This window comes from Aristolochia californica, unplaced genomic scaffold (assembly GCF_029961685.1).
Source record: "Aristolochia californica isolate CCGP_79_NKW_82.1479 unplaced genomic scaffold, dmAriCali1.0.hap1 SCAF_6, whole genome shotgun sequence".
Classification (NCBI taxonomy): domain Eukaryota; kingdom Viridiplantae; phylum Streptophyta; class Magnoliopsida; order Piperales; family Aristolochiaceae; genus Aristolochia; species Aristolochia californica.
The window spans coordinates 8,210,603-8,354,781 of record NW_027182257.1 but is presented as its reverse complement, the minus strand read 5'-3'; the positions used below and the strand labels follow the sequence as shown (position 1 = coordinate 8,354,781).

At 32.2% G+C, this 144,179-nt stretch overlaps 1 protein-coding gene across 1 annotated transcript; it reads left to right on the top strand.

The window, feature by feature from the left end:
* The first annotated feature begins 117,366 nt into the window (after nt 1-117,366).
* Nucleotides 117,367-118,191, top strand: LOC137935240 (uncharacterized). The gene is made up of 4 exons (XM_068779929.1): nt 117,367-117,506; nt 117,590-117,708; nt 117,813-117,944; nt 118,127-118,191. Exons 1-4 carry the CDS (start codon nt 117,367-117,369, stop codon nt 118,189-118,191), a joined length of 456 nt encoding a protein of 151 aa, XP_068636030.1.
* Nucleotides 118,192-144,179: the final 25,988 nt, after the last annotated feature.

Genomic DNA, 144,179 nt, shown 5'->3' with positions numbered 1-144,179 from the left:
CCATGTTTTGGAAATTCCACTGGTTCAACCCTAATAACTTGGAATTTTATAAGAAAGATATTTCAAATTGATCCTACACATGTTTTAAATAAGGATATGCATGCTTGAAACATGTTAAAGATACAAATGACCTATGTGATCCAAACCCCATTAAATTCTCAAGTGAACATGTGGGGGGATACCCGAGTCAAACAAGCCATTATTTTTCCCATTTACAAAAAGGCTTACGTAACAATCATAGTTGAATGTAAAGAGATTTATCGGTCAATCATGCATAACGGGCTATATTTTTTGTAAAAAATGATTTATGGATTGGGAATCAAAGCTCAGTTAAAAATCCCCTGCCTCGCCCTTTTCCTGATGATTGTGAAACCTAATTTATAAAAACTAGAAAAATTTTGCAATCCCTAAAAATTACAGACACTTTTTGGATTTATCTCTCTACATTTGTTCATTTACCATTTAGATGTATACTTTTTTCTTAATCAAAACTTGTATTTTCACTTTTCCCTTGATCACATAAACAATGAGATAAAAAGGCAAATAGATCACAACAATATGAAAATTTTAGAGTTTATGTATTTACAAAATTTAAAACAACAAGAAAAGTATGTAAATAAAATTTATTCACACACCACAAATGAAAACAAAAGTTTTGATATCGAAGTTTGACATATTCCACTAGTTCAACCCTATTAGTTTGGAATTTTTTAAGAAAGAAATTTCTAATTGATTCTACACATGTTTTAAATTTGGATGTGCATGTTTGAAACATATTAAAGATGCAAATAACCTATGGGATCCAAACCTCATTAAATTCTAGAGTGAACGTCGGGTGAGACATTTACCCGAGTCTAACCAGTTATTATTTTAGCCATTTAATAAAACACTTACCTAACGATCATATATGATTGTAAAGTGATTTATCAATCAATCATGCGTAACAGGATATATTTTTGTTAGAAATGACTTAAGGATTGGGAGTCAACACTCAGTTAAAAATCCCCTGCCAGCCTCTTTTTCCGACGAATGTAAAACCTAATATGTCAAATCTAGAAAGATTTTGCAATCCCTAAAAATTATGGACTCATTTTGGAATTATCTTTCTCTACATATATGCATTTCCATTTTAGATGTATACTTTTTCTTTAAATCAAAACATGAGTTTTCACTTTTCCCTTTATCTCGTAAACAAAGAGATAATAAGGCAAATATATCACAATAAAATAAAAAAATTTGAATTTGAGCATGCAAAAAATTTAAAACAACAAAAAATGTAAGTAATGAAAAATTATTCACACACCACAAATGAACACAAAAGTTTTGATATCCACGTTTGAGATATTCCACTAGTTCAACCCTAAAAGCCTGGAATTTTATAAGAAAGTGATTTCTAATTGATCCTACAAATTCTTTAAATATGGATATGCATGCTTGAAACATGTTAAAGATGCAAATGACCTATGGGATCCAAACCTCATTAAATTCTAGAATTAATGTGCGGTGGGATATTTACCCGAGTCAAACAAGCCATTATTTTGCCCATTTACAAAAAATCTTACCTAACAATCATATATGATTGTAAAGTGATTTATCGGTCAATCATTCATAATGGGATAATATATTTTTGTAAGAAACTACTTATGGATTGGGAGTCAACAGTCAGTGAAAAAACCCTTGCCTCCCCTTTTCCCGACGATTGCAAAACCTAATATATAAAAACTAGAAAGATTTTCAATCCCTAAAAATTACAGAAAATTTTTGGAATTATCTCTCTCTACATTTGTGCATTTCCATTTGAGATGTATACTTTTTTCTTAAATCAAAACATGAGTTTTCAGTTTTCCCTTTATCTCGTAAAAAGAAGATAAAAAGGCAAATAGATCACAACAAAATGAAAATTTTACAGTTTATATATGCAAAAAAACATTAAAAAACAACAAATGTATGTAAATAAAATTTATTCACAACCCACAATTGAACAAAAAAATTTTGATATCCAAGTTTGGGAAATTCCACTAGTTTAACACTAATAGCTTGAAATTTTATAATAAAGAGATTTCTAATTAATCATACACATGTTTTAAATATTGATATGCATGTTTGAAACATGTTAAAGATGCAAATGACCTATGGGATCCAAACCACATTAAATTCTCAAGTGAATGTGCGGTGGGATATTTACCCAAGTCAAACAAGCCATTATTTTGCCCAATTACAAAAAGCTTACCTAACAATCATAGATGATTGTAAAGTGATTTATAAGTCAATCATGCATAACAGGCTATATGTTTTTCTAAGAAATGAATTATGGATTAGGAATCAACACTCAGTTTACAATCCCCCACCTCCCTCTTTTAATGACGATTGTGAAACCTTAATATATAAAAACTTGAAAGAGTTTGCAATCCCTAAAAATTTTGGACACTTTTTGAAATTATCTCTCTCTACATTTGTGCATGTCCATTTTAGATGTATACGTTTTTCTTAAACATAACTTGAATGTTCACTTTTAATTTTATCTCGTAAGCAATGAGATAAAAAGGCAAGTAAATCACAACAAAATGAAAATTTTAGAGTTTATGTATGCAAAAAATTTAAAACAGCAACAAAAGTACGTAAAGAATATGTATTCATACACCACAAATGAACACAAAATTTTTGATATCAAAGTTTGGGAAATTCCACTAGTTCAACCCTAATAACTTGGAATTTTATAAGAAAGAGATTTCTAATTTATCCTATTGTGTATAGAATATGGATAAGGATGCTTGAAACAGGTTTAAGATGCAAATGACCTATGGGATCCAGACGTCATTAAATTCTCAAGTGAACATGCTGTGGGATATTTACCCGAGTCAAACAATCCATTATTTTACCCATTTACGAAAAAGGTAACCTAGTATTCATAGATGATTGTAAAGTGATTTATCGATCAATCATGCGTAATGGGATATATTTTTGTAAGAAATGACTTATGGATTGAGAGTCAACACTCAATTAAAAATCCCCTGCCTCCCCCTTTTCCCTATGATTGCGCACCAAATATATAAAAACTAGAAAGATTTTGCAATCCATAAAAATTATAGACACTTTTTGGAATTATCTCTCTCTACATTTGTGCATTTCCATTTTAGATGTATACTTTTTCCTTAAATCAAAACTTGAGTTTTCACTTTTCCCTTTATCTCGTAAACAAAAAGATAAAAAGGCAAAGAGATCACAACAAAATGAAAATTTTACAATTAATATATGCGAAAAAATTTAAAACAACATCAAATGTATGTACAAAAAATTTATTCACACATCACAATTGAACACAAAAGTTTAGATATCCAAGTATGGGAAAATCTACTAGTTCAACCCTAATCGCTTGGAATTTTATTAGAAAGAGATTTCTAATTGGTCATACACATGTTTTAAATATGGATATGCATGCTTGAAGCATGTTAAAGATGCAAATGATCTGTGGGATCTAAACCACATTAAATTCTTTAGTGAACGTGGGGTGGGATATTTACGGGAGTTAAACAAGCTATTATTTTACCCAGCTGCAAAAACCTTACCTTACAATCATTGATGATTGTAAAGTGATTTATCGGTCAATCATGTGTAACGGGCTATAGTTTTGTAAGAAATTACTTATGGATTTTGAGTAAACACTCAATTAAAAATCCACTCCCTCACCCTTTTCCCGACGATTGTGAAACATAATATATAAAAACTAGAAAGAGTTTGCAATCTCTAAAAATTATGGACAATTTTATGAATTATCTCTCTCTAAATTTGTGCATTTCCATGCTAGATGTATACTTTTTTCTTAAATGTGAACTTGAGTTTTCACTTTTCCCTTTATCTCGTAAACAAAGAGATAAAAAGGCAAATAGATCACAACAAAATAAAAAAACTTTGAATTTAAGTATGCAAAAAATTTGAAACAACAACAAATGTAAGTAAAGAAACTTTATTCACACACCACAAATGAACACAAAAGTTTGCATATCCAAGTTATGGAAACACATGTTTTAAATATCCATATGCCTGACTTAAACATGTTAAATATGCAAATGACCTACGGGATCCAAACCTCATTAAATTCTCAAGTGAACATGCGGTGGAATATTTACCCGAGTTAAACAAGCCATTATTTTGCCCACATACAAAAAAATTGACCTAACAATCGTATATGATTGTAAAGTGATTTATCAGTCAATCATGCATAACGGGATATACTTTTGTAGGAAATGACTTATGAATTTGCAGTCAACACTCAGTTAAAAATTCCCCGCCTCCCCCTTTCCCAACTATTGCGAAACCTAATATATAAAAACTAGAAAGCGTTTGCAATCCCTAAAAATTACGACAACTTTTCTAAATTATCTTTCTCTACATTTCTGCATTTCCATTTGAGATGTATACTTTTTTCTTAAATAAAAACTTGAGTTTTCACTTGTCCCTTTATCTCGCAAAGAAAAAGATAAAAAGGCAAATGGATCACAACAAAATGAAAATTTTACAATTTATGTATGCAAAAAAATTTAAAAAAACAATAAATGTAAGTAAAAAAAATTATTCACACTACAGAATTGAACACAAAAGTTTGGATATCCAAGTTTGGGAAATTCCACTAGTTCAACCCTAATAGCTTGGAATTTTATAAAAGAGAGATTTCTAATTGATCCTACACATGTTTTAAATATGGATATGCATGCTTGAAACATTTTAAAGATGCAAATGACATATGGGATCCAAACCACATTAAATTCTAAAGTGAACATGCGGTGGGATATTTACCTGAGTCAAACAAGCCATTATTTTGCCCATTTACAAAAAAACTTACCTAATAATCATGAGTGATTGTAAAGTGATTTATCGGTCAATCATGCGTAATGGGCTATATGTTTTGTAAGAAATGACTTATGGATTGGGAATCAACACTCATAAAAATCCTTCGTGTCCCTCTTTTCCCGACGATTGTAAAACCTAATATATAAAAACTAGAAAGATATTGCAATCCCTAAAAATTGTGGCTACTTTTTGGAATTATCTCTCTCTGTATTTGTGCATTTCCATTTTAAATGTATACTTTTTTCTTAAACCAAACTTGAGTTTTCACTTTTCTTATCTCATAAATAACGAGATAAAAAGGAAAATAGATCACAACAAAATGAAAATTTAAGACTTTATGTATGCAAAAAATTTAATACAGCAACAAAAGTACGTAAAGAAAATTTATTCATACACCACAAATGAACACAAAAGTTTTGATATCCTTGTTTGGGAAATTCCACTAGTTCAACCATAATAGCTAATAATTTTATAAGAAAGAGATTTCTAATTGATCCTACTCGTGTTTAGAATATGGATATGGATGCTTGAAAGATGTTTAAGATGCAAATGACCTATGGGATCCAAACCTCATTAAATTCTCATGTGAACGTGCGGTGAGATATTTACCCGAGTCAAACAAGCCATTATTTTTCCCATTTAAAAAAAAAGCAAACCTAATATTCATAGATGATTGTAAAGTGATTTATTTGTCAATCATACGTAACGGGCTATATTGTTTTAAAAAATGACTTATGGATTGAGACTCAACCCTCAGTAAAAATTCCCTTGCCTCCCCCTTTATTCGACGATTGCAAAACCTAATATATAAAAACAAGAAAGAGTCTGCAATCTAGAAAAAATATGGACACTTTTTGCAATTATCTCTCTCTACATTTGTGCATTTCAATTTTAGATGTATACTTTTTTCTTAAATCAAAACTTGAGTTTTCACTTTTCCCTTTATCAAGTAAACAAACAGATAAAAAGGCAAACATATTACAACAAAATAAAAAATTTTGAATTTATGAATGCAAAAAAATTTAAAACAACAACAAATGTAAGTAAAGAAATTTATTCACACACCATAATTGAACACAAAAGTTTTGATATCCAAGATTGGGAAATTCCACTAGTTCAACCTTAAAAGCTTGGAATTTTATAAGAAAGAGATTTCTAATTGATCCTAGACATGTTTTAAATATCGATGTGCCTGCTTGAAACATGTTAAAGATGCAAATGACCTATTGGATCCAAACCTCATTAAATTCTCAAGTGAACGTGCGGTGGGATATTTACCAGAGTCAAACAAGCCATTATTTTACCCATTTACAAAAAAGCTGACCTAAGAATCATATATGAGTGTAAAATGATTAATCGGTCAATCATGCGTAATGGGATATATTTTTGTAAGAAATGACTTATGGATTGGGAGTCAACGCACAGTTTAAAATCCCCCACCTCCCCCTTTTCCCGACGCTTGCGAAACCTAATATATAAAACCTAGAAAAAGTTTGCAATCCCCAAAAATTTTGGACACTTTTGGAATTATCTCTCTCTACATATGTGCATTTCCATTTGAGATGTATTCTTTTTTCTTGAGTTTTCACTTTTCCCTTTATCTCGTAAACAAAAAGATAAAAAGGCAAATAGATCACAACAAAATTAAAATTTTGCAATTTATGTATGCAAAAAAATTTAAAACAACAACAAATGTAACTATAGAAAATTTATTCACTTTCCACAATTGAACACAAAAGTGTTGATATCCAACTTTGGGAAATTCCACTGGTTCAACCCTAATAGCATGGAGTTGTTATAAGAAAGATATTTCTAATTGATCCTACACTTATTTTAAATATAGATCTGCATGCTTGAAACATGTTAAAGATGCAAATGACCTATGGGAACCAAACCACATTAAGTTCTCAAGTGAAGGTGCGGTGAGATATTTACCCGAGTCAAACAAGGCATTATTTTTCTTTTTTACAAAAAAGCTTACATAACATTCATAGTTGATTATAAAGTGATTTATCGGTCAATCATGTTTAACGGGCTATATTTTTTGTAAGAAATGACTTATTGATTGGGAATGAAAGCTCAGTTAAAAATCCCTCGCTTCACCTTTTTCTGACAATTGCGAAACCTAATATATAAAAAATAGAAAGAGTTTGCAATCCCTAAAAATTATGGACAATTTTTGGATTTATCTCTCTCTACATTTGTGCATTTCCATTTTAGATGTATACTTTTTTCTTAAACCAAACTTGAATTTTCATTTTTCCCTTGATCTCATAAACAATGAGATAAAAAGGCACATACATCACAACAATATGAAAATTTATAGTTTTTGTATGAAAAAAATTTAAAACAACAACAAAAGTACATAACGAAAACATATTCACACACCACAAATGAAAACAAAAGTTTTGATATCCATGTTTTGGAAATTCCACTAGTTCTACCCTATTAGCTTGGAATTTTATACAAAAGAGATTTCTAATTGATGCTCACATGTTTTAAATATGGATATGCATGCTTGAAACATGTTAAAGATGCAAATGACCTATGGGATCCGAACCACATTAAATTCTCAAGTGAACATGGGGTGGGATATTTACTCGAGTCAAACAAGTTATTATTTTACCCATTTAATAAAAAGCTTACCTAACAATCATATATGATTGTAAAGTGATTTATTGGTCAATTATATGTAACAGGATATATTTTTCTGAGAAATGACTTATGGATTGGGAGTATACACTCAGTTAAAAATTTCCCGCCTGCCCTTTTTTTTGGACGATTGTGAAACCTAATATAGAAAAGTATAGAAAAATTTTGAAATCCCTAAAAATTACGGACACTTTTTGGAATTATCTCTCTCTACATTTGTGCATTTCAATTTTAGATGTATACTTTTTCCTTAAGTCAAAACTTAAGTTTTCACTTTTCCCTTTATCTCGTAAACAAAAAGATAATAAGGCAAATAGATCACAACAAAATATAAAAATTTGAATTTGTGCATGAAAAAAATTTAAACAACAAGAAATGTAAGAAAAGAAAATTTATTCACACACCACAAAAGAACACAAAATTTTTGATATCTATGTTTGGGAAATTCAACTAGTTCAACCCAAATAGCTGGAATTTTATAAGAAAGTGATATGTACTTGATCCTACAGATGTTTTAAGTATGGATATGCATGCTTGAAACAATTTAAAGATGAAAATGACCTATGGGATCCAAACCTCATTAAATTATGCTTGAAACAATTTAAAGATGAAAATGACTTATGGGATCCAAACCTCATTAAATTATCAAGAGAATGTGCAGTGGGATATTTACCCGAACCAAACAATCCATTATTTTTCTCATTTACAAAAAAGCATACCGAATAATTATACATGATTGTAAAGTAATTTATCGGTCAATAAGGCGTAACAGGATATATTTTTTTAAGAAATTACTTATGGATTGGGAGTCAACACTTAGTTAAAAATCCCCCATTTGCCCGTTTTTCCGACGATTGCGAAACCTAATATATAAAAACTAGAAATATTTTTCAATCCCTAAAAATTATGGCCACTTTTTGGAATTATCTCTCTCTACATTTGTGCATTTCCATTTGAGATGTATACTTTTTTCTTAAATCAAAACATGAGTTTTCACTTTTCCTTTTGTCTTGTAAACAAAAAGATAAAAAGGCAAATAGATCACAACAAAATTTTTTTTTTATAGTTTATGCATATAAAAAAATTAAAAGAACAACAAATTTAAGTAAAGAAAATTTATTCACCCACCACAATTGAACACAAAAGTTTTGATATGCAAGTTTGGGAAATTCCACTAGTTTAACACTAATAGCTTGGAATTTTTTAAGAAAGAGATTTCTAATTGATCCTACACTTGTTTTAAATATGGATATGCATGCTTGAAAGATGTTAAAGATGCAAATGACCTCTGGGATCCAAACCACATTAAATTCTCAAGTGAACGTGCCATGGGATATTTACTCGAGTCAAACAAGCCATTATTTTGCCCAATTACAAAAATGATTACCTAACAATCATATATGATTGTAAAGTGATTTATCGGTTAATCATGCATAACGGGCTATTTTTTTTGTCAGAAATGACTTATGGATTAGGAATCAACACTCAGTTTAAAATCCCCCACCTCCCCCTTTTCCTAACGATTGTGAAACCTTATATATAAAAACTAGAAAGAGTTTTCAATCCCTAAAACTTTCGGACACTTTTTGGAATTATCTCTATCTACATTTGTGCATGTCCATTTTAGATGTATACTTTTTTCTTAAATCAAAATTTGAGTTTTCCCTTTTCCCTTTATCTCGTAAACAAAAAGATAAAAAGGCAAATAGATCTCAACAAATTGAAAATATTAGAGTTTATGTATACAAAAAATTTAAAACAACAACAAAAGTTCGTAAAGAAAATTTATTCACACACCACAAATGAACACAAAAGTTTTTATATCCAAGTTTGGGAAATTCCACAAGTTCAACCCTAATTGCTTGGAATTTTATAAGAAAGCGATTTCTAATTGATCCTACCCGTGTTTAGAATATGGATAAGGATGCTTGAAACATGTTTAAGATGCAAATGACCTATGGGATCCAAACCTCATTAAATTCTCAAGTGAACGTGCGGTGGGATATTTACCCGAGTCAAACAAACCATTATTTTACTCATTTACAAAAACCCTGACCCGATATTCATAGATGATTGTAAAGTGTTGTATCAGTTAATCATGCGTAACGGAATATGTTTTTTTAAGAAATGACTTATGGATTGGGAGTCAACACTCAGTTAAAAATCCCCTGCCTCCCCCTTTTCTCGACAATTACAAAACCTAATATATAAAAACTAGAAAGATTTTGCAATCCCTAAAAATTATGGACACTTTTTAGAATTAGCTCTCTCTAAATTTGTGCATTCCCATTTTGGATGTATAATTTTTTCTTAAACCAAACTTGAGTTTTCACTTTTCCCTTTATCTCGTAAACAAAAAAATAATAAGGCATATACATCGTAACAAAATGAAAATTTTAAAGTTTATGTATGCAAAAAAAATTAAAACAACAACAAATGTAAGTAAAAAAAATTTATTCACACACCACAATTGAACACAAAAGTTTGAATATCCAAGTTTTGGAAATTCCATTAGTTCAAACTTAATAGCTTAGAATTTTATAAGAAAGATATTTCTATTTGATCCTACACACGCTTTAAATATTGATATGCTTGCTTGAAATATTTTAAAGATGCAAAAGACCTATGGGATCCAAACCACATTAAATTCTCAAGTAAACATGCGGTGGGATATTTAGCTGAGTCAAACAAGCCATTATTTTCCCATTTACAAAAAAGCTTACCTAATAATCATAGATGATTGTAAAGTGATTTATCGATCAATCATGTGTAGCAGGCTAAATGTTTTGTAAGAAATGACTTATGGATTGGAAATCAACACTCAGTTGAAAATCCCCCGCGTCCCCCTTTTCCTGACGATTGTGAAACCCAATATCTAAAAACTAGAAAGAGATTGCAATCCCTAAAAATTATGGACACTTTTGGAGTTATCTCTCTCCAAATTTGTGCATTTTCTTTTTATATGTATACCTTTTTCTTAAACCAAACTTGAATTCTCACTTTTCCCTTGATTTTGAAAAACAATGAGATAAAAAGGCAAATAGATCACAACAATATGAAAATTTTTGAGATTTTTTATGCAAAAATTTTAAAACAACAACAAAAGTATGTAAAGAAAATTATTCACACACCACAAATGAAAACAAAAGTTTTGATATCCAAGTTTGGGAAATTCCACTAGTTCAAACCTAATAACTTGGAATTTTATAAGAAAGAGTTTTCTAATTGATCCTACCCATGTTTAGAATATGGATATGGATGTTTGAAACATGTTTAAGATGAAAATGACCTGTGGGATCCAAACCTCATTAAATTCTCAAGTGAACGTGCGGTGGGATATTTGCCCGAGTCAAACAATCAATTATTTTTCCCTTTTACAAAAAAGATGACCTAATATTCATAGATGACTGTAAAGTTATTTATTGGTCAATCATGTGTAACGGGCTATATTTTTCTAAGAAATGACTTATGGATAAAGACTCAACCCGTAGTAAAAATTCCCTTCCCTCCTCCCCCCTTTCCTGAAGATTGTGAAACCTACTAAATAAAAACTAGAAAGAGTTTGCAATCCCAAAATAATTATGGACACTTTTTGGAATTATCTATCTCTACATTTGTGCATTTCTATTTTAGATGTATACTTTTTTCTTAAATCAAAACTTGAGATTTCACTTTTCCCTTTATCCCGTAAACAAAGAGATAAAAAGGCAAAAAGATTACAACAAAATAAAAAAATTTGAATTTAAGAATGCAAAAAATTTAAAACAACAACAAATGTAAGTAAAGAAATTTATTCGCACACCACAATTGAACACAAAAGTTTTGATATCCAAGATTGGGAAATTCCACTAGTTCAACCCTAACAGATTGGAATTTTATAAGAAAGAGATTTCTAATTGATCTTACACATGTTTTAAATATGGATATCCATGCTTGAAACATGTTAAAGATGCAATTGACCTATGTGATCCAAACCTCATTAAATTCTCAAGTGAACGTGGGGTGAGATATTTACCCAAGTCTAACAAGCCATTATTTTACCCATTTACGAAAAAGCTGACCTAACAATCATATTTGATTGTAAAGTGATTTATCGTCAAGCATGCATAACGGGATATAGTTTTGTAAGAAATGACTTATGGATTGGGAGTCAAAGCTCAGTGAAAAATTCCCGACCTCCTCCTTTTCCTGACGATTGGAAAACCTATTATATAAAAACTAGAAAGAGTTTGCAATTCACAAAAATTTTTCACACTTTTTTGAATCTCTCTCTCTAGATTTTTGCATTTCCATTTGAGATGTATACTTTTTCTTAAATCAAAACTAGAGTTTTCACTTTTCCCTTTATCTCGTAAACAAAAAGATAAAAAGGCAAATAGATCACAAAAAAATGAAAATTTTACAGTTTATTTATGCAAAAAAATTTAAAACAACAACTAATATAAGTATAGAAAATTTATTCACTCTCCACAATTGAACACAAAAGTTTGGTTATCCAAGTTTGGGAAATTCCACTAGTTCAACCCTAATAGCTTAGAATTTTATACGAAAGAGATTTGTAATTGATCTTACAGAAGTTTTAAATATGGATATGCATGCTTGAAATATGTTAAAGATGCGAATGATTTAAGGGATCCAAACAACATTAAATTCTCAAGTGAACGTGTGGTGGGATATTTACCCAAGTCAAACAAGCCATTATTTTTCCCAATTACAAAAAAGCTTACCTAACAAACAAAGTTGAATGTAAAGTGATTTATCGGTCAATCATGCATAACGGGCTATATTTTTTGTAAGAAATGACTTATGGATTGGGAATCAAAGCTTAACTAAAAATCCCCCACCTCGCCCTTTTCCAGACGATTGTGAAACCTAATATTTAAAAACTAGAAAGAGTTTGCAATCCCTAAAAATTACGGACACTTTTTGGATTTATATCTATCTACATTTGTGCATTTCCATTTTAGATGTATACTTTTTTCTTAAATCAAACTTGAAATTTCACTTTTCCCTTGATCTCGTAAACAACAAGATAAAAAACTAAAAAGTTCACAACAATATGAAAATTTTATAGTTTATGTATGGACAAAATTTAAAACAACAACAAAAGTACGTAAAGAAAATTTATTCCCACACCACAAATGAAAACAAAAGTTTTGATATCCAAGTTTGGGAAAGTCTACTAGTTCAACCCTATTAGCTTGGAATTTTAAAAGAAAGAGATTTCTAATTGATCCTACACATGTTTTAAATATGGATATGAATGCTTGAAACATGTTAAAGATGCAAATCACCTATGGGATCCAAAACTCATTAAATTCTCAAGTGAACGTGAGGTGGGATATTTACCCGAGGCAAAAAATTTTAAAAAACAACAAATGTAAGTAAAGAAAAATTATTCACACACCACAAATGAACACAAAAGTTTTGATATCCAAGTTTGGGAAATTCCACTAGTTCAACCCTAATAGCCTCAAATTTTATAAGAAAGAGATTTATAATTAATCCCCCAGATGTTTTAAATATGGATATGCATGTTTGAAACATGTTAAAGATGCAAATGACCTATGGGATCCAAAACTCATTAAATTCTCTAGTGAAAACAAGCCATTATTTAGCCCAATTACAAAAAAACTTACCTAAAAATCATAGATGATTGTAAAGTGATTTATCGGTCAATCAAGCATAACGGGCTATATTTTTTGTAAGAAATGACTTATGGCTTAGGAATCAACACTCAGTTTAAAATCCCCCACCTCCCCCTTTTCCTTACGATTGCGAAACCTAATACAAAAAAACTAGAAAGAGTTTTTCACGTTATATCCCTAAAAGCCATTATTTCCCTAAACATTTCGGACACTTTTTGGAATTATCTTTCTCTACATTTGTGCATTTCCATTTTAGATCAAACTTGAATTTTCAGTTTTCCCTTTATCTCGTTAGGAATGAGTTAAAAAGGCAAATAGATCACAACAAAATGAAAATTTGAGAGTTAATGTATGCAAAAAAATTAAAACAACAACAAAAGTACATAAAGAAAATTTATTCACACACCACAAATGAACACAAAAGTTTTGATAACCAAGTTTGGGAAATTCCACTTGTTCAACCCTAATAGCTTGAAATTTTATTAGAAAAGGATTTCTAATTGATCCTACCCATGTTTAGAATATGGATAAGGTTGTTTTAAACATGTTTAAGATGCAAATGACCTATGGGATCCAAACCTCATTAAATTCTCAAGTGAACGTGCGGTGGGATATTTACCCTAGTCAAACAAGTCATTATTTTGCCCACTTACAAAAAAACTTACCTAACAATCATAGATGATTGGAAAGTGATTTATCGGTCAATCATACATAACGGGCTATAGTTTTGTAAGAAATGACTTATGGATTGGGAGTCAACTCTCAGTAAAAATTCTCTTGCCTCCCCCTTTTCCCGACGATTGCGAAACCCAATATATTAACACTCGAAAGAGTTTACAATCCCTGAAACATGTTAAACATGCAAATGACCTCTGGAATCCATATCTCATTAAATTCTCAAGTGAACGTGCGGTAGGATATTTACCCGAGTCAAATAAGCCATTATTTTGCCCATACACAAAATAGCTGACCTAATATTAATTGATGATTGTAAAGTGATTTATCGGTCAATCATGCGTAACATGCTATATTTTTGTAAGAAATAACTTATAGATTGAGAGTAAACCCTCCTCCCCCCTTTTCCCGACGATAGCGAAACCTAATATATAAAAACTTGAAAATATTTTGCAATCCCTAAAAATTGCGGACACTTTTTGGAATTATCTCTCTCTACATTTGTGCATTTCCATTTTAGATGTATAATTTTTTCTTAATTCCAAACTTGAGTTTTCACTTTTCCCTTTATCTAGTAAACAAAGAGATAAAAAGGCAAACAGATCACAACAAAATAATATTTCTTGAATTTATGTATGCAAAAAATTTAAATCAACAACAAACGTATGTAAAGAAAATATTTTCACACACAACAATTGAACACAAAAGTTTTGATATCCAAGTTTCACAAATTCCACTAGTTCAACCCTAATAACTTGAAATTTTATAAGAAAGATTTATAATTGATCCTACACATGTTTTAAATATGGATATGCATGCTCAAAACATGTTAAAGATGCAAATGACCTATGGGATTCAAACCACATAAAATTCTCAAGTGAACGTGTGGTGAGATATTTACCTGAGTCAAACAAGCCATTATTTCCCATTTACAAAAAAACTTACCTAACAATCATAGTTGAATGTAAAGTGATTTATCGGTCAATCATGCCTAAGGGCTATATTTTTAGTAAGAAATGACTTATGGATAAGGAATCAAAGCTCAATTAAAAATCCCCCACCTCGCCCTTTTCCGGACGATAGCGAAACTTAATATATAAAAACTAGAAAGAGTTTGCAATCCCTAAAAATTAAACACACATTTTGGATTTACCTCTCTCTACATTTGTGCATTTCCATTTTAGATGTATACTTTTTTTTTAAACCAAACTTGAATTTTCACTTGTCCCTTGATCTCGTAAACGAGATAAAAAGGCAAATAGATCACAATAATATGAAAATTTTAGAGTTTATGTATGCTAAAAATTTAAAATAACAAGAAAAGTTCGTAAAGAAAATTTATTCACACATTACAAATGAACACAAAAGTTTGAGAAATTCCACTAGTTGAACCCTAATAGCTTGGACTTTTATAAGAAAGAGAGTTCTCATTGTCCTACCAATGTTTTAAATATGGATATGCATGCCTGAAACATGTTAAAGATGCAAATGACCCATGGGATCCAAACCTCACTAAATTCTCAAGTGAACGTATGGTGGGATATTTACCCGAGTCAAACAGGCCATTAGTTTCCCCATTTACAAAAAAACTGACTTAACAATCATATATGATTGTAAAATGATTTATCGATCAATCATACATAATGGGATATATTTTTGTAGGAAATTACTTATGGGTTGGGAGTCAACACTCAGTTAAAAATCCCCACCTCCCCTTATTCCTGACGATTGTGAAACCTAATATATACAAACTACAAAGAGTTTGCGATCCCTAAAAATTACAGACACTTTTTGGAATTATCTCTCTCTATATTTGTGCATTTCCATTTGATATGTATACTTTTTTCTTAAGCCAAAACTTGAGTTTTCACTTTTCCCTTTATCTCGTAAACAAAAAGATAAAAAGGCAAATAGATCAAAACAAAATGAAACTTTTAGAGTTTGTGTATGCAAAAAAATTTAAAACAACAACATATATAAGTAAAAAAAATTTATGCACACACCACAATTGAGCATAAAAGTTTAGATATCCAAGTTTGGGAAATTCCACTAGCTCAGCCCTAATAGCTTGGAATTTTATAAGAAAGAGATTTGATCCTACACATGTTTTAAATATGGATATACATGCTTGAAACATGTGAAATATGCAAATGACCTATGGGATCCAAACCTCATTAAATTCTCAAGTGAACGTGCGGTTGGATATTTACCCGAGTGAAACAAGCCATTTTTGGCCCATTTAAAAAAAAAGGTTACCTAACAATCATATATGATTGTAAAGTGGTTTATCAGTCAATCATGCGTAACGGGATATATTTTTGTAAGAAATGACTTGTTGGAATATATGATGTAATTGGGGTGGCACTCATGTAATTAGTTTACGTTTCCTGTCTCTTCTTCACTCTTATTAGGGTGAAGGGTATATTTATAATATTGGTAGTTTTGATATCTATAAATATACCTTATGTGGGAGGGTTTGGATCAAGTCCATAACCTCCCGTTTTCTCCCAATGGTGTCTCTCTTATTTTTCTCCATGACCTAAATCATGGAGTCCTGAAAATCAACATGACTTATGGATTGGGAGTCAACACTGAGTTAAGAATCTCCTGCCTCCCCCTTTTCCCGACGATTGCAAAACCTAATATATAAAAACTAGAAAGATTTTGCAATCCCTAAAAATTACGGACACTTTTTAGAATTATCTCTTTCCACATTTGTGCTTTTCCATTTCAGATGTATACTTTTTTCTTAAATCAAAACTTGAGTTTTCACTTTTCCCTTTATCTCGTAAACAAAAAGATTAAAAGGCAAATAGATCACAACAAAAAGAAAATTTTACAGTTTATGTATGCAAAAAAATTTAAAACAATAACAAATGTAAGTAAAAAAAATTAATTCTCACACCACAATTGAACACAAAAGTTTGGATATCCAAGTTTGGAAAATTCCTCTAGTTCAACCCTAACAGCATGAAATTTTATAAGAAAGAGATTTCTAATTATACCACACATGTTTTAAATATGGATATGCATACTTGAAACATGTTAAAGATACAAATGACCTATGGGATCCAACCACATTAAATTCTCAAGTGAATTTGCGGTGGGATATTTACCCGAGTGAAGCAGGCCATTATTTTGCCCATTTGCAAAAAAGCTTACCTACAATCATAGATGATTGTAAAGTAATTTATCGGTCAACCAAGCGAAACAGGATATATTTTTTTTTGTAAGAAATGACTTATGGATTGAGAATCAACACTCAGATAAAAATCCCCCGCCTCCCCCTTTTCCCAATGATTACGAAACCTAATATATAAAAACTAGAAAGTGTTGATATTCTCAACTAAACGTGCGGTGGGATATTTACCCAAGTCAAACAAACCATTTTGATGCCCATTTACAAATAAGCTCACATAACAATCATAGATGATTATCATATGATTTATCGGTCAATCATGTGTAATGGTCTATATTTTTGTACCGATTAGGAGTCAACACTTAGTTAGAAATCTCCGCCACCCCCTTTTCCCGACAATTGCAAAACCTAATATATAAAAATTAGAAAGAGTTTGCAATCCCTAAAAATTACGGACACTTTTTTGAATTATCTCTCTCCACATTTGTGCATTTCCAATTTAGATGTATACTTTTTTCGTAAATCAAAACCTAAGTTTTCACATTTCCCTTTATCTCAAAACAAAGAGATAAAAAGGCAAATAGATCACAATAAAATAAAAAATTTAGAGTTTATATCTGAAAAAAATTTAAAACAAAAAAAAATGTACATAAAGAAAATTTATTCACACACCACAAATGAACACAAAAGTTTTGATATCCAAATTTATGAAATTCCACTTGTTCAACCCAAATAGTTTGGAATTTTATAAGAAAGAGATTTCTAAATGATCCTACACATATTTTAAATATGGATATACATGCTTGAAACATGTTAAAGATGCAAATTACCTATGGGATTCAAACCTCATTAAATTCTCAAGTAAACGTGCTGTGGAATATTTACCCATGTCAAACAAGTCATTATTTTGCCCATTTATAAAAGCTAACCTAGCAATCATTGATGATTGTAATGTGATTTATCGGTCAATCATGCATAACGGGCTATATATTTGTAACAAATGACTTATGTATTTGGAGTCAATACTCAATTAAAAATTCCACGCCTCCCCCTTTTCCTGATGATTGCAAAATCATATACATAAAAACAAGAAAGAGTTTGCAATCCCTAAAAATTTTGGGTACTTTTTGGAATTATCTCTCTTTACAATTGTGCATTTCCATTTTAGATGTACACTTTTTTCTTAAATCAAAACTTTAGTTTTCACTTTTCCCTTTATCTCATAAACTAAAAAATAAAAAGGCAAATAGATCACAGCGTAATGAAAATTTTAGAGTTTCTGTATGCCAAAAATTGAAAACAACAACAAATATAAGTAAATAAAATTTATTCACACACAACAAAAGGGGGACGTGGGGGATATTTACCCGAGTCAAACAAGTCATTATTTTGCCCATTTAAATAAAAGCAAACCTAACAATCATAAATGATTGTAATGTGATTTATCTGTCAATCATGGGTAATGGCCTATATTTTTGAAAGAAATGACTTATGGATTGGGAGTCAACACTCAGTTAAAAATCCCCCACGTCCCCCTTTTCTCGACGATTGTGAAACCGAATACATAAAAACAAGAAAGAGTTCGCAATCCCTAAAAATTTTGAGCCCCTTTTGGAATTATCTCTCTCTACAATTGTGCATTTCCATTTTAGATGTATACTTTTTTCTTCAATAAAAACTAGAGTCTTCACTTTTCCCTTTATCTCGTAAACAATAAAATAAAAAGGCAAATAGATCACAACAAAATGAAAATTTTAGAGTTTATGTATGGAAAAAATTTTAAAAACAACAAATGTAACAAAAGAATTTTTTTTCACACACCACAAATGACACAAAAGTTTTGATATCCAATTTGGGAAATTCTACTAGCTTGAATTTTTTTAAGAAAGAGATTTCTAATTGTTCCTACACCAATTTTAAATATGGATATGCATGCTTGAAACATGTGAAAGATTCAAATGACTTATGGGATCAAAACCTCACTAAATTCTCAAGTGAATGATCGGTGGTATATTTACCCTAGTCAAACAAGCCATTATTTTCGCATTTGCAAAGACGCTAACCTAACAATCATAGATGATTGTAAAGTGATTTATCAGTCAATCTTGATTAATGGGATTTATTTTTGTTAGAAGATACTTGTGGATATGGAGTGAACACTGAGTTAAAAATCCCTGCCTGCCCCCTTTTCCTAACGATTGCAAAACCTAATATATAAAAACTAGAAAGAGTTAGCAACCCCTAAAAATTACGGAAACTTTTGGGAATTATCTCTCTCTACATTTGTGCATTTCCATTTTAGATGTATACTTTTTTCATAAATCAAAACGTGATTTTTCACATTTTCCTTTATCTCATAAACAGAGATAGAAAGGCAACTCAAAAAAATGAAAATTTTATAGTTTTGTATGCAAAAAAATTAAAACAACAACAAATGTAAGTAAAGAAAGTTCAACCCTAATAGCTCGGAATTTTATAAGAAAGAGATTTCTAATTCACCCTACAAATATTTTAAATATGGATATGCATGCTTCACACGTGTTAAAGATACAAATGACCTATGGGATCCAGACCTCATGAAATTCTCAAGTGAACGTGTGGTGGGATATTTACCAGAGTCAAACAAGCCATTATTTTCACCATTTACAAAAAAGCTGACCTAACAATCATAGATGATTGTAAAGTGATTTACCGGTCAATCATGTGTAACGGGCTATATTTTTGTAAGAAATGACTTATGGAATTGGAGTCAACACTCAGTTAAAAATCCCCCGCCTCCCTTTTCCTAAAGATTTCGAAACCTCATATATAAAAACTAGAAAGTGTTTGCAATCCCTAAAAATTTCAGACACTTTTTGGAATTATCTCTCTAAAAAATTTTGCATTCCCATATTTGATGTAAACATTTTTCTTAAATCAAAACTTGAGTTTTCACTTTTCCCTATATCTCGTAAATAAGGAGATAAAAAGGCAAATAGATCACAACAAAATGAAAATTTTAGAGTTTATGTAAGCAAAAAATTAAAAACAACAACAAATGTTAGTAAAGAAAAATTATTCACACACCACGAATGAACACAAAAGTTTTGATATCCAAGTTTGGGAAATTTCACTAGTTCAACCCTAATAACTTGAAATTTTATAAGAAAGAGATTTCTAATTATTCCTACACATGTTTTAAATATGGATATGCATGCTTGAAACATGTTAAAGATGCAAATGACTTATGAGATCCAAACGTCATAAATTCTCAGGTGAACATGCGGTGGTATATTTACACAAGCCAAGCAAGCCAGTATTTTGCCCATTTACAAAAAGGCTAACTTAACAATCATAGATAATTGTAAAGTGATTTATCGGTCAATCATGTGTCACGGGATATATTTTTTTAGGAATGACTTGTGGATTGGGAGTCAACAATCAGTTAAAAATCCCCTGCCTTGCCCTTTGCCTGACGATTGCGAAACCTAATATATAAAAACTAGAAAGAGTTAGCAATCCCTAAAAATTATGGAAACTTTTTGAAATTATCTCTCTACATTTGTGCATTTCCATTTTACATGTGTACTTTTTTCATAAAGCAAAACGTGAATTTTCATTTTTCCCTTTATCTCATAAACATAGAAAAAACGGCAAATAGATCACAACAAAAAGAAAATTTTAGAGTTTATGTATGCAAAAAAATTAAAACAACAACAAATGTAAATAAACAAAGTTTAACCCTAATAGCTTGGAAATTTATAAGAAAGAGATTTCTAATATACCCTACTCATGTTTCAAATATGGATATGCATGTTTGAAACATGTTAAAGATGAGAATGACCTATGGGATCCAGATCTCATGAAATTCTCAAGTGAACGTGCGGTGGGATATTTACCTGAGTTAAACAAACCATTTTGATGCCCATTTAAAAATACGCTGACATAACAATCATAGATGATTATCATATGATTTATCGGTCAATCATGCGTAATGGTCTATATTTTTGTAAGAAATGACTTACCGATTAGGAGTCAACACTAAGTTAGAAATCCTCCACCACCCCTTTTCCCGACAATTGCAAAACTTAATATATAAAAATTTGAAAGAGTTTGCAATCCCTAAAAATTATGGACACTTTTTTGAATTATTTCTCTCAAAATTTGTGCATTTTCAATTTAGATGTATACATTTTTCATAAATCAAAACCTGAGTTTTCACTTTTCCCTTTATCTCAAAACAAAAGATAAAAAGGCAAATAGATCGCAATAAAATGAAAATTTTACAGTTAACATATGAAAAAAATTTAAAACAAAAACAAATGTACGTAAAGAAAATTTATTCACACACCACAAATGAACACAAAAGTTTTGATATCCAAATTTGTGAAATTCCACTTGTTCAACCCAAATAGTTTGGAATTTTAGAAGAAAGAGATTTCTAAATGATCCTACACTTATTTTAAATATGGATATACATGCTTGAAACATGTTAAATATGCAAATTACCTATGGGATCCAAACCTCATTAAATTCTCAAGTGATCGTGTGGTGGGATATTTACCCGAGTCGAACAAGTCATTATTTTGCCCATTTATATAAAAGCTAACCTAGCAATCATTGATGATTGTAATGTGATTTATCGGTCAATCATGCGTAACGGGCTATATTTTTTTAAGAAATGACTTATGGATTGGGAGTCAATACTCAATTAAAAATTCCCTGCCTCCCCCTTTTCCCGACGATTGCGAAACCGAATACATAAAAACAAGAAAGAGTTTGCAATCCCTAAAAATTTCGGGCACTTTTTGGAATTATCTCTCTGTACAATTGTGCATTTCCATTTTTTATGTATACTTTTTTCTTAAATCAAAACTTGAGTTTTCACTTTTCCCTTTATCATAAACTAAAAAATAAAAAGGCAAATGGATCATAGCATAATGAAAATTTTAGAGTTTATGTCAACAAAATTTTAAAACAACAACAAATGTAAGTAAATCAAATTTATTCACACACAAAAAATGAACACAAAAATTTTTATATCCAAGTTTGGGTAATTCCAGTAGTTCAACCCTAATAGCCTGGAATTTTATAAGAAAGATATTTCTAATTGATCCTTCACATATTTTAAATATGGAAATTCATGCTTGAAACATGTTAAAGATGCAAATGACCTATGGGATCAAAAACTCATTAAATTCTCAAGTGAACGTGCGGAGGGATATTTACCCGTGTCAAACAAGTCATTATTTTGCCCATTTAAATAAAAGTAGACCTAACAATCATAGATGATTGTAATGTGATTTATTTGTCAATCATCCGTAATGGGCTATATTTTTGTAAGAAATGACTTATGGATTGGGAGTCAACACTTAGTTAAAAATCCCTCGAGTCCCCCTTTTCCCGACAATTGCTAAACTGAATACATAAAAAAAAAGAAAGAGTTCACAATCCCTAAAAATTTTGAGCACTTTTTGGAATTATCTCACTCTACAATTGTGCATTTCCATTTTAGATGTATACTTTTTTCTTAAATAAAAACTAGAGTCTTCACTTTTCCCTTTATCTCGTATACAAAAAAATAAAAAGGCAAATAGATCACAACAAAAGGAAAATTTTAGAGTTTATGTATGCAAAAAAATATAAAAACAACAAATGTAAGTAAAGAAATTTTTTTCACACACCACAAATGAACACAAAAGTTTTGATATCCAAGTTTGGAAAAATCCACTAGCTTGATTTTTTTTAAAGAAAGAGATTTCTAATTGTTTCTTCACCTATTTTAAATATGGATATGCAAGCTTGAAACATGTGAAAGATGCAAATGACTTATGGGATCCAAACCTCACTAAATTCTCAAGTGAATGTGCGGTGGTATATTTACCCTAGTCAGACAAGCCATTATTTTGCCCATTTACAAAAAAGCTAACCTAACAATCACAGATGATTGTAAAGTGATTTATCGGTCAATTATGGATAACGGGATATATTTTTGTTAGAAATGACTTGTGGATTTGGAGTCAACACTTAGTTAAAAATCCCCTACGTCCCCCCTTTTCCTAATGATTACGAATCCTAATATATATAAACTAGAAAGAGTTAACAATCCCTAAAAATTATGAAATCTTTTGGAAATTATCTCTCTCTACAATTGTGCATTTCCATTTTAGATGTAAACTTTTTTGATAAATTAAAATGTGAGTTCTCACATTTTCCTTTATTTCGTAAACAGAGATAAAAAGGCAAATAGATCACAACAAAATGAAAATTGTATAGTTTTGTATGCAAAAAAATTAAAACAACAACAAATGTAAGTAAAGAAAGTTCAACAATAATAGCTTGGAATTTTATAAGAAAGAGATTTGTAATTGACCCTACACATATTTTAAATATGGATATGCATGTTTGACACGTATTAAAGATTTGAATGACCTATGGGATCCAGACCTCATGAAATTCTCAAGTGAACGTGCGGTGGGATATTTACCCGAGTCAAACAAGCCATTATTTTCACCATTTACAAAAAAGCTGACCTAACAATCATAGATGATTGTAAAGTGATTTAGTGGTCAATCATGTGTAACGGGCTATATTTTTTTTAAGAAATGACTAATGGAATTGAGTCAACACTTAGTTAAAAATCCCATGCCTCCCCCTTTTCCCGACGATTGCGAAACCTAATATTTAAAAAGTAGAAATATTTTCCAATCCAAAAAAATTATGAAATGTTTTTGGATTTACCTCTCTTTAAATTTGTGCTTTTCCAATTTAGATGTATTATTTTTTCTGAAATCAAAACTTGAGTTTTCACTTTTCCCCTTATCTCGTAAACAAAGAGATAAAAAGGCAATTAGATCACAACAAAATTAAAATTTTAGAGTTTATGTATGCAAAAAATTTCAAACAACAACAAATGTAGATAAAGAAAATTTACTCACACACCACAAATGAACTCAAAAGTTTTGATATACAAGTTTTGGAAATTCCACTCGTTCAACCCTAATAGGTATGAATTTTATAAGAAAGAGATTTCTAAATGATCTTGCACATGTTTTAAATATGGATATGTATGCTTGAAACATATTAAAGAAGCAAATGACTTATGGGATCCATACGTCTTTAAATTCTCAAGTGAACGTGCAGTGGTATATTAACCTAGTCAAACAAGCCATTATTTTGCCCATTTACAAAATAGCTAACCTAACAATTATATATGATTGTATAGTGATTTATCGGTCAATCATACCTAACGGGATATATTTTTATTAGAAATAACTTCTGGATTGGCAGTCAACACTTAGTTATAAATCCCATGCTGCCCCCTTTCCCCGACGATTGCGAAACCTAATATATAAAAACTAGAAATAGTTTGCAATCCCCGAAAATTACGAAAACTTTTTGGAATTATCTCTCTCTACATTTATGCATTTCCATTTTAGACTTTTTTCATAAATCAAAACGTGAGTTTTCACTTTTCCCTTTATCTCGTAAACAGAGATAAAAAGGCAAAAGATCTCAACAAAATGAAAATTTTAGAGTTTATTTATGCAAAAAATTTAAAACAACAACAAATGTAAGTAAAGAAAGTTCAACCCTAATAACTTGGAATTTTACAAGAAAGAGATTTGTAATTGACCCTACACATGTTTTAAATATGGAAATGCATGCTTGAAACAGGTTATTAAACAAATGGCCTATGGGATCCAGACCTTATGAAATTCTGAAGTGAACATGCGGTGGGATATTTACCCGAGTCAAACAAGCCATTATTATTCCCATTTACACAAAAGCAGACCTAACAATCATAGATGATTGTCATGTGATTTATCTGTCAATCTTGAGTAATTGGCTATATTTTTGTAAGAAATGAGTTATGGATTGGGAGTCAAATCTCAAATAGAAATCCTGCACCTACCCCATTTCCTGACGATTGCGAAACCTAATATATAAAAATTAGAAAGAGTTTGCAATCCCTAAAATTAACGGTCACTTTTTGGAATTATCTCTCTCTACATTTGTGCAATTCCAATTTAGATGTACCCATTTTTCTTAAATCAAAACCTGACTTTTCACTTTTCTCTGGATCTCGAAACAAATAGATAAAAAGGCCAATAGATCACAATAAAATGAAAATTTTAGAGTTTATGTATGCAAAAAGTTTAAAAAAATAACAAATGTAAGTAAAGAAAATTTATTCACATACCACAAATGAAAACAAAAGTTTTGATATCCAAGTTTTCGAAATTCGACTAGTTCAACCCTAATAGCTTGTAATTTTTTAAGAAAGAGATTTCTAATTGATCCTACACATGTTTTAAATATGGATATGCATGCTTGAATCATGTTAAAGATGTAATGACCTATGGGATCCAAACCTCATTAAATTATCTAGTGAACGTGCGGTGGTATATTTACCCTAGTAAAAAAAGCCATTATTTTTCCCATTTTAAAAAAAAACTAACCTAACAATCATAGATGATTGTAAAGTGATTTATCAGTCAATCATGCGTAACGGGATATATTTTTGTTAGAAATGACTCAGTTAAAAATCCCCTGCCTCCCCCTTTTCCCAACGGTTGTGAAACCTAATATATAAAAACTAGAAAGAGTTAGCAAACCCTAAAACTTACAGAAACTTCTTGAGATTATCTCTCTATACATTTGTGCATTTCAATTTTAGAAGTATACTTTTTTCGTAAATCAAAACGTGAGTTATCACTTTTCCCTCTATCTTGTAAACAGAGATAAAAAGGCAAATAGATCACAACAAAATGAAAATTTTAGAGTTTGTGTGTGCAAAAAAAATTAAAACAACAACAAATGTAAGTAAAGAAAGTTTAACCCTAATAGCTAGGAATTTTATAAGAAAGAGATTTCTAATTGACCCTACACATGTTTTAAATATGGATATGCATGCTTGAAACATGTTAAAGATGACCTATGGGATCCAGACCTCATGAAATTCTCAAGTGAACGTGCGGTGGGTTATTTACCCGAAGCAAATAAGAGATTTTTATACCCATTTACAAAAAAAAGCTGACCTAAAAATCATAAATGATTGTCATGTGATTTATCGGTCAATCATGCGTAATGGTCTATATTTATTTAAGAAATGACTTATCGATTAGGAGTCAACACTCAGTTAGAAATCCTCTGTCACCCCCTTTTTCCGACGATTACGAAACCTTATATAAAAATTAGAAAGAGTTTGTTATCCCAAAAAATTACAGACACTTTTTATAATTATCTCTCTCAACATTTGTGCATTTCCAATTTAGATGTATACTTTTTTCTTGAATCAAAACTAGAGTTTTCACTTTTCCCTTTATCTCGAAACAAATAGATAAAAAGGCAAATAGATCACAATAAAATGAAAATTTTAGAGTTTATGTATGCAAAAAATTTAAAACAACACCAAATCTAAGTAAAGAAAATTTATTCACACACCACAAATGAAGACAAAAGTTTTGATATCAAAATTTGGGAAATTCGACTAGTTCAACCCCAATAGGATGGAATTTTTTAATAAAGAGGTTTCTAATTGATCCTACACATGTTTTAAATATGGATATACATGCTTGAATCATGTTAAAAATGCAATGCAAATGACCTATGGGATCCAAACCTCATTAAATTCTCAAGTGAACGTACGGTGGTATATTTACCCTAGTCAAACAAGCCATTATTTTGCCCATTTTAAACAAAAAACAAACCTAACAATCTTAGATGATTGTAAAGTGATTTATTGGTCAATCATGCGTAACGGGATATATTTTTGTTAGAAATGACTTGTGGATTGGGAGTCAACACTCAGTTAAAAATCCCCTGCCTCCCTCTTTTCCCAACGATTGTGAAACCTAATATATAAAAACTAGAAAGAGTTAGCAATCCCTAAAAATTACAAAAAAAATTTAGAATTATATCTCTCTACATTTGTGTATTTCCATTTTTGATGTATACTTTTTTCATAAATGAAAATGTTAGCTTTCACATTTCCCCTTATCTCGTAAACAGAGATAAAAAGGCAAATACATCCTAACAAAATGAAAGGTTTAGGCTTTATGAATGCAAAAAAAATAAAACAACAACAAATGTATGTAAAGAAAGTTCAACCCTAATAGTTTGGAATTTATAAGAAAGAGATTTCTAACTAACCCTACACATGTTTTAAATATGGATATGCATGCTTGAAACATGTTAAAGATGCAAATGACCTATGGGATCCAAACCTCATGAAATTCTAAAGTGAACGTTCGGTGGGATATTTACCTGAGTCAAACAAGCCGAAATTATGCCGATTTAAAGAAAAGATGACCTAACAATCATAGATGATTATCATGTAATTTATCGGTCAATCATGAAAAATGGTCTATATTTTTGTTAGAAATAACTTATCAATTAGAACTCAACACTCACGTAGAAATCCTCCACCTCCCCATTTCCCGACGATTGCAAAACCAAATATATAAAAATTAGAAAGAGTTTGAAATCCCTAAAAATTACTGACACTTTTTGGAATTATCTCTCTCAACTTTTGTGAATTTCCAATTTATATGTATACTTTTTTCTTAAATCAAAATGTGAGTTTTCACTTTTCCCTTTATCTCGAAATAAAGAGATTGAAAGGAAAATAGATTACAACAAAATAAAAATTTTAGAGTGTATATATGCAAAATTTTTGAAACAACAACAAATGTATGTAAAGAAAATTTATTCACACACTACAAATGAACACAAAAGTTTTGATATCCAAGTTAGGGAAATTCCACTTGTTCAACCCTAAAAGCTTGGAATTTTAGAAGAAAGAGATTTCTAATTGATCCTTCACATATTTTAAATATGGGTATACATGCTTGAAACATGTTAAAGATGCAAATGTCCTATGTGATCCAAACCTCATTAAATTCTCAAGAGAACGTGTGGTGGTATATATACCCTAGTCAAACAAGCTATATTTTGCCCATTTAAAAAAAAAAACTAACCTAACAATCATAGATGATTGTAAAGTGATTTATCGGTCAATCATGCGTAACAGCATATATTTTTTTTAAAAATGACTTGTGGATTGGGAGTCAACACTCAGTTAAAAATCCCCCGTCTCCCCCTTTTCCAGACTATTGCAAAACCTAATATATATAAAAACAAGAAAGAATTAGCAATCCATAAAAATTACAGAAATTTTTTCGAATTATATCTCTCTACATTTGTGTATTTCCATTTATGATGTATACTTTTTTCATAAATCAAAATGTGAGTTTTCACTTTTCCCTTTATCTCATAAACAAAGATAAAAAGGCAAATAGATCACAAAAAAATGAAAAGTTTATAGTTTATGAATGGAAAAAAATTAAAACAGCAACAAATGTATGTAAAAAAAGTTCAACCCTAATAGCTTGGAATTTATAAGAAAGAAATTTCTAATTGACCCTACACATGTTTTAAATATGGATATGCATGTTTGAAACATGTTAAAGATGCAAATGACCTATGGGATCCAGACCTTATGAAATTCTAAAGTGAACGCGGTGGGATATTTACCTGAGTCCAACAAGACATAATTATGGCGATTTAAAAAAAAGATGACCTAACAATCATAGATGATTGTCATGTAATTTATCGGTCAATAATGCATAATGGTCTATATTTTTTTTAGAAATAACTTATCAATTAGAAGTCAACACTCACTTAGAAATCCTCCGCCTCCCCCTTTTCCCGACAATTGCAAAACCTAATATATAAAAATTAGAAAGAGTTTAAAATCCCTAAAAATTATTGACACTTTTTGGAATTATCCCTCTCAACATTTGTGCATTTCCAATTTATATGTATACTTTTTTCTTAAATCAAAATGTGAGTTTTCACTTGTCCCTTTATCTCGAAACAATGAGATTAAAAGGCAAATAGATTACAACAAAATGAAAATTTTAGAGTTTATACATGCAAAAATTTTAAAACAACTACAAATGTAAGTAAAGAAAATTTATTCACACACCACACATGAACACAAAATTTTTGATATCCAAGTTTGGGAAATTCTACTAGTTCAACCCTAATAGCTTGGAATTTTAGAAGAAAGATATTTCTAATTGATCTTTCACATATTTTAAATAGGGATATACATGTTTGAAACATGTTAAAGATGCAAATGGCCTATGGCATCCAGACCTCATTAAATTCTCAAGAGAACGTGTGGTGGTATATTTACCCAAGTCAAACAAGACATTATTTTGTCCATTTAAAAAAAAGCTAACCTAACAATCATAGATGATTGTAAAGTGATTTATCGGTCAATCATGCGTAATGGGATATATTTTTGTTAGAAATGACTAGTGGATTTGGAGTCAACACTTAGTTAAAAATTCCCCACCTCCCCCTTTTCCCGACGATTACGAAACCTAATACATAAAAACTAGAAAGAGTTAGCAAACCCTAAAAATTATAGAAACTTTTTGGAATTATCTCTCTTTACATTTGTGTATTTTCAATTTTTGATGTATACTTTTTTCATAAATCAAAACGTGAGTTTTCCCTTTTCCCTTTATCTCGTAAACAGAGATAAAAAGGCAAATAGATCACAACAAAATGAAATTTTAGAGTTTATGAATGCAAAAAATTTAAAACAACTACGAATGTATGTAAAGAAAGTTCAACCCTAACAGCTTGGAATTTATAAGAAAGAGATTTCTAATTGACCCTACACATGTTTTAAATATAGATATGCATGCTTGAAACATGTTAAAGATGCAAATGACCTATGGGATCCAGACCTCATGAAATTCTAAACTGAACGTGCAATGGAATAATTACCCGTCAAACAAGCCATAATTATGCCGATTTTAAAAAAATTACATAGCAATCATAGGTGATTGTCATGTAATTTATCGATCAATCATGTGTAATTGTCTATATATTTGTTAGAAATAACTTATCAATTAGAAGTCAACACTTTGTTAGAAATTCTCCGCCTCTCCCGTTTCCCGACAATTGCAAAACCTAATATATAAAATAAGAAAGAGTTTGAAATCCCTAAAAATTACTGACACTTTTTAGAATTATCTCTCAACATTTGTGCATTTCCAATTTATATGTATTCTTTTTTCTTAAATTAAAATTTGAGTTTTCACTTTTCCCTTTATTTCGAAACAAAGAGATTAAAAGGCAAATTGATTACAACAAAATGAAAATTTTAGAGTTTATATATGAAAATTTTTTAAAACAACAACAAATGTACGTAAAGAAAATTTATTCAGACACCACAAACGAACACAAAAATTTTGATATCCAAGTTTGGGAAATTCCACTTGGTCAACCTTAATTGGTTGGAATTTTAGAAGAAAGAGATTTCTAATTGATTGTTCACATATTTTAAATATGGATATATATGATGGAAACATGTTAAAGATGGAAATGACCTATGGGATCCAAACCTCATTAAATTCTCAAGTGAACGTGCGGCGGGATATTTACCTGAATCAAACAAGTCATTATTTTGCCCATTTAAAAAAAAACTGACCAAACAATCATAGATGATTGTAATGTGATTTATCGGTCAATCATTAGTAATGGGCAATATTTTTATAAGAAATGACTTATGGATTGGGAGTCAACACTCAGTTAAAAATCCCTCGCCTCCCCCTTTTCTCGACGATTGCGAAACCGAATACATAAAAATAGAAAGAGTTTGCAATCCCTAAAAATTTCGGGCACTTTTTGGAAACATCTCTCTCTACAATTGTGCATTTCCCTTTTAGATGTATACTTTTTTCTTAAATCAAAACTAGAGTTTGCACTTTTCCCTTCATCTCGTAAACAAAAAAGTAAAAACTCAAATAGATCACAGCAAAATAAAAATTTTAGAGTTTATGTATGTAAAAAATATAAAACAACAACAAATGTAAGTAAAGAAAACTTATTCACACACCACAAATGAACACAAAAGTTTTGATATCCAAGTTTGGGAAATTCCACTAGTTCAACCCTAATTGCTTGAATTTTTTTAAGAAAGAGATTTCTAATTGTTCGTACACATGTTTTAAATATGGATATGCTTGCTTGAAACACGTTAAAGATTAAAATGAATTATGGGATCCAAACCTCATTAAATTCTCAAGTGAACGTGCGGTGGTATATTTACCCTAGTCAAACAAGCCATTATTTTGTCCATTTACGAAAAATGCTAACCTAACAATCATAGATGATTCTAAAGTGATTTCTTTGTCAATCAAGCCTCACGGGATATATTTTTGTTTGAAATGACTTTTGGAATTGGAGTCAACACTCAGTTAAAAATCCCTTGCCTACCCCTTTTCCCGACGATTAAAAAACCTAATATATAAAAACTAGAGAGAGTTAGCAATTCCTAAAAATTACGGAAACTTTTTGGTATTATCTCACTCTACTTTTGTGCATTTCAATTTTAGATGTAGATTTTTTTCATAAATCAAAACGTGAGTTTTCACTTTTCTTTTTATCTCGTAAATAGAGATAAAAAGGCAAATAGATCACAACAAAATGAAAATTTTAGAGTTTATCTATGCAAAAAAATTATAACAACAACAAATGTAAGTAAAGAAAGTTCAACCCTTTTAGCTGGGAATTTTATAAGAAAGAGATTTCAAATTGACCCTACACATGTTTTAAATATGGATATGCATGCTTGAAACATGTTTAAGATACAAATGACCTATGGGATCCAGACCTCACGAAATTAACAAGTGAACGTGCGGTGGGATATTTACCCGAGTCAAATAAGCCATTATTTTCACCATTTACAAAAAAACTGACCTAAAAATCGTAGATGATTGTCAAATGATTTTTCGGTCAATCATGCGTAACGGGCTATATTTTTGTTAGAAATGCCTTATTGATTGGGAGTCAACACTCAATTAGAAATCCTAGACCCCCCCCCTTTCCTGACGATTGCGAAACCTAATATATAAAAATTAGAAAGAGTTTGCAATCCCTAAAAGTTATATACACTTTTTGGAATTATCTCTGTCTACATTTTGCAATTCCAATTTATTTGCATACATTTTTCTTAAATCAAAACCTGACTTTTCACTTTTCCCTTTATCTCGAAAGAAATAGATAAAAAGGCAAATAGATCACAATAAAATAAAAATTTAGAGTTTATGTATGCAAAAACTTTAAAACAATAACAAATGTAAGTAAAGAAAATTTATTCACACACCACAAATGAAGACAAAAGTTTTGTTATCCAAGTTTGGTAAATTCTATTAGTTCAACCCTATTATCTTGGAATTTTTTAAGAAAGAGATTTCTAATAGATCCTACACATGTTTTAAATATGGATATGCATGCTTGAATCATGTTAAAGATGCAAATGACCTATGGGATACAAACCACATTAAATTCTCAAGTGAACGTGTAGTGGTATATTTACCCTAGTCAAACAAGCAATTATTTTACCCATTTAAAAAAAAAAGCTAACCTAACATTAATAGATGATTGTAAAGTGATTTATCAGTCAATCAAGCATAACGGGATATATTTTTGTTAGAAATGATTTTTGGATTGGGATTCAACACTCAGTTAAAAATCCTTCGCCTCCCCCTTTTCCCGACGATTGAGAAACCTAATATATAAAAACTAGAAAGAGTTAGCAAACCCTAAAAATTACACAAAGTTTTTGGAATTATCTCTCTACATTTGTGTATTTCCATTTTTTATGTATAATTTTTTCATAAATCAAAACGTGAGTTTTCACTTTTCCCTTTATTTCGTAAACAGAGATAAAAAGGCAAATAGATCACAACAAAATGAAAATTTTAGAGCTTATAAATGCAAAAAACTTAAAACAACTACAAATATATGTAAATATGTTGTGGACTCAATAGCACACCGAGTCACACAACGAAGAAGACAACAAAAACTCACTCAATAGGATTTAATTCTTATATTTCTTTGAGTAGCATTTATTTCTTATATTGTTTTAAGTAGGATTTATTTCTTATATTGTTTTAAGTAGGAGTTATTTCTAATTACTTTATATGTAAGGGCATTATGGGGAATTATTGTAACCCTAACCCTAAAACTCCCTATTTAAGGGATAGGTATGAATGAAATAGGTAAGCTTTGAGATTTTAGAATAACCTAGTCTAAATAGGTTGAGATCACCTCTTGATCTCGAGTTTAGGGTTTACTCCAAAAATCCAACCTATCCTTAGCCCTCCATTGCCATCCATCTTCACCCAAATTCATCCACCATCATCCCTACTAAGAAAAGGAGCTTCCTGCCCCTTTTCCAAGCCCAAAGAGGAGGTCTATCCTCCCTCTCGGCAGCAGCAGCAAGAGAGGCTCAATTCCTCCCTTATAAAGCAGCAAAGTGAGGATTTTTATCCTCAAATCTTGAGCAAATCCTGGTGCAACGTGGGAGCTGATCATAGCATCAAAGAAGAGGTATTAATCTATCCCAAACTCATGTTTCAAGTTATTTAAGAAAGAAGGATTGCATTCTTAGCTAGAGCAGCAACAAAGAGGGCCAAACCCTCTTTGCCGTGACCAAGAAAAGAGAGCACCTTGCTCTAGCAAGGTCAGCATTGCTGTGGGGTCTTATACCTAGCACAAAAACTCGGTATGACCCTCAAAAGAGGATCTTTCCTCCTGGCCAAGCACTGGTTAAGGAGAAATACTCATACACAGACCCTTGACGTGAAGTGAGTAAATTCTGAGTGTTGGATTCACAAATCCCACGCCGTGTTACTCGATCCATGACCCGGGACCGTAACAACTTGGTATCAGAGCAGGGTAACATGGGGGATCATATCAGCAATGAAGAAATCCAAATCAGGATACAAAAGATAGAAGATAGCCTTGAAGCAGCACAACCAGTGTTGGGAAAGGTTTGTGGTTTGGAAGAAGAGATGAGCCGAATCATTAGCATGCTACAGGAGTTGAGGACAGAGAGACATCAGAGCCCAGAGGTGAGAGAGGTTGCTCAACCATATCACAGGGGAACAGTGGCCTGGGGGCACTGCTGTCCAACACCTCAGCATGGAGGCACAATCCCAAGGTACACCAAGTTAGAGTTTCCCTCTTTCAATGGTTCTGTGGATCCCGTAATTTGGTTGCATAGATGTGAAAATTTCTTTTTGAACCAAGGGACTACTGAATGGGATAAGGTGCAACTAGTCTCTTTCCATATGACAGATGAAACCATGTTATGGGTGAGTCAAGTAGAGAAAGTGAGACTGGGAATGACTTGGGGCGAATTTAAAAATCTACGCACAGTTAGATTTGGGCCTCCCACCAACAGCAACCCCTTGGGAGAGTTAGTCCTATTGAGACAAACGGGTTCGGTGGAACACTATCAAAAAATCTTCCAAGAAAATTTGGCTCGTGCTGGAGAGCGGGTATTGGTTGACCAGCAGGTCTCCTTATTCACAGGAGGTCTCAATGAGTATTTACAGCTAGAGGTAGAACTCCTTATGCCCACGGATCTAGCTCATGCCATGAATATGGCCCGAGCAATGGAACAACGACAACAGTTGCAGCAACGTAAGCCGGGTTGGTCGAGTGAGAGGAACACTTCCTCCATGTGGCAAGGGCGCCGCTATGATTCATCTCAGGGAGCATCTACAATAGCACCATCCAGACACACTCCGACTACGACTCGTGTAGCCAATCCCCGCCCTGGTAATTCCCTATCGAGCTTTATAAAAAAATCGACGAGTGCGGAGATGGCAGAAAGGCGGTCCAAAAATCTCTGTTATAACTGCGATGAGCAGTATCGGGTTGGACACCAATGTAAATGATTATTTTGGATCGAGATGGAGGATTCAGAGGATCCAGAGGAACCAGAGGATATTATCGAGGACGAACCACCAGAGATATCATTGCATGCTATTACTGGGCAGAAATCGCCTACTACAATGCAAGTCCGAGCTCATGTCATCGACTGAGAACCGGTGGGACTAGTCGACTCGGGGAGTACACACAATTTTCTGAGTTTGACAGCCGCACAACATCTCCAGTTCCAGATACACACTCATCCGACGGCCACCGTCTCAGTGGCCAATGGCGAGAAGGTCCCCAGCTATGGGATTAGTAAGGCGGTAACTTTTTCCATTGGATTTACTTCATTTAATGCGGAATTTTTTGTTATTCCCCTAGCAGGATTTGATATGGTTTTAGGCATTAAATGGTTACAACATTGGGGCCCATTTTGTGGGACTTTTCGGCTTTAACCATGAGCTTTGATTTGGCCGGAAGTCGGGTGCTCTTACAGGGTTATCAGGTGGACAGGGCCCACCGCATACACACTTTGCAGACACAGGATCAGCCTGACAGTACTAGTGATGGTCTGGTTGAGAAGTTCTATGACCTCTTCCAGGAGCCTTCGGGGTTGCCTCCCATGAGGCACTGTGACCACAGGATCTGTCTGAAACCAGGTTCTGAGGTAGTGGTCATGCGACCATACCGTTACCCACACCTTCAGAAGGACGAGATAGAGTGTCAGTGCCATGAGATGTTAAAACAGGGTCTTATTCGTCCCAACCGCTCCCCGTTCTCTTCACCCATATTACTTGTGAAGAAACATGATGGGACATGGAGGTTCTGCACGGATTATCAGGAGTTGAATGTGCAGATAGTAAAAGACAAGTTCCTGATTCCAGTAGTGGATGAGCTTTTGGATGAGTTACATGGGTCGTGGTTATTCACTAAACTTGACCTCCGTTCGGGATACCATCAGGTCCGGATGCACCCCTCTGATATCGAGAAGACGACATTTTGCACGTACCATGGCCACTTTGAGTTCGTTGTCATGCCGTTCGGGTTATCCAATGCACCCTCCACTTTTCAAGCTTTGATGAACGAGGTATTTAGCCCCTATCTTCGAAAATTTGTTCTTGTATTTTTCGATGATATTTTGATATATACCAAGTCGGTTGAGGAGCACTTGGCACACTTGAGGATTGTTTTCGACTTGTTAAGAGCACATCAGCTCTATTTGAAACACTCCGAGTGTTCTTTTGCGGCTTCACATGTTGGATATCTGGCACACATTATCTCACATGAGGGGGTTACGGTGGATCCCGAGAAGATCCGAGCTATTCACGAGTGGCCGCAACCACAGTCGTGTTCTGCATTACGGGGTTTTCTGGGTCTTGCGAGCTACTACCGCAAATTTATTCAGAACTATGGGCTAGTGGCAGCACCATTGACGAGTTTACTCAAGAAAAACTCCTTTATTTGGAATGAGGGGGCCACCACGTCATTTGTGGCACTCAAAGCTGCCCTCGCATCCGCGCCAGTATTACAACTTCCCAACTTCGATGAATTGTTCGTGGTAGAGTGCGACGCTTCGGACGTGGGCATGGGGGGCATTTTACAGCAGCTGGGCCATCCTATTGCTTATTTTAGCAGACAGTTGGCAGTTCACCATCACAAACTGGCAGCCTATGAGCACGAATTGATTGGGTTGGCCAAAGCGGTCCAACATTGGAGGCCTTATCTCTGGGGCCGGGCTTTTCTCATACGCACGGATCACTACAGCCTTAAATTCTTACTAGAACAAGGTTTGACGACGTCGCCACAGCGGCACTGGATCAGTAAGTTGTTGGGGTTTGACTTCTCGGTGGATTATCGTGCGGGGAGATTAAATAAGGCGGCAGATGCCTTGTCAAAGTGTTTTGAAGATCAGCAGTCGGTCTATTCTATCAGCCAGCCGAGATTTCTCATTATGGACTTGGTGCGAGAAGCACATGCTACTAACCCTGCACTGCAGGAACTGCATCAGCAGATCTCAGAAGGGACAATGAATGTCAAGTGGTCCATCTAGGATTCACTTATCTATTACAAGCATCGGATTTTCCTTCCACCTGAGTCCGAGTTGATTCCAGCTATTCTCTCGGCCTACCACGACAGTACACACGAGGGGATCCAAAAGACCTTGCACAAAATTCGAGCTGATTTTTACTGGCAAGCCATGAAACCCTCTATTGCGACTTATGTGGACGACTGTCAAGTATGCCAGTGCAACAAAGCTGAGCACTTGAGTCCAGCTGGTCTTCTCCAGCCTCTGGCCCTTCCTATGGAGGTTTGGGCCGACATTTCAATGGATTTTGTGGAAGGCCTACCCATGTCAGCCGGAAAATCCGTACTTTTCGTAGTGGTTGATCGATTCTCCAAGTACGGGCATTTTATACCGATGGCTCATCCGTATACAGCAATACGGGTTGCTCAGAATTTCCTGGAGCAGATAGTCCGCTTACATAGCCTTCTAGAATCCATTGTGAGTGACAGAGATGCAATTTTCACGAGCACCTTTTGGCGGGAACTGTTTCTCTTGAGTGGGACGAAATTGAACTTCTCCTCCACCTATCATCCACTGACAGACGGGCAGACTAAGGTGGTGAACTGCACCATCGAGATGTATCTACGGTGCTTGGTGGGGGATTGTCCGTGGCAATGGGTTCAATGGCTTCTGTGGGCCGAATACTGTTACAACACTTCGTTCCACTCTGCATTGCAATCCACTCCTTTTCGGGTTATATATGGCCGGGATCCACCTCGCCTCCTCTCGTACAACCCAGGGTCCACCCGCGTGGACACGATTGATCAGGCACTCATAGACAGGGATCTATTGCTACAGAATATCATAGAACGGCTACGACGTGCCCAAGCTCGGATGAAGGATGTATACGATAGGGGCCACCGTGAGGTCTCTTTTGAGGTTGGAAAGTTTGTGTGGCTACGACTCCAGCCCTACCGTCAGCAATCTCTAACAGGACCTCCACGTCATAAGCTCTCACCCAGATTTTTTGGGCCGTTTCCCATTCTTTGACGCGTGGGACCAGTCGCCTATCAACTCAAATTACCGGACACAGCCAGAATTCACGATGTGTTTCATGTCTCTCTTTTGAAGCTGCATTCCGGAGCACAGCCTACATCCACTCCATTCCTACCACCGGTTGATCATGGCGAGGTTATTCTTAACCGACTGCGGTGTTACGTGCACGGCTAACCAATGATCATTGGGAGATTCTCGTTCAGTGGACGGACACTGACCCCGACGTTGCAACATGGGAACGTGTGGACATCTTCAAACAAGTCTACCCAACTTTTGAGCTTGAGGACAAGCTCTTTCTCCATGGGGAGGCAGATGTTGTGGACTCAATAGCACACCGAGTCACACAACGAAGAAGAAAACAACAACTCACTCAATAGGATTTAATTCTTATATTTCTTTGAGTAGGATTTATTTCTTATATTGTTTTAAGTAGGATTTATTTCTTATATTGTTTTAAGTAGGAGTTATTTCTAATTACTTTATATGTAAGGGCATTATGGGGAATTATTGTAACCCTAACCCTAAAACTCCCTATTTAAGGGATATGTATGAATGAAATAGGTAAGCTTTGAGATTTTAGAATAACCTAGTCTAAATAGGTTGAGATCACCTCTTGATCTCGAGTTTAGGGTTTACTCCAAAAATCCAACCACCTCCATTGCCATCCATCTTCACCCAAATTCATCCAACATCATCCCTACTAAGAAAAGGATCTTCCTGCCCCTTTTCCAAGCACAAAGAGGAGGTCTATCCTCCCTCTCGGCAACAGCAGCAAGAGAGGCCCAATTCCTCCCTTACCAAGTAGCAAAGTGAGGATTTTTATCCTCAAATCTTGAGCAAATCCTGGTGCAACGTGGGAGCTGATCATAGCATCAAAGAAGAGCTATTAATCTATCCCAAACTCGTGTTTCAAGTTATTTAAGAAAGAAGGATTGCATTCTTAGCCAGAACAGCAACAAAGAGGGCCAAACCCTCTTTGTCGTGACCAAGAAAAGAGAGCACCTTGCTCTAGCAAGGTCAGCATTGCTGTGGGGTCTTCTACCTAGCACAACAACTCGGTAGGACCCTCAAAAGAGGATCTTTCCTCCTGGCCAAGCATTGGTTAAGGAGAAATACTCATACACAGACCCTTGATGTGAAGTGAGTAAATTCTGAGTGCTGGATTCACAAATCCCAAGCCGTGTTACTCGATCCATGACCCGGGACCGTAACAAAATAAAGTTCAACCCTAATACCTTGGAATTTATTAGAAAGAGATTTCTAATTGACCCTACACATGTTTTAAAAATGGATATGCATGCTTGAAACATGTTAAAGATGCAAATGATCTTTGGGATCCAAATCTCATGAAATTCTCAAGTGAACGTGCGGTGGGATATTTACCCGAGGGATATTTACCCGAGTCAAACAAGCCATAATTATGCCGATTTAAAAAAAAAGATGACCTAATAATCATAAATGATTGACATGTAATTTATCGGTCAATCATGCATAATAGTCTATATTTTTGTTAGAAATAACTTTTCAATTAGAAGTCAACACTCACGTAGAAATCCTCCGCCTCCCCCATGTCCTGACGATTGCAAAACCTAATATATAAAAATTAGAAAGAGTTTTGAATCCCTAAAAATTACTGACACTTTTTGGAATTATCCCTCTCAACATTTGTGCATTTCCAATTTATATGTATACTTTTTTCTTAAATCAAAACATGAGTTTTCACTTTTCCCTTTATCTCAAAACAAAGAGATTAAAAGGCAAATAGATTACAAAAAAATGAAAATTTTAGAGTTTATATATGCCAAAATTTTAAAACAACAACAAAATGTAAGTAAAGAAAATTTATTCACACACCACAAATGAACACATAAGTTTTGATATCCAAGTTTGGGAAATTCCACTTGTTCAACCCTTATAGCTTGGAATTTTAGAAGAAAGAGATTTCTAATTGATCCTTCACATATTTTAAATATAGATATACATGCTTGAAACATGTTAAATATGGAAATGACCTATGGGATCCAAACCTCATTAAATTCTCAAGTGAACGTGCGGTGGGATATTTACCTGAGTATAACTAGTCATTATTTTTCCCATATTAATAAAAGCTGACCAAACAATCATAGATGATTGTTATGTGATTTATCAGTCAATCATGCGTATCGGGTTATATTTTTTAAAGAAATAACTTATGGATTGGGAGTCAACACTCAGTTAAAAATCCCTCGCCTCCCCCTTTTCCCGACGATTGTGAAACCGAATACATAAAATCAAGAAATAGTTTGCAATCCCTAAAAATTTATGGAACTTTGTGGAGTTATCTCTCTCTACAATTGTGCATTTCCATTTTAAATGTATACTTTTTTCTTAAATCGAAACTAGAGTTTGCACTTTTACCTTTATCTCGTAAACAAAAAAATAAAAAGTCAAATAGATCACTGCAAAATGAAAATTTTAGAGTTTATGTATGCAAAAAATTTAAAACAACAACAAATTTAAGTAAAGAAAATTTTTTCACACACCACAAATGAACACAAATGTTTTGATATCCAAGTTTGGTAAATTCCACTAGTTCAACCCTAATTGCTTGAATTTTTTTAAGAAAGAGATTTTAATTGTTCCTACACATGTTTTAAATATGAATATGCATGCTTGAAACATGTTAAAGATCAAAATGACTTAAGGGATCCAAACCTCATTACATTCTCAAGTGAATGTGCGGTGGTATATTTACCCTAATCAAACAAGCCATTATTTTGCCCATTTACAAAAAAGTTAACCTAACAATCATAGATGATTCAAAAGTGATTTCTAAGTCAATCATATGTAAGGGAATATATTTTTGTTAGAAACGACTTGTGGATTGGGAGTCAACACTCATTTAAAAATCCCCTGCCTCCCCCTTTTCCTGATGATTGCGAAACCTAATATATAAAAATTAGAGAGAGTTAGCAATCCCTAAAAATTACGGAAACTTTTTGGAATTATCTCTCTATACTTTTGTGCATTTCCATTTTAGATGTATACTTTTTTCATAAATCAAAACGTAATTTTCACTTTTCCCTTTATCTCGTAAACAAAAGATAAAAAGCCAAATAGATCAAAACAAAATTAAAATTTTAGAGTTTATGTATGCAAAAAATTATAACAACAACAAATGTAAGTAAATAAAGTTCAACCCTATTAGGTTGGAATTTTATAAGAAAAAAATTTCAAATTGACCCTACACATGTTTTAAATATGGATATGCATGTTTAAAACATGTTTAAGATACAAATGACCTATGGGATCCAGATGTCATGAAATTCTCAAGTGAACGTGCGGTGGGATATTTACGCGAGTCAAACAAGCCATTATTTTCACCATCTACAAAAAATCTGACCTAAAAAGCATAGATGATTGTCATGTGATTTATTAGTCAATCATGATTAATGGGCTATATTTTTGTGAGAAATGCCTTATTCATTGGGAGTCAACACTCAGTTAAAAATCCCCTGCCTCCCCTTTTCCCCACGATTGCAAAACCTAACATGTAAAAACTAGAAAGAGTTTCCAATCCCTAAAAATTACGGACACTTTTTGGAATTATCTCCCAAAACATTTTTGCATTTCCATTTTAGATGTAACCTTTTTTCCTTAAATCAAAACTCGAGTTTTCACTTTTCCCTATATCTCGAAAATAAAGAGATAAAAAGGCAAATAGATCACAGCAATGTGAAAATTTTAGAGTTTATATATGCAAAAAATTCACACACCACAAATGAACACAAAATTTTTTATATCAAAGTTTGGGAAATTCTACTAGTTCAACCCTAATACCTTGAAATTTTATAATAAAGAGATTTCTAATTGTTCCTACATATGTTTTAAATATGGATATGCATGCTTAAAACATGTTAAAGATGCAAATGACTTATGGGACCCAAACCTCATTAAATTCTCAAGTGAACATGTGGTGGTATATTTACCCTTCTCAAACAAGCCAATATTTTGCCCATTTACAAAAAAGCTAACCTAAAAATCATAGATTGTAAAGTGATTTAATGCTCAATCATGCATAAAGGGATATATTTTTGTTCGAAATGACTTGCGGATTGGGAGTCAACACTTAGTTAAAAATCCCATGCCACCCCCTTTTCCCGACGATTGTGAAACCTAATATATAAAAACTAGGAAGAGTTAGCAATCCCTAAAAATTACGAATATTTTTTGGAATTATCTCTCTCTACATTTGTGCATTTCCATTTTAGATATGTAATTTTTTCATAAATCAAAATGTGAGTTTCCACTTTTCCCTTTATCTCCTAAACAGAGATAAAAAGGCAAATAGATCACAAGAAAATGAAAATTATAGAGTTTATGTACGCAAACAAATTAAAACAATAACAAATGTATGTAAAGAAAGTTCAACCCAAATAGCTTGGAATTTTAGAAGAAAGATATTCCTAATTGACCCTACACATGTTTTAAATATGGATATGCTTGCTTGAAACCTGTTAAAGATGCAAATCACCTATGGGATCCAAACCTCATGAAATTCTCAAGTGAACATGCGGTGGGATATTTACCCGAGTCAAGCAAGCCATTATTATGCCCATTTACAAAAAAAGTTGAGCTAACAATCATAGATGATTGTCATGTGATTTATCATTCAATCATGCATAATGGTCTTTATTTTTGAAAGAAATGACTTATCGATTCGGAGTCAACACATAGTTAGAAATCTTCTGCCTCCCTCTTTTCCCGACGATTGCAAAACCTAATATATAAAAATTTGAAAGAGTTTGCAATCCCTAAAAATTATGGACACTTTTTTGAATTATCTCTCTCAACATTTGAGCTTTTCCAATTTAGATGTATACTTTTTTATTAAATCAAAATCGGAGTTTTCACTTTTGACTTTACCTCAAAAAAAAAGATAAAAAGGCAAATAGATCACAAAAAAATGAAAATTTTAGAGTTTATGTATGCAAAAAAATTTAAAAAACAAAAAACGTAAGTAAAGAAAATTAATACACACACCACAAATGAACTCAAAAATTTTAATATCCAAGGTTGTGAAATTCCACTTGTTCAACCATTATAGCTTGGAATTTAAGAAGAAAGAGATTTCTAATTGATACTACACATATTTTAAATATGGATATACATGTTTGAAACATGTTAAAGATGCAAATGACCTATGGGATCCAAACCTCATAAAATTCTCAAGTGAACGTGTGACGGGATATTTACCCAAGTCAAACAAGTCAATATTTGTCCCATTTAAATAAAAGCTGACCTCGCAATCATAGATGATTATAATGTGATTTATCGGTCAATCATGCATAATGGGCTATATTTTTTTAAGAAATGACTTATGGATTGGGAGTCAACACTCAGTCAAAAATTCCCCACCTCCCCCTTTTTTCGACGATTGTGAAACCGAATACATAAAAACAAGAAAGAGTTTGCAATCCCTAAAAATTTTGGGCACTTTTTGGAATTATCTCTCTACAATTGTGCATTTCCAATTTAGATGTATATTTTTTTCTTAAATAAAAAATTGAGTTGTCACTTTGGCCTTTTCTCGTAAATAAAGAGATAAAAAGGCAAATAGATCACAACAAAATGAAAATTTTAGAGTTTATGTTTGCAAAAAATTTAAAACAACAACAAATGTCAGTCAAGAAAATTTATTGACACACCACAAATGAACACAAAAGTTTTGATATCCAAGTTTGGGAAATTCCACTAGTTCAACCCTAATTGCTTGGAATTATATAAGAAAGAGATTTCTAATTTATCCTTCACATATTTTAAATATGGATATACATGTTTGAAACATGTTAAAGATGAAATTGATCTATGGGATCCATACCTCATTAAATTCTCAAGTGAATGTGCGGTGGGATATGTACACGAGTCAAACAAGTCATTATTTTGCCCATTTAAATAAAAGCTGACATACAATCATAGATGATTGTAATGTGATTTATCAGTCAATCATGCGTAAAGGGCGATATTTTTGTATGAAATAACTTATGGATTGGGAGTTAACACTCAGTTAAAAATCCCCTGCCCTCCCCCTTTTCCTGTCGTTTGGGAAATGGAATACATAAAAACAAGAAAGAGTTTGCAATCCCTACAAATTTTGGGCACTTTTTATAATTATCTCACTCCACAATTGTGCATTTCCATTTCAGATGTATACTTTTTTCTTTAATCAAAACTAGAGTTTTCACTTTTCCCTTTATCTCGTAAATAAAAAAAATAAAAAGGTAATAGGTCAGAGAAAAATGAAAATTTTAGAATTTATTTATGCGAAAAAATTAAAACTACCAAAAATATAAGTAAAGAAAATTTATTCTTACACCACAAATGAACACAAAATTTTTGATATTCTAGTTTGGGAAATTCCACTAGTTTAACCCTAATAGCTTGAAAATTTTTTATGAAAGGGATTTCTAATTTTTCCTTCACATGTTTTAAATATGGATATGCATGATTAAGACAAGTTAAAGATGCAAATGACTTACGGATCCAAACCTCATTAAATTTTCAAGTGAATGTGCGGTGGTATATTTACCCTAGTCAAACAAGCCATTATTTTGCCAATTTACAAAAAAACTAACCTAAAAATCATAGATGATTGTAATGTGATTAATCGGTCAATCATGCGTAATGGGATATATTTTTGTTAGAAATGACTTGTTGATTGGGAGTCAACACTCAGTTAAAAATCCCCTGCTTACTCCTTTTCCCGACGATTGTGAAACCTAATATATGAAAACTAGAAAGAGTTAGCAATCCCTAAAAATTACGGAAACGTTTTCGAATTATCTCTCTCTAAATTTGTGCATTTCCATTTTAGATGCATACTTTTTTCATAAATCAAAACGTGAGTTTTCACTTTTCCCATTATCTCGTAAACAGAGATATAAAGGCAAATAGATCACAACAAAATGAAAATTTTAGAGTTTATGTATGCAAAAAAATTCAAACAACAACAAATATAAGTAAAGAAAGTTCAACCCTAATAGCTTGGAATTTTATATGAAAGAGATTTCTATTTGACCCTACACTTGTTTTAAATATGGATATGCATGTTTGAAACATGTTAAAGATACAAATGACCGATGGGATCCAGACCTCATGAAATTCTCAAATGAACCTGCGGTGGGATATTTACCCGAGTCAAACAAGTCATTATTTTTCCCATTTATATAAAAGTTGACCAAACAACCATAGAAGATTTTAAAGTGATTTATCGATCAATCATACGTAACGGGCAATAATTTTGTCAGAAATGACTTATGGATTGGGAGTCAACACTCAATTAAAAATCCCCCATCTCCCCCTTTTACCGATGATGGGGCAACCTAATATATAAAAACATGAAAGAGTTTGCAATCCGTAAAAATCACAGGCACATTTTCGAAATATCTCTGTCTACAATTGTACATTTCCATTTTAGATGTATACTTTTTTCTTAAATCAAAACCGAAGTTTTCACTTTTTCCTTTATCTCGTAAACAAAGAGATAAAAAGGCAAATATATCAGAACAAAATGAAAATTTTAGAGTTTATGTATGCAAAAAAATTAAAACAACAAAAAATGTAAGTAAAAAAATTTATTCACACACCAAATGAACACAAAAGTTTTGATATCCAAGTTTGGAAAATTCCACTAGTTCAACATGAATATCTTGAATTTTTTTAAGAAATAGATTTCTAATTGTTCCTACACATGTTTTAAATATGGATATGCATGCTAGAAACATGTTAAAGATGCAAATGACTTATGGGATCCAAACCTCATTAAATTCTCAAGAGAACATGCGGTGGTATATTTACCCTAGTCAAACAAGCCATTATTTTGCCAATTTACAAAAAAGCTAACCTAACAATCATAGATGATTGTAATGTAATTTATTGGTCAATCATGTGTAATGGGATATATTTTTGTTAGAAATGACTTATGGATTGGGAGTCAACACTCAGTTATAAATCCCCTGCCTACTCCTTTTCCAGAAGATTGTGAAACCTAATATATAAAAACTAGAAAGAGTTAGCAATCCCTAAAAATTATGAAATTTTTTCGGAATGATCTCTCTCTCCATTTGGGCATTTCTGTCTTAGATGTATACTTTTTTCATAAATCAAAACGTGAGTTTTCACTTTCCCCTTTATCTCATAAACAGAGATAAAAAAATAAATATATCACAACAAAATGAAAATTTTAGAGTTTATGTATGCAAAAAAATTCAAACAACAACAAATGTAAGTAAAGAAAGTTCAACCCTAATAGCTTGGAATTTTATAAAAAAAAGATATTACTAATTGACCGTACACATGTTTTAAATATAGATAAGAATGTTTGAAACATGCTTGAAACTAATTGAAACATGTTAAATGACCTACGGGATGAAGACGTCATGAAATTCTCAAATGAACATGAGGTGGGATATTTACCCGAATCAAACAAGCCATTATTTTTACCATTTACAAAAAAGCTGACCTAACAATCAGAGATGATTGTCATGTGATTTATTGGTCAATGATGTTAACGGGCTATATTTTTGTGAGAAAAGACTTATGGATTGGGAGCCAACACTCAGTTAAAAATCCCGCACCTCCCTTTTTTCTCGATGATTGCGAAACCGAATACAAAAAACAAGAAAGAGTTTGCAATCCCTAAAAAATTTGGGCACTTTTTGGAATTATCACTCTCTGCAATTGTGCTTTTCCATTTTAGATGTATACTTTTTTCTTAAATCAAAACTTGAGTTTTCAATTTTCCCTTTATCTCGTAAACTAAAAAATAAAAAAAAGCAAATAAATCTCAACAAAATGAAAATTTTCGAGTTTATGTATTCAAAAAATTTAACACAACAACAAATTTAAGTAAAGAAATTTTATTCACACACCACAAATCAACACAAAAGTTTTGATATCCAAGTTTTGGATATTCCACTAGTTCAACCCTAATATGTTGAAATTTTTTAAGAAAGAGATTCGTATTCGTTCCTACACATGTTTTAAATATGGATATGCATGCTTGAAACATGTTAAAGATGCAAATGACTTATGGGATCCAAACCACATTAAATTCTCACATGAACATGCGGTGAGATATTTACCCAAGTCAAAAGAGCCATTATTTTTCCCATTTACAAAAAAGCTTACCTAACAATCATAGTCGTAAACAAGAAAAGAGATGAAAACTCAAATAGATCACAACAAAATTAAAATTTTAGAGTTTATGTATGGAAAAAGTTTAAAACAATAAGAAATGTAAGTAAAGAAAATTGATTCAAACACCAAAAATGAACACAAAAGTTTTGTTATCCAGGTTTGGAAAATTCCACTAGTTCAACCCTAATAGCTTGAAATTTTATAAGAAAGAAATTTCTACACATCTTTTAAAAATGGATATGCATGCTTGAAACATGTTAAAGATGCAAATGACCTATGGATCAAAAAATTTTAAAGAGAATAAAAAACGCTCATTAAATTCTCAAGTGACCGTGCAATGGGATATTTACCTGAGTTAAACTAGCCATTATTTTGGCCACTTACAAAAAGTATGCCTAACAATGATAGATGATTGTAAAAAGATTTATCATGCGAATGGGCTATATTTTTGTAAGAAATGACTTAAGGATTAGGTGTCAACACTCAGTTTAAAAACCCCCCACCTCCCCCTTTTCCCCACGATTACAAAACCAAATATATTAAAAAAAAGAGTTTACAATCCCTAAAAATGACAGAAAATTTTTGGAATTATCTCCCTCTACATTTGTGCATTGTCCATTTCCTTTTGAGATGCATACTTTTTTCTTAAATCAAAACATAAGTTTCCACTCCCCCTTCATCTCGTAAACAAGAAAAGAGAAGAAAACACAAAAGGATCACAACAAAATAAAAATTTAGAGTTTATGTATGAAAAAAGTTTAAAACAATAACAAATTTAAGTAAAGAAAGCTTATTCACACACCACAAATGAACACAAAAGTTTTGTTATCTAAGTTTGGGAAATTCAACTAGTTCAACCCTAATAGCTTGGAAATTAATAAGAAAGAGATTTCTACACATGTTTTAAATATGGTTATGCATGCTTGAAACATGTTAAATATATAAATGACCTATGGATCCAAACCTTCTAAAGAGAATAAAAAACGCTCATTAAATTCTCAATTGAACATGTGGTGGGATATTTACCCGAGTCAAACAAGCCATTATTTTTCCCACTTACAAAAAGCTGACCTTACAATCATAGATGAATGTAAAGCAATTTATCATGCGTAACGGGCTATATTTTTTTAAATAATGACTTATGGTTTGGGAAACAACACTCATTTAAAAAATCCCCCGCATCCCCTTTTTCCAAAAGTTTGCAAAACCTAATATATAAAAACTAAAAAGTGTTTAGAATCCCTAAAAATTACACACACTTTTTTGGAATTATCTCCCTCTACATTTGTGCATTGTGCATTTCCATTTTTTATGTATACTTTTTTCTTAAATTGAAACTAGAGTTTCCACTTCCCCTTCATCTCGTAAACAAGAAAAGAGATGAAAACGCAAATAGATCTCAACAAAATAAAATTTTTAGAGTTTATAAATGGAGAAAGTTAAAAAAAATAAAAAAATAAAGTAAATAAAATTTATTCACACACCACAAATGAACATAAAAGTTTTGTTATCCAAGTTTGGGAAATTCCACTAGTTCAACCCTAATTGCCTTAAATTTTATAAGAAAGAGATTTCTACACATATTTTAAAAATGGATATGAATGCTTGAAACATGTTCAAGATGCAAATGACCTATAGATCCAAACCTTTTAAAAAGAATAAGAAATGTTCACTAAATTCTCAAGTGAATGTGCGGTGGTATATATTCCCGAGTCAAACAAGCGATTATTTTGCCCTCTAACTAAAAGCAGACCTAACAATCATAAATGGTTGTAATGTGATTTATCATGCGTAATAAGCTTTATTTTTGTAAGAAATGACTTATGGATAAGGAGTCAACACTCAGTTTAAAAATCCCCTGCCTCACCCTTTACCCGACGATTGGAAAACCTAATATGTATCAACTAAAAAGAGTTTACAATCCATAAAAATTAGAGACACTTTGATGAATTATCTCCTTCTACATTTGTACATGGTACATTTCAATTTTAGATGTATACTTTTTTCTAAAATCAAAACTTGAGTTTCCCCTTCCCCTTCATCTAGTAAACAAAGAAAAGAGATGAAAATGCAAGTAGATCACAACAAAATGAAACTTTTAGAGTTTAAGTGTCGAAAAAGTTTAAAAAAAAAAAATGTAAGTAAAGAAAATTTATTCACACACCACAAATGAACACAAAAGTTTTGTTATCCAAGTTTAGGAAATTCCTCTAGTTCAACCCTAATAGCATAGAATTTTATAAGAAAGACACATGTTTTAAAACTGGATATCCTTGCTTGAAACATATAAAAGATGAAAATGACCTATGGATCCGAAAATTTTAAAGAGAACAACATACACTCATTAAATTCTCAAGTGAACGTGCGGTGGGATATTTACCCCAGTCAAACAAGCCATTATTTTTCCCACTTACAAAAAGCTGACCTAACAATCGTAGATGATTGTAAACCGATTTAACATGCGTTACGGTCTATATTTTTTTAAGAAATGACTTATGGATCGGGAGTGACCACTTAGTTTAAAAATCCCTTGCCTCCCCTTTTCTGGAAGATTATAAAACCTAATATATAAAAACTAGAAAGAGTTTACTATCCCTAAAAATTGCAGAGACTTTTTTGAATTATCTCTTTCAAGATTTGTGTATTGTGCATTTCCATTTTAGATGTATACTTGTTTCTTAAATCAAAACTTGAGTTTCCACTCCCCCTTCATCCCGTAAACAAGAAAAGAGATGAAAACGCAAATAGATCCCGACAAAATGAAGATTTTAGAGTTTACGTATGGAAAAAGCATAAAAAAATAACAAATGTATGTAAAGAAAATTTATTCACACACCACAAATGAACACTAAAGTTTTGTTATCCAAGTTTGGGAAATTCCACTAGTTCAACCCAAATAGCTTGGAATTTTATAAGAAAGACATTTCTACACATGTTTTTAAAATGGATATGCATGCTTGAAACCTTTAAAAGATGCAAATGACCTATGGATCCAAACCTTTTAAAGAGAGTAACAAACGCTCATTAAATTCTCAAGTGAATGTACGTTGGGATATTTACCTGAGTGAAACAAGCCATTATTTTGCCCACTGACAAAAAACTGACCTGCAATCATAGATGATTGTAAAGTGATCTATCATGCGTAACGCACTTTACTTTTTTAAGAAAAGATTGATGGATTGAGAGTAACCCTAATAGCTTTGAATTTTATAAGGAATAGATTTCTACACATGTTTTAAAATTGCATATGCATGCTTGAAACATGTTAAAGATGCAAATGACCTTTGGATCCAAACCATTTAAAGAGAATAACAAACGCTCACTAAATTCTCAAGTGAACGTGCGGTGGGATATATACACGAGTCGAACAAGCTATTATTTTGCCCACTTAAAAAAAGCTAACCTAACAATTATAGGTGATTGTAAAGCGATTTATCATGAGTAACAGGCTATATTTTTGTAAGAAATGACTTATGGAATGGGAGTCAACAATCAGTTTAAAAATCCCACGCCATCCCCTTTTCCCGATGATTGCAAATCCTAATATATAAAAACTAAAAAGTGTTTAAAATCCCTAAAAATTACAAACACTTTTTTGAATCATCTCCCTCTACATTTGTGCATTGTGCCTTTCCATTTTAGATGTATACTATTTTCTTAAATCAAAACATGAGTTTCCACTCCCCCTTCATCTCGTAAACAAGAAAAGTGATGAAAACGCAAATAGATCACAAGAAAATGAAAATTTTAGAGTTTAAGTATGGAAAAAGGTAAAAACAGTAATAAATATAAGTAAATAAAATTTATTCACACACTACAAATGAACACAAAAGTTTTGTTATCTAAGTTTTGGAAATGCTGCTAGTTCAACCCTAATAGCTTGGAATTTTATAAGAAAGAGATTTCTCCACATGTTTTAAAAATGGATATGCATGCTTGAAAGTTGTTTAAGATGCAAATGACCTATGGATCAAAACCTTTTAAAGAGAATAACAAACGCTCATTAAATTCTCAAGTGAACGAGCACTGGGATATTAACCCGAGTCAAACAAGCCATTATATTTCCCACTTACAAAAAGTTGACCTAACAATCAAAGATGATTGTAAAGCGATTTAACATGCATAACAGGCTATATTTTTGTAAGAAATGACTTACGGATCGGGAGTCAAAACTCAGTTTAAAAATCCCCCGCCTACCCCTTTCCTCTACGATTTCAAAAACTAATATATAAAAACTACAAAACACTTTACTACCCCTAAAAATTTCTGGGACTTTTTTGTATTATCTCCCTCCACATTTGTGCATTTTGCATTTCCATTATAGATGTATTATTTTTTCTTAAATCAAAACTTGAGTTTTCACTCCCCCTTCATCTCGTAAACAAGAAAAGAGATGAAAACGCGAATAGATCACAACAAAATGAAAATTTCATATTTTATGTATGGAAAAGTTTAAAACAATAACAAATGTAAGTAAAGAAAATTTATTCACACACCACAAATGAACACAAAGTTTTGTTATCAGAGTTTGGGAAATTCCACTAGTTAAACCCAAATAGCTTGGAATTTTATATGAAAGACATTTCTGCACATGTTTTAAAAATAGATATGCATGCTTGAAACATGTTCAAGATGCAAATGACCTATGGATCCAAACCTTTTAAAGAGAGTAAGAAAGCTCATTAAATTCTAAAGTGAACGTGCGGTGGGATATTAACCTGAGTGAAACAAGCCATTATTTTGCCCACTAACAAAAAGATGACCTAATAATCATAGATGATTTTAAATCGATTTATCATGTGTAAAGGGCCATTTTTTTGAAAAGAAATGATTGATGGATTGGGAGTCAACACTCAGTTTAAAAATCAGGCCCCTTCCCCTTTTCCTGATGATTGCAAAATCTAACATCTAAAAACTCAAAAGAGTTTACTATCCCTAAAAATTATAGAGACTTTTTGAATTATCTCCCTCTTCATTTGTGCATTGTGAAAATTCATTTTAGATGTATACTTTTTTCTTAAATAGAAACATTAGTTTGCACTCTCCCTTCATCTCGTAAACAAGAAAAGAGATGAAAACGCAAATAGATCACAACAAAATGAAAATTTTAGAGTTTAAGTATGGAAAAAGTTTAAAACAATATCAAATGTATGTAAAGAAAACTTATTCACACACCACAAATGAACACAAAAGTTTTGTTATCCAAGTTTGAGAAATTCCACTAGTTCAACCCTAATAGCTTGGAATTTTATAAGAAAGAGATTTCTACACATGTTTTAAAAATGGATATGCATGCTTGAAACATGTTAAAGATGCAAATGACCTATGGATCAAAACCTTTTAATGAGAATAACAAACGCTCATTAAATTCTCAAGTGAACATGCGGTGGGATATTTACCTGAGTCAAACAAGCCATTATTTTTCCGACTTACAAAAAGATGATCTTACAATCATAGATGATTGTAAAGAAATTTCTCATAAGTAACGGGTAATATTTTTCTAAGAAATGACTGATGGATTGGGAGTCAACACTTAGTTTAAAAATCCCTTGCCTCCCCATTTTCCCATCGATAGCATAACCTAATATATATGAACTAAAAAGAGTTTACAATATCTAAAAATTAGAGACACTTTTTGGAATTATCTCCCAGTACATTTGTCCATTGTACATTTCAATTTTAGACGTACACTTTTTTCTAAAATCAAAACTTGAGTTTTCACTTCCCCTTCATCTCGTAAAGAAAGAGAAGAGATGAAAACCAAAATAGATCACAAAAAATTGAAAATTTTAGAGTTTATGTGTGGAAAATTTTAAAAAAAAAATGTAAGTAAAGAAAATTTATTCACACACCACAAATGAACACAAAAGTTTTGTTATCCAAGTTTGGGAAATTCCTCTCGTTCAACCCTAATAGCTTGGAATTCTATAAGAAAGACACATGTTTTAAAAATGGATATGCATGCTTGAAACAAGTTAAAGATGAAAATGACCTATGGATCTAAATATTTTAAAGAGAATAACAGATGCTCATTAAATTTTCAAGTGAACGTGCTGTGGCAAATTTACCAGAGTCACATGAGCCATTTTTTTGCCTACTTACAAAAAGCTGACCTAACAATCATAGATGATTGTAAAGTGATTTAACATGCATAACTAGAAATATTTTTGTAACAAATGACTTATGGATCGGGAGTTGACACTCAGTTTAAAAATCCCCTGCCTCCCCCTTTTCTTGACGATTGCAAAACCTAACATATAAAAACTAGAAAAAGTTTACTACCCCTAAAAATTTCAGAGACTTTTTTGAATTATCTCCCTCTACATTTGTGCATTGTGCATTTCCATTTTAGATGTATACTTTTTTCTTAGATCAAAATTTGAGTTTTCACTCCCCCTTCATCTCATAAATAAGAAAAGAGGTGAAAACGTAAATAGATCACAACTAAATGAAAATTTTAGACTTTATGTATGGAAAAAGTTTAAAAAAATAACAAATTTAAGGAAATAAAATTTATTCACATACCACAAATGAACACAAAAGTTTTTTTATCAGAGTTTGGGAAATTCCACTAGTTCAACCCAAATAGTTTGGAATTTTATATGAAAGACATTTCTACACATGTTTTAAAAATGGATATGCATGCTTGAAACATGTTAAAGATGCAAATGACCTATGGATCCAAACCTTTTAGAGAGAGTAAGAAACACTCATTAAATTCTCAAGTGAATGTGCGGTGGGCTATTTACCCAAGCGAAACAATTCATTATTTTACCCACTAACAAAAAGCAGACCAAACAATCATAGATGAATGTAAAGCTATTGATCATGCCTACTGGGCTATATTTTTTAAGAAATGACTGATGGATTAGGAGTCAACACTCAGTTTTAAAATCCCCTGCCTCCCCCTTTTCCCCAAAATTGCAAAACCTAATCTATAAAAACTAGAATGAGTTTACAATCCTTAAAATTTAGAGACACTTTTTGGAATTCTCTCCCTCTACATTTGTGCATTATGCATTTCCATTTTAGATGTATACTTTTTTCTTAAATCAAAACTAGACTTTTCACTCCCCCTTCATCTCGTAAACAAGAAAAGAGATGAAAATGCAAATAGATCACAACAAAATTGAAATTTTAGAGTTTATGTATGGAAAACGTTTAAAACAATAACAAATATAAGTAAAGAAAACTTATTCATACACCACAAATGAACAGAAAATTTTTGTTATCCAAATTAGGGAAATTCCACTAGTTCTACCTTATTAGCTTGGAATTTTATAAGAAAGAGATTTCTACACTTGTTTTAAAAATGGATATTATAAGAAAGAGATTTCTACACTTGTTTTAAAAATGGATATGCATGCTGGAAACATGTTAAAGTTGCAAATGTCCCATGGATCAAAACCTTTTAAAAAGAGTAAGAAACGCTCATTAAATTGTTAAGTGAACGTTCGGTGGAATATTTACCCGAGTCAAACAGGCCATTATTTTGCCCTCTAACAAAAAGCTGACCTAACAATCATAGATGATTGTAAAGCAATTTATCTTTCCTAACGGGCTATATTTTTGTAAGAAATGACTGATGGATTGGGAGTCAACACTAAGTTTAAAATCAGCCGCTTCCCCTTTTTCTGATGATTGCAAAACCTAATATATAAAAACTAGAAACAGTTTACTACCCCTAAAAATTACAGAGACTTTTTTGAATTATCTCCCTCTACGTTTGTGCATAGTGAATTTCCGTTTTAGATGTATACTTTTTTTTTAAATAGAAATTTGAGTTTGCACTATCCCTTCATCTCGTAAAGAAGAAAAGAGATGAAAACGCAAATAGATCACAAAAAAATGAAAATTTTAGAGTTTATGTACGGAAAAAGTTTAAAACAATAACAAATGTAAGTAAAGAAAACTTATTCACAGACCACAAATGAACACAAAAGTTTTGTTATCCAAGTTTGGGAAATTCCACTAGTTCAACCTTAAGAGCTTGGAATTTTATACGAAAGAGATTTCTACACATGTTTTAAAAATGAATATGCATGCTTGAAACATGTTAAAGATGCAAATGACCTATGGATCCAAACCTTTTAAAGAGAATTACAAACGCTCATTAAATTCTCAAGTGAACATGCGGTGGGATATTTACACGAGTTAAAAAAGCCATTATTTTGCACAATTACAAAAAGATGAGCTTACAATCATAGATGATTGTAAAGCAATTTGTCATAAGTAACAGGCTATATTTTTGTAAGAAATGACTTATGGATTGGGAGTCAACACTCAGTTTAAAAATCCCCCACCTCCTCCTTTTCCCGGCGATTGGAATTTTCTCCCGCTACATTTTCCATTGTACATTTCAATTTTAGAAGTATACTTTTTTCTAAAATCAAATCTTGAGTTTCCACTTCCCCTTTATCTCGTAAGTAAAAAGAAGGGATGAAAACGCAAATAGATCACAGAAAAATTAAAATTTTAGATTTTATGAGTTGAAAAAGTTAAAAAAAAAACAATTGTAAGTAAAGAAAATTTATTCACACACAACAAATGAACAAAAAAGTTTTGTTATCCAATTTTGGGAAATTCCTCGCGTTCAACCCTAATAGCTTGGAATTTTATAAGAAAGAAACATGTTTTAAAAATGAATATGCATGCTTGAAGCAAGTTCAAAATGAAAATGACCTATGGATCCAAAACTTTTAAAAGAGAATAACATTCGCTCATTAAATTTCCAAGTGAATGTGCGGTGGGATATTTACCCGAGTCAAACAAGCCATTATTTTGCCCACTTAAAAAAAGCTGACCTAACAATCATAGAAGATTGTAAAGCGATTTAACATGTGTAATGGGCTATATTTTTGTGAGAAATGACTTATAGATTGGGAGTCAAGACTCAGTTTAAAAATTCCTCGCCTCCCCCTTTTCCCCACGATTGCAAAACCTAATATTAAAAAACTAGAAAGTGTTTACTATACCTAAAAATTTAAGAGAGTTTTTTGAATTATCTCCCTCAACATTTGTGCATTGTGCATTTCCATTTTAGATGTATACATTTTTCTTAAATAAAAACTTGAGTTTCCACTCCCCCTTCATCTTGTAAAAAATAGAAGAGATGAAAACGTAAATAGATCACAACAAAATGAAAATTTTAGAGTTTATATATGGAAAAATTTTAAAACAATAAAAAATTTAAATAAATAAAATTTATTCACACACCACAAATGAGCACAAAAGTTTTGTTATCCAGGTTTGGGAAATTCCACTAGTTCAACCCTAATAGCCTCAAATTTTATAAGAAAGAGATTTCTACACATCTTTTAAAAATTGATATGCATGCTTGAAACATGTTAAATATGCAAATGACCTATGGATCCGAACTTTTTAAAGAAAATAACAAACGCTCATTAAATTCTCAAGTGAACGTGCGATGGGCTATTTACCCGAGTCAAACAAGCCATTATTTTGCCCACTTACAAAAAGTTGGCCTAACAATGATAGATGATTGTGAAACGATTTATCATGTGTAATGGGCTATAATTTTGTAAGAAATGACTTATGGATTAGGTGTCAACACTCAGTTTAAAAATCCCCCGCCTCCCCCTTTTCTCCACGATTGCAAAATCTAATATATAAAAAATAAAAAGAGTTTACAATCCCTAAAAATTACAGACACTTTTTGGAATTATCGCCCTCTACATTTGTGCATTGTCCATTTCCATTTGAGATATATACTTTTTGCTTAAATCAAAACATGAGTTTCCACTCGCCCTTCATCTCGTAAACAAGAAAAGAGAAGAAAATATAAAAGGATCACAACAAAATGAAAATTTTAGAGTTTATGTGTGGAAAAATTTTAAAACAATAACAAATTTAAGTAAAGGAAGCTTATTCACACACCACAAATGAACACAAAAGTTTCTTTATCTAAGTTTGGGAAATTCAACTAGTTCAACCCTAATAGCTTGGAATTTATTAAGAAACAGATTTTTACACATGTTTTAAATGTGGTTATGCATGGTTGAAACATGTTAAAGATGCAAATGACCTATGGATCCAAACCTTTTAAAGAGAATAAAAAACGCTCATTAAATTCTCAATTGAACATATGGTGGGATATTTACCCGAGTCAAACAAGTTATTATTTTTCCCACTTCAAATAAACTGACCTTACAATCATAGATGAATGTAAAGCAATTTATCATGCTTAATGGGCTATATTTTTTTAAATAATGACTTATGGATTAGGAGTCAACACTCAGTTTAAAAATCTCCCGCATCCCCCTCTTCCCAAAGTTTGCAAAACCTAATATATAAAAACTAAAAAGTGTTTACAATCCCTAAATATTACAGATACTTTTTTGGAATTATCTCCCTGTACATTTGTGCATTGTGCATTTCCATTTTAGATGTATACTTTTTTCTTAAATCGAAACAAGAGTTTCCACTTCCCCTTCATCTCGTAAACAAGAAAAGAGATGAAAACGCAAATAGATCACAACAAAATAAAATTTTTAGAGTTTATATATGGAAAAAGTTAAAAACAATAACAAATGTATGTAAAGAAAATTTATTGATACACCACAAATGAACATAAAAGTTTGTTATCCAAGTTTGGGAAATTCCACAAGTTCTACCCTTATAGCTTGGAATTTTATAAGAAAAAAATTTCTATACATGTTTTAAAAATGGATATGCATGTTTGAAACATGTTAATGATGCAAATGACCTATGGATCCAAACCTTTTAAAGAGCATGAAAAACACTCATCAAATTCTCAAGTGAGCATGCGGTGGGATTTTTACCTGAGTCAAACAAGCCAATATTTTTCCCACTTACAAAAAGTTGACCAAACAATCATAGATTATTGTAAAATGATTTATCATGCATAACGGACTATATTTTTGTAACAAATGACTTATGGATTGGGAGTCAACACTCAGTTTAAAAATCCCCCACCTCCCCCTTTTCCTGACGATTGGAAAACCTCATATATAGAAACTAAAAAGAGTTTACAATCCCTAAAATTTACAGACACTTTTGGAATTATCTCTGTCTACATTTGTGCATTGTGCATTTCCATTTTAGATGTTTACTTTTCTCTTAAATCAAAACATGAGTTTCAACTCCCCCTTCATCTCGTAAACTAGAACAGTGATGAAAACGCAAATAGATCACAACAAAATGAAAATTTTAGAGTTGATGTATGGAAAAATTTTAAAACAATAAAAAATTTAAGAAAAGAAAATTTATTCACACTCCACAAATGAAAAATAAAATTTTATTATTCAAATTTTGGAAATTCTACTTGTTCAACCCTAATAGCTTGGAATTATATAAGAAAGAGATTTGTACGCATGTTTTAAAAATGGATATGCATGCTTCAAACATGTTACAGATGAAAATGACCTATGGATTCAAACCTTTTAAAGAGAATAACAAACGCTAATTAAATTTTCAATTGAGTGTGCGGAGGGATATTTGCACGAGTCAAACAAGCCATTTTTTTACCCACATACAAAAAGTTGACCTAACAATCATTGATGAATGTAAAGCGATTTATCATGTGTAACGGTCTATATTTTTGTAAGAAAGGACTTGTGGATTGTGTTCAACACTTTTCCCCATGATTTCAAAACCTAATTTATAAAAAACTAAAAAGATTTTACAGTTCGTAATTATTTACAGACGCTTTTTGGAATTATCTCCCTCTACATTAGTGCTCCCTCTACATTAGTGCATTGTGCATTTCCATTTTAGATGTATACTTTTTTCTTAAATCAAAACTTGAGTTTCGACTTCTCCTTCATCTCATAAACAAGAAAAGAGATGACAACGCAAATTGACCAGAACAAAATGAAAATTTTTGAGTTTATGTTTGGAAAAAGTTTAAAATAATAACAAATATAAGTAGAGAAAATTTATTCACACACCACAAATGAACACAAAAGTTTTGTTATCCAAGTTTGGGAAATTCCACTAGTTCAAACTAAATAGCTTGGAATTTTATAAGAAAGAGATTTCTACACATGTTTTAAAAATGCATATGCATGCTTGAAACATGTTAAAGATGCAAATGACCTATGGATCCAAACCTTATTAAGAGAATAACAAACACTCATTAAATTTTCAAGTGAATGTGCGGTGCGTTATTTACCAAAGTCAAACAAGCCATTTATGTGCCCACTTACAAAAAGCTGACCTAACAATCAAAGATCATTTTAAAGCAATTTATCTTGATTAATGGGGTATATTTTTGTTAGAAATGACTTATGGATTGGGAGTCAACACTCAGTTAAAAATCCCCCGTCTCCCCCTTTTCCCGATGATTGCAATACCTAATATATAAAAAAATAAAAGAGTTTACAATACCTAAAAATTAAAGACACTTTTTGGAATTATATCCCTCTACATTTGTGCATTGAGCATTTCCATTTTAGATGTATACTTTCTCATAAATCAAAACTTGAGTTTCCATTCCCCCTTCATCCCGTAAACAAGAAAAGAGATTAAAAAGCAAATAGATCACAAAAAATAAATATTTTAGAGTTTATATATGTAAAATGTTTTAAAAAATAACAAATGTAAGTAAAGAAAATTTATTCACACAACTCAAATGAACACTAAAGTTTTGTTATCCAAGTTAGGGAAATTCCACTAGTTCAACCTAAATAGCTTGGAGTTTTATAAGAAAGACATTTCTACACATGTTTTAAAAATGGGTATGCATGCTTGAAATATGTTAAAGATGCAAATGACCTATTCATCCAAACCATTTAAAGAAAATAACAAACGCTCATTAAATTCTCAAGTGAACATGCGGTGGGATATTTACCCGAGTCAAACAACCCACTATTTTGCCCACTTACAAAAAGCTGACCTAACAGTTATAGATGATGGTCAAGTGAGTTATCATGCGTAATAGGCTATATTTTTGTTAGAAATGACTTATGGATTGGGAGTCAACACTCAGTTTAAAAATCCCCTGCCTTCCCCTTTTCCTAATGATAGCAAAACCAAATATATAAAAACTAAAAAGAGTTTACAATCCCTAAAAATTACAGACACTTTTTTGGAATTATCTCCCTCTACATTTGGGAATTTTGCAATTCCATTTTAGATGTATACTTTTTTCTTAAATCAAAATATTAGTTTCCACTCGCCCTTCATCTCGTAAACAAGAAAAGAGATGAAAACATAAATTGATCACAAAAAAATGAAAATTTTAGAGTTTATGTATGGAAAAAGTTTAAAACAAGAACAAATGTAAATAAAGAAAATTTATTCACACACAACAAATGAACACAAAAGTATTGTTATCCAAGTTTTGGAAATTTCACTAGTTCAAACCTAATAGTTGTGAATTTTATAAGAAAGAGATTTCTACACATGTTTTAAAAATGGATATGCATGCTTGAAACATGTTAGAGATTCAAATGACCTATGGATCCAAACTTTTTATAGAGAATAACAAACGCTCATTAAATTTTCAAGTGAACATGTGGTGGGATATTTACCCGTATCAAACAAGCCATTATTTTACCCACTTACAAAAAGCACACCTTACAATCATAGATGATATTAAAGCAATTTATCTTGTGTAACAGGATATATTTTTTTAAGAAAAGAATTATGGATTGGGAGTCAACACTCATTTTAAAAATCCCCCGCCTCCCTCTTTTTCCAACATTTGCAAAACCTAATATATAAATACTAAAAAGAGTTTACAATCCCTAAGATTTACAGACAGTTTTTGGAATTATCTCCCTCTACATTTGTGTATTGTGCATTTATATTTTAGATGTATACTTTTTGCATAAATGAAAACTAGAGTTTCCACTTCCCCTTCATCTCGTAAACAAGAAAAGAGATGAAAACGCAAATAGATCACAACAAAATGAAAATTTTAGAGTTTATGTAAGGAAAAAGTTTAAAACAATAACAAATGTAAATAAAGAAAAATTATTGACACACCACAAAAGTACACAAAAGTTTTGTTATCCATGTTTGTCAAATTCCACTAGTTCAACCCTAATAGCTTTGAATTTTTTAAGAAAGAGATTTCTACACTTGTTAAAAAAAAGGGATATGCATGCTTGAAACATGTTAAAGATGCAAATGACCTATGGATCCAAACCTTTGTAAGAGAATAACAAAAACTCACTAAATCCTCTAGTGAACGTGCAGTGGGATTTATACCCGAGTCAAACAAGTCATTATTTTGCTAACCAACTAAAAGTTGACCAAACAATGATAGATAATTGTAAAGCCATTTATCATGCGTAATGGGGTTTATTTTTGTAAGAAATGAGTTAGGGATTGGGAGTCAATACTCAGTTTAAAAATTCCCCGCCTCCCCCTTTAACCGACGTTTTCAAAACCTAATATATAAAAACTAAAAAGAGTTTACAATCCCTTAAAATTAGAGACACTTGTAGAAATTATCTCCCTCTACATTTGTCCATTGTACATTTCAATTTTAGATGTATACTTTTTTCTAAAATCAAAACTTGAGTTTCCATTTCACCTTTATCTCGTAAACAAAGAAAATAGATGAAAACGCAAATAGATCACAACAAAATGAAAATTTTAGAGTTTAAGTGTGGAAAAAGTTTGAAAAAATAACAAATGTAACAAAAGAAAATTAATTCACACGCCACAAATGAACACAAAAGTTTTGTTATCCAAGTTTGGGAAATTCCACTAGTTCAACCCTAATAGCTTGGAACTTTATAAGAAAGACACATGTTTTCAAAATGGATATGCATGCTTGAATCATGTTAAAGATGCGAATGACCTATGAATCAAAACCTTTTAAAGAGAATAACCAATGTTAATTAAATTCTCAAGTGAACGTGCGGTGGGATATTTACCCAAGTCAAACAAACCATTATTTTGCCCACTTACAAAAGGCTGACCTAAAAATCATAGATGATTTTATAGTGATTTATCAAGCCTAACAGGCTATATTTTTGTAAGAACTGAGTTATTGATAGGGGATCAACACTTAGGTTAAAAATCCCCGCCACCCCCTTTTCCTGTCGATTGGAAAACCTAACAAATAAAAACTAAAAAGAATTTACAATCCATAAAAATTATAGAGACAATTTAGAATTATCTCACTCTAAATTTGTGCATTATGCATTTCCATTGTAGATCTATATTTTTTTCTGAAATCAAAACTTGAGTTTCCACTCCCCCTTTATCTTGTAAACAAGAAAAGAGATGAAAACGCAAATAGATCACAAAAAAATGAAAATTGTAGAGTTTTTCTATGGAAAACATTTAAAACAATAACAAATGAAAGTAAAGAAAATTTATTCACAATTCACAAATGAGCACAAAAGATTTGATATCCAAATTTTGGAAATTCCACTAGTTCAACCCTAATAGCTTTGAATTTTTTAAGAAACAGAGTTGTACACATGTTTTAAAAATGGATAGGCATGCTTGAAACATTTTAAATATGCACACGACCTATCGATCCAAAGGTTTTAAAGAGAATAATAAACGCTCATTAAATTCTCAAGTGAACATGCGGTAGGATATTTACCCAAGTCAAACAAGCCATTAGCTTGCCCATTTAAAAAATGCAAACCTAACAATCATATTTGATTGTAAAATGATGCATAACGGGCGATATTTTTGTCATAAATGAATTATGGATTGGGAGTCAACACTCAACTTAAAAATCCCATGTCTCCCCCTTTTCCCGACAATTGCAAATTAATATATAAAAAAGAAAAATATTTTATAATCCCCAAAAATTACAGAGGCTTTTTGGAATTATCTCCCTCTACATTTGTGCATTGTTCATTTACATTTTAGATGTATACTTTTTCATCAATAAAAACTTGAGTTTCCACTCCCCCTTCATCTCGTAAACAAGAAAAGAGATGAAAACGCAAATAGAAAACAACAAACTGAAAATTATAGAGTTTATCTATGGAAAAAATTTTAAACAATAACAAATGTAAGTAAAGAAAATTTATTCCCACATAAAAAATGAACACAAAAGTATTGTTATCCATGTCTAGGAAATTCCACTAGTTCAACACTTATTGCTTGGAATTTTAGAAGAGAGATATATCTACACATGTTTTAAAAATGGATATGCATGCTTGAAAAATGTTAAAGATTCAAATGACCTATGGATCCAAACCTTTTAAAGAAAATAACAAACGGTCATTAAATTCTCAAGTGAACATGTGGTGGGATATTTACCCGAATCAAGCAAGCCATTATTTTACCCACTTACAAAAAGCTGACCTAACAATCATAGATGATTGTAAAGCGATTAATCATGCATAAAGGGCTACATTTTGGTAAGAAATGACTTATGGATTGACAGTCAACACTCAGTTTAAAAATCCCTCACCTCCCCCTTTTCCCATCGATTGTAAAACCTAATATAAAAACTAAAAATAGTTTATAATCCCCAAAAATTACAGAGAGTTTTATGAATTATCTTCCTCTATAGTTGTGAATTATGCATTTATATTTTAGATGTATACTTTTTCATAAATCAAAACTTGAGTTTCCACTCTCCCTTCATCTCGTAAACAAGAAAAGAGATGAAAATGCAAATTGATCACAACAAAATGAAAATTTTAGAGTTTATGTATGGAAAAAGTTTAAAAACATAATAAATGTATGTAAATAAAAATTATTCACACACGACAAATGAACACAAAATTTTTGTTATCCAAGTTTGGAAAATTCCACTTGTTCAACCCAAACAACTTCGAATTTTATAAGAAAGATAATTCTACACGTTTTAAAAATGGATATGCATGTTTGAAGCATGTTAAAGATGCAAATGACCTATGGATCCAAACTTTTTAAAGATAATATCAAAATACCAAATACATTCCTTATATATCCTATGTGAAAGAGAAGAGATTCTTGGGAAGAACAAAGAAAGAACTTGTTCTTCTTCCGGAAGGAATTCCTCTAAGAATTCCGAACCTAATTTTTTCAAAAAAGTGTGTACTGTTCTTTTGTGTTTACGAGCCAAAGTTCTAGCATAAGAAAGTCGAAATATATACTTGATTCGATACAAACTATGTTTGTTTGAGGATCCACTGTAATAATGGGAAAGATTTCTTAATAAACGCACATTAAATTCTCATATGAACGTGCAGTGCGATATTTACCCAAGTCAAACAAGCCACTATTTTGCCCACTTACAAAAAGCTGACCTAACAATCATAGATGATGGTAAAGTGATTTATCATGCATAACGGGCTATATTTTTGTAAGAAATGACTTATGGATTGGGAGTCAACACTCAGTTTAAAAATCCCCACCTCCCCCTTTTCTAGAAGATTGCAAAACCTAATATATAAAAAATAAAAAGAGTTTACAATCCCTAAAATAACAGAAACTTTTTGGAATTATCTCCCTCTACATTTGTGCATTGTGCAATTCCATTTTAGATATATACCTTTTTCTTATATCAAAACTTGAGTTTCCACTCCCCCTTCATCTCGTAAACAAGAAAAGTGATGAAAACACAAATAGATAACAACAAACTGAAAATTTTAGAGTTTCAGTATGGAAAAAGTTTAAAACAATAACAAATGTAAGTAAAGAAAATTTATTCACATGTAACAAATGCACACAAAAGTATTGTTATCCAAGTTTGGGAAATTCCACTAGTTCAACCCTTATAGCTTGGAATTTTATAAGAAAGAGATTTCTACACATGTTTTAAAAATGGATATGCATGCTTGAAACATGTTAAAGATTCAAATGACCTATGGATCCAAACCTTTTAAAGAGAATAACAAACACTCATTAAATTCTCAAGTGAACATGTGGTGGGATATTTACTCGAGTCAAGCAAGCCATTATTTTACCCCCTTACAAAAAGCTGACCTAACAATTATATATGATTGTAAGGCGATTTATCATGCATAAAGGGCTATATTTTGGTAAGAAATGACTTATGGATTGAAAGTCAACACTCAGTTTAAAAATCCTTCGCCTCCCCCTTTTCCAGTCGATATGAAAACACGATATATAGAAACTAAAAAGAGTTTATAATCCCCAAAAATTTCAGAGATTTTTTTGAATTATCATCCTCTACATTTGTGTATTGTGCATTTATATTTTAGATGTATACTTTTTCATCAATCAAAACTTTAGTTTCCACTCCCCCTTCATCTCGTAAACAAGAAAAGAGATGAAAACGCAAATAGATCACAACAAAATGAATATTTTAGAGTTTATGTATGGAAAAAGTTTAAAAAAATAACAAATGTTAGTAAATAAAAATTATTCACATACCACAAATGAACACAAAAGTTTTGTTATCCAAGTTTGGGAAATTCCACTAGTTCAACCCAAATAGCTTAGAATTTTATCAGAAAGACATTTCTACACAAATTTTAAAAATGGATATGCATGCTTGAAACATGTTAAAGATGCAAATGACCAATGGATCCAAGCCTTTTAAAGAGAATAAAAAACGCACATTAAATTCTCAAGTGAACGTGCAATGGGATATTAACCTAAGTCAAACAAGCCATCATTTTGCCCACTTATAAAAAGCTGACCTAACAATCATAGATGATGATAAAGTGATTTATCATGCCTAACGGACTATATTTTTGTAAGAAATGACTTATGGATTGGGATTCAACACTCAGTTTAAAATTCCCCCGCCTCCTCCATTTTCAGACGATTGCAAAACCTAATATATATAAACTAAAAAGAGTTTACAATCCTTAAAAATTACAGACACTTTTTGAAATTATCTCCCTCTACATTTGTGCATTGTGCAATTCCTTTTTAGATGTATACTTCTTTCTTAAAACAAAGCTTGAGTTTCCACTCCCCCTTCATCTCGTAAACAAGAAAAGTGATGAAAATGCAAATAGATCAAAACAAAATGAAAATGTTAGAGTTTATGTATGGAAAAAGTTCAAAAAAAAATAACAAATGGAAGTAAATCAAATTTATTCACATACAACAAATGAACACAAAAGTATTTTTATCCATGTTTGGGAAATTCCACTTGTTTAAACCTAATAACTTGGAATTTTATAAGAAAGAGATTTAGCACATGTTTTAAAAATGGATATGCATGCTTGAAACATGTTAAAGATGCAAATGACCTATGGATCCAAAACTTTTAAAGAGAATAATAAACGCTCATTAAATTCTCAAGTGAACATGTAGTGGGATATTTACCCGAGTCAAACAAGCCATTATTTTATCCACTTAAAAAAAGCAGACCTCACAGTCATAGATTATTGTAAAGAAATTTATCATGCGTAACGGACTATATTTTTGTAAGAAATGACTTATGGATTGGGAATCAACATACAGTTTAAAAATCCCTCGCCTCCCCCTTTTCCCAAAGTTTGCAAAACCTAATATATAAAAATTAAAAAGAGTTTACAATCCCTAAAAATTACAAATAGTTTTGGAATTATCTCCCTCTAAATTTGTGCATTGTGCATTTCCATTTTAGAATTATACTTTTTTCTTAAATCAAAACTAGAGTTTCCACTTCCCCATTATCTCGTAAACAAGAAAAAAGATGAAAACGCAGAAAGATCACAACAAAATGAAAATTTTAGAGTTTATGTATTGAAAAAGTTTAAAACAAGAAAAAATGTAAGTAAATAAAATTTATTCACACACCACAAAAGAACACAAAAGTTTTGTTATCAGAGTTTTGGAAATTCCACTAGTTCAACCCTAATAGCTTTCAATTTTGTAAGAAAGAGATTTCTACACATGTTTTAAAAATGGATATGCATGCTTGAAACTTGTTAAAGATGCAAATGACCAATGGATCCAAACCTCTTAAAGAATATATTAAACTCTCACTAAATTCTCAAGTGCACATGCGGTGGGATATATACGTGAGTCAAAGTAGCGATTATTTTGCCCACTAACTAAGCTGACCTAACAATCATAGATGATTGTAAAATGATTTATCATGCATAACGGGCTTTATTTTTTTAAGAAATTACTTATCGATTGGGAGTCAATACTCAGTTGAAAAATCCCCTGCCTCCCCCTTTACCCAATGATTGCAAAACCTAATAGATAAAAACTAGAAAGAGTTTACAATCCCTAAAAATTAGAGACACTTTCTGGAATTATCTCCCTCTATATTTGTCCATTGTACATTTATAATTTATTTGTGTACTTAAATCAAAACCTGAGTTTCTGCTTCCCCTTCATCTCGTAAATAAAGAAAAGAGATGAAAACGCAAATAGATCAATACAAAATGAAAATTTTACAGTTGAAGTGTGTAAAAAGTTAAAAAAAAAAAACAAATATAAGTAAAGAAAATATATTCACACACCACAAATGAACACAAAAGTTTTGTTATCCAAGTTTGGGAACTTCCACTAGTTCAACCCTAATAACTTGGAATTTTATAAGAAAGACACATGTTTTAAAAATGGATTTGCATGCTTGAAACATGTTAAAGATGAAAATGACTTATGGAGCCAAACCTTTTAAAGAGAATAACATACACTCATTAAATTCTTAAGTGAACGTGCGGTGGGATATTTACCTGAGTCAAACAAGCCATTATTTTGCCCACTTAAAAAAATCGGACTGAATAGTCATAGATGGTTGTAAAGCGATTTAACATGCGTAACAGGCTATATTTTTTTAGAAATGTCTTATGGATTGCGAGTCAACACTCAGTTTAAAAATCCCTCTCCTCCGCCTTTTCCCGACGATTGTAAAACCTAATATAAAAAAACTAGAAAGAGTTAATATCCCTAAAAATTACAAAGACTTTTTTGAATTATCTCCCATTATATTTGTGCAATTCGCATTTCCATTTTAGAAGTATACTTTTTTCTTAAATCAAAACTTGAGTTTCCACTCCCCCTTCATCTCGTAAACAAGAAAAAAGATGAAAATGCAAATAGATCACAACAAAATGAAAATTTTTGAGTTTATGTATGGAAAAATATTAAAACAATAACAAATGTAAGTAAAGAAAATTTATTCACACACCACAATTAAACACAAAAGTTTTGTTATCCAAGTTTGGGAAATTCCACTAGTTAAGCCCTTATAACTTGGAATTTTATAAGAAAGAGATTTCTACGCATGTTTTAAAAATGGATAGGCATGCTTGAAACATGTTAAAGATGCAAATGGCCTATGGATCCAAACCTTTTAAAGAGAACAACAAACGCTCATTAAATTCTCAAGTGAATGTGCGGTGGGATATTCACCCGAGTAAAACAAGGTAATAATTTGCCCACTTACAAAAAGTTGACCTAACAATCATAGATGATTGTAAAACAATGCGTAACGGGCTATATGTTTGTAAGAAATGACATATGGAAGAGGAGTCAACACTCAGTTTAAAAATCCCCCGCCTCCCTCTTTTCCTGACGATTAAGAAACCTAATATATAAAAACTTAAAAGATTTTAAAATCCCTAAAAATTAGAGACACTTTGTGGAATTATCTCCCTCTACATTTGTCCATTGTGGATTTCCTTTTTAGATTTATACTTTATTCTAAAATAAAAACTTGAGTTTCCACTTGCCCTTCATCTCGTAAACAAAGAAGGGAGGTGAAAAAGCAATTAGATCACAACAAAATGAAAATTTTAGAGTTTATGTGAGGAAAACATTTTAAAAAATAAAAAATGTAAGTAAAGATAATTAATTCACACACCACAAATGAACACAAAATTTTTGTTATCCAAGTTTGGGAAATTCCACTAGTTCAACGCTAATAGCTTGGAATTTTATAAAAATGATTTTAAAAATGGATATGCATGCTTGAATCATGCGAAAGAAGCAAATGACCTATGGATCCAAACCTTTAAAAGAGAATAACAAACGCTCATTAAATTCTCAAGTGAACGTGCAGTGGGATATTAACCTGAGTTAAACAAGCCATTATTTTGCCCACTTACAAAAAGCTGACCTAACAATCATAGATGATGGTAAAGTGATTTATCATGCCTAACGGGCTATATTTTTGTAAGAAATGACTTACGGATTGGGAGTCAACACTCAGTTTAAAATTCCCCCGCCTCCTCCTTTTCCAGACGATTGCAAAACCTAATATATAAAAACTAAAAAGAGTTTACAATCCTTAAAAATTACAGACACTTTTTGGAATTATCTCCCTCTACATTTGTGCATTGTGAAATTCCTTTTTAGATGTATACTTTTTTCTTAAAACAAAGCATGAGTTTCCACTCCCCCTTCATCTCGTAAACAAGAAAAGTGATGAAAATGCAAATAGATCAAAACAAAATGAAAATGTTAGAATTTATGTATGGAAAAGTTCAAAAAAATGACAAATGTAAGTAAAGCAAATTTATTCACATACAACAAATGAACACAAAAGTATTTTTATCCATGTTTGGTAAATTCCACTTGTTTAACCCTAATAACTTGGAATTTTATAAGAAAGAGATTTATGCACATGTTTTAAAAATCGGTTTCCATGCTTGAAACATGTTAAAGATGCAAATGACCTATGGATCCAAAACTTTTAAAGAGAATAATAAACGCTCATTAAATTCTCAAGTGAACATGTGGTGGGATATTTACCCGAGTCAAACAAACCATTATTTTACCCACTTAAAAAAGGCAGACCTCACAATCATAGATTATTGTAAAGCAATTTATCATGCGTAACGGGCTATATTTTTGTAAGAAATGACTTATGGATTGGGAATCAACATATAGTTTAAAAATCCTTCGCCTCCCCCTTTTCCCAACGTTTGCAAAACCTAATATATAAAAACTAAAAAGAGATTACAAAATCCTAAAAATTACTGACACTTTTATGAATTATCTCCCTCTACATTTGTGCATTGTGCATTTCCATTTGATGTCTTCTTTTTTCTTAAATCAAAACTTGAGCTTCCACTACCCCTTCATCTTGTTAACAAGAAAAGAGATGAAAACGCAAATATATCACAACAAAATGACAATTTTAGAGTTTATTTATGGAAAAAAGTTTAAAACAATAAAAATGTCAATAAAGAAAATTTATTCACACACCACAAATAAACACAAAAGTTTTGTCATCCAAGTTTGGGAGATTCCACTAGTTCAACCCTAATAGCTTGGAATTTTATATGAAAGAGTCTTCTACACATGTTTTAAAAATGAAAATGCTTGCTTTAAACATGTTAAAGATTAAAATAACTACGGATCCAAACCTTTTAAAGAGAATAACAAACACTCATTAAATTCTCAAGTATTTGTGCGGTGGAATATTTACCCGAGTCAAACAAGCTATTATTTTTCCCACTCACAAAAAAATGACCTAACAATCATAGATGATAGTAAAGCAATTTATCATGCGTAACGGGCTATATTTTTTGTATAAAATGACTTATGGATTGGGTGTCAAAACTCAGTTTAAAATCCCCCCCCCCCCCCCCCCCCCCCCCCCCTCCCTCTTTTCCCTATGATTGCAAAAACTAATATATAAAAACTGTAAAGAGTTTTCAATCCCTAAAAATTAAAGACATTTTTTGGAAGTATCTCCCTCTACATTTGTGCATTGTGCATTTCCATTTCAGATCTATACTTTTTTCTTAAATCAAAACTTGAGTTTCAACTCCCCCTTCATCTAGGAAACAAGAAAAGAAATGAAAACGCAAATAGATCAAAACAAAATGAAAATTTTAGAGTTTATGTGTGAAAAAATTTTAAAACAATAACAAATGTAAGTATAGAAAATTTATTCACCCACCACAAATGACCACAAAAGTTTGTTATCCTAGTTTTGGAAATTCCACTAGTACAAACCAAATAGCTTGGAATTTTATAAGAAAGATATTTCTTGACATGTTTTACAAATAGATATGCATGCTTGAAACATGTTAAAGACTCAAATGACCTATGAATCAAAACTTTTTAAAGAGAATAAAAAACACTCATTAAATTCTCAAGTGAATGTGCGGTGGGATATTTACCCGAGTAAAACAAGTAATTATTTAGCCCACTTACAAAAAGGTGACCTAACAATCATAAATCATTGTAAAGCGATTTATCATGCCTAACGGGCTATATTTTTGTAAGAAATGACTTATGATTGGGAGTCAACACTCTTTTTAAAAATCCCACGCCTCCCCCTTTTCCCCACGATTGCAAAACCTAAAATGTAAAAATTAAAAAGATTTTAAAATCCCTAAAAATTACCAACACTTTTTGAAATTAGCTCCCTCTTCATTTGTCCATTGTTGATTTCCATTTTAGATCTATATTTTTTTCATAAATCAAAACTTGCATTTCCACTCGCCCTTCTTCTCGTAAACAAGAAAAGAGATAAAAACGCAAATAAATCACAACAAAATGATAATTTTAGAGTTTATGTAGGAAAAAAGTTTAAAATAATAATGTAACTAAAGAAAAGTATTCACACATGACAAATGAACACAAAATTATTGTTATCCAAGTTTGGGAAATTCCACTAGTTAAATGCTAATAGCTTGGAATTTTATAAGAAAGAGATTTCAACACATGTTTTAAAAATGGATATGAATGCTTGAAACATGTTAAAGATGAAAATGAACTATGGATCCAAACCTTTTTAAGAGAATAACTAAAACTCATTAAATTCTCAAGTGAATGTCCGATGGGCAATTTACCCAAGTGATACAAGCCATTATTTTGCCCACTTACAAAAAGCAGACCTAACAATCATAATGATTGTAAAGCATTTTATCATGCGGAACGGGCTATATTTTTGTAAGAAATGACTTATGGATTGGTAGTCAACACTCAGTTTAAAAATCCCCCAGCCTCCCCCTTTCCCTATGAGTGCAAAACCTAGTATATAAAGACTAGAAATAGTTTACAATCCCAAAAACTTACACACACCTTTTGGAATTATCTCCCTCTACATTTGTACATTGTGCATTTATATTTTAGTTGTATACTTTTTTCTTAATTCAAAATATGAATTTCCATTCCCCCTTCATCTCGTAAACAAGAATAGTGATGAAACAACAAATAGATCACAACAAAATGAAAATTTTAGAGTTTATGTATGGCAAAAGTTTAAAACAATAACAAATGTAAGTAAAGAAAATTATTCACACACCACAAATGAAAAAAAAAGTATTGTTACCCAAGTTTGGGAAATTCCACAAGTTAAACCCTAATTGCTTGGAATTTTATACGAAAGAGATTTCTACACATGTTTTAAAAATGGATATGAATGCTTGAAACATGTTAAAGATGATAATTTCCTATGTATCCAAACCTTGTAAAGAGAATAACAAACACACATTAAATTCTCAAGTGAACGTGCGGTGGGATATTTACCCAAGTCAAACAAGCCATTATTTTGCCCACTTACAAAAAGCAGACCTTACAATCATATGTGATTGTAAAGCGATTTATCATGTGTAACGGGCTATATTTTTGTATGAAATGACTTATGGATTGGGAGTCAACTCTCAGTTTAAAAATCCCATGCCTCCCCCTTTTCCCGAAAATTACAAAACCTAATTTATAAGAACTAAAAAAACTTTAAAATCCCTCAAAATTACGGACACTTTTGGAATTATCTTCCCCTACATTTGTGCATTGTGCATTTCCGTTTGAAATGTATAATTTTTTCTTAAATAAAAACTTGCGTTTCCACTCCCCCTTCATCTCATAAACAAGAAAAGAGATGAAAACGCAAATACATCACAACAAAATGATAATTTTAGAATTTATGTATGGAAAATTTTTAAAACAATAACAAATCTAAGTAAAGAAAATTATTCACAGACCACAAATGAACACAAAAGTATTGTTATCTAAGTTTGGGAAATTCCACTAGTTAAATCCTTATAGCTTGGAATTTTATAAGAAAGAGATTTCGTCACATGTTTTAAAAATGGATATGAATGCTTGAAACATGTTAAAAATGAAAATGACCTATGAAGCCAAACCTTTTAAAGAGAATAAAAGACGCTCATTAAATTCTCATGTAAACGTCCGGTGGGATATTTTCCCGAGTCAAACAAGCCATTATTTTGCCCACTTACGAAAAGCTGACCTAACAATCATAGATGATTGTAAAGCGATTTATCATGCGTAACGGGCTATATTTTAAAATTCATCTGACTCCCACTATTCCCGACGATTGCAAAAACTAATAGATAAAAACTAGAAAGATTTTACAATCCCTAAAAATAATAGACACTTTTTGGAATTATCTCTATCTACATTTGTGCATTGTGCATTTTAATTTGACATGTATACTTTTTTCTTAAATCAAAAAATGTGTTTCCACTCCGCCTTCATCTCATAAACATGAACACAACAAAATGAAAATTTTAGAGTTTATTTATGGAAAAAGTTTCAAACAATAACAAATGTACGTAAAGAAAAAAATATTCACACACCACAAATGAACACAAAAGTTTTTTTATCCAAGTTTTTGAAATTCCACTAGTTCAACTCTAATATCTTGGAATTTTATAAGAAAGAGCATTTTTTAGATGTTTTAAAAAATGGAAATGCATGCATGAAACCTGTTAAAGATGCAAATGACCTTTGGATCCAAACCTTTTTAAGAGAATAACAAATGCTCATTAAATTCTCATCTGAACGTGCGGTGGGATATTTACTCGAGTCAAACAAATCATTATTTTGCCCACTTACAAAAAGTTGACCTAACAATCATAAATGATTGTAAAGTGAATTATCAAGTGTAACAGGCTATATTTTTGTATCAAATGACTTATGGATTGGTAGTCAACACCCAGTTTAAAAATCACCTGTCTCCCCCTTTTTCTCTATGATTGCAAAACCAAATTTATAAAAACTACAAATAGTTTACAATCCCTAAAAATTACAGACACTTTGAATTTTAGATGTATACTTTTTTTTTCAATCAAAACTAGAGTTTATGTATGGAAAAGAGATGAAAACGCAAATAAATCACAATAAAATGAAAATTTGAAAGTTTATGTATGGAAAAATTTTAAAACAATAACAAATATCAGTAAAGAAAATTTATTTACACAACACAAATGAACACAAAAGTTTTGTTATCCAAGTTTAGGAAATGCCACTAGTACAACCGTTATAGCTTCGAATTTTATAAGGAAGAGATTTCTAAAAATGTTTTAAAAATGGATATGCATGCTTGAAACCTATTTAAGATGAAAATGACCTATGGATCCAAACCTTTTAAAGAGAATAACAAATGCTCATTAAATTCTCAAGTGAAAGTTCGGTGGGATATTTACCCGAGTTAAACAAGCCATTATTTTGCCCACTTACAAAAAGCAGACCTAACAATCATAGGTGATTGTAAAGTGATTTATCATGAGTAATGGGCTATATTTTTGTATGAAATGACTTATGGATTGGGAGTCAACTCTCAGATTAAAAATCCCTCGCCTCCCCTTTTTCCCGACAATTGCAAAACCTAATTTATAAAAACTAAAAAGAGTTTACAATCCCTCAAAATCACAGACACTTTTGGAATTATCTCCTTTTACATTTGTGCATTGTACATTTCCATTTTAGATGTATAATTTTTTCTTAAATCAAAACTTGTGTTTCCACTCCCCACTCATCTCGTAAGAAAAGAAAAGAGATGAAAACGCAAATAGATGACAACAAAATGACAATTTTATAGTCTATGTATGGAAAAAGTTTAAAACAATAACAAATTTAAGTAAAGAAAATTATTCACACAACACAAATGAACACAAAAGTATTGTTATCCAAGTTTTGGAAATTCCACTAGTTAGACCCTTATAGCTTGGAATTTTATAAGAAAGAGATTTTTACACTTGTTTTAAAAATGGATATGAATTCTTGAAACATGTTAAATATGAAAATGACATATGGATCCAAACCTTTTAAAGAGAATAAAAAACACACATTACATTCTCATGTAAACGTGCAGTGGCATATTTTCTCGAGTCAATCAAGCCATTATTTTGCCCACTTACAAAAAGCTTACCAAACAATCATAGATGATTGTAAAGCGATTTATCATGCGTAACGGGCTATATTTTAAAAATCCCCCGACTCCCACTTTTTCGGACGATTGCAAAACCTAATATATAAAAACTAGAAAGAGTTTATAATCCTTAAAAATGACAGACACTTATTGGAATTATCTCCACCTACATTTTTGATTTATGCATTTCCATTTTAGATGTATACTTTTTTCTTAAATCAAAACATGAGTTTCCACTCCCCCTTCATCTTGTAAACAAGATCACAAAAAAATGAAAATTTTAGAGTTTATTTATGGAAAAAGTTTCAAACAATACCAAATGTTAGTAAAGAAAATTTATTCACACACCAAAAGTGAACACAAAAGTTTTGTTATCCAAGTTTGGGAAATTCCACTAGTTCAACTCTAATAGCTTGGAATTTAATGCAAAAGAGCATTCTACTGATGTTTTAAAAATGGATATGCATGCTTGAAACCAGTTAAAGATGCAATTGACCTATGGATCCAAACCTTTTAAAGAGAATAACAAACGCTCATTAAATTCTCAAGTGAACGTGCGGTGGGATATTTAGCCGAGTCAAACAAGCCATTATTTTGCCCACTTACAAAAAGCAGACCGAACAATCACAGATGATTGTAAAGTGATTTTTCATGTGTAATGGGCTATATTTTTGTAAGAAATGACTTATGGTTGGGTCGTCAACACTCGGTTTAAAAATCCCCCGCCTCCCCCTTTTTCCCGATGATTTCAAAACTTAATATATAAAAACTAAAAATAGTTTACAATCCCTAAAAATTACAGACACTTTTAATTTTATTTGTATACTTTTTTATTCAACCAAAACTTGAGTTTCCACTACCCCTTCATCTTGTAAACTAGAAAAGAGATAAAAATGCAAATAGATCACAACAAAATGAAAAATTGAAAGTTTATGTTTGGAAAAAGTTTAAAACAATAACAAAGGTCAATAAATAAAATTTATTCACACACGACAAATGAACCCAAAAGTTTTGTTATCCGAGTTTAGGAAATGCCACTAGTTCAACCATAATAGCTTGGAATTTTATAAGAAAAAGATTTCTACACATGTTTTAAAAATGGATATGCATGCGTGAAACCTGTTTAAGATGCAAATGACCTATGGATCTAAACCTTTTAAAGAGAATAACAAACGCTCATTAAATTCTCAAGTGAACGTTCGGTGGGATATTTACACGAGTCAAACAAGCCATTATTTGCCCACTTACAGAAAGCAGACCAAACAATCATAGGTGATTGTAAAGCGATTTATCATGCGTAACTGGCTATATTTTTCTTCGAAATGACTTATGGATTGGGAATCAACTCTCACTTTAAAAATCCCCCGCCTCCCCCTTTTCCCGATAATTGTAAAACCTAATTTATAAAAACTAAAAAGAGTTTAAAATCCCTCAAAATTACAAACATATTTGGAATTATCTTCCTCTACATTTGTGCATTGTGCATTTCCATTTTAGATGTATACTTTTTTCTTAAATCAAAATTTGCGTTTCCACTCCGCCCTCATCTCGTAAACAAGAAAAGAGATGAAGACGCAATTAGATCACAAAAAAATGATAATTTTAGAGTTTATGTATAGAAAAAGATTAAAACAATAACAAATGTAAGTAAAGAAAATTATTCACACACCACAAATGAACACAAAAGTATTGTTATCCAAGTTTGGGAAATTCCACTAGTTAAACCCTTATATCTTGGAATTTTATAAGAAAGAGATTTTTTCACATGTTTTAAAAATGGATATGAATGCTTGAAACAAGTTAAAGATGAAAATGACTTTGGATTTAAACTTTTTATAGAGAATAACAAATGCTCATTAAATTCTCAAGTAAACGTGCGGTGGGATATTTTCCAAAGTCAAACAAGCCATTATTTTGCCCACTTACTAAAACCTGACCTAACAATGATTGATGATTGTAAAGCAATTTATCAAGCGTAATGGGATATATTTTAAAAATACCCTGACTCCAACTTTTCCGGACGATTGCAAAACCTAATATATAAAAACTAGAAAGAGTTTAAAATTACTAAAAATTACCGACACTTTAATGAATTATCTCCATCTACATTTTGGATTTGTGAATTTCAATTTTAGATATATATTTTTTTCTTAAATCAAAACATGACTTTCCACTCCCCCTTCATCTTGTAAACAAGAAAAATGATGAAAACGCAAAATGATAAAAAAAAAATTAAAATTTTAGAGTTTATTTATGGAAAAAGTTTCAAACAATAACAAATGTAAGTAAAGAAAATTTATTCACACCCCACAAATAAACACAAAAGTTTTGTTATCCAAGTTTGGGAAATTCCACTAGTTCAACTCTAATAGCTTGGAATTTTAAAAGAAAGAGCTTTCTATAGATGTTTTAAAAATAGATATGCATGCAAGAAACCTGTTAAATATGCAAATGACCTATGGATACCTTTTAAAGAGAATAACAATCGCTCATTAAATTCTCAAGTGAACGTGCGGTGGGATATTTACCCGAGTCAAACAAGCCATTATTTTGCCCACTTACAATAAGCAGACCTAACAATCATAGATGATTGTAAAGTGATTTATCATGTGTAATGGGCTATATTTTTTTAAGAAATGACTTATGTATTGGCAGTCAACACTCAGTTTAAAAATCCCCAGCCTCCCCTTTTTCCCGAGGATTTTAAAACCTAATATATAAAAACTAAAAATAGTTTACAGTCCCTAATAATTACAGACACTTTCAATTTTTTATGTATACTTTTTTCTTCAATCAAAACTTGAGTTTCCACTACCCCTTCATCTCGTAAACAACAAAAGAGATGAAAACGCAAATAGATAAAAAAAAAATGAAAATTGGAAAGTTTATGTATGGAAAAAGTTTAAAACAATTACCAATGCCAGTAAAGAAAATTTATTCACACACCACAAATGAACCTAGAAGTTTTGTTATCCAAGTTTGGTAAATGCCACTAGTTCAACCCTAATAGCTTGGAATTTTATAAGAAAGAGATTTCTACACATGTTTTAGAAATGGATATGCATGCTTGAAACCTGCTTAAGTTGCAAATGACCTATGGATCCAAACCTTTTAAAGAAAATAACAAACGCTCATTAAATTCTCAAGTGAACGTGCAGTGGGATATTTACCCGAGTCAAACAAGCCATTATTTTGCCCACTTACAAAAAACAGACCTAACAATCATAGGTGAATGTAAAGCGATTTATCATGCGTAACAGACTATATTTTTGTTTGAAATGACTTATGGATTGGGAGTCAACTCTAAGTTTACAAATCCCCCGTCTCCCCCTTTTTACAAAAAGTGCAAAACCTCATTTATAAAAACTAAAAAGAGTTTACAATCCTTTAAAATAACAGAGAATTTTTGAATTATCTACCTCTACATTTGTGCATTATGCATTTCAAATTTAGATGTATAGTTTTTCTTAAATCAAAATTTGCGTTTCCACACCCCCTTCATCTCGTAAACAAGAAAAGAGATGAAAACGCAAATAGATCACAACAAAATGATAATTTTTGAGTTTATATATGGAAAAAGTTTAAAACAATAACAAATGTAAGTAAAGAAAATTATTCACAAACCACAAATGAACACAAAATTATTGTTAACCAAGTTTGGGAAATTCCACTAGTTAAACCCTTATAGTTTGGAATTTTATAAGAAAGAGATTTCTACACATGTTTTAAAAATGGATGTGAATGTTTGAAACATGTTAAAGATGAAAATGACCTATGGATCCAAACCTTTTAAAGAGAATAACAAACGCTCATTAAATTCTCATGTAAACGTGCAGTGGGATAATTTCTCGAGTCGAAAAACCCATTATTTTGCCCACATACAAAAAGCTGACCAAACAATCATAGATAATTGTAAAGTGATTTATCATGCGTAACGGGCTAGATTTTAAAAACCCCACTACTCCAACTTTTCCCGACATTGCAAAACCAAATATATAAAAACTAGAAAAAGTTTACAATCCCTAAAAATTATAGACACTTTTTGGAATTATCTCCATCTACATTTGTGCATTTCAATTTAAGATGTATACATTTTTCATATATCAAAACATGAGTTTCCACTCCCCCTCATCTCGTAAACAAGAAAGGTTACGAAAACGTAAAAAGATCACAAAAAAATGAAAATTTTATATTTTATATATGGAAAAAACTTCAAACAATAACAAATGTAAGTAAAGAAAATTTATTCACACACCACAAATGAACACAAAAGTTTTTTTATCCAAGTTTGGGAAATTCCACTAGTTCAACTCTAATATCTTGGAATTTTATAAGAAAGAGCATTCTATAGATGTTTTAAAAATAGATATGCATGCTTGAAACCTGTTAAAGATGAAAATGACCTAAGGATCCAAACCTTTAAAGAGAATAACAAACTCTCATTAAATTCTCAAGTGAACGTGCGGTGGGATTTTACCTGAGTCTAACAAGCCATTATTTTGCCCACTTACAAAAAGCCGACCTAACAATCATAGATGATTGTAAAGTGATTCATCATGTGTAACGGGCTATATTTTTTTAAGAAATGACTTATGGATTGGCAGTCAACACTCAGTTTAAAAATCCCCCACCTCCCCTTTTTCTCGATGATTTCAAAACCTATTATATAAAAACTAAAAATAGTTTACAATCCCTAAAATTTACATACACTTTCAATTTTAGATGTATACTTTTTTCTTCAATCAAAACTTGAGTTTCCACTACCCCTTCATCTTGTAAACAACAAAAGAGATGAAAACGCAAATAGATCACAAAAAAAAGTGAAAATTGGAAAGTTTATGTATGGAAAAAGTTTAAAACAATAACAAATGTCAGTAAAGAAAATTTGTTCACACACCACAAATGAACCCAGAAGTTTTGTTATCCAAGTTTGGTAGTTCAACCCTAATAGCTTGAAATTTTATAAGAAAGAGATTCCTACACATGTTTTAAACATGGATATGCATGCTTGGAACCTATTTATTTTGCAAATGAATTATGGATCCAAACCTTTTAGAGAGAATAAGAAATGCTCAATAAATTCTCAAGTGAACGTGCGGTGGTATATTTACCCGAGTCAAACAAGCCATTATTTTTTCCACTTACAAAAAGCAGACCTAACAATCATAGGTGAATATAAAGTGATTTATTATGCGTAACGGGCTATATTTTTGTATGAAATGACTTATGGATTGGGAGTCAACTCTCAGTTTAAAAATCCCCCGTCTCCCCCTTTTTACTAAAATTGCAAAACCTCATTTATAAAAACTAAAAAGAGTTTACAATCCCTTAAAATTACAGACATTTTTTGAATTATCTCACTCTACATCTGTGCATTTTACATTTCCATTATAGATGTATAATTTTTTATGAAATCAAAACTTGCGTTTCCTCACCCTTTTCATCTCGTAAACAAGAAAAGAGATGAAAACACAAATAGATCACAAAAAATGATAATTTTCGAGTTTATGTATGGAAAAAGTTTAAAACAATAACAAATGTAAATAAAGAAAATTATTCACAGACCACAAATGAACACAAAAGTATTGTTATCCAAGTTTGGGAAATTCATCTAGTTAAACCCTTATAGCTTGGAATTTTATAAGAAAGAGATTTCTACACATGTTTTAAAAATGGATGTGAATGCTTGAAAGATGGTAAAGATGAAAATGACCTATGGATCAAAACCTTTTAAAGAGAATTAAAAACGCTCATTAAATTCTCATGTAAACGTGCGTTGGGATATTTTCCTGAGTCGAAAAAGCCATTATTTTTCCCACTTAAAAAAAGCTGACATAACAATCATAGATAATTGTAAAGGGATTTATCATGCGTAACGGGCTATATTTTAAAAACCCCCGACTCCCACTTTTCCCGACGAATGCAAAACCTAATATATAAAAACTTGAAAGAGTTTACAATCCCTAAAAATTATAGACACTTTTTGGAATTATCTCCATCTACATTTGCGCATTTCAATTTTAGACGTATACTTCTTTCATATATCAAAACATGAGTTTCCACTCCCCCTTCATCTCGTAAACAAGAAAAGGGACGAAAATGTAAAAAAATCACAACAAAATGAAAATTTTAGAGTTTATTTATGGAAAAAGTTTCAAACAATAACAAATGTAAGTAAAGAAAATTTATTCACATACCACAAATGAACACAAAAGTTTTTTTATCCAAGTTTTGGAAATTGCACTAGTTCATCTCTAATATCTTGGAATTTTAAAAGAAACATTGTACAAATGTTTTAAAAATGGATATGCATGCTTGAAACCTGTTAAAGATGCAAATGACCTATGGATCAAAACCTTTAAAGAGAATAACAAACGCTCATTAAATTCTCAAGTGAACGTGCGGTGGGATATTTACCCGAGTCAAACAAACCATTATTTTGCCCACTTACAAAAAGTTGACCTAATAATCATAGATGATTGTAAAGTGATTTATCATGTGTAACGGGCTATATTTTTTTAAAATCCCCCCACCTCTCCCTTTTCCGGATGATTACAAAACCTATTATATAAAAACTAAAAATAGTTTAAAATCCCTAAATTTTACAGACACTTTCAATTTTAGATGTATACTTTTTTGTTCAATCAAAACTTGAGTTACCACTTCTTCTTCATCTCGTAAACAAGAAAAGAGATGAAAACGCAAAAAAATAACAACAAAATGAAAATTTTGAAAGTTTATGTATGGAAAAAGTTTTAAAAAATAATAAATATTAGTAAAGAAAATTTATTCACACACCACAAATGAACCCAAAAGTTTAGTTATCCAAGCTTTGGAAAGGCCAATAGTTCAACCCTAATAGCTTGTAATTTGATTAGAAAGAGATTTTTACACAAGTATTAAAAATGGATATGCATGCTTGAAACCTGTTCAAGATGCAAATGACCTATGGATCCAAACCTACTAAAGAGAATAACAAATGCTCATTAAATTTGCAAGTGAACTTGCGGTGGGATTTTACCCGAGTCAAACAAGCCATTATTTTGTCCACTTACAAAAAACTGACCTAACAATCATAAGTGATTGTAAAGCGATTTATAATGCGTAACAGGCAATATTATAAAAATCCCCTGACTCCCACTTTTCCCGACGATTGCAAAAGCTAATATATAAAAACTAGAAAGAGTTTACAATCCCTCAAAATTACAGACACATTTTGGAATTATCTCCATCTACATTTGTGATTTCTGCTTTTCAATTTTAGATGTATAGTTTTTTCTGAAATCAAAACATGAGTTTCCACTCCCCCTTCATCTCGTAAACAAGAAAAGTGATGAAAACATAAATAGAACACAATCAAATGAAAATTTTCGAGTTTATTTATGGAAAAAGTTTAAAACAATAACAAATATAAGTAAAGAAAGTTTATTCACACACCACAAATGAACACAAAAGTATTATTATCCAAGTTTGAGAAATTCCACTAGTTATACCCTAATAGCTTGGAATTTTATAAGAAATAGATTTCTACACATGTTTTAAAAATGGATATGCATGCTTGAAACAAGTTAAAGATGCAAATGACCTATGGATCCAAACCTTTTAAAGAGACTAAGAAATGCTCATTAAATTCTCAAGTGAACGTGCGGTGTGATATTTACCTGGTCAAACATGCCATTATTTTGCCCACTTACAAAAAAGCTGACCTAACAATCATAGATGATTATAAAATGATTTATCATGTATAGCGGGATATATTTTTGTAGGAAATGATATACAGATTGGGAGTCAACACTCAGTTGAAAAATCAGCCTCCTCCACCATTATTTTGCCCACTTACAAAAAAGCTGACCTAACAATCATAGATGATTATAAAATGATTTATCATGTATAGCGGGATATATTTTTGTAGGAAATGATATACAGATTGGGAGTCAACACTCAGTTGAAAAATCAGCCTCCTCCCCCTCTTCCCGACGATTGGAAAACCTAATATATAAAAACTAAAAAGATTTTACAATCCCTAAAAATTACTAAAACTTTTTGGAATTATTTCCCTCTACATTTGTGCATTGTACATTTCACTTTTAGAAGTGGACCTTTTTCTTAAATCAAAACATGAGTTTCCACTTCCCCTTCATCTCGTAAACAAGAAAAGTGATGAAAACGCAAATACATCACAACAAAATAAAAATTTTAGAGTTTATGTATGGAAAAAGTTTAAAACAATAACAAATGTATGTAAAGAAAATTTATTCACACACCACAAACGAACACAAAAGTTTTGTTATCCAAGTTTGAAAATTTTCACTACTTCAACCCTAATAGCTTGGAATTTTATTAGAAAGAGATTTCTACACATGTTTTACAAATAGATATGCATGCTTGAAACATGTGAAAGAAGAAAATGACCTACAGATCCAAAACTTTTAAAGAGAATGACAAACACTTATAAAATTCTCAAATGAACGCGCGATGGGATATTTACCCGAGTCAAACAAGCCATTATTTTGTCCACTTACAAAACGCTTACCAAACAATCATGGATGATTGTAAAGCGATTTATCATGCGTAACGGGCTATATTTTTGTAAGAAATGACTTATGGATTGGGAGTCAACACTCCGTTTTAAAATCCCCCACCTCATGACGATTGCAAAACAAAATATATAAAAACTAAAAAGACTTTATAATCCCTAAAAATTACAGATACTATTTGGAATTATCTCCCTTTACATATGTGCATTATGCATTACCATTTTAGATCTATACTTTTTTTCTTAAATCAAAGCTTGAGTTTCCACTTTCCCTTCTTATTGTATACAAGAAAAGAGATGAAAACGCAAATAGATCACAAAAAAATGAAAATTTTTGAGTATTAGTACTGAAAAAGTTTAAAACAATAACGAATCTAAGTAAAGAAAATTTATTCACACACCACAAATGAGCACAAAAGTTTTTTTATCCAAGTTTGGGAAATTTCACAAGTTCAACCCTAATAGCTTGGAATTTTATAACAAAGAGATTTCTACGCAAATTTTAAAAATGGATCTGCATGTTTGAATCATGTTAAAGATGCAAATGACCTATGGATCACAACCTTTTAAAGAGAAAAACAAACGCTCATTAAATTCTCAAGTGAACGTGCAGCGGGATATTTACCCGAGTTAAAAGAGCCATTATTTTGCCAACTTACAAAAAGCTGACCTAACAATCATAGATGATTGTAAAGCAATTTATCATGCGTAACGGGCTATATTTTTGTAACAAATGACTTATGGATTAGGAGACAACACTCAGTTTCAAAATCCCCAGAGTCCCCCTCTTCCTGACGATTGCAAAACCTAATATATAAAAATTGAATAGAGTTTACAATCCCTAAAAATTACAGACACGTTTTTTGGAATCATCTCCCTCTACATTTGTGCATTGTGCATTTCAGTTTATATGTATACTTTTTTCTTAAATCAAAACTTGAGTTTCCACTTCCCCTTCATCTCGTAAACATGAAAAGAGATGAAAATGCAAATAGATTATAACAAAATGAAAATTTAGAGTTTATATATGGAAAAAGTTAAAAATAATAACAAATGTAAGTAAAGAAAATTTATTCACACACAACAAATGAACACAAAAGTTTTGTTATCCAAGTTTGGGAATTTCTACACACTGTGCATTATTGAAACATGTTAAAGATGCAAATGACCCATGGATCCAAACCTGTTAAAGAGAATGACAAATGCACATTAAATTCTCAAGTGAACGTGTGGTGGGATATTTACCCGAGTCAAACAAGCCATTATTTTGGCCACTTACAAAAAGCTTACCAAACAATCATGGATGATTGTAAAGCGATTTATCATTCGTAACGGGCTATATTTTTGTAAGAAATGAATTATGGATTGCAAGTCAACACTCAGTTATAGAACCCCCCACCCTCCCCGACGATTGAAAAACCTAATATATAAAAACTATAAAGAGTTTACAATCCCTAAAAATTACAAAAATTTTTTTGAATTTTCTCCTTCTACATTAATGCATTGTCCATTTCTATTTTAGATGTATACTTTTTTCTTAAATCAAAACTTGAGTTTCCTCTTCCCATTCATCTCGTAAATAGGAAAAGAGACGAAAATGCAAAAAGATCACAAAAAAAAAAAATAGAGTTTATGTATGGAAAAAGTTTAAAACAATAAAAAATGTAAGTAAAGAATTTTTTTTCACACACCTGAAATGAACACAAAAGTTTTGTTATCCAAGTTTGGGAAATTCCACTAGTTCTACCCTAATATCTTGGAATTTTATAAGAAAGAGATTTCTACACATGTTTTAAAAATGGATATACATGCTTGCAACATGTTAAAGATGCAAATGACCAGTGGATCTAAGCCTTTTAAAGAGAATATCAAACGCTCATTAAATTCTAAAGTGAATGTGCAGTGGGATATTTACCTGAGGCAAATAAGCCATTATTTTGCCCACTCACATAAAGTTGGCATAACAATCATAGATGATTGTAAAGTGATTTATCATGCATAACGTTCTATATATCTGTAAGAAATGACTTATGAATAGGGAGTCAACTCTCAGTTTAAAAATCCCCTGCCTCTCGCCATTTCCTAATGAATGTAAAACCTAATATATAAATACTAAAAAGAGTTTACAATCCCTAAAAATTACTGACACATTTTGGAATTTTCTCCCTCAATATTTGGGCATTATGCATTTCAGTTTAAGATGTACAATTTTTTCTAAATTCAAAACTTGAGTTTCCACTCCCCCTTCATCTCGTAAACAAGAAAAGAGATGAAAACGCAAATCGATCACAACAAAATGAAAATTTTAGGGTTTATGTATGTGAAAAGTTTAAAACAATAAAAAATGTATGTAAAGAAAATTTATTCACACACCACAATTGAATACAAAAGTATTGTTATCCAAGTTTGGGAAATTCCACTTGTTCAACCCTAATAGCTTGGAATTTTATAAGAAAGAGATTTCTACACATGTTTTTAAAATGGATATGCATTTTTGAAACATGTGTAAGATGCAAATGACCTATGGATCCAAACCTTTTAAAGAGAATAACAAACGCTCATTAATTTCTCAAGTGAACGTGCCGAGGGATATTTACCCGAGTCAAACAAGCCATTATTTTACCCACATACAAAAAGTTGTCGTAAAGATCATAGATGATTGTAAAGCGATTTATCATGTGTAATGGACTATATTTTGTAAGAAATGACATATGGATTGGGAGTCAACACATAGTTTAAAAATCCCCCACCTCTCCCTTTTCCCGATGATTGTTAAAACTAATATATAAAAAAATAAAAACATTTTACAATCTCTAATTATTTAAAGACACTTTTTGGAATTATCTCCCTCTACATTAGTGCATTGTGCATTTCCGTTTTAGATGTATACTTTTTTCTTAAATCAAAACTTGACTTTCTACTTCCCCTTCATCTCGTAGACAAGAAAAGAGATGAAAATGCAAATAGATCACAACAAAATGAAATTTTTTGAGTTTATGTATGGAAAACGTTTTAAACAATAAAAAATGTATGTAGAGAAAATTTATTCATACACCACAAATGAACACAAAAGTTTTGTTATGCAAATTTGGGAAATTCCACTAGTTCCACCCTAATAGGTTAGAATTTTATAGGAAAGAGATTTATTTCTACACATATTTTAAAAATGGATGTGTATGCTTGAAACATGTTAAAGATGCAAATGATATAAGGATCCAAACCTTTTAAAGAGAATAACAAACACTCATTAAATTTTCACGTGAACGTGTGGTGGGATATTTACCCGAGTCAAAAGAGCCATTATTTTGCCCACTTACAAAAAGCTGACCTAAAAATCATAGATTATTGTTAAGTGATTTATCATGCATAACGGGCTATATTTTGGTAAAAAATGACTTATGGATTGGGAGTCAACACTCACTTTAAAAATCCCTTGCCTCCCCCTTTTCCCGACGTTTGCAAAACCAAATATATAAAAACTAGAAACAGTATACAATCCCTAAAAATTACAGACACTTTTTGGAATTATCTCCCTCTATATTTGTGCATTGTGCATTTCCATCTTAGATATATACTTTTCTCTTAATTCAAAACTTGAGTTTCCACTTCCCCTTCATCTCGTTAACGAGAATAGAGACGAAAACGCAAATAGATCACAATAAAATGAAAATTTTAGAGTTTATGTATGGAGAAAGTTTAAAACAATAACAAATATGTAAGTAAAGAAAATTTATTCACACAAAAGTTTTGCTATCCAAGTTTGGGAAAATTCCACTAGTTCAACCTTAATAGCTTGGAATTTTATAGGAAAGATATTTATTTCTACACATGTTTTAAAAATGGATATGCATGCATGAAACATGTTAAAGATGCAAATAACCTATGGGTCCAAACCTTTTACAGAGAATAACAAACGCTCATTAAATTATCAAGTGAACGTACGATGACATATTTAGCCAAGTCAAACAAGCCATTATTTTTTCGACTTACAAAAAGCTGACTTGACAATCATAGATGATTGTAAAGCGATTTATCATCGTAAAGGGCTATATATTTTTAAGAAATAACTTATGGATTGGGAGACAACACTTAGTTTAAAAATCCCCTGCCTCCTCTTTCTCCCGATGATTATAAAAAACCTAATATAAAAAAACTGAAAAGAGTTTACAATCCCTAAAAATTACAGACACTTTTTTGGAATTATCTCCCTCTACATTTTGGCAATGTGAATTCCCATTTCGGATATACACTTTTTCTTAAATCAAAACTTGAGTTTATGTATGGAAAATTTTTAAAACAATAACAAATGTAAGTAAAGAAAATTTATTCACACACCACAAATTAACACAAAAGTTTTGTTATCCAAGTTTTGGAAATTCAACGAGTTCAACCCCATTAGCTTGGAATTTTATAGGAAAAATATTTATTTCTGCACATGTTTTAAAAATGGATATGCATGCTTGAAACATGTTAATCATGCAAATGACCTATGGATCCAAACAATTTAAAGAGAATAAAAAACACTCATTAAATTCTCAAGTGAACGTGCGGTGGGATATTTACCCGAGTCAAACAAGCCATTATTTTGCCTACTTAAAAAAAGCTGACCTAACAATCATAGATGATTGCAAAGCGATTTATCCTGCTTAACAGGCTATATGTTTTTAAAAAATGACTTATGGATTGGGAGACAACATAGTTTAAAAATCCCCTACCTCCCCTTTATCTAGTTGCAAAAACCTAATATAAAAAAACTGAAAAGAGTTTCCTATCCCTAAAAATTATAGACATTTTTTTTGGAATTATCTCCCTCTACATTTGTGCATTGTGCATTTCCATTTCAGATTTATACTTTTTTCTTCAATCAAAACTTGAGTTTCCACTTCCCCTTCATCTTATAAACAAGAAAAGAGATGAAAACGCAAATAGATTACAACAAAATAAAAATTTAAGAGTTTATATATGGAAAAATTTTAAAACAGTAACAAATGTAGGTAAAAAAAAAAATTTCACACAACACAAATTAACACAAACGTTTAGTTATCCAAGTTTGGGAAATTCCACTAGTTCAACCCTAATAGATTGGAATTTTATAGGAAAAATATTTATTTCTACAGATGTTTTAAAAATGGATATGCATGCTTGAAACATGTTATTTAGACACAAATAAGGTAATTAGGTCTTTTGTTGATTGGTTTATGCGTTTTAGATTGAAGCAAGCGGAGAAACGACCATTAGTTTCATCCACAGATTCCAATCTTTCAACCCTAACGAAAGAATGGCAGCTTCAATTTGGCACATCCATCAGATCATTCCATCCTCCAACTGATCCGATAAAGCTTGAATTTCCAAGCTCGTTGGGAAAATTCCCTGATACTGTTGAGGCAGTTGCATTTGTCAATCCAGAATCCACTCTTAACCCTATGGGTCAAACCAGGAGACAAAACAATTTTACCAATTTAAATCTTAAAAAAATTGGCCAACAGCTAATTCATATTGAAGATTGATTGGATAAAGCTACTCCAGAGAAATATTGTCAAAATCCTTATGACTTATCTTCTCGAAAATTACCTTTATTGATGAACAATAAACAACTCATCAAACCTCCTGTTCCCATTAGGAACTTTAGATTGGATAATAATTCTGAAGTTGTTGAGGAATTATTATCTTGGCTTGGACGGTTGAATCTTTCTTAAGATCAACTCAAACAAGCCAAGGAAGCCAAAGCTGCCGAGATTCTAAAAAGCATTCAAGTGCTAGAATCTCATGAAGATTCTTCTTCATCTCAAAATACTGAAGATTTAACTCCTTCAGCATACTCTGATTCTGATGTAGGTCAAGACTTGAATCTCAAAGATTTAGGTCTTACCAATGTTACACAGACTGAAGAAATTCTTCAAGAAATGATTCAAGACCCAAGTATCCAAAAATTAGATTATGATAAAAAATCTACTCGGCGTTGGGATCTAAATCACAAACTTTATTACCATAGGCCTACACTACAGGACCTATTGTATGAAGAGAATGTGTATTTAGATAAAAAAGCTTATGATGGCAAATCCATTTATTAATGGAATATAGATGGATTATCTGACTATTAGATATTGGAACATTGTCGCTGAATGCTTATGTATTGTACAATCTGTTAGCAACATAAGAATTCCGATCAAGGAATTGCATAAATGCTTACTGCAAGGTTTTCTGGAGCCCTCAAAGGTTGGTGGGATAATATCCTCACCCTTAAACAACATCAGGAAATTTTTAATTCAAAGAAGGTTATCAAAACTGAATCTGGCCAAGCCTACCTCGGTGAGGACGATGCAGTTTAAACCCTAATTTCCTGTATTTTCATCATTTCACTGGAAATTTTACTTCCCAATCAGATAAGGGAAGAGAGGTTTTGAAAAATCTTAGGTGTCGAACACTTAGCCATTTTAGATGGTATAAGGATGTTTTCCTCACTAAGGTTATGCAAAGACCAGATGCCAATAATGAATAGTGGAAAGCTAAATTTATTGATGGATTACCTACTCTTTTTGCCAGCAAGGTAAGAAAAAGGTTAGGTAATGAGGTAGGAATTATAAACTACCATCAATATACATATGGTCTCCTTACCAGTGCTATCATCCAAGAAGGATTGACCTTATGTAATGATTTAAAGCTTCAAGCTCAGCTTAAAAAACAAAATCTTGTTGGTAAGCGTGAGCTTGGTGAATTCTGTGAACAATTTGCTTGTAACACAGGACCACCACCTTCCAATCAAAGGAAGGGAAAAGGTAAAGTCTCTCATTCTAAGAGACAGGAACCCTACTCACACTAGAGTAAGAGATATCCAAAATGACAGTCTCATCAAAAGACTCATCATGAACCTAGGAGACCTCCTCCTCGTCAGAGACCACCTCCTAGACGCAATCCTCCAGACAAAAAGAAAATAGGTTGTTATAAATGTGGTAAATTAGGCCACTATTCAAATAGATGCAAAACCAAAGAGAAACTTAACCAACTTCAAATTGATGAAGGTTTGAGAATCCAGTTGGTTAAAATTCTCTTAAATTCTGATTCTGGGGATGATATTAATTATGCTTCATCCAGCCAATCAGAAGAAGACAAGATTGTAGTTGTTCTCATCTACAATCTGTGGCACAAATGAATCAGATTAATGTTCTTTCGCCCTTTCTATTTTCTTTCCGTTTTCTTTCTTCTTTCTATCTATCATTTTTTTCTTTATTTATTTCTTTCTTCTTCCATTTTTTTATCTTTCTTTCTTTTTTTTGGTCTTTATATCTTTCTTTATTTCTTTCAGTCTTCTTTCTTTCTTTCTTTCTTTCTTTCTTTCATTCTTCTTTCTATCTTTACTTTTTGTTTCTTTCTTTAATCTTTCTTGTTTCTTTTCTTATTGATTCTTGCTTTTCTCTTCTTTCATTTTTTTCTTTTGTCTTTCTTTCTTTCGTTCTTCTTTCTTTTTTGCGTTTTCTTTCTTTATTTTTGTCTTCTTTCTTTCTTCCTCACTTCTTGTGTCTTCTTGTTTAATTTTATCTTTCTTTTATTCTTGTTTCTTGCTTTTTTGTTTTTTTTATTTCCTGATTATTTTTTCTTTCTACCTATTTATCTACGAATCTCTCTTTTTTATTATTTCTTTAATCCTTATTTATTTTTTTCTTTCTTAACCTTTCTTGTTTCTTTCTTGCATTTTTCTTTCTTGATCCTTTCATTTTTACTTTTTTTCTTTCTGTGTTCTTTCTTTCTTCCTTCCTTTCTATTTCATTTTTCTTTCTTTATTTCTTCTTTCTTTCTTACTCTATCTTCGGACTTGTTTGTTTGTGTCTTTCTATCGTGATTCTTTCTTTTTTCTCCTTTTCTCGTTTCTAATTTCTTTCTATGTGCCTTTTTTATTTGTTCTTTCTTGTTTCTTTCATTCTTTCTTGTTTTTCCTTTCTTCTTTTATTCTTTCTTTATTTCTTGTTCTTTCTTTTATTCTTTCTGGTTTCTTTCTTTCATGTTTCTTTTTTTATATTTGTCATTATTTCTCCCTTTCTATTTTCTTTCCTTTTTCTTTCTTCTTTCTATCTATCATTTTTTTGCTTTATTTATTTCTTTCTTCTTCCATTTTTTTATCTTTCTTTCATTTTTTGGACTTTATATCTTTCTTTCTTTCTTTCTTTCTTTCTGGTTTCTTTCTTTCTTCCATTCTTCTTTCTATCTTTATTTATTGTTTCTTTCTTTTTTTTCAGATATTTTTTGTTTCTTTATTTCATTGTTTATGTTTTTTTCATTCTTTTTTCCTTGTTTCTTTCTTCATTCTTTCTTTCTTCCTCTCTTTTTCCTTCTTTCTTGTTTATTTTTATCTATCTTTCTATCTTAGAAATCCACCAATAAACACAAGATAAGCCTCTATGATTGAGGCGGTTGAGACAAGACACCTCCATTATTGAGGTTAGCTGGATTGCTTTCTCCATTATTGAGAATGGAAAGAGACCTTTGATGTTCTTGGGCCCGGAGAATCTTTCTTTTCTTCAATGCATTAATCCTTACACAAGCAAGGCGACTACTTTCTTCAATCCACTTATGTGACTTGATGAAAAATGGCCGACCAAATACACTGTAGGTGCTTGGATTGATGTGACAAATAGGCCAGTTGTGGGCCGGAGGATAAGATTTCCTCTGTTGATTTTGGACGGATTTTGCCGATGAATCTTGTTGTGATGATTCTAACATATCTTTAGACATCCTGCAAAGAATAAAGCTATTTCTTTTTAGACTTTGATTCTAGAAGATGAATCATTGTCTCCATATAATCCACCATCTTGGGTTCATCTTCCATCGGCTGACTCTCTGGTAATGAATCAGCAAGATCATCATCATTATCTTCTTCAATGTTGTATTCAGCAACAAATGGTTCTAATATTGACATATTGTCTTCTGCAGGCCGAGAGAAAGATGGTGTGCTCTCATTGCACAAATACACAATAGAACCCTTCATTGATTCTAAGAGTTTCTTCATTAACTCTGCTTCCGAGATATTCGGATATTTAACTCTTAATTGAGTCTTGAAATTGCTGAATAAATTTTTGGGGTCATAATGGACCTCCGGCACTTTATGTAATCCAAGTGTGTTCTCATTTGTGAGAATAACAGACTTAATTTATTCAATTTTTTATCAATATTGGGAAAATTCTTCCACCATCGAACATGAAAAGTCTGAAGTAAAATTAGAAGGCCTTCTTCATTAAAGCCTGATCTACAGTCTCATCTCCAGATCCATGGTATCAAAAATATCATGAAGAAGATAAACAGGTCTGCATCATTGGGTATCTTACCCAGAGCTTTTAGCACAGGACTGGATTTAGTCCATAAATTAAATTGAACCTTTATGGGCTCAGGTAATATGGTGATGGGCTGCCCAAATTTGATCCACCCGTTGAAAACCCAATTGGGTAAAGGTAATGACCTTTTGAAGACATCCTTACTCTATGGAAAGAACTAGGAATGTCAATGTGAGGGATTCTGGTAATAAAAAGTATTAGACCAGGCATCAATATAATCCCAATAATTGAATTCCTTATCATTAGGAAGGGCTATAGATTTAGCCAGTTCAAATTTTCCCCATCCTGAAGGATGCTTAAATTTCTGAATCATACACTTACTGTACGCTCTTGGGCTATCCCATTTAGCCACATTGGATAGTGTATGATGCACTGCAATTGCATTGGTATGAACCAAAATGGATTCAAATGAATACCACTATTTTCCTGCTCTAATGGGATAGTAGGCTTCTCCAAGCCTTTTTTGTAACATCTCCCAAGAACTCAGGGTACCATCTAACTCCTCTTTATTGAGGATCAAAATTATTTCCTGATCAGGAAGAGTAATGTATCCTGGTTCTAATTTGAGTGTCTCTTTATATGACACATGGGCTTTACCCTTATTATATGAGGAATTTCCTCTTCCTTGATTCTTTCGGCCTCGTCCTCTTGATGTGGAACCTCTTCCTCTCACTAGGAGTGGGTTACCCCTGCCAGGGTTAACCATGATTTGAATCCTGAAGAAATTCACGGGTTAGGAAATCTGGTAGGGAGTTCAATTCTCCTTTAATATGTTCAATATCAAAATCAAAGGCACTCAATTCCACCTGCCATCCGGCAAAGATTTGTTTGGAAGTAAGATTCTTCACATCTTTTTTAAGAATTGATTTAGCAGCAAAACAATCAACTCTCAAAAGAAATTTCTAATTTAATAAATCATCTTAAAATTTATTAATGCACTTAATTATTGCAAGAATTTCTTGTTTTATTGTGGAATAATTAATATGTGCATCATGCCAATTACCAGATGTAAATCTATCAAGTTCTTCTTTACCAGCTAGATTAACTTGTTTCAAAATGCTACCAGATCCAATATGGGAAGCATCTGTCTTGATGACCTTCGGATAGGAAGGATTGGTAAGGTTAAGACAAGGGAGTTGTACAACCTTTCTTTTAATTACTTGAACTACCTGAGTATGTTTAGGGGTCCATGACTCAGGATTCTTTCTGAGTCATTTGTGTAATATTACTGAATCTGGAGCAAGATTTGGATAGTAGTCAGCAATATAATTGAGACTTCCTAGAAATCTCTGAAGTTGAGTTTTTTCCAAGATTTCATCGGGTTTGGATGCAAACTCAATGCTTCTATCAATGGGAACTATTTTTCCCTTGTGAATATTATGACCTAAAAATCTAATAGAGGTCTGAAACAATTTCATTTTGGGAACTGATATTACTAACCCATGTTTTCTAATAACTGTTTTGAAAACATTTAAATGCTTAAAATGAGCATCAATGGATTTTGAATAAACTAATATGTCATCAATGTAAACAATGGTAAATTCAGAATAAGAGGCAAAAATATCATTCATGATATTCTGAAATTCAGATGGAGCATTCTTCAAACCAAAAGGCATAACATTCCATTCAAAATGTCCAGAAGGGACAGTGAATGCGGTTTTATATTTATCCTTTTCATTGATTTGAATTTGCCAATATCCAAATTTCAAATCAAATTTTGAAAAGACTTTAGCATAAAACAATTTGTCTAATAAATCTTTTTTGTTTGGAATTGGATATCTGATCCATTTCAAACAATCATTGAGTGGTCTATAATTAACCACTAATCGAGGAACTCGTTCCTTTTCTGCATTTTTATTGACATAAAAAGTAGTACAACTCCATGGGGAGTAGGATTTTCTAATTAATTTTTTATCCAAAAGATTTTGGATTTCTTTCTTGCATAGGTCTAGAAAAGTATGTTTCATTTCGCTTGGCCTAGCTTTGGTGGGAATGGTCCTTTCATTAAACCCATCAATATAGGGTAAAGACACAATATATTTATGTCTATCCCAAAATGTTGTAGAAATATCGCTAGAAATTTCTATAGAAAAAAATTTATGAAGAGAACTAATTTTCTCTTTAATGTCTGTAGTTTCCAATTGCTTTTGTGGATTTAGAAATTGAATTTCTTTATGCAGGAAACTAATTTGGTTTACTTTAATATTTCTCAATTCAGAAATCTCTTTTATAAAACTTACTTTTGGTTGAGATTTGAAAGAGAAATATATTGATTTTTTATTAACCTCTCCAAGGACTCCTTGGTTATCAATGCCTTTAATTGGCATAATTTTTTCCAAAAATGGAGTGCCTAATATGACTTGCTGAGTCATATCTTTGACTAACAGAAAATATGTAGTTATGCACTGATCATTAGTGCAGATAGAGGCATTGTTTAATTTATATTTCATTTTCATTTTCTTGCCATCTGCATTGGCCAACGATTGGGTTGTTTTTTCAAAATACTGGGTTGGGATTAGCCCTTCTTGGATATAGCTTAAATCTGCTCCACTATTGATCAGAGTTGTCAAATGGGGAATGACAAAGTTCTTATCGATAACCAAATTTATTTTGGTACGCCACTTTTGATGAGTGACTTTGGTGATTTGATACAGAAAACTATCATTTGATGTTTTCTCCTATTTTTCAATTTGTTGTTCAAGATTTTTATACAAAAATTTTAACTCTTTTAGTTCAAGATTGATATCTTTAATTTCTCCTTGTGATGTATTTAGAGAGACTGGTTGTTTTGAAGAAGTAGATTCTTCATAACGACTTACCACTTCTTTCAAAGAATAGGGTTTGACCCCTTGGCTATTCTTTGAAGATTTTTCAAGATATTCTTTTATTAAATATCTTTTCCTCAAGGGATCTTCTTCTAGATCAATGTTCTCAAGTAAAACCTGTTGATCAGAAGTAAGAACATTAATCTGATGCATTTGTGCCACAAATTTGAGATGAGAACAACTACAACTATGGTCTTCTTCTGATTGAGGATTGGTAGGAATAGTCATCCCCTGAATCAGAATTTAAGAGAATTTTAGCCAACTGAAGTCTTAATCCTTCATCTATTTCAAGTTGGTTAATTTTCTCCTTTGTCTTGTATCGATTTGAATAGTGGCCTAATTTTCACATTTATAACAAACACTTTTCTTTTTGTTTGGAAGATTCCTTCTAGGAGGAGGTCTTCTAGATTCATGACTAGTCTTTTTATGAGACTCTCTCTTGGGATATCTCCTACTCTGGTGAGAATAGGGATCCTGTCTTCTAGAATGAGAGACTTTACCTTTTCCTTTCTTTTGATTGGAAAGTGGTTGTTCTGTGTTATAGGAAAATTGTTGACAGAACTCTCCGAGCTCTTTCTTACCAGTAAGATTTTTTTTCTTGAGCTGAGCTCAGAGTTTTAAATCATTACATAAGGCCAATCCTTCTTGGATGACTGCACTAATAAGAAGGCCATTTGTATATTGCTGGTAGTTAATAATTCCTACCTCATTACCTATCCTCTTTCATACCTTACTAGCAAAAAGAGTTGGTAATCCATCAATAAAATTTGTTGTCCAATATTCATTATTGGCATCATGTCTTTTTATAACATTAGAAAGGAAAATATCTTTATACCATCGAAAATGGCTAAGTGTTCTGCATCTGAGATTATGCAAAATTTCTCTTCCCTTATCAATCTGAGAAGTCAGATTTTCGAAAAAATGATGTAGGATACAGAAAATCAAGGTATAAACTGCATCTTCCTCTCCAATGAAGGTTTTACCAGATTCAATTTTTATAACCTTTTTTGAATTGTAAATAATAAGTTGTTGTTCGATGGTAAGAACATTATCCCACCAACTTTTCAGAGCTCCAAAGAACCCTGCCGTAAGCATTGCAGCAATTCCTTGATCTGTATTTTTGTCTTGCTGACAATTGGTACAGTACATTAACATTCTTCGACATAATTTGAAGATTTGGTATTTAGATGAGCCATCCAAATTCCATTCATATATAGATCAGCCATCATAAGATTTTTTACCTATATAGTTATTTTCTTCATACACTAGGTCCTGCGGTGTAGGCCTATGGTAATAAAATTTATGGGTCATATCCCATTTCCAAGTAGATCTCTTGTTATAATCCAATTTTTGAACACTCAGTTGTTTAATCATTGTCTAAAGAATTTCTTCAGTTTGACTGACATTGGTTAATCCTAATTGTGATGCAGGATCGGAATCATCATCAGACATATTTGAAGGAGCTATTTCTCCTGAGATGGAAGAAGATGTATCCACAATCTCTTCTTCATCCGAAGATTGTTCTCTAATAACATTTAATTTGCTTAAATTTAGATTTTTCATTCTGGATAATAATTCTGTGACAAAATCACTATTAGTATCCACCTTAAAGTTCCTAATAGGAGCTGGAGGTTTGATGAGGGGTTTATTATCCCGAAGTAAAGGTAATGTTTTAGAGGATGACTCATAAGAAGGAGGATTATGAGTTATAACCTCTAACAAATCTTCAATACGGTTTAGTTGTTGACTAATTGTTTGAAGATTCAAATTGGTATAATTTTTTTGTCGCCTAATCAGATTCATTGGATGAATATTGGTATCTGGATTTACAAAGGCGACATCTTCAATAGACACTTTTGGTGTATCTACCGAAGTGCATGGAAATTCAATCTTCAATGGATCAGTAGGAGGATGTACTGATTTGATTTTAATTCTAGATTGAAGCTGCCAATCTTTCTTTAGGGTTGAAAGAGCTGGAATTGGGGTAAAAGCTAAGGGTTGCTTCTGCTTCAATCTATATCGCATGAACCAGTCTACAAAAGACATAATAACTTTATTTGTTTCCAAATAAAGGTAAAATTCTTTTAAGAATGCTATGCTCTGAGCGCTCCCATAGGTTTGATAAAACCATCGTTTGAAACCTAGATTATTGGGGTGAAAATATTCAAATTTAATTGCTGCTCTATCCACCTTAGAGGGAGGTAGAGCCTGAATCTGTGTTGGTGTAAACATCATAATTATAGATTGAATTCAGTCATTTCACTGGGAGTGGGATAAGTTCTCTCATGATCCCTTTCGGTATAGACCCCATGAGGTATCTAGGTGTCTGATATGTGGATTCCTTTTAATGAGGAATCATCCTTACATGATATCTTTTCATCCACCTCTTGTAGGCGCGAGGTCTGACCTACATCAGAGTATCTGGATGATGATGGTAAAAAGACTCGATATGAAATCTTAGTTTTAAAATTGATTACCACGTCTCCATCTGTGGATTAAATAGCTTGATCAATATCCTAATTTAATAGGAGTCTTGAAGGAACAGCCTGTGGAATAGTCCAGTAGGTTGGGAATTGTATTTCCTCCCAATTAATCATTCGAGGAGTGGCAACATTAACACTCATGAGATTTGTTTTGATCAATATGGTCTTAACTTGATCTGGTAAGTGGAATACCTTAGGAACTAAGGTATTCATTATTTTAAAATGAATCCTAGCAATAACTAATATGGTTTCAGTTCCAGGAATAAAATTGTATCCTTGGGTTAGAATCCTCAATTGGAGAGCTTCTAACAGATTCCTATCTGTTAAAGATAAGGTAAGGTTTGGATGGACATTAAAATAAATTGGTCCCCCTACTCAGACTAGTTTCAACAATACCCATCAAAGAGGGTTTCCAATCCAAACTTCTTCCATCACAGAGGATGGCCTGTAAACAAGTATTCATCGCTAATAATGTTAGGGGTTTGAATGCAATTTGAATGCACCCTATATACATATATTTCTTTTCAGTATCTAAAATATACTTATTTAAATATGTTATCTCTAATAATTTTAGAGTTGAATATTGATTTTCAAAATTAATTGTTTGTTCCATGGTTTTAATTCCTATGGTACTAGAAAGGGTGAAGGTTCCTTTCTTCTAAATTGAAGTAGGTTTGATGGATAGGATCACATAATTCATCTTTCATTCTACGTTTCATCTTTCTTTCTATATTTTGCCTTTTTTCTATATTTCATATTTATTTTCATATTTTGCCTTTTTTCTATATTACTATATTTCGCCTTCCTTTCTATATTTTTACTTTTTTTCTATATTTTGTCTTTCTTTATTTATTTCATCGTTCTTTCTATATTTCGTATTTCTTTATCTATTTTGCCTTTCATTCTATATTGTGTCTTTCTTTCTATTTGTTCGTCTTTGTTTCTGTTTTTCTTCTTACTTTCTATATTTCGTCTTTCTTTTTATATTTTGCCTTTCATTATATATTTTTCCTTTCCTTTTTAAATTTCACCTTTTCTTTCTATATTTCACCTTTTCTTTCTAAATTTTGCCTTTTCTTTCTATATTTCACTTTTTCCTTCTATATTTCTCCTTTTCTTTCTACATTATAGATCAGCAAGAAACAAGATTGAAAGAAAGATAAAAATAAACAAGAAAGACACAAGAAGTGAGGAAGAAAGAAAACAAGAAAGAAAGAAGAATGAAAGAATGAAAGACAAAAGAAAAAAATGAAAGAAGAGAAAAGAAAGAATCAATAAGGAAAGAAATAAGAAATATTAAAGAAAGAAAGAAAGAAAGAAATAATGATTAAAAATAAAAGGGAAAATAAAAATAAGAAATAAAGTAAACAAAAAAATAAAGACAAATCATAGAAACAAAGAAAGATGGAAAGAAGAAAGATTGGTAGATAGAAAGAATAAGAAAGAAACAAAAAAAGAAACAAAAAGCGCAAGAAACAAGATAGAAAGAAAGATGAAAATAAAAAAGAAAGAAAAAAGAAGAGAGGAAGAAAGAAAGAAGAAAGAAGAAAGAAGAAAGAAGAAAGGAAGAAAAGAGAAGAAGAACAAAGAAAGAAATTGGAAAGATTGAAAGAAAGTTGAAGAAATGAAGAAAGAAACATGGAAAAATGAACGAAAGAAACATAAACAATGAAAGAAATAAGCAAAAAAGTACAAATGAGAGAATGAGAGAGAAGAAATAAAGAGAAAAGAATAAATAAAGAAATAAGGCACATTGAAAGAAATAGGAAAGAAGAAAGAATGAATGAAGAAAGAAAAAAACAAGAAAGTACAAATAAAGAAGGCACATAGAAATAAATAATTAATATGGAAAGAAGAAAAAAGAAAGAATCACGATAGAAACAAACAAACAAACAAACAACAAGTCAGAAAGAAAGAATAAGAAAGTAAGAAAAAATAAAGAAATAAAAAATGAAATAGAAAGGAAGAATGAAATAAAGAAGGAAAAAAAGAAAAAGAATGAAAGAAAGAAAGAATAAAAAAAATTAAAAAAAAGAAAAAAATGAAAGAAGAAAAAAGAAAGAATCAAGACCAAAAGAAGCAAGAAAAAAAAAAGACACAAAGAAGAAGAAAGAAAGAAAAATAAGAAAGATATAAGGCAAGAAACAAGAAAGGAAGAATGATGAAAGAAAGAAAAAGGATAGAAGAAAGAAAAAAAGTAAGAAAGAAAGACAGAAATAAGAAAGATAAAGGATAAAACAAAGAAACATAGAAAAAAGAAAGAAAGAAACTAGAAAGAAAGAATAAAAGAAAGAAATAAGGAAAGAAATAAGCAAGAATCTAGAAATAAAGAGAAAACAAGGAAAGAAGACAAAAAGAAAGAATGAAGAAAGAAAGAAAGAAAGAATGAATGAAAAAATGAAAGAATCAAAAAAGAAAGAAGCAAGAAATAAAGAAGCAGAAAACAAAGAAGTAAGAAAGAAACATGAAAGAAAGAAAGAAATAAGAAAACAATAAAAAAATAATAAAGATATAAAGCAAGAAACTAGAAAGAAAGAATTATGATAGAAACAAACAAACAAGTCTGAAAGAAAGAAGAAAGAAAGAAAGAAAGAAAGAAAGAAAGAAAGAAAGAAAGAAAGAAAGAAAGAAAAATGAAAAAAAAGAAGAAGAAGAAAGAAACAAGATGAAAAATAAAGAAACAAGATGAAAAGAAAGAAAGACGAAATAAAGAAAGAAAGAAAAAACAATGGAAGAAGAAAGAACAAAATAAAGAACAAGAAAAAATAAATAAATAATCAAAGAAAAAAGAGAGAAACAAGAAAGATAAGAATGAAAAAGGAAAGAAAGAAACTAGAAAGAAGGAATAAAAGAAACAAAGAATAAAATAAATAAAGAAAGAAAGAAGATAGATAGGCGAAAGAAAGAAAGAAACAACAATGAAAAGAAAGAAAGAGGACGAAAAGAAAGAAGTCCTAAAGAAAGAAAGATGAAATATATTTGTTGTTTCATTCTTTATTTTTTATTTTATTTATTTTCTTCTTTGTTTAATTATGAAAGAAAGAAACAAAGTTGGAAGAAAGAAAGAACAATAAACAAAGAAAAATAAATAAACAAATAAAAAAGAAAAAACTAGACAGAAAGAAAGAAAAAATAAGAAACAACAAAAAATAAATAAACAAAGAAAGAAGAACGAAACAAGAAAGATAAGAAAGAAAGAAGATGAAATATATTTTTTTGTTTCATTCTTTATTTCTTGATTCTTTTTTCTATCTTGATTCTTTTTTCTATCTTGATTCTTTCTTTCTTCTTGTCTTGTTTCTTATTTCTTTCAATGTGCCTTATTTCTTTATTTATTCTTGCTCGTTTCTTTCTTTCTTTTTTCTTGTTTCTTCATAGAAAGAAAAAGGAATGAAACTAGCAAGGAGGAAAGAAAGACAAAGTTAAAGAAAGAAACATGAAATAAATAAACAAGAAAGATCAAATAAATAAAAAGCACCTAGAAAAAAATAAGAAATAAGTGAAGAAGAAGAAAGAATCACATAGAAACAAATAAACAAACAAGTCAAAAAAAGAACAAGAAAGAAATAAGAAAAAGTAATGAAAAAAATCACAATAGAAACAAATAAACAAACAAGTCAAAAAAAGAATAAGAAAGAAATAAGAAAAAGTAATGAAAAAAATGAAACAGAAAGGAAGAAAGAAAGAAAGAAGACAAAAAAAGAAAAAAGAAAAAAGAAAAAAGTGAAAGAAGAAAAAAGAAAAATCAAGAAAGAACGAAGCAAGAAAGAAAGAAATAAGCTAGAAAGAAAGAACAAAATTAAATATAGGAACAAGAAAGAAAGAAAGAAAGAAAGAAAGACCAATAAACAAAAAGAAAAGAAAAAAAAGAAACAATAAAGAAACAAACAAGAAAGATAAGAAAAAAGAAGTTGAAAAGAAATAAAGAATAAAGAAAGACGATTCTTCTTCTTCTTTATTTTTTGTTTCTTCTTGTTTATATATCCTTGGCTAACAAGAGTAAATTAAAATATAGAAAGTAAAATGAAATAAAGAATGAAAGACGAAATATAGAAAATAAAAGAAATATAGGAAGAAAGATGAAATATAGAAAGTAACATTTCTTTCATTTCTTTTATATATTTCATATTTCTTTCAATATTTCATTTTACTTTCTATATTTCAACTACCTTTCTATATTTCATATTACTTTCTATATTTCATCTTACTCTCTATTTTTCATTTTACTTTTTGTATTTCATCTTCTTTCTATATTTCATTTTACTTTCAATATTTCAACTTTCATTATATATTTAATTTTACTTTCTATATTTCATCTTTCTTTCCATTTTTCATTTTTCTTTCGATATTTCATCTTTCTTTCAATATTTCATTTTACTTTCTATATTTCAACTGTTTTTCTCTATTTTATTTTACTTTCTATATTTCATCTTACTATCTATTTTTCATTTTACTTTCTATATTTCATCTTCTTTCAATATTTCATCTTTCTTTCTATATTTCTTCTTTCTCTCTTTATTTTATTTTACTTTCTATAGTTCATCTTTCTTTTTGTATTACATTTTAATTTCTATATTTCATCTTTCTATCAGTATTTTATTTTAATTTCTAAACTCATCTTTATTTCTATATTTCATTTTACTTTCTATATTTCAACTTTTTTTCTATATTTCTTCTTTATTTATGTATTAAATTTTACTTTCTTTTTATATTTCATTTTGCTTTCTATATTTCATTATACTTTCTGTATTTCATCTTTCTTTCTATATTTCATTTTACTTTCTATATTTTATCTTTTATTCTATATTTCATCTTTCTTTCTATATTATATTTTACTTTCTATATTTCTTTTTTCTTTCTAAATTTTATGTTACTTTCTATATTTCATCTTTCTTTCTATATTTCATTATATTTTCTATATTTCGTCTTTCATTCTATATTTCATTTTACTTTCTATCTTTCTACTTTTTTTTTCTATATTTCATATTTATTTTTATATTTTTTATTTATTTATATATTAAATTTTACTTTCTATATTTCATCTTTCTTTCAGTATTTTATTTTAATTTCTATATTTCATTTTACTTTCATTATTTCATCTTTCTTTTTATATTTCATTTTACTTTCTTTATTTCATCTTTCTTTTAGTATTTCATTTTACATTGTCTATTTCATCTATCTTTATATACATCATTTTTCTTTATATATTTCATCTTTCTATGTATTTTTCTTTGTACATTCAATATTTCATTTTACTTTCAATATTTAATTTTTCTATCTATATTGCATGTTGCTTTCTACATTTTATTTTTCTTACTATTTTTTATTTTACTTTCTATATTTCTTCTTTCATTCTATATTTCATTTTACTTTCTATATTTCATCTTTCTTTCTGTATTTCATTTTACATTCTATTTTTCATATTTCTTACTATATTTGATTTTACTTTCTATATTTCATCTTCCTTTCTATATTTCATCTTTCTTTCAATATTTCATTTTACTATCAATATTTCAACTGCATTTCTATATTTTATTTTACTTTCTATAATTCATCTTACTCTCTATTATTCATTTTTCTTTCTATATTTCATCTTCTTTCTATATTTCATTTTACTTTCAATATTTCATCTTTCTTTATATATTTTATTTTTCTTTCTTTATTTCACCTTTCTTTCTATATTTCATCTTTGTTTGTTTCATCTTTCTATCTATATTTCATTATTCTTTCTATATTTCATTTTTATTCTTATATTTCATCTTTCTTTCAATATTTCATTTTACTTTCTATATTTCAACTATCTTTCTATATTTCATTTTACTTTCTATTTTTCATCTTACTTTCTATTTTTCATTTTACTTTCTATATTTCCTCTTCTTTCTATATTTCATCTTTCTTTCTATATTTCATCTTTCTTTATTTATTTCATTTTACTTTCTTTATTTCATCTTTGTTTCTATATTTCATCTTTCTTTCTATATTTCATCTTTCTTTCCATATTTCATCTTTCTTTATTTATTTCATTTTACTTTCTTTATTTCATCTTTGTTTCTATATTTCATCTTTCTTTCTATATTTCATCTTTCTTTCCATATTTCATTTTTCTTTCAATATTTCATCTTTCTTTCAATATTTCATTTTACTTTCTATATTTCAACTGCCTTTCTATATTTCATTTTACTTTCTATATTTTATCTTACTTTCTATTTTTCATTTTACTTTCTATATTTCATCTTTTTTCTTTATTTCAACTACCTTTCTATTTTTCAATTTACTTTCTATATTTCATTTTACTTACTATTTTTCATTTTACTTTCTATATTTCACCTTCTTTCTATAATTCATTTTACTTTCAATATTTCATCTTTCTTTATATATTTAATTTTACTTTCTTTATTTCAGCTTTCTTTCTATATTTCATCTTTCTTTTTTTCATCTTTCTATCTATATTTCATCTTTCTTTCCATATGTCATTTTTCTTTCTATATTCATCTTTCTTTCAATATTCCATTTTAATTCCTATATTTCAACTGCCTTTCTATATTTCATTTTACTTTCTATATTTCATCTTACTTTCTATTTTTTATTTTACTTTCTATATTTCATCTTCTTTCTATATTTCATGAAATATTGTAAGAAAAATGATATATAGAAAGTAACATGAAATAAATAAAGAAAGATGAAATATAGAAAGAAAGATGAAATACATAAAGAAAGAAGAAATATATTCAAAGTAAAATGAAATATAGTAAGAAAGATGATATATTGAAAGTAAAATGAAAGATAGAAATAAAGGTGAAATAAAGAAAGTAAAATAAAATACTAAAAGAAGGATGAAATATAGAAATATAAAATTTAATATATTTCTCATTCCTTTCTTTCTTTATTTCCCGTTTCTTTCTTTCTTAGAAAGAGCAAAGAAAGAAAGAAATAAACAAACAAACAAGAGAGATAGAAACAAGAAGGAATAAATAAAGAAATAAGGCTCATTGAAAGAAATAAGAAAGAAGAAAAGAAGAAGAAAGAAAGATGACAAAAACAAACAAACAAACAAACAAGCAAACAAAGAAGAAGAAATGAAGAAAGAAAGAAAAAAGAAAAAAGAAAGAAATTAGAAAGAATGAAAGACAATTGAAGAAATGAAGAAAGAAACAGGAAAAAGGAACAAAAGAAACATAAAAAATGAAAGAAATAAATAAAAAAGAATGAGAAATAAATAAATAAGAATAAATAGAAAGAAAGAGATAAATAAACAACAAAAAATACATAAATAAATAAGACACATTGAAAAAAACAAGAAAGAAGAAAAATTGAATCAAGATAGAGATAATGAAAAAAGGAAAAAGTATAATGGAGAAACAGAATGAAAGATGAAAAAACCAAACAAACAAAGAAGAAATATAGATAGAAAGAAGAAAAAATGAAAGAAAGAAAAAATAAATGAAGAAAGAAAGAAGACAGAAAGAAAGAAAGAAAGGGAAAAGGAAATAAGAATGAAATAAAAAAAAGAAGAAAGATAGATGGAAAGAAGAAAGTGAAAGGAATGAAATTAGAAAGGAATAAAGAAAGCCAAACATAAAGAAACAAACATGAAAGAAAGAAACAGAAAGAACGAAAGAAAGAAACAAGAAAGAAAGACTGAAAGAATGAAGAAAACAAGAAAGAACAAATAAAAAAAGGCACGTAGAAAGAAATAAGAAATAAGAAAAGAAGGATTAATAAAGAATCATGATAGAAATAAACAAACAAATAAGTTAGAAAGAAAGTCTTTCTTGTTCCAATCTTTCTCTTTTCTTACTTTTTTATTTCTCCTTTTTCTCCTTCATTCATTCTTTCTTTCTTATTTTTTCTTTCTTTCTTTTTTTCATTCTTATTTTTACTTTTTTTCTTTAATTATTTCTTTCTCCACTTCTTTATTCTCTTCTCCTTCTTTTTTCTTTCATATTTCTATCTTCCTTTATTTTTTCCTTATTTATTCTTTCTTTCTTTCTTCTTTCCTTATTTATTCTTTCTTTCTTTCTTCTTTATTTTTTCTTTTATTTATTCTCTTCTTTGTTTAATTATGAAATAAAGAAAGAAAGTCAGAAGAAAGAAAGAAAGAAAAATAAATAAACAAATAAAAAAGATAAAACTAGACAGAAAGAAAGAAAAAATAAGAAACAACGAAAAATAAATAAACAAAGAAAGAAGAGAGAAACAAGAAAGATAAGAAAGAAAGAAGAACAAAATAATAAATAAATAAAGAAACTAGAATGAAAGAATAAAATAAATAAATAAAGAAATAAGAAACACAAAAGAAAAAAAGAAAGAAATAATAAAGATAGGAAAGAAAGAAGATGAAATATATTTTTTGTTTCATTCTTTATTTCTTTATTCTTTTTTCTATCTTGATTCTTTCTTTCTTCTTCTTTTCTTCTTTCTTATTTCTTTCAATGTGCCTTATTTCTTTATTTATTCTTTCTCGTTTCTTTTTTTCTTTTTTTCTTGTTTCTTCATTGAAAGAAAAGGAATGAAACTAGCAAGGAAGAAAGAAAGACAAAGTTAAAGAAAGAAACATGAAATAAATAAACAAAAAAGATCAAATAAATAAAAGGCACATAAAAAGAAATAAGAAATAAGTGAAGAAGAAGAAAGAATCACAATAGAAACAAATAAACAAACATGTCAAAAAAAGAATAAGAAAGAAATAAGAAAAAGTAATGAAAAAAATGAAGCAGAATGGAAGAAAGAAAGAAAGAAGACAAAAATAAAGAAAGAAAAAAGAAAAATCAAGAAAGATAAGAAAGAAAGAAGATGAAATATATTTTTTGTTTCATTCTTTATTTTTATATTCTTTTTTCTATCTTGATTCTTTCTTTCTTCTTCTTTTCTTCTTGCTTATTTCTTTCAATGAGCCTTATTTCTTTATTTATTCCTTCTTGTTTCTATCTTTCTTGTTTGTTTCTTTCTTTATATACTCTTTCTTGTTTTTCCTTTCTCCTTTTATTCTTTTTTCTTTCTTGTTTCTTTCATTCTTTCTTGTTTTTATTTTCTTCTTTTATTCTTTCTTTATTTCTTGTTCTTTCTTTTATTCTTTCTGGTTTCTTTCTATCATGTTTATTTTTTTATATTTGTCATTCTTTCACGCTTTCTATTTTCTTTCCTTTTTCTTTCTTCTTTCTATCTATCATTGTTTGCTTTATTTATTTCTTTCTTCTTGCATTTTTTTTATCTTTCTTTTCCTTTTCTTTGGACTTATTTGCTTTTTTTCTCTTCTCGTTTTTTCTTTTTTTATTTCTTCCCTTTTCTCCCTTTTTCTCCTTCTTTTCTTTTTCCTCTTTAACTCTTTTCTCTTTATTTCCTTTTTCCTTAATTTTCATTTTCCTTCTCCTCCTATGTTTATTTTTTTGTTTTCTTTCTCCTCCTTTTATCCTTTTCTTTTTCTCTCTTTTTCATTCTCCTCTTTTTTCATATTTACCATTCCTTATTTTTTTCCATGTATTTGTTTCATATTTTCCCTTTGACATGTTATCGTCTGCTGGTTGAGAGGAAGTGCCTTCATTGCACTGAGTTACCATAGAATCCTTCATTGATTCTAATAATTTTGTCATAATGTCTTTTTCTGATATATTCGGAATCAAACTCTTTAATTGAGTTTTAAAACTTTCAAATAAATTGTTGGAGTCATAATGGACTTTTGGGATTCTGTGTAATCCAAGATTATTTTCATTTTGAATGATAGCAGACCCAATTTCTGCAACTTTAAATTCCTTATCATTAGGAAGGTTAGCTGCTTTAGCTAAATCAAAATTTTCCCAAGTTGAGGGATGCATGAATCTTTGTATTGTACATTTACTATACGCTCGTGGGCTATCCCATTTAGCCACATTGGTTAGTGTATGATGTACTGATATGGAATTAAGGTGAACCAAAATAGATTCAAAGGAATACCATCATTTTCCTGCACAGATGGGACAGTAGGCTTCTCCAAGCCATTTCTGTAACATCTCCCAGAAATCCAATGTACCCTCTAAGTCCTCTTTATTGAGGAGAAAAATAGTCTCCGTACCGGGAAGAGTAATGTACTTTGGTTCTACTTCAAGTGTCTCTTTATACGACACTGGGGCTTTACCCTTCTTGTCTGAGGAATTTCCTCTTTCTGGATTCTTTCGGCCTCGGCCTCTTGATTGTTGATTACCACGTCCTCTCATTGGGAGTAGATTGCCCCTTGCGGGGTTATACATGATTTTGACCATGGAGAAATTCACGGGTGAGAAAATCAGGTAGGGAATTTAATTCTCCTTTGATATGTTCTATATCAAAATCAAAGGCACTTAATTCCGCCTGCCGTCTGGCAAAGATTTGTTTGGAAGTAAGATTCTTCACATCCTTCTTAAGAATTGATTTGGCAGCAAAACAATCTACTCTTAAAAGGAATTTTTGATTTAATAAATCATCTTGGAATTTATGAATGCACTTAATTATAGCTAAAATTTCTTATTTAACAGTAGAATAATTAATCTGGGCATCATGCCAATTGCCAAAGGTAAATGTAACTAGTTCTTTTTTACCTGCTGGATTTCTTTGTTTTAAGATACCACCATAGCCTCTATGGGAGGCATCAATCTCTACTACCTTCGGAGATGAAGGATTGTTTAGGTTAAGACAAGGGAGTTGTTTAACCTTACTCTTGATTAATTGGATTGCCAGTGTATGTGTAGGAGTCCAAGGCTTAGAATTCTTTCTGAATCGTTTATGTAATATTGCGAAGTCTTGAGCAAGATGAGGATAATAATCCGCAATATAATTGAGACTTCCTAGAAATCTCTGAAGTTGAGTTTTCTCCAGTAATTCATCCAAAAACTTGGAGGCAAACTCAATGCTTCTATCAATGGGAACTATTTTTCCCTTGTGAATATTGTGACCTAAAAATCTAACAGAGGTCTGAAACAATTTCATTTTCGAAGCTGAGATCACCAACCCATGTTTTCTAATAACTGTTTTGAAAACATGTAAACGCTTAAAATGAGCATCAATAGAATCTGAATAAACAAGGATATCATCAATATAAACAATGGTAAATTCAGAATAAGGAGCAACATTCATGATATTTTGAAATTCAGATGGAGCATTTTTCAAACCGAAAGGCATAACATTGCATTCAAAGTGACCAAAAATGACAGTGAATACAGTCTTATATTTATCCTTTTCATAGATTTGAATTTGCCAATATCAAGATTTCAAATCAAATTTTGAAAAGATTTTAGCAGAAAACAATCTATCTAATAAATATTTTTTATTTGGGATAGGATATCGAATCCATCTCAAACAATCATTTAGTGGTTTATAATTAACCACTAATCTTGGAACACCTCGTTCCTTTTCTGCAATTTTATTTACATAAAATGCAGTACAACTCCATGGGGAGTAAGATTTTCTAATTAATTTCTTATCTAACAAATTTTGGATTTCCTTCTTGCAAAGGTCTAGTAAGGTATGTTTCATTTGACTAGGCCTTGCTTTTGTGGGGATGGTTCTTTCATTGAACTCATCAATATATGGTAAAGACATAATATATTTATGTCGGTCCCAAAAAGCAGTAGGAATGTCACTACAAATTTCTTGGGCAAATATTTTCTGAAGAGAACTAATTTTCTCTTTTATATCTATAGTTTCCAACTGTTGTTCAAGGGTTAAAAATTGAAGTTTCTTTATGCAGGAAACTAAGATGATATCCTTTAACATTTCTTAATTCGGAAATCTCATTGATAAAACTAATTTGAGGAGGAGATTTGAAAGAGAAATATATCCTTTAATTATTAACCTATCCAAGAATTCTTTGATTATCAATAACTTTAATTGGCATGATTTTCTACAAAAAAGGAGTGCCTAATATGACACGTTGAATCATATTCTTGACTAATAAAAAGTATGTATTAATACACTGATTATTAGTGCATATGGAGGCATTATTTAATTTGTATTTAATTTTCATTTTGTCTCCATTGGCATTAGCCAAAGTTTGAGTTGTTTTCTCAAAATATTGGGTTGGGATTAACCCTTCCTAGATGTAGTTTAAATCTGCTCCACTATCAATCAGAGCTGTCAGTTTAGGAATGACAAAGTTCTAATCAATTACGAAATTAATAACAGTATGCCACCTTTGATGGATGACTTTGGTAATTTGATTAAGAAAAGATTCCTCAAATTTCTTTTCTTTATGTGAACTACTTTGTTTACATTTTTGTTCAAGGTTTTTATAAAGAGATTTTAATTCTTTTAATTCAAGCTTGATTTCTTTAATTTCTCCTTGTAATGAGGAGATGGATACGGGTTGTTTTGAAGAATTGGGTTCTTCATAATGACCAATAATTTCCTTCAAAGAATAAGGTTTTACTCCTTGAATGGGAGGTATCTTTGATGTAGTATGCATTTGATCAAGATATTCTTTGATTAAATATCATTTTGTTTGAGGATCCTCCTCCTGATCAATGCTCTCTAGCATACGTTGTTCATCATTGGTAAGAACATTAATCTAATGCATTTGTGCCACAGATTGAAGATGGGAACAGCTACAATCTTGGTCATCTGATTGACTGGATGAGGCATAATCAATATCATCCCAGAATCATAATTTAAGAGAATTTTAGCCAACTGGATTTTCAATCCTTCATCTATTTGAAGTTGGTTAAGTTTCTCTTTAGTTTTGCATCTATTGGAATAGTGGCCTAATTTGCCACATTTGTAACAAACAATTTTCTTTTTGTCTGGAGGAATTCTTCTAGGAGGTGGTTTCTGATGTGGTGGAGGTCTCCTAGTTTCATGACGAGTCTTTTGATGAGATTGTTTTTTGGGATATCTCCTACTCTGATGGGAGTAGGGTTCTGGTCTCTTAGAATGTGAGACTTTCCCTTTTCCCTTCCTTTGATGGGAAGGTGGTGGACCTATGTCACAGGCAAACTGTTCACAGAATTCACCAAGCTCATGCTTACCAGTAAGATTTTGTTTCTTAAGCTGAGCTTGAAGCTTTAAATCATTACATAAGGTCAGACCTTCTTGGATGATAGCACTGGTAAGGAGACCATATGTATATTGATGGTAGTTGATAATTCCTACCTCATTACCTAACCTTTTTCTCTCCTTGCTGGCAAAAAGAGTTGGTAATCCATCAATAAATTTAGCTTTCCAATATTCATTATTGGCATCGGTTCTTTGCATAAACTTAGTGAGGAAAACATTTTTATACCATCTAAAATGGCTAAGTGTTCTACACCTTAGATTCTGCAACACCTCTCTTCCCTTATTAGTAGTGGAAGTTAAATTTCCAATAAAATGATGAACAATACATGAAATTAAGGTATAAACCACATCATCCTCACCAAGGTAGGCTTGGCCTGATTCAGTTTTAATTACCTTTTGGAATTATAAATTACATGATGTTGTTCAGGGGTGAGGATATTATCCCACAAACCTTTAAGGGTTCCAAAAAACCCAGTAGTTAACATTTTTGCTATTCCTTGATCAGTATTCTTATGTTGCCGACAAATTGTACAATACATAAGCATTCGGCGACAATGTTCTAGAATCTGATATTCAGACATGGCGTCTATATTCCATTCACAAATTGATCTTCCATCATAAGCCTTTTGATCTATATACACATTCTCTTCATATAATAGGTCTTGAGGTGTAGGCCTATGATAATAGAGTTTGTGATTTAGATCCCAATCCCGAGTAGATTTTTTAGTATAATTTAATTTTTGAATACTCAGTTGGTCCCTAATCATGTCCTGAAGCATTTCTTTAGTCTGATTGACATTGGTTAAACCCAAATCTTTAAGATTAGAGTTTTGACCTTCATCAGAGTCAGAGTATACTGAAGGAGTTAAATCTTCATTATTTTGTGATAAAGAATCTTCTTGAGATTCATGAGATTCTAAAACCTGAATGCTTTTTAAAATCTCATCGGCTTTAGCCGCTTTGGCTTGTTTGAGTTGATCTTCAGAAAAATTTAGTCTTCCAAGCCTGGTTAATAATTCGTCAACAACTTCAGAATTATTATCCAATTTAAAATTCCTAATTGGAATAGGTGGTTTGATGAGTGGTTTATTATTCATCAATAAAGGTAACTTTCGAGAAGATAAGTCAAAAGGATTTAGACAATCTTTCTCCTGTGTCCCTTTGTCCAATAAATCTTCAATGCACGTAAGTTGTTGGCCTATCGTTTGAAGATTTAAATTGGTAAAGTTGTTTTGTCTCCTGATCTGACCCATAGGATTCAGGCTAATTTCAGGATTAACAAAAGCAACGGCTTCTACAAAATCAGCAGCTTTGCCTGATGTGCTTGAGAATTCAAGCTTAATTGGATCAGTAGGAGGATGAGCTGATCGAATATTGATACCAGACATCAGCGGCCATTCTTTCGTTAGGGTTGAAAGAGTGGGAGAGGTGGAAGAAACTAAGGGTCATTTCTCTGCTTGCTTATGTCGGAAACGCATAAACCAATCAACGAAAGACATAATAACCTTATTTTTTTCCAAATAAAGATAAAAGTCGTTTGATAATTCCATGAGTTCTGCGGCCCCACAGGTGTAAAAAAACCAATGTTTGAAACCTAGATTGTTGGGGTGAAAGAATTCAGCTTTAATGGCTGCGCGATCCACCACAAAAGGTGGTGGGGTTGGGGTACGCTGTAAGGATGTAAAAATCATAGTTACAGAGTAAAACCGGTCATGTCACTGGGAGTGGGAGAAGTCCTATCATGCTTCCTTCCTTGGTAGACCCCATGAGGTATCTGGGTTTCTGATATGTGGATTCCTTTTAATGAGGAATCATCCTTGATGGATTGTTTTTCATCCAATTCCTGTAGGCGAGAGGATTGGCCTACATCTGAATATCTGGATGACGTTGGTGGTAAAGAAACTCGGTAAGGAGTTTTGTCTTTGAAATTAATTACCATATCACCATCAACTGATTGGATGACTTAATCAATATCCTGATTAATCAGGAGTCATGGAGGAACAGCCTGAGGAATAGTCTAGTTGGCTGGGAAATGAATTTCCTCCCAATTGATCATCCTAGGAGTGGCAACATTTGCCCTCATCAGATCTGTTTCGATCAATACAGTCTTACCTTGATCTGGTAAGTGTAATACCTTAGGGACTAAGGTATTCATAATTTTGAAATGAATCCTTGCAGTAACTGCAATGGTTTCAGTTCCAGGAATAAAATTGTATCCCTGTGTTAGAATCCTCAACTGAATAGATTCTAAAAAATTCCTATCTATTAAAGATTGGGTGAGGTTTGGATGGACGATAAAGTAAATAGGTCCCGTACTGAGACTTGTTTCAACAATACCCATTAATGAGGGTTTCCAATCCAAAAAGTGACCATCACGAAGTATGGCCTGAAGACATGTGTTCATTCCTAATAAGGTCAAGGGTTTGAACGCAATCTGGATGCACCCAATATGCATATATTTCTTTTCAGTATCTGCAAGATACTTATTAAGATCGGTTAACTATAATAATTTAAGAGTTAAATCTTTATTTTCAAGATTAATTGTTTGTTTCATGGTTTTAATTCCCATGGTACTAGAAAGGGTGAAGGTTCCTTTCTTGTATATTGATGTAGGTTTAATGGATGGAATTGTCCAATCATTTAATTGTTGTTGAACTTTATATTCAACCAAATATGCATTCTTAACAGATCCAGTAATCCTACTACCGGATGCCATGCTTGGACGAATTAACAATTTAAAACCAAAGTTAAACAAATTAAACTAACTACACGACAACAGGAGTGGTAAAAGAAAACCAGAAGGAGGAATATCCTAGTATGAAGTAAACATATTATAAACTGATTATATGGTAATCATGAACGAAGCAAACTATTGTTCATAATATCATAACTAATTTACAGTTCATTATCTTCTTGATTAGATACACGCTGTCAACGATTTAAGAGTATAGCGGCCCTCAACGCTTACGCCTATCCACGGCAACGACAACACGGGCATACCTCAATGCGACTTGGGTGACGTCCCATATCATAAGAAGAACGAGGATGAATAGTAAATCATTATAACATTGCCAAGTAAGTTAACTCCCTTGATGATTAAAATATAAAAAATTTATAATAGCTTACCCCATACATGGATATTCAAGGTTTAGCTTTCCATGGCTCTGATACCAAATTAATTCTTAAGAAGGATGTGAAGATGCTGTGGACTCAATAGCACATCGAGTCACACAACGAAGAAGACAACAACAACTCACTCAATAGGATTTAATTCTTATATTTCTTTGAGTAGGATTTATTTCTAATATTATTTTAAGTAGGATTTATTTCTTATATTATTTTAAGTAGGAGTTATTTCTAATTACTTTTTATGTAAGGGCATTATGGGGAATTATTGTAACCCTAACCCTAAAACTCCCTATTTAAGGGATAGGTATGAATGAAATAGGTAGCTTTGAGATCACCTCTTGATCCCGAGTTTAGGGTTTACTCCAAAAATCCAACCTATCATTCATCCACCATCATCCCTACTAAGAAAAGGAGCTTCCTGCCCCTTTTCCGAGCCCAAAGAGGAGGTTTATCCTCCTTCTCGGCAGCAGCAGCAAGAGAGGCCCAATTCCTCCCTTACCAAGCAGCAAAGTGAGGATTTTTATCCTCAAATCTTGAGCAATTCCTGGTGCAACGTGGGAGCTGATCTTAGCATCAAAGAAGAGGTATTAATCTATCCCAAACTCGTGTTTCAAGTTATTTAAGAAAGAAGGATTGCATTCTTAGCTAGAGAAGCAACAAAGAGGGCCAAACCCTCTTTGCCGTGACCAAGAAAAGAGAGCACCTTGCTCTAGCAAGTTCAGCATTGTTGTGGGGTCTTCTACCTAGCACAACAACTCGGTAGGACCCTCAAAAGACGATCTTTCCTCCTGGCAAAGCATTGGTTAAGGAGAAATACTCATACACAGACCCTTGACGTGAAGTGAGTAAATTCTGAGTGCTAGATTCACAAATCCCACGCCGTGTTACTCGATCCATGACTAGGGACCGTAACAACTTGGTATCAGAGCAGGGCAACATGGGGGATAATATAAGCAATGAAGAAATCCAAATCAGGATACAAAAGATAGAAGATAGCCTTGAAACAGCACAACTAGTGTTGGGAAAGGTTTGTGATTTGGAAGAAGATATGAGCCGAATCATTAGCATGCTACAGGAGTTGAGGACAGAGAGACATCAGAGTCAAGAGGTGAGAGAAATTGCTCAACCATATCACAGAAGAGGGGAGCAGTGGCCTGGGTGCACTGCTGTCCAAGCACCTCAGCATGGAGGCACAATCCCAAGGTACACCAAGTTAGAGTTTCCCTCTTTCAATGGTTCTGTGGATCCCGTAATTTGGTTGCATAGATGTGAAATTTTTTTTTTGAACCAAGGGACTACTGAATGGGATAAGGTGCAACTAGCCTCTTTCCATATGACAGATGAAGCCATGTTATGGGTGACTCAAGTAGAAAAAGAGAGACCGGGAATGACTTGGGGAGAATTTAAAAATCTATGCACAGTTAGATTTGGGCCTCCCGCCAACAACAACCCCTTGGGAGAGTTAGTCCTATTGAGACAAACGGGTTCGGTGGACCACTATCAAAAACTCTTTCGGGAAAAGTTGGCTCGTGCTGGAGAGAGGGTATTGGTTGACCAGCAGGTCTCCTTATTCACAGCAGGTCTCAATGAGTATTTACGGCTAGAGGTAGAACTCCTTATGCCCACGGATTTAGCTCATGCCATGAATATGGCCCGAGCAATGGAACAACGACAACAGTTGCAGCAACGTAAGCCGGGTTGGTCGAGTGAGAGGAACACTTCCTCCACGTGGCAAGGGTGCCGCTATAATTCATCTCAGGGAGCATCTGCAGCAAGATTGTAGCTGTTCCCATCTTCAATCTGTGGCACAAATGCATCAGATTAATGTTCTTACCAATGATCAACAACGTATGCTAGAGAACATTGATCAGGAGGAGGATCCTCAAATAAAATGATATTTAATCAAAGAATATCTTGATCAAATGCAAACTACTTCAAAGATACCTCCCATTCAAGGAGTAAAACCTTATTCTTTGAAGGAAATTATTGGTCGTTATGAAGAAACCAATTATTCAAAACAACCCGTATCCATCTCCTCATTACAAGGAGAAATTAAAGAAATCAAGCTTAAATTAAAAGAATTAAAATCACTTTATAAAAAGCTTGAACAAAAATGTGAACAAAGTAGTTCACATAAAGAAAAGAAATCTGAGGAATCTTTTCTTAATCAAATTACCAAAGTCATCCATCAAAGGTGGCATACTGTTATTAATTTGGTAATTGATCAGAACTTTGTCATTCCTAAACTGACAACTCTGATTGATAGTGGATCAGATTTAAATTGCATCTAGGAAGGGTTAATCCCAACCCAATATTTTGAGAAAACAACTCAAACTTTGGCTAATGCCAATGGAGACAAAATGAAAAATTAAATACAATTTAAATAATGCCTCCATTTGCACTAATAATCAGTGTATTAATACAAACTTTTTATTAGTCAAGAATATGACTCAACATGTCATATTAGGCACTCCTTTTTTGGAGAAAATCATGCCAATTAAAGGTATTGATAATAAAGGAATTCTTGGACAGGTTAATAATTAACCGATATATTTCTCTTTCAAATCTCCTCCTCAAATTAGTTTTATCAATGAGATTTCCAAATTAAGAAATGTTAAAGAACATCTTAGTTTCCTGCATAAAGAAATTCAATTTTTAACCCTTGAACAACAGTTGGAAGCTATAGATATAAAAGAGAAAATTAGTTTTCTTCAGAAAATATTTGCCCAAGAAATTTGTAGTGACATTCCTACTGCTTTTTGGGACCGACATAAATATATTGTGTCTTTACCATGTATTGATGAGCTCAATGAAAGAACCATCCCGACAAAAGCAAGGCCTAGTCAAATGAAACATACCTTACTAGACCTTTGCAAGAAGGAAATCCAAAATCTGTTGGATAAGAAATTAAATACAAAATCTTACTCCACATAGAGTTGTACTGCATTTTATGTAAATAAAAATGCAGAAAAGGAATGAGGTGTTCCAAGATTAGTGGTTAATTATAAACCACTGAATGATTGTTTGAGATGGAATCGATATCCTATCCCAAATAAAAAAGATTTATTAGACAGATTGTTTTCTGCTAAAATCTTTTCAAAATTTGATTTGAAATCTGGATATTGGAAAATTCAAATCAATGAAAAGGATAAATATAAGACTGCATTCACTGTCCCTTTTGGTCCCTTTGAATATAATGTTATGCCTTTCGGTTTGAAAAATGCTCCATCTGAATTTCAAAATATCATGAATGATATATTTGCTCCTTATTCTGAATTTACCATTGTTTATATTGATGATATCCTTGTTACACAGAATCTATTGATACTCATTTTAAGCATGTAAATGTTTTCAAAATAGTTATTAGAAAACATGGGTTGGTGATATCGGCACCGAAAATGAAATTGTTTCAGACCTCTGTTAGATTTTTAGGTCACAATATTTACAAGGGAAAAATAGTTCCCATTGATAGAAGCATTGAGTTTGCTTCCAAGTTTTCGGATGAATTAATGGAGAAAACTCAACTTCAGAGATTTCTAGGAAGTCTCAATTATATTGCGGATTATTATCCTCATCTTGCTAGAGACTCTGCAATATTACATAAACTACTAAGAAAGAATCCTGAGCCTTGGACTCTAAACTGGCAGTCCAATTAATCAAGAGTAAGGTTAAACAATTCCCTTGTCTTAACCTAACCAATCCTTCATATCCGAAGGTAGTAGAGACTGATGCCTCCCATATAGGCTATGGTGGTATCTTAAAACAAAGAAATCCAGCAGGTAAAGAAGAACTAATTAGATTTACCTCTGGCAATTGGCATGATGCACAGATTAATTATTCTCCTGTTAAACAGGAAATTTTAGCAATAATTATTTGCATTCATAAATTCCAAGATGATTTATTAAATAAAAAATTCCTTTTAAGAGTAGATTGTTCTGCTGCCAAATCAATTCTTAAGAAGGATGTGAAGAATCTTACTTCCAAAAAAATCTTTGCCAGATGGCTAGCGGAATTAAGCGCCTTTGATTTTGATATAGAACATATCAATGGAGAATTAAACTCCCTACCTGATTTTCTTACCCGTGAATTTCTCTAGGGTCAAAATCATGTATAATCCTGCAAGGGGCAATCCACTCCCAATGAGAAGACGTGGTAATCAACAATCAAGAGGCCGTGGCTGAAAGAATCCAGAATGAGGAAATTTCTCAGACAAGAAGGGTAAAGCCCCAGTGTCGTATAAAGAGACACTTGAAGTAGAACCAGAGTACATTACTCTTCCCGATATGGAGACTATTTTGCTCATCAATAAAGAGGACTTAGAGGGCACAAAGGATTCCTGGGAGATGTTACAGAGATGGCTTGGAGAAGCCTACTGTCCCATCCATGCAGGAAAATGATGGTATTCCTTTGAATCTATTTTGGTTCGCCTTAATTCCATATCAGTGCATCATACACTGACCAATGTGGCTAAATGGGATAGCCCACGAGTGTACAGTAAATGTACATTACAAAGATTCATGCATCCCTCAACTTGGGGAAATTTTGATTTAGTTAAAGCAGCTAACCTTCCTAATGATAAGGAATTTAATTATTGGGATTATATGGATTCTTGGTATAATACTTTTTATTACCAAAATCCATCCCATAGGCATTCCTGGTTTTTCCATTGGGAAAAGAATGTCTTTAAGAGGTTCTTACCTCTACCTAGTTGGGTATTTCCTTGGTGGAACAAATTTGGGCCACCCATTTCAATATTACCTGAACCCATTAAGGTTCGTTTTGTGAAATGGACTCAATCTAGTCCTAAGCTTAAAGCTATGGGTTATGAAAAAACCCCAAAGAATTGGGACAGTCTTATCTTCTTTATGGTATTTTCTTTACCATGGATTTGGAGATGGGATTGTACTATAGGCTTTAATGACAAAGGCCTACCAGTGTTATTAAGAACATTTCATGTTCGTTGGTAGAAAAATTTCCCCAACATTGATACTAAAGTAGCAAAAATTGGGTCTACTATCATTCAAAATGAAAATAATCTTGGATTACACAGAATCCCAGAAGTCCATTATGACTCCAAAAATTTATTTGAAAGTTTTAAAACTCAATTAAAGATTTTGATTCCGAATATATCGGAAAAAGACATTATGACAAAATTATTAGAATCAATGAAGGATTCTATGGTAACTCAGTGCAATGAAGGCACTTCCTCTCAACCAGCAGACGATAACATGTCAGTATCAGAACCATCTGCTGCCAAAGATGATGAAGAAATTGATTACAATAGTACTGAGCAGGATGATAATGCTCATGACTCATTACCAGATAGTCAGCCTCCCGAGGATCCTAATGAATATATTAATCCCATGTTGCAGATGTTTCAAGCAACCACTAAAAGAAAATAATTTTGCAGGATATGACTATGATAGACACATCTGTATCAGATTCATCGGCCAAGTCCGTCCAAAAGCAACAGAAGAAATCTTATCCTCCAGCCCACAACCGGCCTATTTGTCACATCAACCAAGGCTCCTACAGTATCTTTGGGAGGCCATTTTCTATCAAGTCACAATCATGAGATGCCGCCAGTAGCCACCTTCATCGAATAACAGTTAAAGCTCTTAGACAGCAAAAGATTTTTTGGGACTAGGCCAATCTCAGGTCATGTTCTCATCTCAATCATGGAGATAAGGATGACTCATCAGATAAGGATGACTCACAAATGCATCTCAATTATAGAGATAAGGATTCACAACTGCCTCAATCACAGAGGCTCTTTTTGTATTAGTAGTGGATGTCAAATGTTTTATAATCCACATTTGTTTACTCCGTCTATATAAGGAGTTACTTTCATTTATATTGGCATCACTTGAAAAACCTTCCCCTTTGTTAGCAAGGTTGCCTACTCGTGTGTTTGTAAGACTTAGAGTTTTCTGTAAGTATTTTATGTTATTGTGAAAAGCTTTGAATATTACTTGAGTTTTTGTCTGTGTGTTACGCCTTCTGTCTTTGTGCTATTTAATTTTAATTTCCTACTTCCCGCTGTAATTTAGTATTGGAGCCATGGAAGGCTAAACCTTGAATATCCAGGTATGGGGTAAGCTATTATAATTTTTTTATATTTTAATCATCAAGGGAGTTAACTTACTTCGCAATGTTATAATGATTTACTATTCATCCTCGTTCTTGTTATGATATGGGACGTCACCCAAGTCGCGTTGAGGTATGCCCATGTTGCCATTGTCGTGGATAGGTGTAGGCGTTGAGGGCCGCTATACCCTTAAATCGTTGACAGACGTGTATCTGATCAAGAAGATAATGAACAGTAAATTAATTATGATATTATGAACAATAGTTTGCTTCATTCATGATTACCATATAATCAGTTTATAATATGTTTACTTCATACTAGGATATTCCTCCTTCTGGTTTTCTTTTAGCACTCCTGCTGTAGTGTAGTTCCACCCATTTCAATATTACCTGAACCCATTAAGGTTCGTTTTGTGAAATGGACTCAATCCAGTCCTGAACTTAAAGCTCTGGGTTATGAAAAACACCCAAAGAATTGGGACAGTCTTATCTTCTTTATGGTATTTTCTTTACCATGGATTTGGAGATGGGATTGTAGTACAGGCTTTAATGACAAAGGCCTACCAGTCTTATTAAGAACATTTCATGTTCGTTGGTGGAAAAATTTCCCAACCATTGATACTAAAGTAGCAGAAATTGGGTCCGCTATCATTCAAAATGAAAATAATCTTGGATTACACGGAATTCCAGAAGTCCATTATGACTTCAACAATTTATTTGAAAATTTTAAAACTCAATTAAAGAGTTTGATTCCGAATATATCAGAAAAATACATTATGACAAAATTATTAGAATCAATGAAGGATTCTATGGTAACTCAATGCAATGAAGGCACTTCCTCTCAACCAGTAGACGATAACATGTCAGTATCAGAACCATCTGCTATCGAAGATGATGAAAAAGTTGATTACAATAGTACTGAGCAGGATGATAATGCTCAAGACTCATTACCAGATAGTCAGCCTCCCGAGGATCCTTCTGTCTTTGTGCTATTTAATTTTAATTTCCTACTTCCCGCTGTAATTTGGTATCAGAGCCATGGAAGGCTAAACCTTGAATATTCAAGTATGGGGTAAGCTATTATAAATTTTTTATATTTTAATCATCAGGGGAGTTAATTTACTTCGCAATGTTATAATGATTTACTATTCATCCTCGTTCTTGTTATGATATGGGACGTCACTTAAGTCGCGTTGAGGTATGCCCGTGTTGCTGTTGTCGTGGATAGGCATAGGCAGTGAGGGCCGCTATACTCTTAAATCGTTGACAGACGTGCATCTGATCAAGAAGATAATAAACAGTAAATTAATTATGATATTATGAACAATAGTTTGCTTCGTTCATGATTACCATATGATCAGTTTATAATATGTTTACTTCATACTAGGATATTCTTCCTTCTGGTTTTCTTTTACCACTCCTGCTATTGTGTAGTTAGTTTAATTTGTTTAACTTTGGTTTTAAATTTTTAATTTGTCCAAGCATGGCATCCAGTAGTAGGATTACTGGATCTATTAAGAATGCATATTTGGTTGAATATAAAGTTCAACAAAAATTAAATGATTGAACAATTCCGTCCATTAAACCTACATCAATATACAAGAAAGGAACCTTCACCCTTTCTAGTACCATGGGAATTAAAACAATGGAACAAACAATTAATCTTGAAAATCAAGATTCAACTCTTAAATTATTAGAGTTAACCGATCTTAATAAGTATCTTGCAGATACTAAAAAGAAATATATGCATATTGGGTGCATCTAGATTGCGTTCACCTTATTAGGGATGAACACATGTCTTCAGGCCATACTTTGTGATGGTCGCTATTTGGATTGGAAACCCTCATTAATGGGTATTATCGAAACAAGTCTCAGTAGGGGACCTGTTTACTTTAACGTCCATCCAAACCTCACCCTATCTTTAACATATAGGAATTTGTTAGAATCTATCCAGTTGAGGATTCTAACACAGGGATACAATTTTATTCCTGGAACTGAAACCAATGCAGTTATTGCAAGGATTCATTTCAAAATTATGAATACCTTAGTCCCTAAGGTATTACACTTACCAGATCAAGGTAAGACTGTATTGATCGAAACAGATCGGATGAGTGCAAATGTTGCCACTCCTAGGATGATCAATTGGGAGGAAATTCATTTCCTAGCCAACTGGACTATTCCTCTGGAAGTTTCTCCACGACTCCTGATTAATCAGGATATTGATCAAGTCATCCAATCAGCTGATGGCGATGTGGTAATTAATTTCAAAGACAAAACTCCTTACCGAGTTTCTTTACCACCAACTTCATCCAGATATTCAGATGTAGGCCAATCCTCTCGCCTACAGGAATTGGATGAAAAACAATCCATCGAGGATGATTCCTCATTAAAAGGAATCCTCATATCAGAAACCCAGATACCTCATGGGGTCTAACAAGGAAGGGAGCATGATAGGACTTCTCCCACTCCTAGTGACATGACTGGTTTTACTCTGTAACTATGATTTTCACATCCTTACAGCGTACCCCAGCCCCACCACCTTCTATGGTGGATCGCGCAACCATTAAAGCTGAATTCTTTCACCCCAATAATCTAGGTTTCAAACATTGGTTTTTTGACACCTATGGGGCAGCAGAACGCATGGAATTATCAAATGACTTTTATCTTTATTTGGAAACAAATAAGGTTATTATGTCTTTCGTTGATTGGTTTATGCGTTTCAGACATAAGCAAGCAGAGAACCGACCCTTAGTTTCTTCCACCTCTCCCACTCTTTCAACCCTAATGAAAGAATGGCAGCTGATGTCTAGTATCAATATTCGACCAGTTCATCCTCCTACTGATCCAATTAAGCTTGAATTCTCAAGCACATCAGGCAAAGCTCCTGATTTTGTAGAAGCCGTTGCTTTCGTTAATCCTGAAATTAGCCTGGATCCTATGGGTTAGATCAGGAGACAAAAAAACTTTACCAATTTAAATCTTCAAACGATAGGCCAACAGCTTACGCGCATTGAAGATTTATTGGACAAAGGGACACAGGAGAAATATTGTCAAAATCCTTTTGACTTATCTTCTCGAAAGTTACCTTTATTGATGAATAATAAACCACTCATCAAACCACCTATTCCAATTAGGAATTTTAAATTGGATAATAATTCTGAAGTTGTTGACGAATTATTAACCAGGCTTGGAAGACTAAATCTTTCTGAAGATCAACTCAAACAAGCCAAAGTGGCTAAAGCCGATGAGATTTTAAAAAGCATTCAGGTTTTAGAATCTCTTGAAGCTCAAGAAGATTCTTTGTCACAAAATACTGAAGATTTAACTCCTTCAGCATACTCTGACTCTGGTGAAGGTCGAAACTGTAATCTTAAAGATTTGGGTTTAACCACTATCAATCAGACTGAAGAAATGCTTCAGGACATGATTAGGGACCAACCGAGTATTCAAAAATTAAATTATACTAAAAAATCTACTCGGGATTGGGATCAAAATCGCAAACTCTATTATCATAGGCCTACACCTCAGGACCTATTATATGAAGAGAAAGTGTATATAGATCAAAAGGCTTATGATGGAAGATCAATCTATGAATGGAACATAGACGCCATGTCTGAATATCAAATTCTAGAACATTGTTATCGAATGCTTATGTATTGTAAAATTTTTTGGCAACATAAGAATACTGATCAAGGAATAGCAGAAATCTTAACTGCTGGGTTTTTTGGAACCCTTAAAGATTGGTGGGATAATATCCTTACCCCTGACCAACATCATGAAATTTATAATTCCAAAAAGGTAATTAAAACTAAATGAGGCCAAGACTATGGTTGTGAGGATGATGCGGTTTATACCTTAATTTCATGTATTGTTCGTCATTTTATTAGCAATTTAACTTCCACTACTGATAAGGGAAGAGAGGTGTTGCAAAATCTAAGGTGTAGAACACTTAGCCATTTTAAATGGTATAAAGATGTTTTCCTCACTAAGGTTAGAACCGATGCCAATAATGAATATTGGAAAGCTAAATTTATTGATGGATTACCAATTCTTTTTGCCAGCAAGGTGAGAAAAAAGTTAGGTAATGAGGTAGGAATTATCAACTACCATCAATATACATATGGTCTCCTTACCAGTGCTATCATCCAAGAAGGACTGACCTTATGTAATGATTTAAAGCTTCAAGCTCAGCTTAAGAAACAAAATCTTACTGATAAGGATGAGCTTGGTGAATTCTGTGAAAAGTTTGCCTGTGATATAGGTCCACCACCTTCCCATCAAAGGAAGGAAAAAGGGAAAGTCTCGCATTCTAAGAGACTAGAACCCTACTCCCATCAGAGTAGGAGATATCCCAAAAAAGAGTCTCATCAAAAGACTCATCATGAAACTAGGAGACCTCCTCCATGTCAGGAACCACCTCCTAGAAGAACTCTTCCAAACGAAAAGAAAATTGTCTGTTACAAATGTGGCAAATTAGGCCACTATTCCAATAGATGCAAAACTAAAGAGAAACTTAACCAACTTCAAATAGATGAAGGATTGAGAATCCAATTGGCTAAAATTCTCTTAAATTCTGATTCTGGGGATGATATTGATTATGCCTCATCCAGTCAATCAGATGACCAAGATTGTAGCTGTTCCCATCTTCAATCTGTGGCACAAATGCATCAGATTAATGTTCTTACCAAATATCAACAATGTATGCTAGAGAACATTGATCATGAGGAGGATCCTCAAACAAAACGATATTTAATCAAAGAATATCTTGATTAAATGCAAACTACTTCAAAGATACCTTCCATTCAAGGAGTAAAACCTTATTCTTTGAAGGTAATTATTGGTCGTTATGAAGAAACCAATTCTTCAAAACAATCCGTATCCATCTCCTCATTACAAGGAGAAATTAAAGAAATCAAGCTTGAATTAAAAGAATTAAAATCTCTTTATAAAAAGCTTGAACAAAAATGTGAAAAAAATAGTTCACATAAAGAAAAGAAATCTGAGGAATCTTTTCTTAATCAAATTACCTAAGTCATCCATCAAAGGTGGCATACTGTTATTAATTTGATAATTGATCAGAACTTTGTCATTCCTAAACTGACAGCTCTGATTGATAGTGGAGCAGATTTAAACTGCATCCAGGAAGGGTTAATCCCAACCCAATATTTTGAGAAAACAACTCAAACTTTGGCTAATGCCAGTGGAGACAAAATGAAAATTAAATACAAATTAAATAATGCCTCCATTTGCACTAATAATCAGTGTATTAATACAGACTTTTTATTAGTCAAGAATATGACTCAACATGTCATATTAGGAACTCCTTTTTTGGAGAAAATCATGCCAATTAAAGGTATTGATAATCGAGGAATTCTTGGACAGGTTAATAATAAACTAATATATTTCTCTTTCAAATCTCCTCCTCAAATTAGTTTTATCAATGAGATTTCCGAATTAAGAAATGTTAAAGAACATCATCTTAGTTTCCTGCATAAAGAAATTCAATTTTTAACCCTTGAACAACAGTTGGAAATTATAGATATAAAAGAGAAAATTAGTTCTCTTCAGAAAATATTTGCCCAAGAAATTTGTAGTGACATTCCTACTGCTTTTTGGGACCGAAAATATATTGTGTCTTTACCATATATTGATGAGTTCAATGAAAGAACCATCCCGACAAAAGCAAGGCCTAGTCAAATGAAACATACCTTACTAGACCTTTGCAAGAAGGAAATCCAAAATCTGTTGGATAAGAAATTAATTAAAAAATCTTACTCCCCATGGAGTTGTACTGCATTTTATGTAAATAAAAATGTAGAAAAGGAACGTGGTGTTTCAAGATTATTGGTTAATTATAAACCACTGAATGATTGTTTGAGATGGATTCGATATCCTATCCCAAATAAAAAAGATTTATTAGACAGATTGTTTTCTGCTAAAATCTTTTCAAAATTTGATTTGAAATATGGATATTGGCAAATTCAAATCAATGAAAAGGATAAATATAAGACTGCATTCACTGTCCCTTTTGGTCACTTTGAATGGAATGTTATGTCTTTCGGTTTGAAAAATGCTCCATCTGAATTTCAAAATATCATGAATGATATATTTGCTCCTTATTCTGAATTTACCATTGTTTATATTGATGATATCCTTGTTTATTCAGAATCTATTGATGCTCATTTTAAGCATTTACATGTTTTCAAAACAATTATTAGAAAACATGGATTGGTGATATCGGCACCGAAAATGAAATTGTTTCAGACGTCTTTTAGATTTTTAGGTCACAATATTCACATGGGAAAAATAGTTCCCATTGATAGAAGCATTGAGTTTGCCTCCAAGTTTCCGGATGAATTACTGGAGAAAACTCAACTTCAGAGATTTCTAGGAAGTCTCAATTATATTGCGGATTATTATCCTCATCTTGCTCAAGACTATGCAATATTACATAAAAGGCTCAGAAAGAATCCTGAGCCTTGGACTCCTAAACATACACTGGCAGTCCAATTAATCAAGAGTAAGGTTAAACAACTCCCTTGTCTTAACCTAACCAATCCTTCATATCCGAAGGTAGTAGAGATTGATGCCTCCCATATAGGCTATGGTGGTATCTTAAAACAAAGAAATCCAGCAAGTAAAGAAGAACTAGTTTGTTTTACCTCTGGCAATTGGCATGATGCACAGATTAATTATTCTACTGTTAAACAGGAAATTTTAGCAATAATTAAGTGCATTCATAAATTCCAAATCAATTCTTAAGAAGGATGTGAAGAATGTTACTTCCAAACAAATCTTTGCCAGATGGCAGGAGGAATTAAGCGCCTTTGATTTTGATATAGAACATATCAAAGGAGAATTAAACTCCTTACCTGATTTTCGCACCTGTGAATTTCTCCAGGGTCAAAATCATGTATAACCCCGCAAGGGCAATCCACTCCCAATGAGAGGACGTGGTAATCAAAAATCAAGAGGCTGAGGCCGAAAGAATCCAGAAAGAGGAAATTCCTCAGACAAGAAGGGTAAAGCCCCTGTGTCGTATAAAGAGACACTTGAAGTAGAACCAGAGTACATTACTCTTCCCGATACGGAGTCTATTTTGCTCCTCAATAAAGAGGACTTAGAGGGTACATTGGATTCCTGGGAGATGTTATCGAAATGGCTTGGAGAAGCCTACTGTCCCAGCTGTGCAAGAAAACGAAGATATTCCTTTGAATCTATTTTGGTTCACCTAAATTCCATATCAATGCATCATAAACTGACCAATGTGGCTAAATGGGATAGCCCACGAGCGTACAATAAATGTACAATACAAAGATTCATGCATCCCTCAACTTTGGAAAATTTTGATTTAGCTAAAGTAGTTAACCTTCCTAATGATAAGGAATTTAATTATTGGGATTATATGGATTCCTGGTATAATACTTTTTATTACCAAAATCCCTCCCATAGGCATTCCTGTTTTTTCCAATGGGAAAAGAATGTCTTTCAGAGGTCCTTACCTCTACCCAATTGGGTATTTTCTTGGTGGAACAAATTTGGGCACCCATTTCAATATTACCTGAACCCATTAAGGTTCGTTTTGTGAAATGGACTCAATCCAATCCTGAGCTTAAAGCTCTGGGTTATGAAAACCCCCAAAGAATTGGGACAGTCTTATCTTCTTTATGGTATTTTCTTTACCATGGATTTGGAGATGGGATTTTACTACAGGCTTTAATGACAACGGCCCACCAGTGTTATTAAGAACATTTCATGTTCATTGGTGGAAAAATTTCCCCAACATTGATACTAAAGTAGCAGAAATTGGGTATGCTATCATTGAAAATGAAAATAATCTTGGATTACATAGAATCCCAGAAGTCCATTATGACTCCAACAATATATTTGAAAGTTTTAAAACTCAATTAAAGAGTTTGATTCCGAATATATCGGAAAAAGACATTATGACAAAATTATTAGAATCAATGAAGGATTTTATGAACTCAGTGCAATGAAGGCACTTCCTCTCAACCAGCAGACGATAACATGTTAGTATCAGAACCATCTACTACCGAAGATGATGAAGAAATTGATTACAATAGTACTGAGCAGGATGATGATGCTCATGACTCATTACCAGAAAGTCAGCCTCCCGAGGATCCTGACGAATATATTAATGCCATGTTGCAGATGTTTCAAGCAACCACTAAAAGAAAATAATTTTGCAGGATATGACTATGACAGACACATCTGTATCAGATTCGTCGGCCAAGTCCGTCCAAAAGCAATAGAGGAAATCTTATCCTCCAGCCCATAGCTGGCCTATTTGTCACATCAACCAAGGCTCCTACAGTATCTTTGGTCGATCATTTTCTATCAAGTCACAATCATGGGATGCCGCCAGTAGCCACCTTCATCGAATAAGAGTGAAAGCTCTTAGACAACAAAAGATTTTTCGGGACCAGGCCCATCTCAGGTCGTGTTCTTATCTCAATCATGAAGATAAGGATGACTCACAAAAGCATTTTAATTATAGAGATAAGGATTCACAACCGGCTCAATCATAGAGGCTCTTTTTGTATTAGTGGTGGATGTCAAATGTTTTATAATCCACTTTGTTTACTCCATCTATATAAGGAGTTAGTTTCATTTATGTTGGCATCACTTGAAAAACCTTCCCCTTTGTTATCAAGGTTGCCTACTCGTGTGTTAGTAAGACTTGGAGTTTTCTGTAAGTATTTTATGTTATTGTGAAAGGCTTTGAATAATTCTTGAGTCTTTGTCTGTGTGATATGCCTTCTGTCGAAGATGATGAAGAAATTGATTACAATAGTACTGAGTAGGATGATAATGCTCATGACTCATTACCAGATAGTCAGCCTCCCGAGGATCCTGGCGAATATATTAATGCCATGTTGTAGATGTTTCAAGCAACCGCTAAAAGAAAATAATTTTGCAGGATATGACTATGACAGACACATCTGTATTAGATTCGTCGGCCGAGTCCGTCCAAAAACAACAAAGGAAATCTTATCCTCCAGCCCACAGTTGACCTATTTGTCACATCAACCAAGGCTCCTACAATATCTTTGGTTGGCCATTTTCTATCAAGTCACAATCATGGGATTCGTGACATTCTCAAACCTGAATGCTTTTTAAAATCTCATCGGCTTTAGCCGCTTTGGCTTGTTTGAGTTGATCTTTAGAAAGATTTAGTCTTCCACGCCTGGTTAATAATTCGTCAACAACTTCAGAATTATTATCCAATTTAAAATTCCTAATTGGAATAGGTGGTTTGATGAGTGGTTTATTATTCATCAATAAAGGTAACTTTCGAGAAGATAAGTCAAAAGGATTTTGACAATATTTCTCCTGTGTCCCTTTGTCCAATAAATCTTCAATGCGCGTAAGCTGTTGGCCTATCATTTGAAGATTTAAATTGGTAAAGTTGTTCTGTCTCCTGATCTGACCCATAGGATTTGGGCTAATTTCAGGATTAACAAAAGCAACGACTTCTAAAAAATCAGGAGCTTTGCCTGATGTTCTTGAGAATTCAAGCTTAATAGGATCAGTAGGAGGATGAACTAATCGAATATTGATACCACACAACAGCTGCCATTCTTTCGTTAGGGTTGAAAGAGTGGGAGAGGTGGAAGAAACTAAGGGTCGTTTCTCCGCTTGATTATGTCTGAAACGCACAAACTAATCAATGAAAGACATAATAACCTTATTTGTTTCCAAATAAAGACAAAAGTTGTTTGATAATTCCATGCGTTCTGCGGCCCTATAGGTGTCAAAAAACCAATGTTTGAAACCTAGATTATTGGGGTGAAAGAATTCAGCTTTAATGGCTGCGCGATCCACCAAAAAAGGTGGTGGGGCTGGGGTACGTTGTAAGGATGTAAAAATCATAGGTACAGAGTAAAACCGGTCATGTCAATGGGAGTGGGAGAAGTCCTATCATGCTCCCTTCCTTGGTAAACCCCATGAGGTATCTGGGTTTCTGAAATGTGGATTCCTTTAATGAGGAATCATCCTTGATGGAATGTTTTTCATCCAATTCCTTTAGGCAAGAGGATTGGCCTAAATCTGAATATCTGGATGACGTTGGCGGTAAAGAAACTCGGTAAGGAGTTTTGTCTTTGAAATTAATTACCACATCGCCATCAACTGATTGGATGACTTGATCAATATCCTGATTAATCAGGAGTCATGGAGGAACAGCCCGAGGAATAGTCCAGTTGGCTAGGAAATGAATTTCCTCCCAATTGATCATCCTAGGAGTGGCAACATTTGCACTCATCAGATCTGTTTCGATCAATACAGTCTTACCTTGATCTGGTAAGTTTAATACCTTAGGGACTAAGGTATTCATAATTTTGAAATGAATCCTTGCAATAACTGCAATGGTTTCAGTTCTAGGAATAAAATTGTATCCCTGTGTTAGAATCCTCAACTGGATAGATTCTAACAAATTCCTATCTGTTAAATATAGGGTGAGGTTTGGATGGACGTTAAAGTAAACAGGTCCCCTACTGAGACTTTTTTCGACAATACCCATTAATGAGGGTTTCCAATCCAAACAGCGACCATCACGAAGTATGGCCTGAAGACATGTGTTCATCCCTAATAAGGTCAAGGGTTTGAACGCAATCTGGATGCATCCAATATGCATATATTTCTTTTTAGTATTTGCAAGATACTTATTAAGATCGGTTAACTCTAATAATTTAAGAGTTGAATCTTGATTTTCAAGATTAATTGTTTGTTCCATGGTTTTAATTCCCATGGTACTAGAAAGGGTGAAGGTTCCTTTCTTGTATATCGATGTAGGTTTAATGGACGGAATTGTCCAATCATTTAATTGTTGTTGAACTTTATATTCCACCAAATATGCATTCTTAACAGATCCAGTAATCCTACTACTGGATGCCATGCTTGGACAAATTAAAAATTTAAAACCAAAGTTAAACAAATTAAACTAACTACACTACATTAGGAGTGGTAAAAGAAAACCAAAAGGAGGAATATCCTAGTATGAACTAAATATATTATAAACTGATTATATGGTAATCATGAACGAAGCAAACTATTGCTCATAATATCATAATTAATTTACTGTTCATTATCTTCTTGATCAGATACACGTCTGTCAACGATTTAAGAGTATAGCGGCCCTCAACGCCTACGCCTATCCATGGCAATGGCAACACGGGCATATCTCAACGCGACTTGGGTGACGTCCCATATCATAATGAGAACGAGGATGAATAGTAAATCCTTATAACATTGCGAAGTAAGTTAACTCCCCTGATGATTAAAATATAAAAAATTTATAATAGCTTACCCCATACCTGGATAAAAAAGGTTTAGCCTTCCATGGCTCTGATACCAAATTACATCGGGGAGTAGGAAATCAAAATTAAATAGCACAAAGACAGAATAACCTTATTTTTTTCCAAATAAAGATTAAAGTCATTTGATAATTCCATGCGTTCTACGGCCCCATAGGTGTCAAAAAACCAATGTTTGAAACCTAGATTTTTTTTGTTTCATTCTTTATTTATTTATTCTTTTTTCTATCTTGATTCTTTCTTTCTTCTTCTTTTTCTTCTTTCTTATTTCTTTCAATGTGCCTTATTTCTTTATTTATTCATGCTCGTTTCTTTCTTTTTTTTTTCTTGTTTCTTCATTGAAAGAAAAATGAATGAAACTAGCAAGGAAGAAAGAAAGACAAAGTTAAAGAAAGAAACATGAAATAAATAAACAAGAAAGATCAATTACATAAGAGGCACATAAAAAGAAATAAGAAATAAGTGAAGAAGAAGAAAGAATCACAATAGAAACAAACATGTCAAAAAAAGAATAAGAAAGAAATAAGAAAGAGTAATGAAAAAATGAAGTAGAAAGGAAGAAAGAAAGAAAGAAGACAAAAATAAAGAAAGGAAAAAGAAAAAAGTGAAAGGAGAAAAAAGAAAAATCAAGAAAGATAAGAAAGAAATAAGATGAAATATATTTTTTGTTTCATTCTTTATTTCTTTATTCTTTTCTATCTTGATTCTTTCTTTCTTCTTCTTTTCTTCTTTCTTATTTCTTTCAATGAGCCTTATTTCTTTATTTATTCCTTCTTGTTTCTATCTTTCTTGTTTCTTTCTTTCTTTATATAAAGAAAGAAACTAGAAAGAAAGAATAAAAGAAATAATAAAGAAAGAAGAAAGACAAAAGAAAAGAAAGAAAGAAAGAAAGAAGATGAGAAATAAAGAAAGAAAGAAAGAAGAAAGAAAAAGACAGAAAGAAAGAAAGAGAAAATAATGTAAAGAAAGAAGAAAAAAGAATGGAAGAAGAAGGGAAAAGGAATCAAAAAGAAATATAGATAGAAAGAAGAAGGAATAAAGAATGAAATTAGAAAGGAAGAACGAAAAATGAAATAGAAACAAAAAAAATGCAAGAAAGAAACAAGAATGAAAGAAAAATGAAAGAACAAATAATGAAAGACACATAAAAAGAAAGAATAAATATGAAAAGAAAAACAAAGAAAGAATCACGATAGAAACAAACAAACAAATAAGTTAGAAAGAAAGAATAAAGAAAGGAAGAAAGAAAGGAAGAAAGATCAAAAGAAGACAAAAAGAAAGAAAGAAAGAAAAAATAAACAAATGAAAGAAGAAAAAAAAGAAAGAAAGAAAGAAAGAAGAAGGAATCAATTAAGAAATAAGGCACATTGAAAAAAATAAGAAAGGAGAAAAGAAGAAGAAAAAAATAATAAATATATAAACAAGAAGAAAGAAAAAAGAAAAAAGAAAAAAGAAGAAACATCGTCTTTCTTTATTCTTACTTTCTTTTCGTCTTCTTTCTTTCTTATCTTTCTTGTCTGTTTCTTATTTTGTTTGTTTCTTTTTTCTTTGTTTTTTTGTTTACGAGTCTTTCTTTCTTTTTATCTTTCTTGTTCCTATATTTATTTATTTTTCTTTCTATTTTTTTTATTTCTTGCTTCTTTCTTTCTTGATTTTTCTTTTTTCTTCTTTCACTTTTTTCTTTTTTCTATTTCAATTTTTTCATTATTTTTTCTTCTTTTTTTTACTTGTTTCTTTATTTGTTTCTATTGTGATTCTTTCTTCTTCTTCACTTATTTCTTATTTCTTTCAATGTGCCTTTTATTTATTTGATTTTTCTTGTTTATTTATTTCATGTTTCTTTCTTTAACTTTGTCTTTCTTTCTTCCTAGCTAGTTTCATTCCTTTTTCTTTCAATGAAGAAACAAGAAAAAAAGAAAAAAAGAAACGAGCAAGAATAAATAAAGAAATAAGGCACATTGAAAGAAATAAGAAAGAAGAAAAGAAGAAGAAAGAAAGAATCACGATAGAAAAAAGAATAAAGAAATAAAGAATGAAACAAAAAATATATTTCATCTTGTTTCTTTCTTATCTTTCTTGTTTCTTTCTTTTTTTCTTTTGTCTTTCTTCTTTCTTTATTTATTTCTTTTATTATTTTTTTTCTAGTTTCTCTCTTTATTTCTTATTTCGTTCTTCTTTCTTTCTTATCTTTCTTGTTTCTTTCTTCTTTCTTTTATTTATTTATTTTTCGTTGTTTCTTATTTTTTCTTTATTTCTTTCGAGTTTTTTTCTTTTTTATTTGTTTATTTATTTTTCTTTGTTTCTTGTTCTTTCTTTCTTCTGACTTTCTTTCTTTCTTTCATAATTAAACAAAGAAGAGAATAAATAAAATAAAAAATAAAGAATGAAACAACAAATATATTTCATCTTTCTTTCTTCTTTCTTTCTTTTGGACTTCTTTCTTTTTGTCCTCTTTCTTTCTTATCATTGTTGTTTCTTTCTTTCTTTCTTTCGCATGTATTTCTTCTTTCTTTATTTATTTCTTATTTATGTTAGTAAAAATACAAGAAGCTAAAGAGGAGTACCAAAACATGTAGTTGATCTCCAAGATAGCTCCTCAAGGTTGTTCGTGCTCTTTTAAGTTCCCTTTGTATGAAGGTCTTTTAAAATAATTTTCATTCAGCGTTGAAGTTCTTTTAGTCATATGGATATTTATGGACAAAAATAAAGAAAGAAGAAAGAAAAGAAAGAAATCAAGAAAGAAAGATAAAAGAAGGAATAAACAAAGATGTTACCATATAATGCAGAAAAATAAAAATAAAATAGAATAAGGCAAATAGAAAAATAAAACTTATTTCATATGAAGAAAACATACAAGAACACGAGGAGGATAGGGAAAGAAGAAAGAAAGAAAGAATAAATAAGGAAAAAATAAAGACTCAACAATATTACATAAAAGACTCAGAAAACTTACAAGAACACGAGGAGGATATGTCACAATATTCATAAGGGAAAAATAGTTCCCATTGATAGAAGTATTGAGTTTGCTTCCAAATTTTTTGATGATTTATTGGAAAAAACTCAACTTCTGAGATTTCTAGGAAGTCTCAATTATATTGCTGATTATTATCCTCATCTTGCTCAAGACTCAACACTATTACATAAAAGACTCAGAAAGAATCCTGAGCTTTGGACTCCTAAACATACTCAGGCAGTCCAGTTAATTAAAAGTAAGGTTAAACAACTCCCTTGCCTTAACCTGACTAACCCTTCTTATCCGAAGGTTGTAGAGACAGATGCCTCCCATATAGGCTATGGTGGCATATTAAAACAAGTTAACCAAGCAGGTAAAGAAGAACTTGTAAGATTTACCTTTGGTAATTGGCATGATGCACAAATTAATTATTCCACTGTGAAACAGGAAATTTTGGCAATAATTAAGTGCATTCATAAATTTCGAGATGATCTCTTAAATTAGAAATTTCTTTTAAGACTTGATTGGTCTGCTACAAAATCAATTCTTAAGAAGGATGTGAAGAATCTTACTTCCAATCACATCTTTGCCAGATGACAAGCGGAATTAAGCGCCTTTGATTTTGATATTGAATATATCAAAGGAGAATTAAATTCCTTACCTGATTTTCTTCATAGTACAAATCATGTACAACCCCGGAAGGGGCAACCCACTCCCAATTAGAGGACGTGGAAATAAATCCAGAGGCTGAGGCCACAAAAATCAAGATAGAGGAAATCCCTCAGAAAAGAAGGGCAAAGCCCCAGTGTCGTATAAAGAGACACTCGAAGCAGAACTAGAGTATATTACTCTTCCTTAAAAGGACACTACTTTGATCCTCAATAAAGAGGACTTGGATGGTACCTTGGATTCCTGGGAGATGTTACAGAAATGGCTTGGAGAAGCCTACTGTCCCATCTGTGCAGGAAAACGATGGTATTCATTTGAATCTATTTTGGTTCATCTTAATTCAATTGCAGTGCATCATACACTGGAAAATGTGGTTAAATGGGATAGCCCAAGAGCGTACAGTAAATGTACGATTCAAAGATTCATGTTTTCCTCAACATGGGGAAAATTTGATTTGGCTAAAGCTACTAATCTTCCTAATGATAAGGAATTTAATTATTGGGATTATATGGATTCTTGGTATAATACCTTTTATTACCAAAATCATTCCCATCGACATTCCTGGTTTTTCTAGTGGGAAAAGGATGTCTACAAGAGGTCATTACCTCTACCAGTTGGGTTTATTCATGGTTGAACAAATTTGGGCCACCACTTGCAATCTTACCAGAACCAATTAAGGTTCATTTTACAAAAATGGACTAAATCCAATCCTGAACTTTAAGCTCTGGGGATTAACAAACTCCCTGATCATAGTGATGTCTTCATCTTCTTTATGGTAGTTTCTATACCATGGATATGGACATAGGATTGCACTACAGGCTTTAATGATAAAGGTCTTCCAATATTATTACGGACTTTTCATGTTCGTTGGTGGAAACATTTCCCCAATATTGATACTAAAGTTGCAGAAATTAAGTCTACTATTATTCAGAATGAGAATAATCTTAGATTACATAAAATCCCAGAATTCCATTATGACTACACCAATTTATTTGGCACATCCTCTCACCCAACAGACAACAATATGTCTATCTCAAAACCATCTGCTGCAGAAGAAGAAGACGGCATTATCCAAGAGCATGATCATAATGTTGTTGAGTCATTACCAGACAGTCAACATCTAGAAGATGAAGAATATATTGCTGCGATGTTTCATATATTTGAAGAGAAATCTAAATGAAAATAATTTGTTTCAGGATATGACTATGACAGACACATCTGTACTAGATTCGTCGGCCAAGTCCGTCCAAAAGCAACAGAGGAAATCTTATCCTCTGGCCCACAACTGGCCTATTTTTCATATAAATAAAGGCACCTACAGTATCTTTGGTCGGCCATATTCCATAAAGTTACAACCATGGGATGCCGAATGTAGCCACCTTCATCGGATAAGAGTTAAAGCTCTCAGACAAAGAAAGATTCTTTGGGACCAAGCCCATCAAAGGTCTCTTTCAAATCTCAATCATAGAGATAATGGACAACAAAGTCAAGATCATCTCAATTATAGAGACAACATTCAAAGCAATCTCAATAATAGAGATGACTCAGCTCAGCCGCCTCAATCATAGAGGCTTATCTCTTTCTTAGTGGTGGATTTCAAAATTGTTAGAATCCACTTTAGTTTCCTCCTTCTATATAAGGAGTTGTTTTATTTTGTTAAGGTATCACTCGAATAACTTGTTTTCGGAGCTTTCTCCTGTGTACTCAAGGTTGCCTTCTTGTATTTGCGTGCTTGGAGTTTTATTGTAAGTTGTATGATATTGTAAATAAGACAGTAAGAGTTTAAAGTTATTCTCTGCGCGTTGTCTATTTATTTGCCTTCTGTCAATTTCATACTTCCCGCTGTTTTTGGTATCAGAGCCATGGAAGCCTAAACCTTGAATATCCAAGTATGAAGTAATATATTATAAAATCATCAGGGGAGAATGTTATAATGATTTTACTATTCATCATCCTTCTTGTTAAGATATGGGATGTCACCCAAGTCGCGTTGAGTCAAGGCCGTGTAGCCGGGGATAGGTGTTGAAGGCCGCTATACTCATTAGACGTTCACAGACGTGTATCTGCTCAAGAAGATGATGAACAGTAAATCAATTGTGATATTATGAACAATAGTTTACTTCGTTCATGATTACCATATAATCTGTTTATAATATGTTTACTTCATACTAGGATATTCCTCCTTCTGGTTCTCTTTTATCAATCTTAGTTGTAGTATAATTTTAGTTTACTTTACTTCTTGTTTAATTGTGTTTTATTTTTTAATTTGTTAAAACATGGTATCCAGTAGTAGCATTACTAGATCAGTAAAGAATGCTTCTCTTGTTGAATATAAAGTTCAACAAATATTAAATGATTGGACAATTCTGACCATAAAACCAACATCAATCCACAAGAAAGGAACTTTCACCCTTTCTAGTACCATGAGAATTAAAACTATGGAACATACAATTAATCTTGAAAATCAAGATTCAACTCTTAAATTATTTGAGTTAACATATCTCAACAAGTATCTGCAAGATACTAAGAAGAAATATATGCATATTGGATGCATACAGATTGCGTTCAAACCTGAAAAAAATAGAAAAAAAAGAAGAAAAAAGAAAGAATCAAGACAAAAGGAAGCAAGAAAAAAAAAGAAACAATGAAACAAATATGAATAAAGAAATAAAAATAAGAAAGATATAAGGCAAGAAATAAGAAAGGAAGAATGATGAAAGAAATAAAAAGGATAGAAGAAAGAAAAAAGTAAGAAAGAAAGACAGAAATAAGAAAGATAGAGGATAAAACAAAGAAACATAGAAAGAAGAAAGAAAGAAACTAGAAAGAAAGAATAAAAGAAAGAAATAAGGAAAGAAATAAGAAAGAGATAAGGGTTTGAACACAATCTGTATGCATCCAATATGCATATATTTCTTCTCAGTATCTTGCAGATACTTGTTGAGATATGTTAACTCTAATAATTTAAGAGTTGAATCTTGATTTTCAAGATTAATTGTTTGTTCCATGGTTTTAATTCTCATGGTACTAGAAAAGGTGAAAGTTCCTTTCTTGTAGATTGATGTTGGTTTTATGGACAAAATTGTCCAATCATTTAATATTTGTTGAAATTTATATTCAACAAGAGAAGCATTCTTTACTGATCTAGTAATCCTACTACTGGATACCATGTTTTAACAAATTAAAAAGTAAAACATAATTAAACAAGAAGTAAAGTAAACTAAAATTACACTACATCTAAGATTGATAAAAGAGAACCAGAAGGAGGAATATCCTAGTATGAAGTAAACATATTAAAAACAGATTATATGGTAATCATGAACGAAGTAAACTATTGTTCATAATATCATAATTATGGACTCTATAGCATCACGAGTTACCAACAGGCGTAGGAATTAATTAATGTGTTTTTCAATTTCCATGTAATTGTCTTTGGTTTGGTTTTGTCTTTGGTTTGGGTTGGTTTAGCATTTATTGGTTTGAACCATTGACCCAAGAGGTCTTTAGGGTTTTGGACGTCCTCCACCCTATTTAAGGGGACGGCTAGGGTAATGAAGATTATGAATTGAGTTCACTCTAGTTAACGTAATTTAGATAAACAGGTCAAGAGCTCCTTCAAGCTCTCTTCCGAATTTCCCCAATTCTCCTTTCCGAAATTCAATCCCCTTCAACCCTCATTCCATCTCAACGTCAAGCAAGATAATGGAAGGAAGAGAAGAGAGGAGGGTGACAAGATCCATGGCTCGTGAGGATCTTAACAACATGGTATCAGACAGGTCCACCCTCGGTGATTCCTCTTCTCCAGAGGACATACGTCAAGTCCTTTCAGACCTTCAACAACGATCCACTCTTCAAGGTACTGAAATTTCTCACATCAATACTACCTTACAAACTCTGGAATCATCTCTACAATCCATCCTACGACAACTTGCTGCACTTCAAGCACCAACGCCACCACCAGCAACCAATTTTCAACAACAACTAGTTCCCCACCAACAATTCACGCCACCACCAAATCCACCCTTGCGCCAACCAATGGGTTCAATGACCACTCACGCACAAGCACCATCAACGGTTCCCAGGTACTTTAAACTTAACTTTCCTACATATGATGGCTCTAAAGATCCTTTACTGTGGTTCACGAAATGTGAACAATTCTTTTATCATCAACAAACGGTGGAAATGGACAAGGTTACTTTGGCCGCCTACCACATGCTCGATGAAGCGCTCATGTGGTTCCATCACTACCGAAATGTCCATTCCATTCAGGATTGGCTGCACTTTAAACATGCTTGCCAGTTAAGGTTCGGACCTCCAGCTAGCAGCAACCCAGTGGGGGAATTGATCAACTACAAACAGACCAGCACCTTAGAGGTTTACCAAAAAACGTTCCAAGAACGGTTGGCCAGAGCTAGTGAATTTGTTCCTCCTCACCTACATGTTCAGATTTTTAATGCTGGATTGACAGAGGCAGTCAGATTGGAAGTGGAATTACTGGGTCCAACAAATTTGGACTCTGCAATGAATTATGCCAGGGCTGTGGAGCACAAACAGAGAGTTCTAAAAGAGTCTTTACAAAGAAAACCATTTTGGCAAAACAGAACACAGGGTACTGCATCTGGTCCACGTTTTGGGTCCTCTGCCCCTAACCGAGCAGATCAGGCTACTAATGTTCCTCCACACTCTATGCCATGTAAATTTTTGACTAAACAGGAAATGGATGCTCGAAAGGCAAAGGGCCTATGTTTTAATTGTGACGAACAATTCTTGCCTGGACATACCTGTAAACGTTTATTCAGTATTGAATTATTGGAAGAAGATTCAGAAGAGCTTCTTGAAAATGAAATTGTGGAAGAGGTACAACAGGAAGCAGAGCTCTCCCTCCATGCCATGCATGGCCTGCGTAGTTCTAATACCATGCAGGTAAAGGCCAGGTTACATCATCTCATGCTACTTGCTTTAGTTGATTCGGGCAGCACACATAATTTTATCAGTGAACCAGCCGCGCAACAATTGGGATTGGAAATTCAACAACAAAGGGGTCTCTCAGTTTCAGTGGCCAATGGGGCCAAAATTGCTAGCGTGGGGTTATGTGCTAACACCCCTTTCACCATTGAGGGGCATTCCTTTCAGGCAGATTTACTAGTCATTCCATTGGCTGGATTTGATTTGGTGCTCGGGGTCAAATGGCTCCAGTTATTAGGACCGATATTATGGGACTTTCAGGCTCGGACTATGACATTTTCAGCACCACAGGGCCAGATTACATTACAAGGCATTGTGGCACAGGTCCCTTATGCACTTCACACTTTGCATATTCAACACACGGGTGATGATCAGTTAGCTCCTTTACTTACAGCATTTGCGGATTTATTTAATGACCCTACAGGTCTACCACCAGTGCGTCATTGCGATCACCGCATTCGTTTAAAGTTGGGAACTGATCCAGTAGTGGTGCGGCCTTATCGTTACCCACATATCCAGAAAGATGAAATAGAACGACAGTGCATGCATATGCTCGCTCAGGGTGTGATCCAGCCCAGTCGATCTCCTTTCTCCTCACCAGTGTTACTTGTACGTAAAAAAGACAAATCTTGGAGATTTTGTGTCGACTATAGGCAACTAAACTTGCACACAGTTAAGGACAAGTTCCCCATTCCAGTTGTGGACGAGTTGCTGGATGAGTTACATGGTGCTACAATTTTTACCAAATTAGATTTGAAATCGGGCTATCATCAAATAAGAGTTCACCAGGCGGATGTGGAGAAGACTGCCTTCCGCACACATCACGGTCATTTCGAGTTCCTCGTCATGCCCTTCGGTCTCTCCAATGCACCATCCACCTTTCAGGCCCTCATGAATGAGGTCTTTTCATCACTTCTGCGCCACTATGTGTTAGTCTTTTTTGATGACATTCTGGTCTACAGCAAAAATTGGGAAGAACATCTCCACCACCTCCACCAGGTATTTACCATTCTACGCTCTCATCATTTGGTTTTGAATCAATCAAAATGTGCTATGGGTACATCTGAGGTGGCATATTTGGGCCACGTCATATCAGCTGGGGGCGTGAAAGTTGACCAGAGCAAGATTCAGGCAGTTACAGATTGGCCGGTTCCCACCTCCACTACAGCATTAAAGGGCTTTTTGGGCTTAGCGGGATATTATAGAAAATTTATCCAATCTTATGGACAGATAGCAGCACCACTCAACAAACCTGCTAAAAAAAAATGCCTTCCACTGGTCTTCTTCAGCAGAACAGGCATTTAACCTGTTAAAGGAGGCCTTAGCCTCAGCGCCAGTCCTACAATTACCAGATTTTGAGGCAGAATTTGTGGTGGAATGTGATGCCTCCGGGGGAGGTATAGGGGCAGTGTTACAACAATTGGGGCACCCCATTGCTTATTTCAGTCGTCAGTTGGGACAACACCACCATAAGTTAGCTGCATATGAGAGGGAATTGATTGGGTTAGCCAAGGCTGTCCAACATTGGCGACCGTATCTTTGGGGAAGACCGTTTCTCATTCGAACAGATCATTGCAGCCTCAAGTATCTTCTGGAACAGCGCCTCACCACATCCCCACAGCAGCATTGGTTAACTAAACTCATGGGCTTTGATTTTACGGTTCATTATAAGCCAGGTAGTTCGAATTTGGGGGCTGATGCCTTATCACGTCGGGATATTTCCACCACTCAAATTTATGCTATCAGTCACCCACGTGCACTGCTATTAGATTCTATTCGTGAGGAAGTAAATCAATATCCGGATCTTATGTCTTTATATCAGGATATTCAACAGGGGACAGCTGCTCCTCATTGGACGATTCAGGATCGTCTCATTCTCTACAAAAACAGGATATTTTTACATAATACATCACCACTTCTTCACACAATCCTATCCTCTATCCATGATAGGACACATGAGGGTCGACAGAAAACATATTTCCGAATCAGTCGGGACTTTTACTGGAAGGGCATGAAGAGCACAATTGCTGATTATGTAGCTGCTTGTCAGATTTGTCAAAGAAACAAGGCCGAATCCTTAAGTCCAGCCGGCCTACTGCAACCTCTGCAACTACCATCTCAAATCTGGTCTGATATTTCCATGGACTTCATTATTGGACTTCCCATTTCATCAGGTAAATCGGTGATCTTTGTCGTCGTTGATCGGTTTTCAAAATATGGGCACTTCCTTGCTTTGGCGCATCCATATACTGCTGCTCAGGTCGCTCAATTATTTATGGACAACATTGTCAGATTACATGGAATTCCCTCATCCATTATCAGTGACAGGGATGCAATTTTTACCAGTCTCTTTTGGAAGGAATTATTCAAATTACAGGGCACCCAATTGGCATTTTCGTCAGCCTATCACCCACAAACGGATGGACAAACAGAGGTTGTCAATCGCACTATTGAAATGTATCTTCGTTGTTTTGTGGGGGACGCACCTAGAAGATGGGTGAAATGGCTTTCATGGGCCGAATTTTGCTATAACACATCTTACCACACAGCACTGGGTACTACTCCTTTCAGGGTAGTTTATGGCAGAGATCCACCTCGTTTGTTACCATATGAACCGGGGGCATCCAAAGTCGTCACTTTGGACCAAGCATTAGCTGAACGAGATGCTATGCTCACTGAGGTACGTACACATCTGCAAGCGGCCCAACACTCTATGAAACGCTTTTATGATAAGAAGCACCGGGAGGCATCTTATTGCCCTGGAGACTATGTGTGGTTAAAGCTTCAACACTACCGCCAGCTGTCCCTGACTGCAGCCAAGCGCCATAAGCTGTCTCCAAAATATTATGGTCCATTTCCGATATTGGACCAAATTGGGCCCGTGGCATACCGTTTGCAGCTCCCACCGGAAGCAAAGATCCACAATGTATTTCACGTCTCCCAATTGAAGCCCTTCCAAGGTGACTCGCCCCTACTACACACTCCACTGCCGCCACTACATGAGGGCAGAGTCCTTTCTATTCCAGCTCAGGTAATACAAGCACGCCACATTCAAGGGGATTGGGAAATTCTAGTCCAGTGGGCCGATGCCGATCCCAGTGACACCACATGGGAGCAGTTATCAACATTTTGACTTTTATATCCTTCCTTCGAGCTTGAGGACAAGCTCTTTCTCCAGGAGGGGGGTGATGTTATGGACTCTATAGCATCACGAGTTACCAACAGGCGTAGGAATTAATTAATGTGTTTTTCAATTTCCATGTAATTGTCTTTGGTTTGGTTTTGTCTTTGGTTTCGGTTGGTTTAGCATTTATTGGTTTGAACCATTGACCCAAGAGGTCTTTAGGGTTTTGGACGTCCTCCACCCTATTTAAGGGGACGGCTAGGGTAATGAAGATTATGAATTGAGTTCACTCTAGTTAACGTAATTTAGATAAACAGGTCAAGAGCTCCTTCAAGCTCTCTTCCGAATTTCCCCAATTCTCCTTTCCGAAATTCAATCCCCTTCAACCTCATTCCATCTCAACGTCAAGCAAGATAATGGAAGGAAGAGAAGAGAGGAGGGTGACAAGATCCATGGCTCGTGAGGATCTTAACAATATCATAATTAATTTACTGCTCATCATCTTCTTGAGCAGATACACGTCTGTCAACGTCTAATGAGTATAGCGGCCTTCAACACCTATCCCCGGCTACACGGCCTTGACTCAACGTGACTTGGGTGACATCCCATATCTTAAAATGAATGATGATGAATAGTAAAATTATTATAACATTGCGAAGTATTTGTTTCATATTTTCCCTTTAACATTTTCTTTTTTTCTTCACTTTTGTTTTTAAATTTTCCTTTCTCGTATTCTTTCTTATTGTATTTTCTCCTCCTATTGTTCTTTTTTAATTATTTCCTCATTTCCCCCAATTTCCCTTCAATATCTTTTTTTCTACTCTCTCTTTCTTCATTTATCCCTTTCTTTCCTTTTCCTCTTTTTTCTTCCCTCCTATTG

Bases quoted from the DNA above. Each gene is read 5' to 3' on its own strand.
- LOC137935240 (XM_068779929.1), top strand. From the start codon at position 117,367: ATGCCTTTCGGTTTGAAAAATGCTCCATCTGAATTTCAAAATATCATG. The intron at 117,507-117,589 runs GTAAATGTTTTC...GACCTCTGTTAG, and splicing joins TTGATACTCATTTTAAGCAT to ATTTTTAGGTCACAATATTT. The intron at 117,945-118,126 runs GTAAAGAAGAAC...ATTCTTAAGAAG, and splicing joins AAAACAAAGAAATCCAGCAG to GATGTGAAGAATCTTACTTC.